The sequence below is a fragment of the Mus caroli genome, unplaced genomic scaffold (assembly GCF_978045245.1).
Source record: "Mus caroli unplaced genomic scaffold, Mus_caroli_1 scaffold_2, whole genome shotgun sequence".
Classification (NCBI taxonomy): domain Eukaryota; kingdom Metazoa; phylum Chordata; class Mammalia; order Rodentia; family Muridae; genus Mus; species Mus caroli.
In genome coordinates, this window is record NW_028227257.1 from 107068065 (window position 1) to 107189960 (window position 121896).

General features: G+C 41.8%; 3 protein-coding genes and 1 long non-coding RNA gene across 8 annotated transcripts; 2 read left to right on the top strand and 2 right to left on the bottom strand.

Annotated features, from left to right (window-relative positions):
- Positions 1-16810: 16810 nt before the first annotated feature.
- On the top strand, positions 16811-61046 carry Gpr155 (G protein-coupled receptor 155). 4 transcript variants are annotated; one of them, XM_021156461.3, is made up of 18 exons: positions 16811-17025; positions 20408-20571; positions 20743-20977; positions 21063-21547; positions 28770-29169; positions 31410-31575; positions 32407-32562; positions 34154-34237; positions 34957-35074; positions 38355-38439; positions 38556-38646; positions 39908-40118; positions 45906-46010; positions 48823-48959; positions 50652-50747; positions 52956-53020; positions 54379-54516; positions 58804-61046. In XM_021156461.3, the coding sequence occupies exons 4-18, from the start codon at positions 21094-21096 to the stop codon at positions 59102-59104; spliced, it is 2607 nt and encodes an 868-aa protein (XP_021012120.1). In that variant the 5' UTR covers positions 16811-17025; positions 20408-20571; positions 20743-20977; positions 21063-21093; the 3' UTR covers positions 59105-61046. The 4 variants fall into 4 exon arrangements, with proteins under 4 accessions (XP_021012120.1, XP_029330263.1, XP_029330262.1 ...); XM_029474403.2 differs by having other exon boundaries at positions 20743-20973; XM_029474402.2 differs by lacking the exon at positions 20743-20977.
- On the bottom strand, positions 28120-34541 carry LOC110290005 (uncharacterized). Its single transcript, XR_003835982.1, has 3 exons — positions 34510-34541; positions 33053-33147; positions 28120-28177 (listed from the first exon to the last, which is right to left on the bottom strand). It is a non-coding gene; the product is annotated as an uncharacterized LOC110290005 (long non-coding RNA).
- A 1905-nt stretch (positions 61047-62951) lies between the features above and the next one.
- Scrn3 (secernin 3) lies at positions 62952-88762 on the bottom strand. Of its 2 annotated transcripts, XM_021185799.3 has the most exons (9): positions 88565-88680; positions 87345-87450; positions 85817-85977; positions 82573-82754; positions 81426-81622; positions 78583-78792; positions 70719-70881; positions 68577-68751; positions 62952-65069 (listed from the first exon to the last, which is right to left on the bottom strand). In XM_021185799.3, the coding sequence occupies exons 3-9, from the start codon at positions 85973-85975 to the stop codon at positions 64899-64901; spliced, it is 1257 nt and encodes a 418-aa protein (XP_021041458.1). In that variant the 5' UTR covers positions 85976-85977; positions 87345-87450; positions 88565-88680; the 3' UTR covers positions 62952-64898. The 2 variants fall into 2 exon arrangements, with proteins under 2 accessions (XP_021041458.1, XP_021041453.1); XM_021185794.3 differs by lacking the exons at positions 87345-87450; positions 88565-88680 and adding an exon at positions 88685-88762.
- A 43-nt stretch (positions 88763-88805) lies between these two features.
- Cirsr (corepressor of RBPJ and splicing regulator) lies at positions 88806-121622 on the top strand. Its single transcript, XM_021185788.3, has 10 exons — positions 88806-88981; positions 90828-90922; positions 94476-94549; positions 94964-94974; positions 95061-95125; positions 95293-95341; positions 97416-97533; positions 113966-114072; positions 115419-115504; positions 116777-121622. The coding sequence occupies exons 1-10, from the start codon at positions 88910-88912 to the stop codon at positions 117429-117431; spliced, it is 1332 nt and encodes a 443-aa protein (XP_021041447.1). The 5' UTR covers positions 88806-88909; the 3' UTR covers positions 117432-121622.
- Positions 121623-121896: the final 274 nt, after the last annotated feature.

Here is a 121896-nt window from a genome sequence, read left to right on the forward strand (position 1 = left end):
TACAGAGATTGTAAGCTTTTAGCACAAATGCCAGTTGAAACAGTTCCTATTTAAAGTATATAAAAAAATGTTGCCGGGTACCATGGTAACAAGTGTAGCCTGCAGCCCCAATGGAGCATCTTACCTGTACCTGTTGTGGAGCTAGCATAGGAAGAGTCTTATGTGTTAGGGTCTCCAGTGGCTCTTTCTCACTTTCTCTCCTTCTCCTTCTCCTTCTCCTTCTCCTTCTCCTTCTCCTTCTCCTTCTCCTTCTCCTTCTCCTTCTCCTTCTCCTTCTCCTTCTCCTTCTCCTTCTCCTTCTCCTTCTCCTTCTCCTTCTCCTTCTCCTTCTCCTTCTCCTTCTCCCTCTCTCTCTCTCTCTCTCTCTCTCTCTCTCTCTCTCTGTTATCCCTTATTTTAAATGTACTTTTCATTGCTTTAGCTTTCTAGGATAATTCAACACAATGAAATTCTTTGGGAACAAGATGGATTATAAATAATAATCGTGCTAATATGATGTCTTGTAATTGCATTAATTTGTAGGTTTAGGATGACATTGACATCCTGAAAGTAATATCTCATGCAATAGTAAACTCAAGGTGTCATAACTCAGAGCTAAATATGCAAAACAGCGGCAAGACTGGGAAACATCCTAGATTCGAGTAAATCCGACTCTTTGGATACAGTGATAGGAACGGGTTCTGGATAACTTAAGCACAAGGGACTTTCATGATTCGATCATCAAGAAGTCACTGAATAGATGGGAGCCTGGTGCCAAGTCTGGACACTCCTGGATTCCAAGCAGCAATAGCAACTTGTCTGGGCACTGTTGCTCCATGTCCCCAACCTTGTGTACCTCTTCTCAAGATGAAGGGTGTGGCCATCCAGGTTCATCCGAAATAGTCTAAGAAAGATCAATTCGCCCTGACCTGGAGCTGCCTCATTTGTATGCTGAGTCAGGGAAACTTGACTCTTCTTAACTAAATGTGAAATCACCCCAGTGTGTTCCATTTATTCACAGATTTACTGTCCCCCAAATATGGGGAACTCAGTCTGGAATCAAAGGCATCTCTTGAAAGGGCATCAGCACACCATGGGGGTGGGGGGTTGCATGCATCTGTCACACTACACAGCTGGAATGATTGAGTAGTCGTCCCATCCACCCCCCCCCACACACACACACGGAAAAGACTCGATGCTTCATTGTAGCTTTCTTTGGAAAGAGTTGCCACAAATGTAATTAGTCAAGGTTTACATTGAGCTCCTACTGTATCAAGTCAGGAAACCATAAATCCAGTGAGTTCCTAGTAAAACCCAACAGGACACACAGAGACACTCAGAGGAAAGGCCTGCATGAGAGCATGAGAGCAGACACGGGAGCAAGCTATCCTTAAGCTAAGGAATACCAAGGATGGCTGGCAGCTCCTAGAAGCTATGAGGAATTAGAGTGGCTATTTCCCTCAGAGTCTCTAAAGCAAAGAATGCCGCCCACACTTTGGTTTTAGCCTTCTGGCCTCTTGAGCTGCACAAGAATATGTACCTTTTGTTTTAAGCTACTCAGTCTACGGCTCTTTGCTATTGTCTTTCTTGGGAGTTATTACAGCTTTAAGAGGTTTCCTTATGTAAAGGAAACACCATGGGAATAGGTGTTTGTTTGCGGGGTGGGGGTGGGGGTGGGGTGGGGGGCCGTTCTTAGTACATTTTATGTTACTATAAACACATACCTGAATCATGTGAGTCATTAGAGAGGTTTATTTGACTCATGATTCTAGCAGCAGGGAGGTCCGCACAGTAGTGATGGAGTCTGTCAACCACAGCTCCTTCCCACTCTTGGACTGTATTACGGGTGATATAAGGCCAAAGGGAAATAGCCATCGAGTGGCCAGCCTCACATTGTAGCAGCATGGTTTGCAGAAAGCTATCCAGTCACGTGGGCCCTGTCCCACTCCTGCAAGATGGCATTAATCCATCCCTGAGGACACAGCCTTCAAGATTTGATTAGCCTCCACTGGGCCCACTTTCTGAAGACTCCTCCACCTAGCACTGCCATCACACTGAGGACCGTACCTTCAATACACAGTCACATCCAAACGATCACACTACAGTGCACGGTTATGAAAATGGGGTGGCAGGCGCAGAGTTCTATTTCAAAAGAAAACAAGTCTGTGGTGAAGGGACTCTAGCCAGCCTGGACCTGGCACACGGCTCTGGCAGGCCTCCTCCCTTCCCCCATTCCCTCTGCCATGTTAAAAACCATTAGATTACATTCCTAAACCTAGCCCCAAGGGCCATTCCCTTATTTGACCAATTCTTCTTCCTGAGGCTGGCTACCAAGGTCCAGCTATCAAAATATTAAATTTTAAAATATTAAAGTCCAGCAATCAAAAGCCCCCTTTGGCTCACCTAATTAACATGCCCAATTAAAATCAAACACCTCATCCTAACACAGGGTTTCCCCTTATACCTTTATAAACTTGCCATTTCCCTATAGGCCCTGTCTGTCTCTTCTCTGTCCCAGAGGTTATCCTTTGTCCCTCAGGGATGAATACCTACCTCTTCTCTCTCCCTTGTTCCTTCCCCTTCTCCCTCGTCCTCTATCTCCTGTTGCTTATTCCCTGCTCCTTTTCTCTTTGAGGTAAATAAGTCTCCTTTATGTTAAGAACTTGCGTGTCCTGAGCCAATACTGATCCCTCCATACAGATCATTTAGTTCATTTCTTCCACAAAGGCTATTGAGTGCCTCTTGGCACTTTGGAATGAGAGACATGGTGGTGAGCACATTTAACCGAGCCAATGCTCTTATAGAAGAGGCAAGTGAGAGATATGGAGGTTGAAATCAGGTCTTTGAAAACACAATAGAGGATGGTGTGATCTAGAGAGTAATGGAGTATGGGGAAGTCTGTTTGGATTGAGAGGTAAAACAAAGAGATGAGCTCTGAATCAGGAGGAGACAGAACCCGGGGAAGAACGTCTCAGATAGCTGAAACACCAGAGTGAGGATTTCAGGAAGGAGCCAAGCTGAGCTTTAAGGAGAGACAGGTCATTATATGCAAGTGGAGGATGATAAGTAGGAACCCAGACAGTTACTGTGGTTTAAACATGCCATCAGGTAGCAAAAGGGGACAGTGAGAAGAAAGGTCCCTATACCAGATGACAGAAAGTGGAGATGAGATGTGTTTCTGTGGGACTGTGGAGAAGTGGGTAGTTTTGGCCATAAGTGAGGCAGAGTTTGATAGAACTAGTAAGTGGTAGTTTTGTGCTGTCTCTTGGTTTGTCGTTGCTCAAATTTTTATTAAAGCAATACACACAATTACACTTGCCCCCTTTTAGATAAAGATACTTAGGCCCAGGAGTGTTGCATTAGATGGGGAAGCTGTGCTTCTAGCACAGACTCACGAGACCTCCTAATGTGGCAGTGGATAAATGCAGGAAAGAAAGACCCAGTAGGGTGAACACAGGGAAGGCTCTGTGAGACAGGCCTTTGAAGATACATAGGCTTGAAGAGTTGCACTCCAGACTAGCTAAAGAGAAAAGTAGACAGGAAATGTGTGATATTTAGATGAATAAACTCATCTGAATGGCTTATAACATGACTATAAAGCGGTAAAAAGTCAATAAATGGAGGTCAGCAAAGTGAAGATAGATGACAGAGGGCTTCAAAATCCAAGTTTGTTTGTTGGTTTGTTTGTTTATTGAGACAGAGTCTTACTGTGGAACTGTGTGGCCTTGAACTTACAGGAATCCGCCCACCCCGGCTTCCTGAGTGCTGGGATTAAAGGCATGAACCACGGTCCAGCAGCCATTTTTCTGAAAGGGTCAGAAAGTTGAAGGGTTTTGATTTGTTCTGCTCTTTTGAGATAGGGTTTCACTCTAGTCCTAGCCCTAGAAGTCCCTATATAGCCTAGGCTAGCTCTCAGCTCTGGCAATTCTTCTGCCTCAGTGGAGTAGTAGGATTATAGGTAGGTACTACCACACCAGCTGTAAAATATTTTACAGACCACGTCCCTTTTCAAGTCTTTCATTGTACCATGAAAGCAGGCAGAGAGGAGACTCTTATGAATGAGCCTGGTTGTTTCACTTAAACTTTACAAGAACAGGGGCAGGCTAGTATTGGACCTCAGGCTACACAAGTGAGGTAACGCAGTAAACATGTGTTGTTAGGGTTTGTGATGTAGCCGTGGACAGGCAGCATGATTTATGGGTCTCCGAGTTCCCTGCCTCCTTCCAGCCTTTCAATCTGATACCTACTTCTCTCATATGGGCAGGGAGGAGATGCGTTGCCAGATCCTGGAGTCATCTCGGACTGAGCCTTCAGCTTTTCATACTCTCTGCTCGGCGCCTGCTATTCAACCCAGTCTCAGCCAGCTGCTACATGGTATTTCCCAGGCGCACACCTTGATTCAGGGAAGGTATGTGGCCTGATTCAGGTCCTAAGATCACCTGGTGTGTCTGAGAAAGAGGTTTATCGCACTTTTTCGAGCCACCAAATGGGATACTCTCTTGCCTTTGAGAAATGGCATACGGGCACATGGCTTGGGTTTCTGGATTCATTTTTGCTGTTACTAGAGAAGCCATGTTTAGAACAAAGGCAGAGCAGAAAATAGCAAAACTAGCAGGTTTTTCATGACATGCTTGAGCTGTTGAAGCAAACCAATATGCAGCTGCCCCTTCATTTACTTAGATCTATTTTACTTTATGTGCATGAATGTTTTTCCTGTATCCACGTGCACCACATGTGTGCATGGTGTGCACAGAAGTGAGTAGAAAGCAACAGAACCTCTGAAACTGGGGTGAGAGCTGGTTGTGAGCTGCCGTGCGGGTGCTGAGCAGCCTGGTCAGTGGGCACATGGCAGCTCAAGTAAGAGCAACAAGTGCCTGGGAGCCATCTCTCTAACCCTAAGCCATTTAGTTTTAACTGTCAACCTGACAAAATCTAGACTCACCTGAGAAGAGGATCTTAATGAGGGGTTGCCTAGATCAGGCTGGGTTCTGAAGGTGTCTGTGGAAGCTTATCTTGATTTTGTTAATTGACATGAGAAAGCCCAGTCCACCATGGGCATCATCATTCCCTAGATGTGAGCCCTGAAACACTGAGCGGTGAAAGTGAGCTGAGTAGTAGGCATGTATGCATTCATTCTCTCTCTCTGCTCTTGGTCGTTGGATGTGTCTAGCTGTTTCAAGCGCCTGCCTTGATTTGCCCCTCAGTTGTGGACTAGAACCTGGGATTGTAAATAAATTCTTACCTTTCTCTCTTAGCATTGTCTTTATCAGAGTATTTCATTGTAGCAAGACTAAATCGCAATCCCAGGGCTAAGCTGCCTCGACGGTTACACTGATTGGCACACAAACATGAAGACTAGAGTTTGGATCACCAATCACCACATGAGTGCTGGGTGGCTGGGATGGCCTCACTATAACTCTAGCCTCTGAAGGCAGAGACAGGGGATCCCTAGAATACACTGGCTAGCAAGACTTGGCTCTCCCTGGGTTTGACTGAGGGACTTGACTTTAATGAATGAGATAGAATAGCAATTGAGGGTGGTTCCTAACATCAACTTGGTCTGCACATGTTCACAGACACACATGTTCACAAATGCACATGTATATACACACAAATGGAAAGAAAAACCACACAAGCATAACCCTAACATCTATCTATCTTGGACTTTCAGTTCTGTTAGTATATAGACACTTTTCTTGCAGATGTTCATCTGAATTGAGTTTTCTATTACTTCAAAATTGGATATTCCATTGTCCCTGCAAAATAACATGGAATGAGCAGACAAGGGAGTTGGTGAAGACTAGGTCTGACATGATAAAAATGACAGTAAGAAAAGGAAGAGAGTTAGACAACCTAGGTCATCAGGAAGGAGAATCTATATGGGAGGCTACTCTATACCAGTCTGGCCAGTATTTCCACACTGAAAGTGAAACAAAGGAACAACGCATGGGGAAGTTGCAACCACCCACAGGAAAATCCATGTAAGATGTCAAACCAGAATGTTAAAGACAAAACAGACATTTACTTGAAGGCTTATGTAATCCTAGTCCAATAGATGATCTCACCCTTGTAAGGAAAGAAGTGAACTAACTCACCACAAAATTCTATAACCAGGTCTATAAAATGCCATGTAAAACTGGAAGAATACTGAAGACGGAAAAAAATAAATACCTGTAAGAACTGGATGACTAGGAAGAAGTTGTGGCTTGTAGCTTGGCATGGAGGAGGTACTGGATGGAGAACAAAAAGGGAGAGGAAGGTTACCCAGATGATAGATGGCAAAGCTCTTTTTTAGAGGCCGAGGTAGGACTGATTGGGCCAATCCAATGACATGAAGCTTCTGGGAGTCCCAGGGAGTGAGTGGGCAGGTGACACAGATGGGAACTGCTGGGAAGAAAGGCGAGCCTCATTGATGTTCTTCAAATTTCACCGGTAAGAAGAAGACTATTGGGGCTGGTGAGATGGCTCAGTGGGTAAGAGCACCTGACTGCTCTTCCGAAGGTCCAGAGTTCAAATCCCAGCAACCACATGGTGGCTCACAACCACCCATAATGATATCTGACGCCCTCTTCTGGTGTGTCTGAAGACAGCTACAGTGTACTTACATATAATAAATAAATAAATAAATCTTTTTTTAAAAAAGGAGAAGAAGACTATTGGAAAGAGGAGTGAAAATGGAAAGAGAGAGAGATTCAAAGGAGGAGGGGCAACTGGGGTTGTGAGAGGAAGATGAAGTCTGGGATTGTGAGAGGAAAGCCAGAGAGGGTTTCCAAAAGAGGCAAGGACGATTCAAATGCAGAGGAAAGCCATTTCTCAGGAATTCAGGGTTCAGTGGGTGCAAGACGGTGGAGGGGACCTTCTCTTCTGCACACCCATCTCCATTCTATACCCAACTAGACAAATTAAATGATCTCAGTTACGCAATAGGGCATTATTGTTATTTTCAAGTTAAGAAGCGGGAGGCAACATGAAGTTTAGAGTATCTCAAATGTCAGAATGAAAAGCTGGAGAGAAAAAGATTACAAGAAGAAATTTTCAAACGTTATGAAGAACAAATGTGCCTGGCAGAGAGTCTGACACAACTTCCTGCTTTGAGCTTCTGAACATACAGCAATGAGAGGAGTGACATTAAAAAGAGGGCAGCTGGAGAGGTCTGGTTGTGATTCCAACAAATAAGGAAGGAGATGGGAAGTCCCATTCTAATGAATAATAATAATAATAATAAATAATCCTAAAACCCAACAACTTCACTAGATCTATCAGAGAAGCAGAGTCTTGGGATAAAATGTTGCCCCTGAAATTGAAGAGACAGATAGGTGGAGACAGAAAACAACTTACAAGGACAGACAGAAACCACTGCATTTGGATGACGGAGTATGCAGAGCCTGTGAACTTACACGACAGAGGGACTCAAGGAAGCACTCAAAGCCAATGAGTGATTAGCCAGGGGCCTTGAGATGGAGAGAGCTTCCGGGATTACCCAGGTGAACCCAGCATAAACATTCAAAGGAGAGACTGTGTGCATGAGCTGCCGTCACAGGAACATGATGCCATGGAAGAAAGGCCAGGGCTTTGCAACACTGTTGGTTTTGAAAATTGAGGAAGAGGGTCAAAGGCCAAGGAACGTGGGTGGCTTCTAGAACCTGGGCTGCAATGCTTCCCTAAAACCTTTGGAAGAGAGCAGCCCTATGGAGGCTTTGACTCTAACCCAGGTGTGGGGCCACTGACTCCCAGAGTTGTAAAACAGTGAGTTCACAAGGTTTCAAGTCACTGCAGCCTTTGTAATTCATTATGTGAACAGTAGAAATTAAACAAACACAATATGCTTTAAGATTTTCTAGACACTCCAGAGCCTACCAATGAGCCCAACAGTTCTGAAGAGTGAGGAAGGGCTGCCAGAGCCGGGTTCTCCTCAGGAGACGCATCATCTAGGAATCCCCAGTGGCTACTCGACTAGAGTCAGCAAGTTGTCTGGATAGGCAGAAAGTCCATTCACCTGGGTCAAGGCACATGCTGGCTCCTGGCGACCGATGCATAAATAAATCTACTGCAGAAGCCTGAGTTTGTCACTCCTAAGTAATGCAGTGCTTATGCCCAGGACAGAAGTGCAAACTGTAACTGCAGTGACTCACAAGGCTTGAAGAAAAACTGTAACTTGGGCTGGCTGGGTTGAGGTTTATGTGAAAAGAGGGAACATTGAGTACTCTACATGTGGCTGTAAGAAAGTAGAATAAAGCTTCAGACACAATCAATCAATCCTTCCTTCCTCCTTCCCTCTCCTCCTTCCTCTCCCCCACCCCCACTTCCTTCCTGTCTGTCCTTTCCTGCTTCCTTCCTCCCTCCATCTATTCTTTCCTTCCTTCCCTTCTAAAAGACAAGGTCTTATAGTTGCTCTATAGCCAAAAATGACCTTTGAACTTCTGATCTTCCTGCCTCTACTCCCTAATTGTTGACGATGTAGGTGTATACCACTCCAGCCAATTTATGCGGTCCTAAGGATGGAACCCAGTGTACCACGCATATGAGGCAAACACTCTACCAAAGGAGCTACATCCCCTGCCTCTGCCTCTCAATTCCTGATGCTGTTTTGGGCACTTCTGTGGGGTGGCCAGGACTCTGTGACAGGTGGGATCTCTGTGGCCTGAGATGTTGTAGATCATAAACCTTGCCTTTATGTAGAACACTGCAAAGGGATTCACAGCATGGCACAGAGGAGAGTCTGAGATTTGGAATCCAAGATCTCAGGGCAGTGGACTTCTGGGTTATTCCAGGGACGATATATTCCAAATGGCAGGAATATGTATCAGTGTGTGCTGTTATACTGAGGAAGCTGACTTGGAAGAAAAGGGCACAGGTTAGTGAGGTAGGAAAGGACCGCCTGCCATCTGCCAGCAGCCTAAGTAGCTCTTTACATCTCACCTTACTCCCCTAGCCCTTCCTCTGGGAGGGGTGTGGTGACAAATGGGAAGGCGGACTCTGGGGAGAAGAGTCATCACTTGGGCCCACCTAACTACCAGTCATCTGGAAAGAAGAAAACAAGCCCCATAGGGCTTGGTTCTGAGCACAGGTAACTTCATTTCCAAGATGGCTCTTTTGCTAGGATGACTATCGACTGTTGGAACAACTGGGGAGGATTGTAAGCCTGGCTGCACTGGTTTAAGTGACAGTCTCCAGAAGGTGGAGAGGGGTCTGAGGAGCTGACACTGAGGCCCCCTGCTTCTGACGGGCTAGAGCACAGTGCATAAATGCACCGAGTTGATGGCAATGGGGACTCTGAAGCAATCCTGAGGGCAGGGAGACGATAGCAGGGATGAATGATCACAAGGGATTTGACTAACTCCAAATTTGAGCCAAGAACTGGGGAGAGCCAGTGGATGTGAGAGGCCAGAACAGGGCGCAGCTGTGGGAACACCCTCCAGGAATTTCGTCTGAAGCTTTCTTTCTGTGAGATGGTTGGCTTTTCATTAGACCTAACATGGAACTGTAGAGTGACTTGTACAAGGGCACCTCCAAGGCCCTGGCAGACATTAGATAGGTTGAGAATTGTGCTAGACATTTGACAAACATACAATCACCTACCCGTGGAGGGAGTGATTATTAGCCTTTGGGCCACACTTGCTATCAGTTTTATATCTTCAGTGTGGAAGAAAAAAATACATTGACTTGGAGATAACTTGTATTTCTAGTAGCCGATACTAGTCTGTTATCTTCCTTGAACACCTTTTGTAGATTTTAAAATCTCTTTGTACATTTCTTCTATTTTATTTGATTTTCTGTTGGGAGACTTCTGATGTTGATTGTATGAGAAGTTCCTGAGGTGTTCTCTGGTTGTGAAGGAGTTTTCTAAGCTTTGGGTCTAGAATGGGGCTCCAGTGACAGATGGGCATTTAAATAATGGTACCAAGCCGAACAATTTTTAAAAGGCACAGCTTTCAAAGGGGAAAAAAAATGCAAGATGGTTGTCATTCACTCGGCACAGAGGGATTTCTTACATGAAACACCAAACACACAAGTCGCAAAGGGGATTAGGCAAGAGCCATATTTTAGAAAATAACATCTCTGGGGGGAAAAAATAAGAGGAATTATAACGTTTCTCAAAAGCTAAAATTTTAAGAGATGGCGAAATGACCACACTGGAGACTTGCTGCATAACCCACAGTACAGCCTACGGATCAGAAAATTACTTCACCCAGTTGTACCTATGTCATGGGGTTTCTGAGTGGGGTTTAGAAACAGCACTGCAGTGACCACGGGCGTGAAGATGGACAGCAGTGGGGACAGCGGTTGTCTTGCTTTGCTTTTCCACACAAACCAAAAAGCACTAGCAGCTGCCAGTGCTGCAGAGCTCTGCAGGGTGATGCCAGGTTCCATGTGTCTTTTTCCTATCGTGAGAATGTTTCTCCCCAAGAGGGTCCTGATACTCTAGAACAATACTTCTGTCTTCTTCTTATACATATATCCATGCCTGTTCTGGGGGCATATTTGTGATTTGTAGAATTTGCATTAGAGTATCTGTAGAAGCTGAAATGCACTGTGTATAAATATATACACAGTCATGTGTATGCATGTACACAGACAACACATTCTGGGCATGATGGCAAGGATGTTGATTTAGAAACTCTGCCGGGGCCCCTGGCATCTGTATTTGGGGGAATTATGTTCTTCACAACTGAAGGCCTGGCTGGGAACTAGCAGGACAGAGTTTTGGATTTTTGGCTGTGATTAAATAAGAGTACTGGTAATCCTTATGGCTGCTTATCACTACGGCATTCTTCTTTCTCTTCATTCATTTGATTCTTCTAGGACTTCATAAATAGAACTGTTTTAAATCAGTCATCTGGAGAATGAGTAACCTGTTTGCACCAATTGCTACCTGCATATAACAACAAAGAGATGAGAAAACTGAGATTTGGGGAGCAGAGGAGGCCCCGAGGGAATGAACTGTAGACATGGGAACAGCCATGATGAGGACCAAGGCCTTGGACCCCTGGGAAACTGGCAGAGCCTTTCCCCACGTGGGTCAAGCTCAAAGGGGGCAAAGCCTTCTTTTCCTAGACCAAGTATGAATGTTTATAAACAATGAACCAATTTATACAAAGACTAGGAACTGCAGCTTCCTCCTGCCAGGTGTTTACAGCCTGAGACTGCTTGTCTACAGACATCTCCTATGGAGACTGGCCAACTCCACCCTCTATGCCATATGTAGTAAACACCCCAAGGTTCCAGGTTGCTGGCTGAAGTACGTTTTCTCCATCAGAGCACATGTACCCAACCTGACCCCAGTTTTTCTGTGTGTGTACCTGCGTCTCTATAATTTCTTCACTCCCTCAGTACCCCTAGTCAGGGGTCCAGACCCAAGCCTTATGGGCCACAGCACTGAGACATATGAAAAAAATGCTTGAGAAAGAGAAACGATGGTAGAAATACTGAAAGCATCAGGCAGTGATTACACACACCTTTAATCTCAGCACTAGGGAAGCAGAGGCAGGTGGATCTTTGAGCTCAATGCCAGCCTCGTCTACAGAGTAAATTCCAGGATGGCCAAGGCTACACAAAGAAACTCTACCTTAAAAAACCAACACACACACACACACACACACACACACACACGAGGGGTGGGGGGCAGGGAGAAAGAAAGGAAATACCAAAAGCACATTAAGACTGAGGCATTAGGAGGAGACTACAGAAATGCTGTTTGACAAAGCAGTCAGCCCCTACAACCTTGGTGTAAGTTCCGCCCAAGCTGCCTCTTCCAGCAGCTTCCTATGGGTAGTTTAGCTCACTGAGACTGTTTCTAAGCTTTCCAAGAGCAGAGGAGAGACTTCTCGTGAGTTGTTTTGGAATGATTTTCAATGATGTGCCCTACCACTTGGGGTATCTATCTGTTTCCATGAAAACATTCTCTTCTCCAGTCTCCTCACAGGTTAGGCTCTGTGTGATAGGTACACTGCCTTCCTGGCCTTGCTCTTCCCACAGGAGCAAAAGAACTTTAGACAGAGTAGGAAAGTGGTGGTTCTCTCTATACTCAAAGCACTCATGCTGAATAGGTGAAGGGAGAAGTAAAGAGGTCTCCATTTCATTGAAATCTGTGCTTGTCAGCGTCCATGCTTATGTCCTGCCCAAGGCCATCTGATACGGTTGCAACAAATTAAATCAGGCAACTGGAGGATCCACAGCAAACTTAAGCTGAGGCAAATTTATTAAGAGTCATCAGACTTTCTATACCTTTAACAGAAACAGGGTGCCGTGGTGATTAGCAGGATCAATACAGTTGTAGCTACCAGGATACAATGATGTGCACAGGATGCACAAGATTAATGTCTGAGAGCAATTGTCCCAACAAGCTTCCATACTTCCTTGACTAGTAAAAGAACATACAGGAAAAGAAAAAAAAAAAAAACCTGGCATGAACACTTCACTGCCTGAGGGAGTTTCTCAAAAAACTAAAAGGCCTATAGTGTCCCAGGAGTCACAGATTCTACCCTGAAAAACCTATGACCTCAAGACATCAAGGCCAGGCCAAATCCGTGGTTCTCTCTGTGTGTGGTTTGAAGATAAATAGCATCTCAAATTCTCACATAGTACAAGTGACGAACTCCTAAAGCTACATTGATGGAATGCCGTCTTCATATAGCCATTCACCTCTATTCTCTAGCACCCTTTTCAGACTGTGCAGTTGGGTAAGATTATACACAGCTGGGTGTGGGAGAGATCCAGGACCAGGGGCATGGCTACGATCTCAGGTGAGGGCCAGTGACCCTTCCTCCCACTCCTTCTGCCAGAGAAAGTTAAGAGCTCAATATGGTGAAGATATGGGCAATCATATCTTCTCTGTTTTTGTGGCAGGCAGTGTCATATGCAGAGAACAGAGTTGCACAACAGATTTGGTCGACATATTTATTCTGTGTCACAGCCAAGGGTGAGTTCTCATTTATTATCCCAGCAACTCTCAGTTCCAAAAAAAAAAAAAAAAATCTGGTTACTCTTATACCAAACAGAGAGTTGAGTTAAGTTCTGTAACTCCAATGCCACCTGCTACTTTCATTTCCAGTGAAAGAGGCAGCCCATGAAAGAGCAGGTATTTGCATTTTTTAAATGACTCTCTAAATAATAGCATTCACAGGTTTGCTAGGTTGTACCCAAAGAGTCAGCCTGCTCGAAAGTATTTATCAAGTGCTTATTGTATGGCAAGTCATGGCATACAGTGGTACACAAAATTATGGTGAGAACAATGTGGACATCCATCCAAGAGAGGGGAAGGACCTGCCCCTCCTAGCAGAGGAGACTGGGCCTCCTAAAGTATATTCTTGATATTATTGATTAGCTGAATACTTCAGGGGGTCTAAGTAAATTGAGCTGAGTATATAAAATCTCCCTTTCCCGGATCTCTTTCTCCTTCCTTCTGCAGTTTACCCCAATGTTCTACCTAGAAGCTGTCAAATAAAAGCTTAAAAAAACCAAACCTTATTACTCCAAAGTAAAGGTAAAAATCCGAAGTTCTTCACTCTATGGTATACAAAAGTGGTTAGTTTTAGTGTCTCATCTCAGACACCACCTGAATTTAAAAATGCTTTGTGCAGATTCTGTCTTTCAAAACTGCCTGTTAAAGTGAGCTCCCTTGCAGGCTCAAAGAGGAGGCAAGCACATCTCTTTCTTTTCTGCGTTCTTTCAAAATAAAGTGGTCAAAAGAAAACCACAAGTATGGAGAAACTAAGTCTTGAAACAGACTGGCTGTGCCCCCAAACTCACCACGATTCTACTTTATGGTTTCTGCATCCTGTCTTAATCTAATTCACTGATTTTACTTGAAGTTTCACAACCTAATTCTGTTTTCATGGTTTTTCTGCTTGACTTTCTAAATGCTGGGGCAAACAATAGCCCCCCTTCTTTATTCAGATTTGAGCCTTACTGGAGGTTAGTAATAAAATCAATAGCCAGGTGAGATGGTCAGGCCCCACCTCCTCTCATTGCCTTTGTGTGGGTATTTCAGTATCCCTTGAAAGGGAGAGGAGAAACAATGACATCTTAGGTGCTCGTGAAAGCATGCATACCTATAAGCATAGGCAGAGGTAATTTTCATGGCCTTAAAACGACCTGAAATTAAGTTAAGTTAGAGTATTTACGACAAAGAAGTAAACCACTTAGATGCATATTAAAATTAGGCTACAAAATTAAGCCAAGTGGAAAGCTGAGTAAAAGGAGAAATCAGTTACTGAGTGAAATAGCTACATGACAGTTCTTTATAGCAAGGAACCCACACTGAATAGAACACTGCAACCTCCTGGTTAGCTGGTAGGCAAGGAAGGCAATTATAATTTATTCAGCCATTCAAAAGCCATTTATAGAATGCCTATCATATGTCAAAGAAAGTACTCATCTAAGCTCTAAGGATAAAAAGATTACAAGTGCAGGCCTTTGCTTTTTCTAAGTTTATATACCACACCGTGTCAGTGTTCCTAAATTATTTCAGTTTATGGTGGGTTTTCATGCTTATCTGTTTTAACAAATAGAAGTTGAATAAAAGAGTAATTATTAAGTATTGTTCACCATCTCCTTATAACCAAAGAAAGTACCTTATGATTTATTGTAGACTTTGGTTTTTGTTTTTCAAAGTCTAATCATAATTCAGATTGAATGAACAAGCAGAAAGGTGAGAGAGCTAACTATAAGCAGACACCGACATATCAAGTGAATAGCAATGGATTGCTGACCTAACCTTGTACACTCACATGTCCGTGTGTTGATGCCTTCTTAAGAACTGTCAGCTCACAGAACACTGAAGTGCCTCATTCTTCCCTCCAGGAGTGGGATCTGACCCAGGGGGTTTTAATCAAATGTCTAAACTCCCAGGGCCTCTGACGGAAGGAAGGATAAGCCCAAGAGATTGTTATAGATAATGCCTCAGGGTTTCCAATTTTAGGTCTAGAAGCAAATTCACCCTTCCTCCTTTGTAAGTGCATTGAAATAGTTCTTCATTTCCAGACAGCAGAATTTCACAGCTGGGAAATCTATTAGAAGCACTCTATCTGGCTTCTTTCTCCTTATTTTAGTGGATGAGAACAAACTTAATGTTCCCCACCTCCTCTTCTTCACCTCTCTCAGCTGTCTGGCTCTACCGTTCTTCTGTAACACCCCTCAAACTTACTCCATTTGTACTGCCATTAGCCCAGAGTAGGTTATTTCCTTGTTTTGGCTAGTCCCAAAGTCACCATACTGTCCTTTCTGCCTTTCATCTCTCTTTCAACTTATCCTGGGAAGGCTTCCAGATCATATGGCACAAAATCCACTGACATGTTCCAGTGTGGGGAAATTGTACCAATCTTACTGTGCTGTCAGAGGATAAACTAAGCTAAGCTAACACAAGGAACTCCTACAGGTTGGCCTTAACTTTCCTTTCTAGGCCTGTCTTTCAATAATCTTTTAAAAGTCAAAGTTCACTAAATATTTAGATTGACTAATGTTCATAGTTTCAAGGCAGGAATCCATTTAGCCTGAAGATAACAGATGTATTGTCTTTTTTTTTCTTTCTTTCTTTTTTTTTTTTTTTTTTTTTTGCAGTTAGGTTAATAGTTAAAAGTGAGAAAGACAAAAAATGAACCAAAAGGGAGTAGGCTAAAGAACCAAAAGGTGAGTTCTGCTCACCTTTCCTTAGGCTTCATATCCTTAAGCCAGCTCTTGGCTTTTCTTTTCTTTTTTTTCCCCATTTTTTATTACATATTTTCTTTATTTACATTTCAAATTTTATCCCCTTTCCTCATTTTCCCTTGGAACCCCCTTCCCCCATCCCATCTCCCTTCCGGCTTTTATTTTCTTAGTAAACCATATAGTAATTTAAAGGTGCAAATAGTACTGTACTTTGTACTAAAACTGCACAGATTAATACGACATAGTAGTGGCCAGACAAAACAGTAAAATTTGCAAAGCAAGATTTCTTTTTAAGAAATACTTACAAAATCACTGAGATCGGGCTTTAAATTAGAAATAATTTTTGTTTCAGAAAATTTCTTCATTTTCACACGTTGACTTCGAGAAGCCCCAGGAGATTTCCGAGAATACTAGGAGATTCCTGTCTGTAAGCTAAGAGCATACAGCCAGAGTTCCTCCACAACAGAAATAGAAGCAGTCGCTGCTGGCAATGTATTCTAAATCAAGCACACAACTAAAGCTTATATTTTAATCTCTTTTGATTTAGGAAGGTCAAGATCATGCTAGTTTGGGAAAGGTAGAAGGCAGGGTTTGAACTCACATCCTTGCATTTATAACTCTATACTATGCAATGACGAGGCTAACCAGGAGAAGAATTGACAGGATTACTGGAAGCTGAGGGTAACCGAAAGGATGACAGTCCTCCTGAGTCTGAGCAGAGGCGGAGGAAACCAATACTGCCAATCCCCACCCGGCAGCCATCTTGTGGGAAGAGAAAAGCCGGAAGTACAGCTACGGGAGACCGGCGGCCAAGTGGCTTTGGCAGAGGCGAAGCATAAGGGCAGGGACAGGGCTGTGTGGGCGGGCCTCGGGCACCGGAGGTGGGGCGGTGTCGCTTGTCCTTGGGGGCGGGGCCTAAAGGCGAGGTGGAGACCGGCATTCGGGCCTTCTGGCTAGGGGCGGGGTCTTAGGGTGGAGCCCTAGGGCGGAGTGCGGTGTATCACTGGAGCTTAGGGGTGTGGCCTGACGGCGGGGTGGAGATTTGAAACGCGGACCTCCATGCTGGAGGCGTGGCCTTGGGCGGGGCGGGGCCATGTCCCGAGTTTGGGGGCGGGGCCTCGCGGCAGAATGGAGACCGGCTTCTCTGACCTCCAGGCCAGGGGCGGAGCCTGAAGGCGGGGCGGAGGCGGGGAGGAGGCACCGGGCTGCAGACGCCTAAGGTAGCTGACAGGACCGCAGCGGCTCACCCCTCCCTTTCTCGGAACGTGGTTGGGCATCTGCCGCTGGCACACGCCGCTACAAGAGGGCTCGGGGCGGGAGATGACGGCGGTGTGCTCGCTGCTTGGCCCTCTGCGAGCATCGGCTTCCTTCTCCTTGCAGCTGGAGCTGCAGACCTAGCAGGTGAGATGAGCCCCGGTTGCGTTTGCAATGGCCCCTGCCCTTGGGGTCCGGACCAGTGGGCAGCGCCAGGCTGCCCTGGAGCCTCGGCTAGCTGCTGCGCCTGTCCGCCTTTGCTCCACAGAGCCTGCGCCTGAAACCTGCGGGAACACTGGAGATGGTCTGCTCACAAGGGACGACTTGTCCCCTCTGGTGCCAGAGCTGCGGTCCCCAGGGTGCGGAGCACCCGTTGCCCGTTGCACGTGTGCTCACATTGTCATCTCGGACTTTTTACTTTACCCCAAGGTGGCCTTCGTGTTTGCCCCTCCTGAGCACCTCTGGTGCTTTGCGCCAATTTTTCTCCCTTACTTCTTTACGGAGCACCTGACGTTGTGACTCCCATGCCCTGGCTTTCCACTTCCACGGGTGTCAGCTGCTCTTGGTATCATCTATTTGGTCAGGGACTCTGCACTCCTTATCTTGGCGGGCCAAAGTCTGTCCCTGCAGATTGACAAGGGAAAAGGCAGTGACTGGAGTGCCTGTTGATGTTGAAGAGTGCTTTTATAGTGCCGCAAGGCATTAGGCTTTTCTCCTGTGGAAAGGATAGGAGTGTTTGAGAAGAGAACAGCCTCAGTTTAAAGCCTTTTCTTTCAAGTCAGTACTGCACCACATTTGAACTTAATAGCATCTAACCTACAATTTCAGTGCTTTGGTCATGTTATCTAAGTCAGATATAATGCGACTAGATGGTTTGTATACTTCGTTTTCAGGTGTCTGGCCCAGTGAACTGGCTTTTCCAGTGATAGGACAACTTGTTTGTTCTGCAACAAGTCTTGTTTTTGTAGTTTAAAGGACTGGATGACATTTTTATAACTTCCTTTGTTGTGGTTCTTGTTAATCTTAAAATGTGCATAGAAAGTGGTTTTTTTTTTCATGTTTAAAATGGTATGAGATAAAACTTCAGAGTTATTTTTAGTTTTTTTTTTCCTCCCTTCCTTATTTTGAGACAGCTGTTAATTTAAGTCCTGGCTGGCTTTTCTTTGCAGCTGGGCTTGAACCCATGGTCTTCCTGCCTCTGCCTCACTAGTGCTGTGGTTACAGGTGTGTGACATTATGTCAGACTAGAAGTCATTTTAATTTTCATTTGCCTCGGGAACTGTTTATAACACTGGAAAAATTAAAAGGGGGAAAAGGACAGATTACTTTTTAAAGGTTTCATATAATTTTCAGTTAATTGGAAGTTGAACCTGGAAGTTGTTAAACCTCTTGGCCATCACCTTCACTGTCAATAGCCACTTAAGATCAAACTCAATTCAACTCTTCTTAATTGCTGGGTATGAAACAGAGGCTGGTAACTTCATAACACATTCTAAACTGGTAACTTTGTGGACTATCTAGTATGTCTATTATTGAGGATCTGTAATATTAAGCATGTTTGTATAGCTACTTGTGACAATGAATGCTGTTTACCCTGTTACCGTTTTAATCATTATCATTAGGTCTGCAGTCTCTCTGCCCGCCTCTCTTACCCTCTTTGGTTTATTCTGTGTACACTGTTTGTTTTTTGAGACAGCGTCTCAATGCAGCCCCGGTTGCCTTTGAACTTGTGTTGCTCCTATTTCTGTCTCTCAGGACTGGGTTCCTAGCATGGGGCACCACACTTAGCACTAGAACTGTTGCTCCCATTTCATGAAGACCTCCTCTGTGATGAGCTGTGCACAGAACATCCTTTCCCTACAGTGTTTCGCTAAGGAGTTTTCCCACTCATTTCACAGTTAAGGAAACTGACTCAGGGAGGCAAAGTAATTGACCCAAAGAGTTGATAAATGCTAAGGTTCAAAGTCCACAACAGTTTTCCTTAACTATTGTTAATTAAGATTGCTGTTTAGGCATGTGTGCTCGCTCTCTCTCTCTCTCTCTCTCTCTCTCTCTCTCTCGCTCGCTCGCTCTCTCGCTCTCTCTCTCACTCTCACACACACACACACATGGTTACATTGTTGTTCTTATGTTGTCCAAATATGGGATTGTGAGATAGCTAAGCAAAGAAAAATAGGGATTGTGAGTTATTCAAGCAAAGAAATCTAGGGAACGTTGGAAAAGGCTGGACCAGTTTCTTACCCCCTTCCCTACTCCCTTTCTAAGGACACGTTTCTTAGGGGCGCCAATGTTTTCATACTCAAGTCTGATTGTTGACCAGCAACTTCAAGGATGACTGTGTGTCCCAACCAAAACCTGGCTATGTGTGCCAACCAGAACCTGCCTGTGTGTATCAGTATAACTCGGTGCTTATTTGGAAAGATCAAGTATGTGAATATTGTAGGATTTGTTTCTCTTGACCACTCCTGCCTAATCCTGGTAGAAAAAAGGAAATACTTGTCTTAATCCCAATTAAATATAAGGTTTTAAAAGGGTTTGGTTTCTAGAAAGCAACACAGGGAATATTCTCTTACAGAACCCTGTGAATTAGTTGCTCTTTGGTCTGCCACCCACGTCTTTTGAATGTGGTGTGGGTGTTTGAGAACTTAGCCCAAGCGTTGTAAATGACACCAGGTTTTTTTCATCTTATATAAGGATACTTTAGATGGTAAACCTAGAACAAGAACTTAGAAATTGGCAATTACTGTCATATTAATTTCAAATTACTAATCAAAGCCAATTCACCTCAGGATTATCTAAAGTTTGTGTTCATTGTGTCTTTGGCAGGGGGGGCGGGGCAGTGTGACAGTTGCCACATTAGCACACAGAACTTGCTCTTCAAAATCTCATGAACAGCTTTAGAATGTTAGAATCCAGTTTGTATTTTGGGGGCTGTTCCTGCTGTGAAAAACATTTATCACCTAGAAAAGAAAGATAATCCACTCATGAACTAGATAATACCTAAGGGGGAACCGATGGGGGAGAAGAGGCTGTTTAAGAACAGGTTGTTATTTAATGAATTTAATGAAGACTTTTAATGAATCAAGCCCCCCCCCCCATGCCTCCTATGTACCAGGTATTGTGCTAGATATTAGGGACATGAGTATGTAAAGATGTTGCTGCTGTGACATTTAAAGTCTGGTAAAGGAAACAGACATAAGTCAATCGTTTGAAGACCTTGGGATAAGCAAACTGAGAAAAACAGACTAAAGAGAAGGATCATGATTTTATTTGTGAACAAATCATGTCTAACTGTGTGATTAAAGAAACCTCACTTGATGAAATGGCTCCTAAACCATATGGTTGAGTTTGGGGAATGGGTAGGTGCTAATTACGTGGGCAGTACAAATGGTAGAGAGCCTTTTAGAGGGAACTCCATGCAGAGTCCCCTGTAGCATCAAGGGACTGTAGGCTACTGTTTGTGTTTACATAAAAGGAACTAAGAGAAGGCTGGTAGACTGACATTTTTCTATCATTTTTTCTTTCACAGGGCTTCCTCATACTCCACCAAAAGTTATATTCAGCTTGGATAAGTGATTACTATGTGCCGGCTGTGATTAGACTGTAAGGACTCTTCTTGAAGTAGACATTGATATTGGCACCTCACAGATGATATAGTGAAGCACAAAAACTTAAGTTTGGGGTTCCAAGTTGGTAAGTCCTACCCTACTGTGATTCTCCCTTGTGCTCAAGCATGGCCACTGGCTGGAAGGGACCATTTGGTTCCAGTGTGACCCCTCAAACTATCCCTGAGAACTTCTGTCAGAGAATCTGGGTACAAGTGGGTCCTTGGCACCCTGTGAGCCTCCTCCTTTTGTCTGTTAGATGGAAGTGGGCTGTGGATCCCTGGAGAGAAAGAACCAGAGGGCATCACTGCAGCTGTATTGTTTGTGGATCTTATTTTATGCACGTCTGACTCTAAAAATAGAGTGGTAACATAAATATTTTGAGCTGACCTACCTTTGAGAGTGCGGTACCTTCCTCTCCCCTTTCCCATCGTCTTTCCCCCTGGTGGAGATTGAAGAGAGGACGGGCACTTGTTTGGCCATTTAATACGTGAGTAAGTTCAGGTTTGCCACAGTCTGTTTCAGTCTGAACTCTGGTTGGTCTTAACACTGAATTGTTTTCTTTTCCTCTTTTTGCAGAGGCCAGTTTGGAAGTGGAGGGAGAGAGAAAATGGATTCTTATTTCTCAGCGAAGAACTCAACGCTTGCTGGTGATATGAATGAGACTTGGCCTGCCTCTCATGGATTTAATGCCACTGGCGACCCACCTTCGATGTCAATAACCCGGCTCTTCCCGGCCTTACTGGAGTGCTTTGGCATAGTCCTTTGTGGCTACATAGCGGGAAGGGCCAATATCATAACCTCAACACAGGCCAAAGGACTGGGGAATTTCGTCTCCAGATTTGCCCTTCCAGCCTTATTATTCAAAAACATGGTTGTGCTTAATTTTTCCAATGTGGACTGGGCTTTTCTCTACAGCGTCTTAATTGGCAAAGCCTCGGTGTTTTTCATTGTGTGTGTATTAACCTTATTGGTGGCCAGTCCTGAGAGCCGGTTTAGCAAAGCTGGACTATTCCCTATTTTTGCTACACAGAGTAATGACTTTGCTTTGGGATACCCTATAGGTGAGTTATTTCTCTTCTTCATTTTTGGGATACCCTATAGGTGAGTTATTTCTCTTCTTCACTTTTGGGATACCCTATAGGTGAGTTATTTCTCTTCTTCAATTAAAAAGAAATATTCAAGCATTTTATGTGGTAACATATGTTTTTGATTTATCTAAGCATCTGTTAGAGTTTTATATTAGTTATTTATAACTATATTAGTATATTTTTACATAATATATTTGGATTACAATCCCCCCCAACTCCTCCCAGACCCTCCCCCTCACCCATCATTTTTTTTTCTTAAAGCTGTCTTAAATTAGAACGTACTTTCTTTTTTAATTTCAGAGTTTAAGGACCATTTAATTATCTACCTAAAATAAATGGCTGTATCCTAAGACCTTAGGGGGTAACCTTTCTAATAGTAGTCTATCTCTTCTCAATTATCTCATGTAAAGACATCTCATTCCTAGAAGGGATCACACCCTGATTTAAATTATGTTTAAAAATAAAATCTTATGTCTCTAAAAAGTGCCACCACCACATGTCCCCAGTGGGAATTTACAAGTGGCTTTCTCCACACCGTTCTTGGTCTTGTGTTCTAGAACACATAGATTATTTCGACATTAAAATTAGTTTATGAGTTCACTGTTGAAGTTTTTAGCATGTTATAGTGAAGTTAAATTCTTGTTTAAGGTCAGAGCTGTCAAGGACATTGCGACACCTGCAGTGTGTCCGCAGCCGAGTTTTACGTTTTCTGCTAAAACAGTAAACACACTAATTTGGGAGGCTGAGGATTCTTGAGAGGACATATATTCTGCTTTTCGGGAATATACTGCCATTCCTAGAAACCACTTTTCATATTTAAAAATGCAAGTTGTATGTATTTTAACCATGCAGCACAGCATGGGGCCTATTGGGCCTGCCTCTCCATTGGATTGCTTATGGGAGAGTGCTACTTGCCAGGACTGAGCCAGCTGCTGGGCACAGACCCGAGAACAAAGTTCTCAAACATACTGCATTTATAGTTCAGTGAAAAAAATCAAGTTATAAGATTGAACTAAGAACCTACTCAGTGTCAGCAGGGGCCAAAGGAGTAGGTAAGGGGCAGGCACGAGGAGAAGGTGCTTGGCCGAGAGCTGGCTTCAGGCTTCTCTGATGTTGAGTAGCCTGAGCAGAGATTCAGTGGGATGATAACCTGTACAGTTGAAACCTACGCTGAACTCGAAGGCACCCTCGGCCTATCCCATCGTCCTCCAACAAGTCAGTTCACCACCCGCCAAAAAAGATTGAAGAGAACTTTGCCTTTTCACCTTTTCCCATCTTAACCATGGAAAAATTACCAAGGAGATCAGATAACACTGAGTAAAGCAAGAGACAGAGAGGGAGGGAGGGCTACAAGGCTCTCAGGAAATTAGTCTGTAACTAGGAGCTCTGTAGGTATTCCTTTACTAACCCTTACATTGAAACTGCACAGCAGAGATTAATGTTTGCCTATCTCCTTAAGAGAACCAAGAATGTAGTCTGGTGAAGGATTTGTAGAAGTGGCTCATGGCCACAGTGTTGATTAAGCATTTAGTAAATATTGTTCTTATTTTAGACTTGAGCTAGGCGTATATAGTTTCATGCCTTTATAAACTAGTGCTCTCAGAAAGAGAACTAACATTGGTAACTTTATAGTTTACAGGGGGCTTTATTATTTGAATAGGGCACATATTACCACTTTCAAATGAGGAGGCAGGGTTACAGGGTTGTCTTAGGGTCACGCAGCTGACATGTGCCCGAGACCCAGCTCTCTGCTTTCTGGTCCTGTATCCCAGATGTTCTTTCATGCCACACAGTTACATAACAGGGTAAGCCTATCTTAGAAGACCCAACCAACCTTTGTAAATTTAGCAGTTTCAGATGGAATCCGATGCTTTTGTCCTTAAAGCCATGTCCAGGAGGGGATAGGGTGGTAGCTTAGTGAGAATGATTGCTGCAAAAGCAAGAGGACCTCGATTTGAACCTCCAGCACCCACATACAGGCCAGGCACGAGGGCGTTAGCTTCCTGAAGCCCTCCTCTGCTGTGTGAAAGGCCTTGTACTCTGTGTGCTTGCTTTATGTGCGTGTTGCTTTGCCCATAATAAAAGCCTTTCTTTACCAGCTTGAGGAAAAAAAAAAGTCAGGCAGGCCTTTCCTACCTAGAACCCTAGTGCTGGGGGGTTGGGGAGAGGAAGGCCCCGGAGCTCACTGGCCAGTCAGCCTAACTGACACAGGCTTCAGGTTCAGTGAGAGACCTGTCTCTTTGTGGACTCACACATCCTCCTCTAGCCTCTGGATGCACCCACAGATGAGTGCATCCACAAAGGGGGAAAAAGAACAGAAGTGGAAAAAAACTACTGGATAAATTACTTTCTCTATTAAGACACTTTTCAAATCAAGTATATATGCCAAGCTATTTTTATCCCAGCTTTTCTTACAGTCTACGTTCTGTCAGTAAACTGGTAATGATCAGGTTCCTAGCAGCATAGCAACCCAAATTGCCTTGATGAGTGTGTTGGTCAATTTGGGGTGATAAGTTTTGCTGTTGGTGGCACTCACAGATAAGACTCTTGTAACACCAGGCTGTGGCGTATCATCGCTTTATGAAAAGCCAGTCATATAGACAGCTTTCTCATCTGCCTGTAAAATGGAAGATGTGCTACAGAGCATTATTCTAAATGTCTGCTCCCTAATGGGGCATTTGTTAATAGCGTCTGTGTCCATCTGTCTTCCCCTCTGTTCATGTGAATAGAGAAGAGAGACCTTTCTTTTGCTTTGCTTTACAACCTCTCCTAGGAATTCCCACTGTCGTGTCCATAGAAGAGTACTGATAATGAGTTGGAAGGAACATCCTTCTTAAGGCTGCATTGGCTCCTCAGCTTCCCAGTTCGCAGGTGACTTGGGAAACGCTGTCACGGAGAGAAAACAGATAAGTTAGAGAATAAAGAAAAAAAGATGGCTATATATCTTTTTCTGTATACTGTGACTATGGTATATAGAAAATAAACAGTGCTACATTTACTGTGTAGTTTTTACATCAAAGTCAAGTGAACTACAGACAGACTATAAAGAGTATACTGTCTTTTAGGACAGTTCTTTCCAAAGGTACTTTTAAAAATCCAGGTATGAGGAGAAACCTAGAGTCTATTAAGATAAACTGCCGACGTCAGCAGATCCGAATGGGCTCCCTGCCTCTGTCATTAAAATATACTAATAGGGCATAGTTAAGTCCTATAATTTATTCTTCAAACAATGCTGATAGCATAAGTACCCTGACTAATCATAATTATGCTCTAGTGCTCAAGCTGTAAACAGAAAGGAGATGAAGCCTTTAACTATATGCCACTAAATAATGGAATGATCTTGTCAGGGCCTTTGTGTTATTTGCTAGAGATTGAAACCCTGCAGAAATCAAAATGGGAGACACAGCGGGTGGCTAATTTTATCTTAGTTCTTCCAAGCTATATAATAACTCCTCATGATGGGATTCCCCCTCCCTCTAAGAGCCTTATTTATAATCATTAATTAATTAGGACCTAATAGTTGATGTCGTGATTATAAATCTAATTTTAGTTGCTATAGGTCACTGTATTCATGGGTATTTTCCTTTCCGACTGGAAAGATTGTCTTCAGGTTGCTAACAAAGGAAATCACTGCCAGTTTATAAAGATGGAATGTTAAGTAATTATGGAAATGAGAGGCAAAAGAGACTAAAATTCCCATGTTGAACCCCTTTTCTCTAGGAATTTAATAAGTATTTATTTAATCACAATTATTTGCTCTCCCAGTAGACATTACTTCTTTTGCCCTTATGCATTCATTCAGCTGAGTTAAAAGGCTCTAATTGTAACCTGCGTTATAAATATTCACAATGTGTAAAAAGGAAAAAAAAATGAAATTTCAGTTAGATAGGAGGAATGAGTTCCAGAGAACTATTGTACAAATAGTGGAATGCAGTTAATAACAATGTAAGTATTCACACCATAAAGAGTTATATAAGAAAATACGTATGCTGGTGAGCTTAATTTAACCATTCCAAAATGGATACATTTCAGAATGACATGTATTATGTAACACACATCGTTTTTATCTGCCAATTTAAAACGAATTGGTAATCCCATCATTCAGAAGGCTGAAGCAAGAGGACTGTTGGGAGTTCAAAGCCAGCATCAGCTGTGGTGTGAGATTCTGTATCAAACAACAAAATAAGGAGCTGAGGTGACAGCTCGGTTGGTGAAGTGCTTGCTTTGTAAGCTCAAGCCCAGTGTGAATGTAACATCTGAGTGCTGGGGAGGTGGAGACAAGGATCCCTGGAGGTTGCTGGTTAGGCAGTGCAGCTGAATCAGGGAGCACCAGTTTCAGAGAGAGAGAGAGAGAGAGAGAGAGAGACCTTGTTTAAAAGGGCACAGTGGGGAGTGATTGAGAAGGACACTCAGCATCACCTCTGACCTCCACACACATGCACAAAGATACATGAAGATGTACACACACATGCATCAACAAAGGCCAAATAAGGTGATCATTTTTAAAATAAAATATGGATCCCAAAAGAGGTTAGCCAATTAGAGATATAAGTGATTGTAAGATGCAAAATACATTTGTACTATATCTGAAGCCCTTAGCATTCACCAGTTAACCCCATCTATCAGATTTGTGCATCACTGTGGTGAATCAAGTCTGTGGATTATAAAATGATGCCTTCAGGTTCTCGAGGTGGCATGGGTACTGAACAGAGTATCAGATTTCCAGAGAGGGCAAGATTTAATGATGTAGGTTGAAGACTTGGTAGAAGGAGTCTACAAGAGACCAGCCTCAAGTAGTAGGCAAGTTTCAGTAAGGAACAAATAAGGTTAAGGAGTCAGAGAGTGAAGGTCTGATCGGCAAGTGGAGCTCATGATTATGAAGCTAGTGTTCGTCTGCTGTGCCTGTGATATGGATCTAGCAGATGGAATCTTTGCTTTATGGGGCAGTAAAAGATGTGTCGGATAAATAAGAGGATAATTAATGGGGACTGGCTGTGCTCATTAAAAGAAAGCCACAAGGGCTGTTCCAGTGATGGAGGAAACGATAGAAAACTATTAATTTTTTAAAGTTTTGACTTTGAGTAGTTGTGATGTAGATGGTACTCTTTGGAGTTAATAATAAGATTGCAAAGAGTGGCTGAGGAAACACAAAAGAACGTTGGTGAGTAGATACACTGAGGGACCTGATTTTCAGACTTTAATCTGTAAGAGACAAGAGGAGGAAATACAAATGACTCTGTAAAAGAAGGACAGCAGTCTTCCATATCTGACAGGAGCATGCTCAAGGTCCTCCTTCTGAGGATATATATAGTAGGCCTAGAACTCCCAGCAACCACTCTTGTGTCAGCATTCAAGGTTGCCAATTATATGTAAATATGTATTATATATAATACAGTTTATTGTATACATACCTATAATCAAGTCTAATATATAAATTAGGTACATCAAGAGCTTCACAATGACTAGTAAGACAGAACAGTAATACACTGTAAAGAACGATGTGGGTTACAGTCTCTGTCCTTTTCTATCAAGCTGCCACACTGCATGCTCCTTACTGTTCTTGCTGCGACTGGATAACTGGGCAAGTAGGAAGGCAAAGCAGGGGAGGGATTTGATGGCTGTCCAACAATAGCAGAGAGAGAGAGAGAATGAGAGAGCGCACAAGTGCTCATTATGTAGTAGTTGTCAAATTTCTGGACACAAATGATCAATCTCTATCAGGGCTTTGAGGAAAGTGTGGAGTTGGAGATGGAGGTTGCCCCAGAAAAATACCTTTGCATTGCATTGTGACCACTTAGAAAAAATTCTTCAAACTAGACTAAAACCACAAGGCATTCCCCAAGTGGATACTCCACTTAGAAAACTTAAGTGGTGGGCAGATACAGACCCCCTTTTCCTAGAGATAGAATATCAAAGGAGATGTGTAGCTACCTAAGAATGATCACTAAGATGGCTTTTTACTTAAGCAAGCAAGGCACCAGAAACCATGAAGTACAGCCACCGAGTCATAAAGCCAACACATCTAACTTAAAGCCAGTGAAGAGAACTGATGAAGTTTTATGCAATCCTATGAGTTAAACTTCTGCTCTGTCTTGGAAATATTACAGATTTATGTGTGTGCTTAGCTGAGAGAGAAAACAAGATGATTTGAATCTTATAGAAAATAAGAGTGGCTAATGAGATCAGGGTGAAGGTCTGAGGTTATATAATTTATTACATAACTTTAACGGGACATGTGTCTGACATTAACTGAATCCCGAGTAGGTAAACAAATATTTCCTGACTTGTGTCACTTAATGTAAATTAAGAAACTTGATCTGCCCTGTTTTCACATGATTGCCCCCACCCTTGGAATAATCGCAGCAGTTCATTTTATCTTTCTGTCTCAACCTCACATCTATTATGAATGAGCTTTGTATACTTCCAGCTGGAGAGGCTCAAGCTCTGTGTCCAAATCGAGGTTGAAGACAAAGTTGTGTACTTGGCAGCTTTACCTCGCCTTGGTCCACCACAGGCCAGTGTCTTCACCTTCTAAAAATGCTAGACCTGTGGTCCCAGCACTTCCTCCATGCCAGGTGCACATGGCCATATCCTAGGTTACATCTGGAAAAGAGAAACTTGATAGCTCACAATCTGACTAGAAACTCCTGGACCTAATTCATATGGCCCTGACCCAGCTCCCATCAGCTATTCTGTATCTCTGTATCTTTGCACGTAGAGTGTAGACTACCTCCATCCCTGTCTTGCTGCTTTAGTTCCTGACTCCACTCTCCTGGATCCGCTGCCATCTGACCCCCGCCTTACCACCCAGTGAAGCCTGCTCTCTCCTGAGACCAAGCCGATATCTTGTTGCCATCACTACGCATATAGATTTCTACTTTGATTTGCTCTTTTAAACATTTTACAGCTCTCTCCTTTTCTTTGAGGTTCATCTTTAAGCTCCTGTCTGGAAACATAGTTACGATTTTAATAAAAATAATTTAAAGTTGAATGTTATTTTTATAAACCGGATGGTACTTAATCTAGTATTTCTTCCTTGTCAGTTTTATTACTAAAATTTGCCTTTCTAAAAATAACTGAATGGGTTACTTGTCGCTATTTAGATTAATTTTCATTGATGCTAACAAGAAAATGTTAATTACATATTCTTATAATTCTGTGGTAATGTTTAAAAATCAATATTCTTGTTTTTCAGTTGAAGCTCTGTACCAATCTACATATCCAGAGTATCTGCAGTACATTTATTTGGTGGCACCAATATCTCTTATGATGCTAAACCCCATAGGGTTTATCTTCTGTGAGATCCAGAAGTCAAAAGACACTCAAAATGGTTCTCAAAATAAAGCAAAAATTGTGGGACTTGGATTTCTACGCGTGTTACAGAACCCGATAGTATTTATGGTCTTTGTTGGCATTGCCTTCAATTTTATTCTTGATAAAAAGATCCCAGTCTATATGGAAAACTTTCTGGATGGGCTTGCAAACTCCTTCTCTGGATCAGCCCTGTTTTATCTTGGTCTGACCATGGTAGGAAAAATCAGGCGGCTGAAGAAGTCGGCGTTTGTGGTTCTTACTCTTCTCATCACAGCCAAACTGTAAGTTTCGCTTATTTAATTCGGGAATCTTAGTGTGAGAACAAAAAGCCTGTTTAACCAATCCATTGTGTTGTATTGCACATATTTTTCTTTTAAATATTGATCCTTGCTTATATAGTTGTTGCAATTTAAAGGAAAATGGACTATTTGGGTATTATTAAAAATTATTTTCTTACTATGGCATGTAGGTTAATTTTCTACCTTACTGTCAGAAGATAAAGATTATCAGTTTTTCTTCATGCTTTTTTTCCCATTCAGCTTTTGTGTAAAGTTTACCTACTATTTTCAAGATCTCAGTAAAATCATACTTAGTTAATTTTTATGCTCTGGGCATCCACCCCAGGGCCTTCTAGAAGCTGGGTAACTGTTCTACTACTGAACTATCATACAACCCTAGATCAGATTTTTAAAATAAATTTTGCAAAATTTCCAAGTCCATTAAAAATCATAAGGTAATTGCATCTTATTGTTTAAGCATAATAACTTTTAATATACAGTATTTTTTTAAGAATTTGGGAATTGTTTAATGACCATGAGTTTGGTTGAATGTTCTAAATATAGGTAAGCTAATATGAACATTTTTAGGTATAGTATCATTATTGGAATAACATTATAGTGGAAATATTTTTTATTTAATAGTTCTTAAGCTTATTGGCTCATCAGCCATGGAGTTGACATAATTTTACTGCATTATTACTCAAAGTGCTTAGGGCATGCTTAAATGTGGGACCAGGACATTTATATTTCCAAAATAATTAAGAATGAGTAGCTCCAAAAAATAATTCTGGTGGTAATATGTTCTTCATAATGTATGAGTTAGTATTCCCACTGTAATGTTATTTCAATAATGATAATGTTGCGCTTTCAATGCTAATTAAAAAATTTAAAAGTCTTTTATTCTTTTTAGATATTTGATTCTTTTTATTTAAATTAAAGGGGTGGGGGGCTGGAGAGATGGCTCAGCATTGACTCTTCTTTAGACAACCAGGGTTTGAGTTCCAGGACCCAGATGGCAGCTAATTCCAGTTTCAGGGTGGATCCACCTCTGTCTTCTGGCCTTTGTGGGCACTACATGCACATGATACACAGAAATACAAGCAGGGCAATACAGCCAAACACATAAAAGACATACATACAATATATAAATGTATGAAAAGGAATTACGGTGCCTCAGCTTCATGAACTATCTATTACAACAGACGTCTAAGGGTAATTAGGGACTAGCGGCGTGGTTCAGTCTGTAAAGTGCTTATTGCACAAGCGTGAGGACTTGAGTTTGGTTCCGTAGCAGTCATGTAAAAAGCCAGGCATCATGGCACGTGCCTGTAATTCCAGCCCTGGGAGGATGGAGATTCCCTAGGGCTTCCTGGCCAGCCAGCCTAGCTGAAGTGGTGAATTACTGGTTCAGTGAGGGATCTTGTCTCAAAAAAACAAAGTGGAGAGCAGCTGAGGAAGACATCTCATGTCAGCCTTCGACCTCCACAGGCACACCTGTGCACGTGGCACACACATTCACAGTCCCAATGTATCTCTCTAGGCACTGCTGTGACAGTGGATCGGTGAGCCTGTTAGCTTAGTGACAGTGCTATGTTCTTTCTACAGAACAGTGGAGACTCTAATAATAGACTGCTCAGCAGGTCTGGCTTCCCTTTGTTTTCTGCTCCCCGCAGTTGTTTCAGTTCCCTTTGCTTCATCTTTATTTACACATAGGGAGATCTAATTATTAAGATGCCTAGTTTCCTGTGCTTTTTACAGTCTCATTGTGCTGCATTGTTATCATTAATTATTAACCATTTCAACCCTTAATCACAAATTTCAGCTGGTTTTTTTTTTCCAAAAAGTTTTGAAAGATTCTTGAATGAAATTACTAAGATTTTTCAACTTTTTTTTTTCATCTAACATTTTCAGTTAACCAATAGAGGAAGCAAGGAAGCAGCTATGATTGTAATGCTTACCTTTCTTTTTCTTTTTGTGCAAGAAAATTTTGTAAAAATCTCTTTTCCTCTTTATGTTCCCTAATGTTTGAAAATATTCCAGGGTGTAGTTCTTGAAGTGGCTCCTAGCTGAATTCTTGACTTCCAACAAAATGTCCAGCAGCAATAAAATATACACAGGGACATGCATATGCCTTCTGGGCAGGAGAGCAATAGTAACATAATTCCAGATTCCCCCGTGCTGTTGCAAGCAGGGACAGACGGGCATTGGTGTTAAAGTACATCCTGCATCTTTTCTGTCTCCAGCCTGGTGCTGCCCCTCCTGTGCAGAGAAATGGTGGAACTCCTGGACAAGGGGGACAGCGTAGTGAACCATACAAGCCTGTCCAACTATGCATTTCTATATGGTGTCTTCCCTGTGGCTCCAGGAGTGGCTATCTTTGCAACACAGTTCAACATGGAAGTAGAGATTGTATGTATGCACTGGTGTTCTCTACGCTGGGTGGTTTCTGTGCTGAGGAGAAGGCTGACGTTGCAAACCCCAGAAAGCAACGTTCTTTTAGTGAGAATTTGAGATCCCTAAGCTGCCTCACTGTAAATAAGGAGGTGCTCTGTAACATTGTAACATGGCCACAGTTATTTAATATGGGGACCTTAGTTACATGTTTTCTTTTACATGTTTTTTTTTAAACCTGTGCTTTTTTTTTATTAGCCATTATTTTGTTTTGTTTCAAGTACTTATACTTAAGCTTTAAAGTTATATACAGAGGTGTCACTTTTGAAATTTTGAGGGAAAAAAAATCTACTTCATTCCACAATAAAGTGAGAAAATTGGTGCATAACTGGTACCTATGTATATTGTGCATGGCATGCACTGTGTTAAGGGGTTCTGAAAATAAGGTGAGGGACAGTTTCATTAACCGATCTGTATCATGTTTGGTAATTATTTTCTGTTAATTGACACCCCCCCCCATAGTTTGTGAAGTAGTATGGAAGAAAACTGCTCATAGATTTAGTTAGATCATTGGAGGAGTTCTTTTCCTAGAACCTAAGTCATCAACAACAGAACTTATAGTAATATTTTTGTATATAAACATCATTTGAACCTAGATTAGGAAGAGGGGCCAACAGAGCATTCTCTTATAATGGAGAACTACGGCATTGGATAATGTGCCGGATTCCATAGTGTCTTCACTGGCTTTCATTTTCAGTTTAAAATGCATTAGTGTATTATGGGTATGTAAGTGTTTAAGCAATTGTTTAAGTAAGATTATGACTCCTTAATTTGATCTCCCTTTTGCAGATCACCTCAGGCATGGTAATAAGTACGTTTGTGTCTGCTCCAATCATGTATGTTTCTGCCTGGTTATTAACCTTTCCTACCATGGATGCCAAGCCACTGGCGTATGCCATTCAGAATGTTAGCTTTGATATAAGTATTATCAGCCTGGTCTCCTTGGTAAGTATGCTGTAATGTCAAATTGAATGGAAACCACAAAATAAGTTTGAAAGTAACTACTAATAGCAGTTAAAAAACAAACAAACAAACAATTTATTTAACAAAACAGAGCAGTAAAACCTATCTGAAAAAAAAATGTAATCTCAACTTTGTAATTAACTAAGTATGTCTTCCCAGGCAGGAGTTTTGAGCTGTGTAGTCGGTCGGCATGGTGTGAGGCTCAGGCAAACTTGGATTTGATTCCTTGTCCTATTGCAGTTTATCTAGATATCTCTTTGGAGTTACTCAATCTCTCTTAAGCTTAGTTTTCTTAGCTACCAAGATAACCATTTCACCCATTTCTAGGGCTTGTTTTAAGGTTTGAGGCAATGAGATAAGCATGCTATGAATAATAATCACCGTACAAATAACTAGCTAGTCTAGCATCATAGGATCAACAAAGGTCTTTGGGATCAAGCTCAACTATTTATTTAAGTGAAACTTTAGATACCTTTTCAAACTTGATCCTGCGACCTCAAATGTATCTGCTTTTAACAACTAGAGTATCCACATCGATCAGGTTGCCTGCTGAATTCCGTCAGAATTCTAGATTAGAAAAAGACAGTGTTTTAAGGAATGGATACATTTAGCAATAAATAAATGCAGGATTAATGAGTTTTTAGAAAAACTCATATCTATCTGAGTTTCTGAAAAACCTATGTTCCTTGATAAGAAGGTAGTTTGGGGAGAGAGAATTCGTCACCTTCTATTGGCAATTAAGAAAAGGAACAAAATTAGCCAGCATACTTTCCTGGGCACTCTAAAGGCAGAGTGGAAACGCAGTTCTTGTTCTGGGGCATCACTTAGCTGTAGAGCATGTGCTCACCATGCATGAGGCCCTAGGTTCTGGGTACTAGCCAGAAAAGAAAAGAGAAGGGGGAGGGGGAGGGGAGGAACCCAATCCTTTTAAACACTAGGAATACAAGATTAATCTTGGTGTGGGAGGTATGTGTTGTTTGAAATAAGACCACCTGGAATTTAGAGTACTCAGGAACTAGTACCATAGAATTCAGAAAGGAAAAAAAAATTAAAACGTTCTTTCCTAAATAATTGGTTGTGACATAGTGTCCTGTCCCAGCCACACTGTAGGTAGACATACTTAGAATATGGCCCTAGTCAAGCCATTAGTTCTTAAGGAACTAATTTGTTAACCATGGGATCTCCCCCATGCCTTTTATATCACCGTGGATACAATAATTTATATTAACAATCTTCAGTTTCAATGAAACCTTAAAACCACTCCTGGGACAAGGATGAAGAGGATTCTCTAAACATCTTAACCATGGGCCCAGGCATCGTGGCACACACTTGTTAGCTTAAGCACTGGGAGGCTGAGACAGGAGGATCTGGAGTTCAGTGCAAATCTGAGTCATACAGCAAGGTCCTGTCCCAAGAGTGCCAAGGGCTAGGATGTAGCCAGAGGCTGAGTGCTTGTCTGTCGAATACAAGGCCCTGAGTTCAATCCCGTACCACAATAACAAGGTTTTTGATGTTCTGTTTAATAAGTAACTATAAAGATTGAGAAAGATAACTTGAATCTTTTATCTTCAAGATCTGGTCCCTGTCTATTCTTCTCTTGAGTAAGAAATATAAGCAGCTCCCACATATGCTCACAGCGAATTTACTCATCGCTCAGGTTAGTATGCCCAGGAAAGCTACAGCAACGCCTTCCCCTGAGGTTGTTGCACTGCGTGAGAAACAATTGATTGCTTTGTTGGATTTTTTTTTTCAGTTACAAAGTCAAAATTATTAGCAGATATGATCAAATATAATTTAATTAGAATTCATTAGTGCTTATATGTTAAATATTATAGCATGTCTTAAAATTTGAGATTAATAATGGCAATCAATGTCAACTTTGTATTTTAAAAATACAAACAAGTGAATCATTAAAAATTGAACTCTTACCTGACTGTGGTGACTCCCACTTATAATTCTGAACACGTAGGAGGCAGAAGCAGAAGTGTGGCCAAGTGACATCAGTCTGAGTAAGACTGTCTCGACGACTGAAACAATAACACAAAGAGAACTCAGAACTTACTCTCCAGCATGTGGTCATAATGGAAAGAAGTTTAACATTGCCTATTAAATCTAAGGCTAAAATTTATAGTCTTTATTTTCATTTAATATGTACATCATTAAAGGCTCTATGGAAAATGGGTTTTTAGTCATAAAGCTTGAAATGTTAGTGAAACCAATAAATAGTTGATAATCAGCAATAGTTTTAAAAGAATGATTATTTTCTGTGAATAAAACTTGAATGGGTTTGATTAGATCAATAGTCTGTTATGGTATTAAGTCATATGATTTACTTTTAGCTACTTATAAAAATCTTTCAATAATTTTTTTCTTTAGACTATTGTTTGTGCTGGAATGATGATATGGAATTTTGTTAAAGAAAAAAATTTTGTTGGACAAATTTTGGTGTTTGTTTTATTGTACAGCTCCCTGTACAGCACCTATCTGTGGACAGGTAAGTTGGCTCATAAAAAGACTGTTAAAGTCTGTCCCATCCCCCCTCTAAAAGACCTCAGCATCTACTGATCAGTTTGGAGTCTGTTAGCACAGACACACACAGACACACACACACACACACACAATATATCTGCAGAGCTGAATTGCCTGCTGAGTACACTATTTCTGCCCAGCTCATTAGCTTTAGGCCCATGTCAGCCTAGTTTCCCCTTGAAGACACCAGGTGGAAAAGGGCAGAGAAGAGATGTGTCTCAGAGCTCACTGCTGGGGTCCTATGGAATGGCAAACTATGGTTTTGCCTCATACAAATTAACTACCTTTGGGTCACCTGTTTCATTTCTTCTAAAACTGGCTTGCAGCACATTACAGAGATATTCTGAGGATGATATGAAGTATGGATATTTACGATTGGTATATAGCAGACACTCAGTGAATGGAAATCTATTAGTTGTTCAAGAGAGGGAAAGAGGCCATATAAGAACAAGAAAAGTAAGTTAGAAAAAGGATGTGGAGAGCTGGGGAAATGACTCAGTGGTTAAGAGCACTGAGTGCTCCTGAGGACCTAGGTTTGATTCCCAGCACCCATGTGGAGGCTCCCACCATCTGTTACCCCAGTTCCCGGGGATCCAAAGGCCTTTACTGGTCTCCATGGGCACCAGTCATGCATGAGGTGCACAGATATGCATGCAAGCAAACTCCTATAAAGTCAAATAAAGTTTTAATGTAAAAATAGAGGCCCCAGTGAGAAAGAATACTCTCTTCAATTGGCTCCAGAAAGGATGACAAAATAGTTAACATGATTTTGAAACTGGATTTTCATTTAGAAGCAGACAATCTGTGCATGTCTGTGAAATGCACTGTCTGCATGTTGTGTTCATACCACAAACTTGAAATTGTAAAATGCTACCAGAAGGGACATTGTACAGTGGTTAATAAGCAAGGGCCAGGAAGTGACTGTCAGGGGGAAGACCTTTGATTTCATGCCCTAAGGATCAAAAGCGTGTCCTGTCTGAGCCTTTTGATGTGAAGCAGTGCTGTGGGGAGGGATCACCACATGACAGGTTCTCAGCCAACAGAAGACGGCTTGTGCTTCTTTGAGCAAGTATTCCTGTTATAGCGTGAGGCTTGGCATGAGATGTCAAGTTAAAAGATCCTAGAGACTGTAAATCCCAAATATAGGCGGCCCGAACTGATGTCTACTTACATTTATTCAGATGGAATATATAATGAGAGTAATAGAAGAACAAATAGATTCATCTGTCACAAAACCCCAGCTACCTCCCAGACCTTCAAACATACATGCTGAGATCTATCTAAAGAACTTAGGAATTTACTGGTGCAGTGAAGGTGACCTGTGATCATCAGATTATTATAAATACAGCACAGTTTTATAGCTCACTTGTTCAAGGCCAGGCTCACAACCAAAAAAAAAAAAAAAAAAAAGACAAAATTATAGAGCCATTCAGTGTATTTGAAAATCTAATGTCCAGTCATTTTCAGATTGGTTTATAAATTATCTTTACCATTTCTGCCTCCTGCATAGCTGCCTGCTTTGTTCTTCCTTTAAACCTATTGCTTTTTTAACACTTCAGCTAAGTCCTACATCAGTGAACCCCAAACTTTATGCACTAATTAAACAATTTCAAATATACATTAAATGTATGAATGGTCATCTTCTCCACCTTCGTGCTGGTGCAGTTTGAATATTTCATGTTGTAAATTACGAAAGCAAGCCCAAAGAGCCGAATGGACTCAAGCCGATCTTCTCAGTAACCCCAGCGAGGGATGCCAGGCTGTCGTCTGACAGCTGCAGTTCTTCACAGAGTAGGAAGAATCGCTATCAGAGACGCAAACCCTGCACAAGGACCTAGGCATCTGCTTATGTTAATCCTCGTTTAAAACGTTAGTGATCAGTGCCCATTTATGTTAATTCTAACTGAAAGTGTTATGTACAAGAAAGGATCTTAATTTCCTAAGGGAGCTCACAGGTGTGAAATGTACATCAGAACTCCCCAGGCTGGTTTTCTCTTCCTTTGCTTTGTTTGTTTGTTTGTTTAAGGTTAGTGCCCGTTACTTCCACATACAGGGTTATGAGCTGGTTACCTCACTACCTTTCTTCAGACAGCTAGAGAGCCTTCTTTGGACTGTAAGCCGTAACATCAGTTGGCCTTCACTTGGCTCAAACTTAATCTAGAAGTCGAAATCTAAGTTCTGAAGAACAGGACTACTTAACTATATGGTGGACACAGAGGTGACTATCACTGAAGACTGAAATTTTCTTATAGACGTATTATTACCAGATCCTGAAAAGTACGTCATATGAACCCAGGACAGTTTCAGAACTTTACCTCATGTTTCTCAAAAGGTGGGCTCTCTACACCACTCTGCCCCCTGCTGTGCAACTCAGTCAAGCCCTTGTCCCCTCCTTACCTACGAAATTAAAGTGTTAATTTGAAATAGATGTTGCTTCTTCCTGAAGCCCTCAGATTCTGTAGCCTTATGGAACTTACTAAGTGCCACACGTATATATGAGAACTTGAAACAAGCTGGGTGTGGTGGAGCGTGACTGTCACTTCAGCACCCAGAAGGCTGAGGCAGGAGGATCAAGAGTTTAAGGACAGCTTGGCTACATAGGACGCCCATCTCAAAAACAAAACCAATAAACAAACTTGAAATATTTATGTCTGTATTAGGTTTGTGCCACCGTTGTATTAAGTGTGTATCATATTTTTATGAAGCATCAGCCCTACATTTGAGGCATTTTCCAAAACACAATCTGGGGTAAGAAATATTTACAATTCTTAGCACCAACAAAATGGAATCACTCTGAGAAATGTCTGTATAGCTGAACTTGGAATGCTACTTGGGTTCTAATCACCCAAGTGGCAAGAAACAAGCGACAACCACAAGTCGCTACGGCTTTTAAAAAGAAATCCTTCAGTAAAACGAAGATTCGAGTAAAGAAACGATTCTAGGAAAGAAAACACCAAAGATTTTTAATAGGAAAAAAAAATGCTTCAAACAACATTGATTTGTAAGGAGGAAAATTTAAAAGCATGGTGGTGAACGCTTGTAACTCGAGGACTTGGGAAGTAGAGTGAGAGCATCAGGTCAGCCAGGCTTCTCAAAAAACCAGCCCGATAAAGTCACCAAAGCAAATGAGAACTGCACCACCAGGTTATCCAGACATGCAGGGTCCCTCACAGAGTAAAGTGCTGCAGCTTCCATGCCAAGAGGAAGAGTAATCATCTTGTATAATCTTGTTTTCTTGTTTCTAGGCCTTCTAGCAGTTTCTTTGTTTCTTTTAAAGAAGCGCGAGAGCGTTCAGCTTCCGGTGGGAATCATCATCATCTCTGGCTGGGGGTAAGTGGCGGCTTCCGGTGTCTGCTTCCCGGTGTCCGCTTCCCGGTGTCCGCTTCCTGGTGTCCATAGGCAGCTTCTGTTGGCTCACTCTTTCTTTCCTATGGCCCTGCTTACAGGATCCCTGCTCTCCTCGTGGGTGTGCTTCTGATAACTGGAAAACACAACGGAGACAGCATTGACTCCGCCTTCTTTTATGGAAAAGAGCAGGTGGGAAGCGTTCAGTGGCAGTTTCTTCTTGGGAATGTCACATCTTAGCGTGTGTGCCTTGATATTAAAATCGAAGCGAAAATATATTTAAAAATTATATATAGGACATTGGTGATTTTATATCACTCTTGGTAACCTCAAGACCTAAACATTTTATAACCTGAAGATTTCTAAATGCTTGCAACTTGGTTATTTTATTTTATTAAGCTTTATTTAGTTTTATTTTGTGTACTCATGTTTTGCCTAAATATATGTGTGTGCATGGTTTGTGTGCTGGAGATGTAGAAGCCAGCAGAGGGAGTTGAGTCCCCTGAAACCTGGCTGTTCTGAGCTGTCATTTGGGTTCTGGGAGCCCAGTTCCTCCGGGTCCTCTGTAAGAGCGGAAAGTGCTCCTCAAATTTTTATTAAGATACATTTATGAACCATGTTTCCTCTGCTGAAGGGGAAAAAGTCAACAACTTAGCAGTAATAACAAATGAGAAATATGTTACTCTCTTTTGAAATGATTTATTTTTATGAAGTATGGTTGAACTACACACAACATTTAGAAGTAAGAAAGGGTCTGTAAGAAACATTTGGTGACTTAAAGGAAACCAATGACTTTATTGTTAACTACTTTCGATACAATGAGACATCTAAGAAACTTGTATGATTAAAGGCAAACTGTAACTTCTTTATAAGTAAGTCACGTTCCTCCATTCCTCTGTACTACTACCCATTTAGAAGAAACATTGTTCTATAGTATTTAAAGCTATACAGATGAGCCGGGCAGTGGTGGCACATGCCTTTAATCCCAGCACTCGGGAGGCAGAGGCAGGCGGATTTCTGAGTTCGAGACCAGCCTGGTCTACAGAGTGAGTTCCAGGACAGCCAGGGCTACACAGAGAAACCCTGTCTGGAAAAAACAACAACAACAAAAAACCCAAAACAAAAGAAAAAAACCTATACAGAAATATTTTCTATCGAAAAATTTTAAAATTCTTTGAATGACTTATTTATTTTTATTTTATGTGACTTGGTGTTTTGCCTGTATGTATATCTGTGTGAAGGTGTCAGATCCCCTGGAACTGGAGTTATAAGCAGGTATGCGCTACATGTGGGTGCTGGGAATTGAACCCAGGTCTTCTGGAAGAATAGCCAGTGCTCTTAACCACTGAGCCATTTTTCCAGCCTCTCCACTCAAAGTGTTCTTAAACTGTACTAAGATTATTAAAATGAGATTTTTAAAAACTGGCCTAACATCTTGTTTTGATGCTGACAGATGATCACCACGGCAGTCACCCTGTTCTGCAGCATTCTCATAGCTGGGGTGTCACTCATGTGCATGAACCGCACCACCCAAGCTGGTCACTACGAAGGTTTTGGCCAGTCCCAGAACCACAAACCAGTAGAGCCTGGAAGCACTGCGTTTGAGGAGAACCCAGCACCAACAAATGGACCGGAACTCTTCCCAAGTTCTATCCCAGAAACAAGTATGAGCCCTTACGTGTATTTTAAAACTTACAGAAACTGTCACATGTATCTTAGATGTTTTTGTTCAATGGAAAGTCATTACACTGCTCGAAATAGTATAGGTATTTGTCAAGGGAACAACTTGAATAATTCTTCTATTAGAGCTTCATTTTTCTAGCACTTCATTCATTAAGCTGAGATTAATGGTTTGTTGAATTCTAAGACTTCCAAGAGAGGCTGGCTGGCTGGCTGGCTGCCTGGTTGAAGCAGGGTCTTATTATGAAACCCAGGCTGGCCTCAAACTGTTGGTTATCCTGCTTAAGCTTCCTGAGTGCTGGGATTACAGACATGAGCCTCCATGCTAGTTTTCAGTGCTGGGGATTGAACCCCGAACTTCACACACACTCAGGAAATATTCTACCTTGAAGCCATATCTCCAGCTTTGACCTGAGAATTTTAGAAGTAAAAGGGAAGGAACATCCTTGCTATGAAACTAAACACATTCATTTCCTACTTTAACAATATTTTATCAGGCAGGTGTCATCAATAAAATGATTTTTAAGGAGAGGCTTACCTAAACTTAAGACTAATCATATAAATTGTCCATCTACAGACTATAGCCCAGAAGCCAAATCAGACTTACCAACCGATTTTGTGTAATTTCTCAGTTAAGAATGTTTTGTTGTTGTTTTGTTTGTTCTTTTGTTTTTGTACATTTTTTTAAAAGATTGATATCAACATAAGAGATTTTTTTTTATGACTCTTAAAAGTTCTATGAAACTTGAATTTCCTGTCTAAAATGTTGTGGAACATAGTCACACCGATTCACTTATGTGTTGTCTGTAGCTGTGTTCATGCCAGAGTGGCAGAGGTGAATCATTGCTGCAGAGCCCGAATGGGGTCCCTACTGAAATGAAAACATGCTTGGGTATTTCATTTTACAGCTATAGTCTGTCAGCAAGAACCTAAGGCAGAAGCTGATGTCAGGGAGCTGGAAGAGTGCTGCTCTCTGGCTTGCTCCTCATGGTTTGCTCAACTTACGCTTTTACAGCACCGGGGGCCACCAGCCCAGGGATGGCACCACCAACAGTGAGCTAGGCCTTCCCACATTTAATCATCAATCTAAAGAATGATCCACAGGCTTGCCCATGGGCCAGTCTGGTGGGAACATTTTCTCAACTGAAGTTCTCTTATCTCTAGCTGGTGTCAAGTTAACACAAAACTGGCTGGCATGGCTGACTCCTTGTCACCTTGACACACAACCACATCACTGTTAAAGCAAAAGCCTCTTCCTTTATTATCCATTTCCAAGATCTTATATTTGTATTAATACCACAATATAAAACATTCCAAATAAAAGCCCCCACAGTCTTTAATAATTAAAATACTTTAAAAGTTCAGTCTTGGAGGCAGAGGCAGGCAGATTTCTGAGTTCGAGGCCAGCCTGGTCTACAGAGTGAGTTCCAGGACAGCCAGGGCTACACAGAGAGACCCTGTCTCAAAAAAAAAAAAAAAAATCAATGTTTTTAAAATTGTCTCTCTAAAATAACAAAGTTTCCTAAGTGTGAGCTTCTGTAAAATTAAAAGTAAATTGAATACTTTGTTACTCGGAGAGAACCAGGGCACAGTCACATTTAGACCAAAGAAAAACCAAAGTCCAGCTATGTCAAGCATTCAGGCCTCACGCTCTGGACTCCAAAGGGCTTGCCACAGCACACCCAGCTTATCTCCTAGGTCCAGGCCAGCTCCATTCCACAGCTGCTGTCCTCAGTGGCCATCCCATGGTACTGGCATCTCTAAAATGATAGGGTCTCTACTGTACCGGGGTTTCACTTTTACCAATAGCCTCTCCCAAGCCCTCTTTATGGACTCTGACCCTGAAGAGTGATACAGTACCAAGCCTCAACTTCTCTCTATGACCCCTTCAGTCTTGGAGCTTCCGCTTCAGCTGAGGCCACACATTCACCAAAGGTCTCACTGGCCTCTCACAGCGCCACCTCAGCTGCTCCCCATAACCCCTTCATGCCTTTAAAACCAGCACCTGGACGACTCTTACACATCACTATGTTCATTCATTCACTGGTGAATGAATGCCAAGTCCAGACTTGATGACCTCTGGGCCACAGCTTCTGTGTGCTGGTCCTGAGGAAACACTTACCTGAAGACTTAACTTCAGTGGTTCTGGCCTCTTCTTAACCGCAGATCATTTCTCAGACCCAGTGGGCCAACATCAGTTGTCCCAGGAAAGCAAAGGTTTCACTCAGTGGTTCTGGTCTCTTGTTAATCACAGCTGATTCTTCAGCCCCAGCTGCCCAGAACTACAGATTCTTAATTCAAAATATTAAATGGCCCCATTAGTCTGAAACTTTTCATCAGTACCTCACACCAGACCTCCATTATCTGGAGGCCTCAGCAACCATTTGCTCTCAGAACTGTTTTCTAAGTTCCCACAGAACAGCCTACTGATCTCTGAGCACTGAAAGGCTTTTCCATCCCCAAATTCCAAAACTCTTTCACAATCCTCCCCAAAACATGTCAGGGTCTGTCGCAGCAATACCCCATGAACCTGGTCCCAATTTTTGTCTTAATTAGGGTTATCATTGCTGTGAGGAAACATTATGACCAAAAATAACCTGGAGAGGAAAGAATGTGTTTCATCTTCTAGTTTATAGTTCATTATCCAGGGAAGTGAGGGCAGGAGCTGATGCAGAGGCCATGAAGAACGCTGCTTACTGGCTTGCTCCTCATGGTTTGTTCAGCCTGCTTTTTCACAGCACCCAGGACTCCCTGCCCAGGGGTAGCCCTACCCACCGTGGGTAGATAGCTAGCAATCTGTTTCTTTACTGAGAGACATTTAATTTGCCTTGAAACACATCTCTGTTAGAAGTAGTGCAGCAGTGAACATCTGTATTCATATATGCTTGAAGACACATCAAGACTGTTCTTAAGATAGTATTTGTGAGTCACTGGAAATATAACCGCTCATGCAAACCCACTTATGTGGGTCTGGTTCCAGATCTTCTTGGCTTTTAAGTTTATTGCTGGAATCTCCTTTTGAATATAGAGGCAGCATTTTTTAATTTTCAGACATACTGTTCCTGTCTCAGTTTCTCAGGATTTCTAAGCAAACCTCACTGATTTCCTTCTCAAGTGAAAGAGTCATTCAGAGCAAGTAGTTCTTCCTTCATGGGGTCCGGTGTCTACCCTGGCCTCTATTTCCAATGTCTGCTGGATTCTTATAATTCCTTTCTAACTGGACCCTTTCCCCCACCTCCCATCATTCTGGGTCCAGTCTAGCTGATGTGAAATGGCCAAACCAACCTTCCTCACGAGCATCTTCCACATCAGACTCCTGCTGTGGATCAGGTTGAGACCCTCAAGTCCCTCCAGTACCTGATAATTCCGGCTCAGTCTGGTTCTTCCTTCTCTCCCTGTGAACACTACCAACTTCTTCGTGCTTTTCCCCAGACTGGCCCTTGTGTCCTCTCTCTCCTTCCTGCCTTTACTGCATTGCCCTTAAACCCAGGCTCACTGATAATCTGTGGTGATGTCATCAGAATGTTATTCTTCCAAGCCTCTTGATGATGTTCCTTTTAAAATTGATTGTCTTAGTTGGGTTTTACTGCTGTGGACAGACACCATGACCAAGGCAAGTCTTACAAAGGACAACTTTTAATTGGGGCTGGCTTACAGGTTCAGAGGTTCAGTCCATTATCGTCAAAGTGGGAACATGGCAGCATCCAAGCAGGCATGGTGCAGGAGGAGCTGAGAGTTCTACTTCTTCATCTGAAGGCTGCTAGCAGAACACTGACTTCCAGGTAGCTAGGATGAGTGTCTTAGAGCCCACACCCACAGTGACACACCTACTCCAACAGGGCCACACCTCCTCATAGTGCCACTCTCTGGGCTGAGCATCCACAAACCATCACACTAAAAAAACTGTAAAACAGTTTTGTTTTGTTTTGTTTTGTTTTACAGAGGCCATATTGCTTATTTGTGTGTGTATGTGTGCTCATTTTCTATAGATAAGCCATTGTAATGGCCTCATGTGTTTTCTTAATTTTTACATCTTTTTATGTAATTTTACTATTTAAACCTTCATGTTTCTGAAGAGCTAGGCTAGATAATTTATTTTCTCTTCTGTTATTCTGTGGTTCTCTTTCTAACCTTGAGGTGGCATTATCATCTTAAGTAAAAAGACATTTGTAATGGCCTACACATAATAAGTTTTATACTTTGAAATACTTTTGTCTTTAAGAATATCACAGACGCCCCTCCTTAGAATTGGGAACAAAACACCCATGGAAGGAGTTACAGAGACAAAGTTTGGAGCTGTGACGAAAGGATGGACCATCTAGAGACTGCCATATCCAGGGATCCATCCCATAATCAGCTTCCAAACGCTGACACCATTGCATACACTAGCAAGATTTTGCTGAAAGGACCCAGATATAGCTGTCCCTTGTGAGACTAGGCTGGGGCCTAGCAAACACAGAAGTGGATGCTCACAGTCAGCTAGTGGATGGATCACAGGGCTCCCAATGGAGGAGCTAGAGAAAGTACCCAAGGAGTTAAAGGGGGCTGCACCCCTATAGGTGGAACAACATTATGAACTAACCAGTACCCCGGAGCTCTTGACTCTAGCTGCATATGTATCAAAAGATGGCCTAGTTGGCCATCACTGGAAAGAGAGGCCCAGTAGACATGCAAACGTTATATGCCCCAGTACAGGGGAACTCCAGGGCCAAAAAATAGGAATGGGTGGGTAGGGAAGTGGGGGGGAGGGTATGGGGGACTTTTGGGATAGCATTGGAAATGTAATTGAGGAAAATAGGTAATAAAAATATTTTAAAAAAAGAATATCACAGACGAACTTAAGTACATTATCAATAAGAGGTTAAGCCTAAGTATAATTCATTTTTCTAACATGTACATTTAAAAAGTTTAATCACCAAAATTATTACTCTATTAATATTGCAATCTATGTCAGGAAACACTATGGCTATATAACTGTAAAAACTTTTTAAAAATTTTTTGTGCAGCTAAAAATTTTTGTGCAGTTATCTAAGGAAATAAATGTATAAAATAAATCTATAAACATATAAGTATAATAAACAGAAAAACTAGAGCCACACAGCGCACGTCTCACGGTGACTTATGGAGAACAACCTGCCAGAGCTCCGGCCCTGTGTGCTTGGAAAAAGCAGAGAACTGTTAGGATCACATCTGCCAGACTCCTGAGGACGGGCGCCTGAGGGAAGTGCCTGCTGAGGTGGACCCAGAAGAGGATTTCATCGACCCGGTCCAGATGCAGCTTCCGGAGGACTGAAAGGACTGTCCAGAAAGTGGGGGATGCCTTTCGTACAACAGCTGGGGCGGGCAGACGGAGAGTCCGACTCACAGGTGGCTTTCATTTAGGCCAGCGTTGGTTTGACTTTTCCACGGTAATCAGCAGAGCTGTTGTGTTTATGAAAGCGATGAATGAGAGTCTTGTGTTTTAGGAAATGGTTTTGAATTCTCGGTTTCCAAAGTGCAGTGGAGAGGAAGCAGGGTTGATTAAAAAAAACAAAAAAAACAAAAAACCAAAAAAACGTTCTTCCCGTCTCATACAGCGAGCGGACAACGTAAGGGAGCTGAGCATTTGCCTGACTCTGCTGAATTGCTCACTGCACTCCGGGATGAGTTCCCACACAGAAAATGTTTCCACAGAGACAGCAGGAGTGGCTTGCCCATGGATTGGCACCGTTGAACTTGTGCGCCTCTGTTGTGGGTGCACTCTCCATTCACATTCTATTTCATCTTTCTAGGTTGCTGTTCTTGTTCCTTGGGAAATGGTGAATTACGCTGTCCATCAATAGAGCCAGTAACGAACTCAAGTGCTAGTGGGCCTATGCCTTCTTCCTTTGAGAAAAGTAAGTGCCCAGGGACTATGAGGAAGCTCTTAAGTGTGGGAAGAAAGGACACTCTGAGGGCTTTCTACTGAAGCTGTACACTGTTGCACATGGCTTGAGAACAGGTTTCCAGTGAGATGGGGGGGGGGAGTTTTAAGAAGATCATAGTCATAGAGAGAGAACACTTATATAAAAATAAAATTCTTAAACTTAGTATTGTAATAGATGCATAACACTTCCAAATAATTTAACTCACATACCTGAAGGTATAGCTCGGTGTTAAGTACTTGGCCCAACAAACATGAAACCCTAGGTTCAAGCCCCCGGACCTTCAAAACAAAAACAAAGGTTAATTGAAGTGATAAATCCAGGAAGTTTTCCCAAAACCTATTGAACTGCCTGTTAGTTTTATTCTCTAGAACCAGGAGTAATTAATTAGCTCAGATCTTTCATAAAATTCAAGAGGTAATGATAGTCCGTTTGTTTCATGTTAAAATGGGACATAATAGGGTATGTGGGGGCTCATGTGGACTTATCACAGATAAAACTTTATTAATTTAACCTTTAAACTTATATGTAGACTCCCCGACCCAAGTCCCCCGTCTCCATCCACATCTGATGTCCATTTTGTTTCCCTTTCTGAGTTAGAGTCAAGCATCTTCCCTGTGGCCTCCTTGTTATTAGCTTCTTTGGGTCTGTGGGTCGTAGCATGGTTATCCTATACTTTATGGCTAATGTCCACTTATAAGTGTGTCCATACCATGCATGACCTTGTGGGTCTGAGCCACCTGACTCAGGATATTTTCTAGTTCCATCCATTTGCCTGAAAATTTCATGATGTCCTTGTTTTTAATTGCTGAGTAATATTCCATTGTGTAAATGAGCCACATTTTCTTTATCTATTCTTTAGCTGAGGGACATTGGATTGTTTCCAGCTTCTATTACAAATAAAACTGCTATGAATATAGTTGAGCAAGTGTCCTTGTGGTATGGTATATGCCCAGGAGTGGTATAGCTGGGTCTTGAGGTAGAATTTTTCCCAATTTTCTGAGAAATTGCCAGATTGATTTCCAAAGTGGTTGTACAAGTTTACACTCCTACCAGCAATGAAGGAGTGTTCCCCTTGTTCCACATCCTTGCTAGCATGTGCTGTCACTTGAATTTTTGATCGTAGCCATTCTGAAGGGGGAAGGCTGTTAAGATGGAATCTCAGAGTCGTTTTGATTTGCATTTCTTTCATGACGAAGGACTTTGAACATTCCTTCAGGTGTTTCTCAGCCATTAAGAGATTCCTCTGCTGAGAATTCTCTGTTTAGCTCTGTACCTCATTTTTAAAGTTAGATTATTTGGTTTGTTGGTGTCTAATTTCTTGAGTTCTTTATATATTTTGGATATTAGCCATCTGTTGCATGTAGAATTGGTAAAGATCTTTTCCCAATATATAGGCAGCTATTTTATCCTATTGCTGGTATCTTTTTTGCCTTACAGAAGCTTTTCAGTTTCATGAGGTCCCATTTATTAATTGTTGATATTAGTGCCTGAGCTGTTGGTATTCTGTTCAGGAAGATGTCTCTTGTACCAATGTGTTCATGACTAATCCCCACTTTCTTTTCTATTAGATTCAGTGTATCCAGTTTTATGGGGTTCAGGTGTAAAGAGAGTGTGGGGGTTGTGTGGACTAGGAGAGAGAACAGAAATTGGTGTGTGTTTGGGGGTATCTCTGGGACAAGCCAGAGAGACCTGGGATGGGAGAGGCTCCTTGGAGGCTGTGGGAGTGACCCTAGCTGAGACTCGTTGCAGCAAGGACTATAGAGCCTTAACTGGCCAACTCCTGTAGCCAGGCATGACTTGCAGTGGAGGGAAGGGGACACCAATCTACCCACAGAGCTTTTGACCCAAAATTCGCCCTGCCTACAAGATCTGCAGGGATAAAGATGGAGCAGAGATTGAGGGGCCAGCCAACCAATGGCTGCCCCAACTTGAGACCCTACTGAGACACTATTAACGATACTCTGCTATGCTTGCAGACAGGAGCCTAGCATAACTGTTTTCTGAGAGGCTTTATCTAGCAGCTGATGGAAACAGATGCAGAGACCCACAGCCAGACAATAGGTGGAGCGTGGGAAGTCTTGTGAAAGAGTTGGGGGAAGGATTAAGGGAGCTGGAGGGGTCAAAGACACCATGAGAAGGCCTACAGAGTCAACTAACCTGGGCCCATGGGTGCTCACAGAGACTGAATCACCAACCAAAGACCATGTGGATTGGACCTAGGTCCCCTACAAATATGTAGCAGATATGCAGCTTGGTCTTCATGTGGGTCCCCTAATAATTGGAGTAGGGACTACCTCTGACTGTGTTGCTTGACTGTATATTCTCTTGCCCTCACTGGGCTGCTTGTCTGGCCTCAGTGGGAGAGGATGTGCTTAGCCCTGTTGAGACTTAATGAGCCAGGGCAGGTTGGTACCCATGGGATCAACCTTCTTTGAGTGGCAGAGAAAGGAGTGATGAGGGAAGGGATGGGAGGAGAGCTGTGCTCAGATGTAGAGTGAATAAATAATATAAACAAAATAAATAAAAAAACTATATAAATTATATATAGACTATATATAGTGTTCCAAATTATGTATCATAATTGTATAACATAAATTTTGTAGACAAAGACCTTTGTTAAATATGTGGTTGGAACTACCACATTCTGCTTGTGTATGAGAGACTCTCCAACATACCATGGTGGCATTCCCCAGGGTCACTGACAGCTAGGACCTGATTCTTAGCCGAGTGGGGCAGTCATCTTGGGTTTGAAATCATTACAGCTGTGCTCACTGTTTCGTAGCTGACCACTGTGTGAGCCGTTGTGACTCCCAGAGCTGCATTCTCGCCCAGGAAGAAGAACAGTACCTGCAGAGTGGAGACCCACAGCTGACCCGGCACGTCCTGTTGTGCTTGCTGCTCATCATTGGCCTCTTTGCTGTAAGTGCTCCTTCTGCTTCTATTTGGGGTCATTTCTTTAAGATTTGGCTTCTCTCAGAGAAACTTCGTGGCAGCTTTTGTAGAAGTATGGTGGTTAGGTCATTTTTAGCGTTTAGCCAAATGTTTAAGGCATAGGATTGGGGACAAGGGATCCTCTGTTACCCAAGTGCCCCAATGGTCTGTTCCCCTCCCGTCATTTACTCTGTACTGTCGAACTTGGAGTTTGTCAAAACAAAGTGTTTCCAGGATGTATGCAGACCTCGTACTCCTGACAGCGGCCACATAGCTGAATCATCTCCCGAAAGATATTTTGCAAATGAACTTTTAGAAGTAAATTTTGGGGGCCTAGAGAGATGGCTCAGCAGTTAAGAGCACTTGTCGCCCTTGCAGAGCACATACATTTGATTGTCAGCATCTAGGGGACCTGATGCCCTCTGATGCCCGCTGTGTGCACCAGGCAAGCACATGGTAAACATACATACACACAGAAAAACACTCATGCACATAAATCTTTTAAAAATATTTTAATTATGAAAATCTTCGCACTGATGAGAAAATAAGAAAAATAACTATCACACTAATGCCTTCTAATTTTCCTTTTCCATTATTATTATTATTATTATCCTGGAGATTGAACGCAGGGCGTCACGCATGTTAAACAGAAGCTGAACTACTGACTCTAACTTCAGCCCTGCCTGCTGATTTTTTAGCACACTCTGCATGGTTGTTCAGGCTTCTGTGTTGCTTTTTTGTCACCTATGTTAAACACGGTCACTTGACTGAAGTCCCTGGAGCCATTGTTTTAGCATATTTTCCAGTAACCACAGAAAAGCAACATCATAATTCATTCAAGTATTTCTCTATTTTTAATTGTTCATAATTTTCAAAATGCTCTAATAAGCACCTCTAGACATTGTATTTTTGATTGGTACAGTCCCAAAATTGAGAGACCTTCATCAGTGTCTGTATTTCTATAACGCAGGAGTGTTCTACTGATTCCTTCCCAAAGGGCTAATGCATATTTATAGAGTCTTCATGCCAGCATCAAATACTGAAGGATTTTTAGTTTTATAGCGTATAAGTACAGTACTTTATTTTATTGTGTATATTTCTTTAGTTGTAGAAGGGTTTTTATTTGTTATCCTCATTTGTGAATGATCAGTTGTCATACATAATTCCTTAAGATGTTTCAAGTATGACTTCTCTAGAGATGGGAAATAGGCTAGAAACCTCTGTAGCCTTTCCGGCCTTTACACTCGAACACTCATTACACAGCATGATGCTAGCCAGCACCCCTTAACAGCCATCTAAGAGGAAAAGTCACAAAACAAGAAATGCTGCCAAGAGCTGCTGCTTAGTGATGTCATTGTTTTCACTGTGTCAGACTAATTTTAAAATCCGTCCTGTGTAGGCTAGTCGGCAGTCCTGATATATTATGTAAGCTTATGTATTATGGCGCATGTCTTCTCCCTTCAGATCTGATCAGAATAGACGCTGTTTGAATGGCATCTGTCAAGAGGAGAGGTTGAAACCTCTTGTTTGAAAGACAGCGCTTCTACATTCTCTTGCTGTTTTTCCCCTTTAGTCTTTTTCCCCCCTAATGATTAGCTAGCTAAGTTATACTGTGGGCTGGGTGGAGAGAGACGAGTCCCATGCTTAATTCTCAAGTGCTCTTTTTGCTCCCCTTTGCAGAATCTCTCTAGCTGTCTGTGGTGGCTGTTCAACCACGAGACGGGACGGCTCTATGTTGAATTACAGTTTTTCTGTGCTGTGTTTAACTTTGGCCAGGTATTTATTTACGGAGAATTGAGAGGGCTCTGTTTTCTTGGGTGAGTTGATTGGGGGGTGGGGGTAGGGGTGCAGACGTTGTTTTCTTTTCCATTGAAAGGGTTTAGTTTGTCTGTCAGCTGCTGACGCACATGACAGCTGACAGCTGCTGCCTGTCTCTCATAGAGATGAATTATTATATTGGTTAGAGTCATCAGAATGTTCACTGAGTGTTTCAACCAGAAATACCAAATACTTTGTTTTGCTTTGGTGTTGAGATGAAGAATGATAATTTAAGTAGGAACAAGATGTCCTCAAATTCTTCCTAAACTTCTTATGATCTTAATAACTCACTTTGGAAAATAACTTGCTTCTTGAGCCTCTAGTCTGGCCACTTACATGACTTAACATTGAATGTTTTTTGAATCACAGGAACTTAAATGAGTATTTTAAAAATCGTGTGAGGTGTAAATAAATTTTAGCAGAGAGGGTAGTAGCTTTTCCTCAAGAGTCTACCAGGTACCCACCATTGTTAAGGATTTTACATCCATTATCTCATATCAACTCCAAAACACTTACAAAATAGATATGACCATTTCCCCTGGCATGCTACTGTTAAAATTGATACTTACTGCCTAGCATTCAGAAGGCTCTAGGTTAATCCCAAGCACTGGGACAAAAAGGAGCTATTTAAAGAAAAATAACATTTTAATATTGGGAAATGTGCAAAGTGTAGAATTTATCTTTTCATCAGCCTGCTTTTCTTATCCCTTTCTTTTTTAAGGTGCTGGGTATTGAATTTTCAATTGGGGTTTTGTAGATAATGGCAGTGCTCTACACGGGACCAATCCTCAACTCAAACCTATATTGTTTGACTAGAGAACATTCATTCATAAACAGAATATTAACTTGAAAAATACTGTATTGGAAATCACTGCCTATTAAATTTGAAATACTTTAAATACTTAGCCATATTTGCCGTAGTTAAGACTTGTCGGTTTATGCTGCCACATGGTTTTGCCTTCCACTGACCGCTCAACATATTTCCTGTTCATTTTGACATTGTTATCGGAAGAAAATTAACAAAGTATAAAGAAACATTCTGTAATCAGTTTATTACAGACAAACATGGGCACCCCAGAGTCACCTGATACCAGTCTCACTGTGTGATACTATTTCAGATCTGACTTTACCAACTGTAGAATGCGAGGCTGAAAATTCACAGTACCCCCACCCCCACCCCCTTAGCATTTCACATTCAGAAAGCCCACAGTGGGCTGAGCCAAGCTAGGATAGGAGTTAAGTGAGCTCAGTGCATAGGGCTTCGAAAGAACAGAACTTAGGGCTGGAATGCTGCCCTTCAGACGCCGCCTACACAGCTTATGCCTTTTGAAAGGCATGAGAAGTCACAGCTCCCTCTCCAGTCCGTTTTTCTTGTACAGACTTGGTGTAGTGAGGTATTCCCTTCTGACAGTTTGTAGTTTACGGGCAAAGACAATCAAGTCCTCACACACACGTGTGCGTGTGCGTGTGCGTGTGCGTGTGTGTGTGTGTGTGTGTGTGTGTGTGTGTGTAAGGTACGGTATGTATTTGAGAACTGTTGCCTGTAGAGGCCAGAAAGAGGTACCAAATCCCCTGGAACCGGAGCTAAAAGCAGTTTTGAGCTACTCAACGTGGGGGCTGGGAACTGAGGAGTGGCGGGCCGTCCTAACTGCTGGGCTGCCCGCTAGTCTCATGTAACGGTGTGCGAAGAACCGCACTTGCAAGGCATAAGTCTTTGGGCGAAACCTTTTAGATCTACAACATAACACTAAATGTCTCACAATTAGATATTACAGCCCTTGCTGATTATATTGATGAAGTTTCAAGAGAAAAATAATAAGTACTTAGGTACAGGGAGAGGGATTTTCTTTTCATAAGTGGGGAAACAGGAGCATGTAGGCTTTAAGAGAGTCCAGTTTTCTCCAGTGAGCTGTCATGAAGGTGCAGCATCAGCACTGGCTTCCCTCACCATCCTAATTCCTAGGGCAGAGTGACTGGGAAGAGAGAGCAAGCAGGGTGTCGTGGATGCCCACAGACACTGAGCCCGTGTCTACCCTGGATGCTGAATTTCAGAGGCTGCTCTGATCACTGTCGGCTGCCTCCTCCCTCACTTAAGCATCTTAGTTTCTGTCTTAAGGTTTTATTGTTGAATTCAGCCAGAATAACTGTTTTCTCCCCCCGCCCCAGGGATTTATTTCCTTTGGAATCTTTGGGCTGGACAAACATCTAATCATCCTACCTTTCAAAAGAAGGTAAATTCTGTTTCAAAATAATAAGCCTGTGTACCTAAAGATGATAAGGTCATTCTATTAAAATATTGATACCTTTGTATTTTTATATCTGCTAGGAGACCACTAAATACCTCACAAAGGTTATCTGTGAAATCATGTATTTGTTGCAAATAATTGCAGAGAATATATTGGAAGTAGTATTATAAATCCAGCAATGTAATTTGCATTTTAACAAGAGCTGACAGGCACAGACTTCTATCCATGTTATTAACTGCATACAGTGAAATGAAACTTGCAAATGGAAGTAGTTGGTGGTGTGTTCCCCCATTAAAGACTACACCTGATTGTTTCTCGCCCTTTGACAATAGGCTTTCTCTTCCTATCAAAGAAAGAGTAGGCAGAAAATTTAAGGGTTCTCTCAACTTTGGAGGTTCTGTTTGCTTCCTGTATACTTTTTTTAAATTAAAATCAACATTTCTTTCTTTTTTTAAAGATTTATTTATTTATTTATTTAATGTATATGAATACACACTGTAGCTGTACAGATAGTTGTGAATCTTCATCTGGTTGTTGGGAATTGAATTTAGGACCTCTGCTTGTTCCAGTAGGCCCACTTGCTCAGTCTCTGCTCACTCCAGCCCAAGGATTTATTTATTATTATAAATAAGTACACTGTAGCTGTCTTCAGATGCACCAGAAGAGGGTGTTAGATTTCATTACAGGTGGTTGTGAGCCACCACGTGGTTGCTGGGATTTGGACTCAGGACCTTTGGAAGAGCAGTCATCGCTCTTACCTACTGAACCATCTCACCAGCCCCAATGTTTCTTCCTGAAAAATAACAAGGTAAAAGTTTCAACATAGGGGTGGAAAGAGAGGCAGGGAGAGTGCTTGCTTTTCGTTTGCTCTTGAGGCAAATTGCACAGACACTAGAAGTGCTAATGAGGTCCTTCCCTTTCCTCTCATCACCATCATAGTCACCATCATCTTATTCGGCTGTGTTTGCTAAAAGTCACAATCATTTCCAAAAGGAAAGTGTAACAGGAAAGCCCTTCAGTCCAGTCACCAGCTTCACATAGCTGGCCAAATCGATTGTCAACAACAGTTGTACTGGCCGGACAGACAGAAAGGACAAGGCCTGGCATTTGTTTCTGTGGTACGAATATTGGAAATGATAGAATCCCTAAGTTAGCTTGGATGGCTTAGTTTCAGTTTTAGTTTCTGAGACAGCCTGAGACATCCTGCCTAGTTTCTAAGTTGTGCCTGTGCCTAGAACCCACAAGGGCTCTGTGGGTTCAGCCATCAATGAAATCCCGGTGTGGATGACAGAGCTCTGGTGACAGGTTTTGGATCAGCCACCTTCTTAAATTCTGGCTTTCAGGCTTGAATTCCTGTGGAACAACAAAGAAGCAGCAGCAGACAGAGAATCCCCGGTTTCTGAGGAAATAAAAATGACCTGTCAACAGTTTGTGCATTATCACCGCGACCTGTGCATCCGAAACATCGTCAGAGAAAGGAGGTAAACTCAGCCCAGGGTTCAGAGACATAGATTCCAGATTCTGAAGATTAGATTTTAATGAGCTAATAGGTGATCCTTGCCCTTGCTGTCAGGCAGCTTCTGATCTCTCTGTAACATGTTGGCTGCGGAATTGTGGTAGGCGATTAACATTCTCTACGTGTCGGCCATTAGCGTCTCCCACAAAGCACTGACAAACACGGGCTCCAGAAGAGCTCTCTTATTCTCATCCCCTAGTGCTCTGCCGCTTCTTATTACTAATGACGCTGTCAAGAGAATGAAATGAAATTTCTGCCTCTTAATTAAGTCTATGATTTTTATTTCACCTCAAGTCCTAGTCATTATTTTTTGACATTATATTTATTCTTCTAATCCCCCAGGTACAGAATATGCTGCAGTAAGAAATGATGAACTATGAATAATCAAATATTACGGTGTCGGTAGTTTTAGTTGTATTGAGAGAGGAAATAAAACTAAGAAAATATGAAGAACCTAACAAACACCTTTGTGTGTATTTATAAAAATTTGGAGATTAGTATTTGAGATGGTTCATTTTTTAAGTGTGGTACCACTGTGCTCAACATGCACGCCATCACAATCACACAAATATAGCCTGGGGAAGGAAGGGGGGTTCACTGAGTGGTATACCATATTCCACACTTAATGACTATGTGAGCCTTGGCAAGTTCAGTTCTCAAAATCTCAGATTTCCTTTTCCTTGAAAATTCCTACCTCAGGGGCTGGAGAAATGGCTCAGCAACTGAAAGCCGTTGTTCTTGCAGAGAGCTGGCTTCTCAGTGGCCAGCCCCCACAGCAAGGTTCTCACAACAGTCTGTAACTCCAGTTTCAGGGAATCCGACTCCCTTTTCTGGCTTCCTGGGCACCAGGCATACACGTGGTGCACATGCATACCCGTCAGACCCAACACACACGCACATAAAATAACAATAAGTAAACCTTAGAGAAAAATCTTACTTTGGTGGCCTTTGATGTCTGTGATGAGCCTTGCTCAATGGCCGACAATGACAAACTCTGAAGAAAAGCCACTTTTCTACCTTGAAAAGCTGACCACGATTTCAGGATCTATGGATAGATCTTTAAATTTTTTTCAGAGAAACTTCACATTATCTGTCAGGACACTGTGCTTGCCAACTGTCAGGAAGCAGAACCCAGCCTTTGCTGAGCTCCCAGGTCCCAGATGGCTGGATGGGCCCCAGCTGGATTAAGACGGCTCATCCCTACTCCTGCCCAGGATCTGCCGCCTGCACTGTCACACGCACTGACTCTTTGTACTGTTCCATAGGCTCCAGTGAGGGTTGCCTGGTCACAGCAATCAAGGGCCAGATACCCTCAGCCAGTGCTGGGACAGGAGGTATTGCCTCCATCTTGAAAAGGCCCAGACACAGACGCTGCCATTGATAGATAGTTCATGTATTTGAAAAGATTTCTACATCATTAACTTCTCTCTGATTCATATATGTGGAACTTTGTATTTGTGGTAAAAATGCTTTAGATTTTTCCACACCTATTTGTCACCTCATCTTGTTTCTCACCCTCTTATTTCCTGTTGTCAGGCACTTTAGATTTCACAACTTGATTGACGCCTGTGGAGATTCTTGCCGTCTAGTGCGCATTTGTATGGAAATGTTCATAATTCATGTCATTGGTTTTTTTTGTTTTGCATATCTTTCTCTTCTGTATCTGCTCATACTTAAGGCAATCCAGATTTGCATTAGGAAGACAAATATTAAACAATCGGGAAGCTTTAAATAAAAACCAAAGCACATTTTCTTAAAGCAGATTGATTTTTATTATTAGTGTGCTTGCCTGTGGAGGTGAGACGAGGGTGTCAGAAGCCCCTGGAGCTGGAGCTACAGGCACTTCTGAGCTGCATGGTACAGATGCTGAGAACTGAACTGGGGTCCTCTGGAAGAGCACTGAGCACTCCTAGCCGCCGAGCCATCTCTCCAGGCCCAAAGTGTACTTTGAAAATCTTGGGTTTGCTCTCACCAACCTCACTTGTTTGCTCCCTGATTCCTAATGAGGCAAGTGGCTGTACTGGCTACTGAGGGGAAGAGACTATTTGTGGGTACTATAGCTGAAATTAAAGCTTAATTTTGTTTTAATTTAATAAACTAGGTTAATAAAAATAGTGTTTTCCTCCTATGAGATAGAGTCTCATTATTTAACCTATGGTCAAACCTGATTCTGCTGCCTCAGCCTCTCAAGTGCTAGGATTATAGAAATGTAACACACACACACACACACACACACACACACACATCTCTCTAATAGTCATTTAGATGGTAGCTCTCTGTAAAACAGATAAAAGGCCTTCTGGGGAGCTGCAGAGATTGCTCAGTTAAGCGCCTTCTACATAAGCACAGGAACTTGCCTTGGGCCTTTAAAACCCATGTGGAAGCTGGACTAGTGGCTCATGCCTGTAACCCCAGGCCAGTGGAGAGAAAGCCTAGCCAGAGGAGCCTCTGTCCCAGGAAAGAGGGAGAGCAATTGAGGAAAACACCAGCACTGAGCTCAGATCTCCACACACATGTGCACACATGATGTGCATATGCACACACACACACACACACACACACACGGTGGGGGGAGAGGCATGCTACTTCTGGGGGTTAGGGGAAGGGCTCAGCAGTAAGAGCACTGGCTGCTCTTCCAGAGGATCTGGGTTTGATTTCCAACACCCACATTGCAGCTCACAACCGTCTGTTACCTCCAGTGCCTAGGGATCTGACGGCCTCTTCCGGCCTTTGGTGCTGCATGCATGTGGGGCTCACCAGACATAAATGCAGGCAAGACTCCCACATGTGTATCCACTAAAAAATAAATTAATTAATTAAAACCATTGTAAAAAGCAGCCTAGCCAGAGCTCTATTATCTTAATCTATGCTAATTAATATAGTATCCATATGTCACACATAGCTGTTTTTAAATTCTTGAAAATTAAACCAAGTTTAAAAGTAAAACTTCTTGGGGGCTGGGTAGATAAAGTACTCACCTCACAAGCCTGAGGACTTCTGGGTGGATAGATGTCTGGGGGCCATCTGGTGAGCTAGGCTAGTTAGGCTAGCTAGGCTAGTTAGGCTAGTTAGGCTTGTTAGACTAGCTCGATTGGGTGAGCTCCAGGTTCAATAAGAGACCCTGCCTCAATAAATAAAGTGGGAAGAAATCAAGGTCACCCACTGTCTACTTTAGGTCTCCACATGTATGTGTACATACACATACCCCACATACAATACACTTAAACGTGCACAAATACAAGGATACACAACACACACATATACATGTTGCAGGATACTGAATCACATTGTGAGCCCCAAGATTCTGTTATTTACTGAAAAAAAAAAAAGCTATTTCTAGTTGTGGTATGGCTCAGCCTTAGCACACACCTTTAATCCCTCTGGCTGGAATACAGACGTGCCCTTAGCACATACCTTTAGTCCCAAACAATGAAGGTAAAGTTGATTTGTAGAAATGATGTCTAATTGAGTGGCTGACAAAGTGATGAATCAGAGAAAGAACTTATAGAATAGGATATGCCCAACTATCTCAAGGAGAGAGAGAAAAGGGAGGCTACTTAAGAGAGTGGGACACAGAAAGAAAAGGAAAGTGGGAGTCAGGTTTACTGGGAGAGCTGTGCAGAGAGAGAGACCAAGCTAGACACAGGTGAAGACAGAACGAAGCAGAGAATAAGAAGGAGCCAGAAGATCAGCACAGATTGCTAGCGTTCGATTGAGGCCAAGCAGAACAATTCAGCAGAAAGTTAAAGACGCCAGGTTGAATCCGTCAGCTAGGAGAGGAGATAGAGTCAGAACAGCTGAGTTGAACCAGGCAGTCAGAGATCAGAAAGAACAAGAAAGAATGAGCTTCCTCAGCCGTAAGTCTGATTAAGGCGGTTAGAAAGCTTCCAGGGCTAGGCTAGATTAGCAGACTGAGGCAGGAAGCCAAGACAACAATTCCATCAGGCAAACCAGTTACTTTTACCTATACGCATGCGCTCCCCTCCAGGAAGTGCTCGGGCAGTAAGTACACTTACCTCTGTCACTTTTAAAAGTGTTTCCACAAGCACTACTATTTTCACCAGAGGGAGTTTCTAGGGTCAGGCAAGCCAGCAGATGCTTCGTGTATAGAACAGCTCCGTTTCTGTCACGCTCTTAACTACCCCACTGTCATCCCTCATTTCCTTCTTATTTGTCTTTGCTCATCTTCTGTCACGCAGTGCTGATGCCAGAATTACAGAGCATATGGCTGAATCATTCCTTTGACATACAGGTGTGGTGCCAAGACTTCTGCCGGGACCTTCTGTGGCTGTGACCTGGTGAACTGGCTCATCGAAGTCGGCCTTGCTTCTGACCGCGGCGAAGCTGTGATCTACGGAGACAGACTGGTGCAAGGGGGGGTCATCCAACACATCACCAATGAATACGAGTTCCGGGACGAGTATCTCTTTTACCGATTCCTTCAGAAGAGTCCTGAGCAGAGTCCTCCTGCCGGTACGCTAAGAGACCACCAGGAGGAAAGCTATAAAGAAATCAGTCACTCATCTCCACCCTCAGTCTCCCCTAAGACTTAAGTTCCAGAGAGAGCCCCACAGGAATCATACCCTCTAGCCTCCTACCTGATCCTTTCAGCTGAGTGACCTTGGGCAGGGCATCTCTTCTGTAGAATGACAAAAAGCATCCTACCCTGTACTGACACGCTAGAACTTTGTGTGCATATAAAGCACATAGGAAACTGACAAGAGAAACCGTGAGGTTAAAAGGTATAACGAATACGATAGTTGCTCTAGATAACCACTATTGTCACAGTATTTTAAAATCATTTCTTTCTGAAACTGTTCATTATAATTACAAGGTCAGCATCCAACTGGCTGTAATTTTAAATTGCCAAACTTGGCAGGTTTGCTGCTCTCATAATGAACCTGAAGACAACATTACATTTATCAATAACACCTCCCCCAACAGATTTTACTTATTCTAGTAAAAGGTTTTATTTTCCTTCTCACTTCTTCTGACACATACAAAACTTACAACTATTGTTTTGTTTTTGAGACAAGGTCTCATGTAGCCCAGGCTGGCCTATGTAGCCAAGGATGGCTTTTAACTCCTGATCTTCCTGCCTCTGCCTCCTGAGTTCTGGGCTCATTGGTATGTGCCAACATGCCTGGCTAATCCCAGTATTTTTTTTAAAGTAATTTTTAAATTTATTTTTGATAAAACACCAATTTTGAAGGTTTGTCTTTTCTTGTCTTCTATCTAAACTACTAATGTGTACCAATACAAAGAGAATAAGAACATTAATATTATTATCTCTGTAATCTTTCAAGGTAAACATTTTAAGTAATTTGAACATGTTCATTTAAATGTTATATAAGAAATAATGCCGTGAGATGTATACTGTTTCTGGTAGTTTCAAAGTATATTGTAGAAGAAAAATCTACTTTATTCCCTGCATTGAGAAAGTATATAGTCAGGAACTTGAAATTCTAAACCTAGCATCCTACCTTTAGAATTTAGTCTTTTTTGGGTCCATGTCTAAAAAATTTGTAAGTTTAAAAATGAGTAACTGTTGCCTAGTTCACTAAGATTTTAAAACAAAATGGCATGAGCACAGATAGCTCCTAAGCACCAGGAAGGCTGTCTTACAGGTCTGCAGGCTGGCAGTGTAAGAGTACGCAGCTGAGCACTAGGACTCTGGCAAGGCCCCATTTCAGGTCCACCAATGGAGCCGCCATGGTGGGAGGAGAGGCTCTGGAAGAGCAAACAGAATGCTGAACCTCTTCTCTCATGAGGCACACTTCTCCAGGCTACCTCACTGGGGCAGGGTTTTGAAGAGACACGTGCAGACCACAGCAGCCTCAGGTAAAGCTTCACTCTCTGATAATTTGCACATCCTTTGAACGGCTATTTAATTATTTGCTATCAGCGATAGTTTAACCTATTTTAAATGTTATTTATCTTATTTTAGTGTTTGATATATAAAAGCCATTTAGGAAATTATTTATGGGGTTAGTGCCCTTGCCCTTTTAATGTAGCAGATACATATCAAAAGGAAACCTTGAATGGAAGCCTATTGTCTATAGAAAGAAATGATGTTTATTTTTTGTTATGATCATGGAATTGGGATGTTTTAGGAAGAACTATATCGCCATAAAACTTAGGGGAAAAAAAGAGACATGTCCACACTGTACTTCTAATGCCCAGGGATACGCGTAAGCCTCAGCAGCCTGAGTGACAAGACAGAATTCACATGGATTCGGGCAACTTAAGTTCAGGTGAGGGCATTTGTGTTGTTTATGAGTAACCATATTAACAATGCTCTTTCATGTGCACAAATGGAATCTGAAACATTGTTGTCCATGGGAGACTCTAAAAGAAACCCATAGGTCAGAGTGACTTGCAGTTTCAGATGATAAAGGTTTTTAGGATTAAGGATAAGCTAATTTTATTAAACGAAAATATTTCTATGTTACTTTCTCACTGACAGCACGTTTCTCAATAAAATACCTATTTTAACTTGCCTTGTCGACAGCTTTTCCTTGAATAATCCACAGAATGCTGATGGTACCACACAATTCTTGTCTGTGAATCCTCTGTACATCTCATATATTCCATCCTGACTGCGGCTTCCATTCCTTCTCCCTCCCCCCAGTTACCCCCTTCCCTCTTCCCCAGATCCACGCCCCCTCTGGCTCCCCTCAGAAAAGAGCAGGCCTCCCAGGGACATCAACCAAATGGGGCATAACAAGCTTCGATGAGACCAGGCACATAGCCTCCCACCAGGGCTGGGCAAGCCACCCAGGAGGAGGAAAGGGGTCCCACTGAAGGGGAAAGTTCTTCGGCAGCTCAGCTGTGTCCCATGGTGTTTGTCTGGAAGCTGTCTTGTGAGAGGATGGTTTGCTGAAACAGGCACGTGAGAGTGCACATGATGTTTGGAAAAGAGTGTATGTAGAATCCCACAGAGGAAAGATGCTCTTGAATTGCTATGCCAGTCTTTGATGACTGTGCAACATTTCACTGGTTTTCGCTGGTCTTTGCTGGTTTTCACTCAGTAGAGAGAAACACACCACAGATCTTCTCGTGGTATTCTGACTGGTTCTTGCCACTTCAGCTTCTTGATTCTTGCCAATTTGGTGGGGCCTTGAGATTTCTGTTAGATCGAGCTGCTACCACCGATTACTGTTTGGTGTTTGCTATTGGACTGGACTGCAGATATCCTGACCACAAAGACTAGAATCGCCCCAAAGGACTACGTCTAAACAGGTCCACAACCTTCTTTCCCCACTACCTCTGGTTGGTGGCCTAGAAGGGAAGTTGAAGTGTTTAAGAACCCTAGTTTAAAAAAAAAGAAAAAAAAAGAACCCTAGTTAAAGTAGGTTTTGAAAAAATCTAAGTCTAATCCCACAAGTAGGCAAGAGTCAGAGAGAGCTCCTACTCTTAGAATTCCCACAAGAACACCAAGCTAATTACCCATAACATAAATGTAGATCCCGACAGGCTCCCTTATCTCCGAGAGCCCCAATAAGCCCCAGTCAGTTGATTCTGTTCTCATGGTGTCCCTGACCCCTCTGGTTCTCCTTTCTCCAGCTCCCTGATCCTTCCTCTTTCTCCTTCCCCTCCTCCTCCTCTGCAGGACTCCCTAAGTTCTGCCTAATGTTTGGCTGTGGAACTTTGCATCTGCTCCCATCAGTTTCTGGATTGCTGATGATTCTGCTGGGTTTCAGTCCCGGAACACCCTGAAGTCAGGACAAAGCTTAAGTGAGTTTCCTGGGGCGAGCTCATGACCTGGTTCTGCAGTGTGGAGTAACCAGGCCGTGGCCAGTAAACAACTTTTATGAGTACTTTGTAAAATTGGGCATCCATGCTCAGATGATGGGTGGTGTTGGAAGCACAGTCCATGCTCATAAGATCTTATCGTTCCTCAGGGAAAGATGGGCTTTATATTTCCATGATCATTGTGATAAAACCTGTTGTTCCAGGGTTTCTCTGTGTAGCCCTGGCTGTCCTGGAACTCACTCTGTAGACCAAGCTGGCATCCAACACAGAGATCTACTTGCCTCTGCCTCCTAAGTGCTGAAATTAAAGGAAGGCATGGCCCAGCATTGTAAAAGTATTTTGTAAAATACTGTTTAGAAGTAGCCAGCCAGTGGTGGCATATGCCTTTAATCTCAGTACTTGGGAGGCAGAGGGAGGTGGATCTTTTGAGTCTAAGGCCAACCTGGTCTACAGAGCAAGTTCTAGGACAGCCAGTACTATCCAGAGAAACCCTGTCTCAAAACAAACAAACACACAAACAAACAAACCTACTTTTACAAAAAGAAACACTGTTTCCAAAATTTCATTCTGTACAATTATTTTTAAGGAAATGTTTTGGAGCTTAATATATAAACATATATTTTTATCAAAGATCAAACGAATCAATTTATGTAAAATAAGTTTATTACTTTTTATTTTTACAACAGATGAAATTTAACAAAACATTAAAATTTCTAAAATTCACTCCAAGGCATTAACTACCAACCTGAGTATCCACACTGAGTATCCCGCAATGAGTATCCTGCAGTGAAAATCTCTACAAGTTAACTCACATATCCATATAATCCTTGTATTTTTGGGGTTTGAAACTTTGGTGACTACTGAGTTATACAGATAAATTAGCTGGCTAATTTATTCAACCTTACATTTCTGTAGAAAGACCTGTATAAATTCCTTTTTTTATTAATCATTCCATTCATTTACATCTCAAATGATATCCCACTTCCCTAAATTCTCTCCACTGGTATTTGAATGTTCATTTAGCAAATATTATATAATATCAAAGCATCCAAATATAATACTGAACAATGAGCTTTCATGGAACTTCTATTCCACTATGAAATAATTAAATGTATGACTAATTCGGAGCCACATATAATCTTGATTCTATGGAAGGAAAACACCTAAGACTCACTCAGCAAGTTCTAAGACTAAAAAGAACTACTCATAAGAAAGGGAGGCCAAGATGATGAACCTGAGTATCTGTTGCTGCCGTTTGTTAAGGACTTTACCCTAAGAACAATGAGCTCTTAAGAGGTTTAGACTTGAGTGCTGGGAGGGGCTGGAGAGATGGCTCAGGGGTAAGAGCGCTTGCTCTTGCACAGGATCTGGGTTTGGTCCCCAGCACCCACACGATGGCTCACAGCCATCTATAACTCCAGTTCAAGAGGATCTCACACCCTCTGAGGGCACCAGGCATGTGCTTCATACAGATATACATGGAGGCAAAACACTCATACACATGAAATCAAAATTTTAAATTAGAGAAAAAAGTTTAGACTCCTTAGTAAGATAAGTAAATAAAAAACACCCGATTAAAGAATGGGCCAAGATCTACACACCTCAGCAAAGAAGGTATACAAATGGGAAATAAGCATACGAAAAGAAACTCAGTATCAAATGCCATGTGGAATTACAGATTAACTGAAAACTAAAGTGCAAAGCCAAAGCTTCAATCCGTGTAACCTTCTTAAGTGAGAAGCTGCACTCAGAATGACTAAATCCTGACACTTGATAGTTGGCCAGGACACAACAGTGCTGCGGCAGGGTGTAGGAGACAGCGGTGGTGGTTTCTCACTCACACAACAGGTTCTGCTGTACCTCAGTTCCATCCAACATGGGCTGAACGCTTAGAGCTATGCAGCAACTCACACGTGGATGCTTACTCACAATTGCCAAAATCTGGAAGCAGCCAAGAGGCTCTCTGGTAGTGACACACCCAACTGAAAGCACTATTCATGTTAAGAAGAAACGAGCTATCATGGTTTACAGAGGCATGGTGAAAGATGTGTATTAAAGAAGCCAATCCCAAAACACCTACTGGAAGATCCAACTACCTGGCATTCTGGGAAAAGAAAAACTACCCAGATAGCAAGAAGACTAATAAAATAGCTTCTGAGGGGATGGGGGAGAGAAAAAGCCAAACAATTAGAGCCACAAGTTTGCTTGCTGCTCAGCCAAATCTTGACAGAGGTCACTTTCGAGTTTACTGAAAGGGCTTCTTGCAGGCTGTGTGGCAATGTCAAACAGCGTAAATCTAGACATCTGCCTTGTTAAAGCTGGTTACTATTTGCCTAAAGCACAAACAATGCACCTGACATATTTTCCACTGCTTAAGGAAAAGAAAGCCTTGAGCTTTCTTAATAATACAGAATGATAGCATAGCCTATGCGTCATGTTTATGTTTCATGCTTTATGCAACCAAATACTAATTGCTGTGGTTTATCAGTCGAAATACCACCTAATACTATGAGGAAATAAACAGATCTCCTTAGCATAGCTCTATATCATTACCAGGGCAGTGAGGAAGATTTCTGACCGCTTAAATGATCATTAAGAACTAATAGTTGACTGATAAATTTTAATTTCATCTTTCACATATTGAGGAAAGAGATTAACAGTTTTCTCCTCGTCGAGATGTCCACTCTGGAGGATTGATTCTATCTCTTCAGACACTGCTTTTTCCAGCTTCCTCATCTTGTCCAATATTGTCTTGCCTTTTTCCTAATGAAGATAATAAAAGTCAATATGCATATATGGATCTAACAAAATCCAATCCACTGGCAAGATTTGTTCATTCTGGTTTCTACTGGTTTAGTTACTTTCCTTTTTTTTTAGATTTATTTATTATTATAAATAAGTACACTGTAGCTGTCTTCAGACGCACCAGAAGAGGGAGTCCAGATCTTATTAAAGGTGGTTGTGAGCTACCATGTGGTTGCTGGGATTTAACTCAGGACCTTCAGAAGAGCAGTCAATGCTCTTACCCACTGAGCCATCTCGCCAGCCCTACTTTTCTATTCTGTAGATGCAAAAGGAATGAAAAGAGAAATAAAACAAAAAGAAAAGGAATGATTTTCTTTGAGAAAAAACATCATTTCTCTAGATTCAGTTAATGCAGAAATACCAAAATAGTTATTTTAGCTGAAAATACAAGAACAACCACATGGTACCAATGAACAGGAAGCTTAGAACATGACAACTGAAAGTTCACTTTGGGTGTGAAAAGCGTGCGGAAAGTCAAGACTGAGATGCTTTGGTGGCTTCAGAGCTTGTATATTTAAAGCCAGCTCTATCAGGGATGGGCCTGGAGTCCATCTCAGAGGCAAACTGTTTGCCCAGCATGCTGAGGACCTGCGTTCAACACCTAGCACTGAGAAAACATGTTATAGGTAACCAAGACAGTAAGTAAATAAATGCCCTTCACATGAAGGAATCAAGAAGGTATTGTTCAAAAGGAAAAGCAGTAAAGACGTTTTTCTTGTCTCTGGGACGTGGGGGTGTCCAGGACTCAGAAAAAGAAGCATTTTTCCTGTGTGCTGCTGGGGATTGAACCCAGGACCTTGAACATGCTAGGCAAAGGTCCCACCTCTGAAGCCATGCTTCCAACCTAAAAAGGAGTAATTTTTAATAGTGGAAAAGTTATCAACTTTTTAAAAAAGATTTATTTTTATTTATTTATTTTATGTATATGATTACACTGTCCCTGTCTTCAGACCCACCAGAAGAGGGCACTGGATTCCCATTACAGATGGTTGTGAGCCACCATGTGGTTGCTGGGGATTGAACTCAGGACTTCTGGAAGAGCAGTCAGTGCTCTTAAACCACTGAGCCATTTCTCCAGCTCCGTGTCATCAACTTTTGAGTCTAGAGGAAAGACACCATATGCAAGCAAGCACCATTTAAAACTTCTGAACAATTATGGGACAGAGTACCACGAAACAGTGATTCCCAACATGAAGTTGTATGCAGTCCCCCTGCCCTGGAAGCGCTGTATTTTGTAATAACTTTGTTAATAAACAATATTTAAGTAATTGATCAACTTTTGGGGAAATAAGCTGAGAATTCCTGCCTTCCTGATATATAAAACAGATTCAAGATGATTTAGAGAACTAAATGTTGTTAAATTTTATTTATTTATTTATGCGCATGTGTGTGGGTATGAGAGAGCCTCCATACTTTGGAAGTCAGAGGACAACTTGTAGGAACTGGTTCTCTCCTGTGAGCATGTAGGCACTGGGCACTGAACTCAAGTCATCAGTCTTGGTGGTAGGTGCTTTACCTGCTGAGCCATTTCAACAGTTCTAGAGAATTAATATTTTTTGTTTAAAAAGTACACATATGTGGGACAATAGGATGGCTCAGTGGGTAAAGGACCTACATGATCAAAGGAGAGAACCAACTCCTGAAAACTGTCCTCTAACACACACACACACACACACACTGTGGCATATACATTGCCCCCATATATATATATATATATATATATATATATATATATATATATGTATGTATAATATTTATATACACACACACTTAAAAACCATATGTAACCAAGAGAAAAATATAGAAAAATTATTTATTATGAGGTAAGGCAAGTATTTTGAAGAATGAAATCAAGATGCCTTAAGGAAACAACAAACAGGGGCTGGTGAGATGGTTCAGTAGTTAAGAGCACTGACTGCTCTTCTGGAGGTCATGAGTTCAAATCCCAGCAACCACATGGTGGCTCACAACCATTCCTAATGAGAAACAAATAAAGAAACTATGGGCTGGACTCAGTGGGCCGAAGCAAGAGGGAGAAGGGGGGAGGGAAGAAAACGACAAATACAACTGACTAAATAATTTTTTTTGACATAACTGTTTAATGTCAGTAACATTAGAAAAGAAGTGATATAAGCTGGAATGGTGGCATCCAACTGTAGTCTCAATTGGAAGCTGAGGCATGGGGACCACTTACATTCAAGAGTGAGAGTACTACTTGGGCAACATAGCAAGAACCTGTCTTTAAATATATAAATGTGTGTGTGTGTGTGTGTGTGTGTGTGTGTGCTTGTATTCATTTATATCTCAAGGAAAAACAAAAGACAGACTCAAAATCAACTGAGAAATAGGCTAAGGAAAAACAAAATTGTTAAGTCACTGAGGAGAAAATATGACAGTACGTATAGATTTCCAGCCATACTAGTAATCAAGAAATGTAAATTAAAACTATCATAGAAGTGACTCTCCTTAAAGCACAGTAGTTATTGAGAGAGGCAGAAGTAGACCCCAGCTCTGTGACACTTCCTTCAAATTCTATCTTCCATTACTTTAGAATGTCAATCCATAATGTTCATTAGAGTCTAAACCAGTAATAGCTTTTAAATCAATTCAATTTAGTTTACCAAATATTTGAAACTGCCATAAAGCCTACCTCCTTGGAGCAGTTTATGGGGCAAAGGCTATGAACCCTTGAGTATTGTCATGAGCAATGAAGGGTGTGTGGGGTGGAGCAAGGCACCAGACAGGGGCTCCTGCAAGTATTGCCAAGGAGAACAAATAAAAGCACCAAGGACCAGAGGGCCTAGAATTTCAGCTGCTGGGGCAGGAGGATCATAAATTCAAGCACTGCCTGGGTTATAGACTGACTTCAAGACCAGTCTGGGCAACTTAATGAGCCTTTGTTTCAGAAAGTGCAAAGAGGGCCGGGACAGTGGTGGGAAGGGCAGTCACTCTGCCCTTCTGAACAGTTACTCTGTTCAAAATTCTAAATTTTTCTAAGAGTCAACATACATAACTCTTTGTTTTTGTTTTTCAAGACAGGGTCTTTCTTTGTAGCCCAGGCTGGCCTCCAACACACAGAGATCCACCTGCTTCTGCCTCCCAAGTGCTAAGACAAGCAGCCCACATACGTACTCTTTCCTGGTTTTTCAAGACAGGGTTTCTCTGTGTAGCCCTGGCTATCCTAGAACTCACTCCATAGACCAGGCTGTCCTTGAACTCAGAGATCCACCTGCCTCTACCTCCCAAGTGCTGGGATTAAAGGTGTGTCCTAACACACTGGCTTCATGCACTTAACCAAATGAAAAGCTACATTGTTCCATCGGTCAGTCTGAGAATAACTATTTCTAATCTTATTTTTTACACAAAGGACAAAAAGAAAGCTAACACTCGAAAATTCAAAATATGAATTGAATTACTTCTTAAACTATTCTTAATGATATAATAAATACTATAACCTAACCATACCTTATTGTTACTTATCATTTCCAAGGCCTCTTGATGTTTTTGGTAGAGTGGGTGTCTTCTGTCAGGCTTGACATATGGCTTCTTTGCCACTGGCCTTTCAGGTTCAAATGTTGGTGATTTCGTATCCAACAGTGGTGAAATGTGTGGTACAAATATGAAAGGCTTAAAAACAGACCTAGAATAAAGGGACTTTGTTGAATTTACATGCCAAAGTATAAAAAAGATGAATTATTTTGTCTCTGTAGATTCCTTCTAGTTGAGGTGTCTAACAGTGATCCTGTATTGTGCCTGGTTCCTGCCACATTGGTTATTCTCAGGCCCCTCTGCCGTGTCATTTAGGCAAGCAGACAATGCTTTACTTACCTTTGTATTTCCAAAGACCCACCAGTTGGCCCAGAATATGAGAAAATGATATTGTTTGTCATTTGCCAGGGTAAAAGCAATCCCAAGTGCCACAGATGGTGTTAAGACTTAACCATGTTAATAATAAGAAAAACTGTAATGCTGGAGAAGAACAAAGAAAAAATTGTTCCTAATGTAACATACATTGAACTCTATAAGAGAGACTAATGACTTAAATCAAGACATGTTAAGGAAACCCTAAAGACACATAACTAGAATGATAGTATTTTAAAGTGTGCAAATATGTTTTCAAAATAGGGTCCATGAGTGTATCTGATATAAAGTCACTCAAGCTGTTCGTGTTATTATCACTGAATGCTATAAAGTCTGAAATCAGTAGGAACCGCAACACTTCTTTTCTTGACAACGTTAATATGCTTGTGGGGAAAGGGATGACCACACAGGACCCACGGGCCTTTTTGTCTCATAAAAATGACAACAGCTACACACACAGAGAAATCTAGAATCCAAACAGACACTGTATTAGAAGTCACGGCCTTATTTATGTAACAAAGACTCACACCGATGAACTGAGAGATGACTCGGCAGCACTCTTGTAGAAGACTGGCATTCAACTCCCAGCCCCTACCTTGGGTAGCGCACAGCCCCCTATAAATCCAGCTCTGGGTAAGCCAGTGACTCTGGTCTCTGCACATTCCTGTCACACGCACGCACAATTTAAAATAATAAATAAAACTTGAAAAAGGCGTAGTAACGGAAGGACACATGCTCCACTATGTTCATAGCAGCCTTATTTATAATAGCCAGAAGCTGGAAAGAACCCAGATGCCCCTCAACAGAGGAATGGATACAGAAAATGTGGTACATTTACACAATGGAGTACTACTCAGCTATTAAAAGGAATGAATTTATGAAATTCCTAGGCAAATGGTTGGACCTGGAGGGCATCATCCTGAGTGAGGTAGCACAATCACAAAAGAACTCAAATGATATGTACTAACTGATAAGTGGATATTAGCCCAGAAACTTAGTATACCCGAGATATAAGATACAATTTGCAAAACACATGAAACTGAAGAAGAACGAAGACCAAAGTGTGGACACTTTGCCCCTTCTTAGAATTGGGAACAAAACACCCATGGAAGGAGTTACAGAGACAAAGTTTGGAGCTGAGACAAAAGGATGGACCATCTAGAGACTGCCATATCCAGGGATCCATCCCATAATCAGCCTCTAAACGATGACACCATTGCATACACTAGCAAGAGTTTGCTGAAAGGACCCTGATATAGCTGTCTCTTGTGAGACTAGGCCGGGGCCTAGCAAACACAGAAGTGGATGCTCACAGCCAGCTAGTGGATGGATCACAGGGCTCCCAGTGGAGGAGCTAGAGAAAGTATCCAAGGAGCTAAAGAGATCTGCAACCCTGTAGGTGCAACATGATGTACTAACCAGTACCCCGGAGCTCTTGTCTCTAGCTGCATATGTATCAAAAGATGGCCTAGTCGGCCATCACTGGAAAGAGAGGCCCACTGGGCATGCAAACTTTATATGCCCCAGTACAGGGGAGCGCCAGGGCCAAAAAAGTGGGAATGGGTGGGTAGGGGAGTGGTGGGGGAGGGTATGGGGGACTTTTGGGATAGCATTGGAAATGTAAACGAGGAAAATACGTAATAAAAAAAATATTAAAAATAAAATAAAAATCGTACTGACAAAGTCATGCGCATACTAATGATTGTACCCCAGCCTCTAGGTGGTTACAGTGTTGGAAGACTTTACCTCTCAGGGTGCGGAGTCGCCGTAAAGAGGTGAATGCAAGGAAGGCTGGGATCCTGAGGCAAAACAGAAACCATGCTTGCTGTGGTCAGAAATTCTCCCTTCATGTTGATGCCACTGGGTCTGTCTCGAAGAATTTCCATCATTGTTTCAAAAGTTATGTTTCCTGAGGAAACCGTTTAAAAACCCATCAAGTAACGCATATATTTGACAAGCGTAGGCTTTTCTCTCTATTAAGAAGTTACAATGATGCAGACTGGTGTTGACTCTCCTGTCACAAGATGGGAAGGGCAAACGGTGAAGCGTATTTCATTACAGACCTGAGTCTCCGCTCAGCATTTGTACCAGACACAAAGTCAAATAGTAGATTATCCATGTATGCTACTGTGTCACCATGTCTATCAGTAAAATAAAAGCCACTGTGGAGGACACGATGATGAAGAAAGCTAAGGAACCTGTTTAGGAAGCTAGAGAGATAGCTCAGCGGTTAAGAGCACCTGTTGCTCTTTTTTTTTTTTTAACATTTATTTATTTACTTATTTATTTAATTAGCTATTATGTACACAGTGTTCTGCCTGCATATATGCCCACACACCAGAAGAGGGTGCCAGATACCATTACAGATGGTTGTGAGCCACCATGTTGTTGCGGGGAATTGAACTCAGGTCCTCTGGAAGAGCCGCCAGTGCTCTGAAACCTCTGAGCCATCTCTCCAGTCCCACCTGTTGCTCTTCCAGAGGACCCAGGTTTGGTTCCCAGCACCCACACACAAACATGCATAACCCCCTCGGTCTCCAGGGAGTTGTGATTCAGAAGAGCACTACCACATAAAAAGCATTTCAGGAAACATGCCTGTGAGAAACACTGGAGGACGAGGAGGCAATCTGTCAATCTTGAGATGGAGAAAAGTCTGAGGCTGAGCTTAGCAGAAGAAAAGGCAGATTTTGTATAAGTAACCTCGACTGCTGTTCACTCAAGGACATCTTAGCAAGGCTGTCACAGGTCGATCCTTGAATTAAAAAGTCAACCTCTGGGGCGACTCGAGGGGGTGAAGTCCCTATCTAGCCCTGCCTTAGTCTCCTTACAGATCTGCCACTCAACTATGGGAACCGTAGTCACATGACCACACAGTATCCATGCATACCTGATTATGAGCACTGCCCCTGTGGCCACAGAGCAGTAAGTGTCCTTTTAAATGCACTTTCTGTTTCTCTTGCTCTTCACCTAGTCCTGCCTCCCCTGCTTCTATCTGGGACCATCCCACTCCACTTCTTCTGCCTCCCTTCCCTTCTTTTTTCACTCCTCTCTCTACTGGCATAAGGAATACAGCAGGGGGTCATGCTGGCAGGTGTTCTACCACCAGCCCACATCCCACACACACTCCTTCCTTTCTCTCCCCCTCTCTTACCTTCCTCTGTTCCTTCTTTCTTTCTTCCTTCTTTCCTCCCTTCCTTCCTTTTTTTTTTTTTTTTAAATCTTGAGACAGGGTTTTGCTAAGTTATCCAGACCAGTTCTCAAACTCATAATCCTCCTGCCTCAGTGTTCTAGTAACTGTGAATATATGCATGCAATTGCACACTTGTCTGGGATTTATTTATGTAGTTAGTTATTGCCTAAACAATGTCCCTTTTTAAGTCCCCAGTGGTGAATGGTGAGATCTCTCGGTTTTATTTCAGCTCTGTATTTGAAGGACGGACATTCTTGCAAGTTGGAATCCACGTCCTGGAGCTATTTTTCTCCACCTTAAGGCTGTCACTGTCCAGTCTTCTGGATTCCCTACTTTCTGTTGAAAATGAGCTTTATATTTGTCTTATATTTGCTTCTGTGAATATTTTCTCTAGGTGCTTTACTGTTTTTTCTGTCTTTCCTCTGAGATATTACAGTGATGTGGCGGGTTGGTATCTTCCTTGTGACTTAAACAGCTGCTTTGTGGCTTGGATGGCTTTTATCAATGAGGAAAACGTCTCAGCCAGGTTCCTTCTGACACTGCTTCTCTCTATTCTCTCCTTTCCTTCTGAGAACATGCATGCACACACATGCATACATGAGCGCACATGCGCGCGCGCACACACACACACACACACACACACACACACACGCACACACACAAAGGCATGATATTTTCTCTGGGTCCATGCCCCTCTCTATATTATCTATTGACTTTTTATCTGTTATTGTTCTTCTCTGTTTAATTTGTTGTAAGATCAATCTTCAGCTATATTTTTGCCTGCTCTATCATTTCCACTTGGTCCCCTAGTTCACAGATTAAATTCTGCATTTTCTTTCTCTTTGCTTTCTTTTTCGTTATTCCCTTTGCGACAGGGTCTCTGTTACCCTGCTGGGAACTGGTGTCTAATGTTCACTTTTTTCCTCTTGGTTTTCAGTCATTTGGTCCTATGTGGTGGCAAGATTGATAATCTTCTTGTTTCCATTTTCTTGTGTGTTTATAGACACTTTACATGTGATTACGCGTGCTGGTGCACATGTGTATGCATCAGGCAGAGTCATGAGGCTGATGAGTCACGAGGCGGGTGTCTAGAACCACCCCTGACCACTCTTCCACTCTGTGAACTGAAGGGCCTCTCAGGCAAACCCAGAGCTCGCCAATATGGCTAGTGTCATGGGTCAGCTTGTCCTGGGGATCCCATCTCTGCCGTCAAGGCTGCCATTTCAGGCAGGCCACCATGCTCATCTGACATTTAATGTGAGTTTTGGGGATCTGAATTGGGATCTCCATACTTACACAGCAAGTACTTTTACTGGGGTCCCCAACCCCAAATGATTTCTGACTGAATGCTGAATATAGCAAATAAAAAATTATAAAAGCTCTGCATGGAGTTCTCTATTTTTTAAGATTTTTTTATTTATGTATTTTGTATATATGGATGTTTTGTCTTTACCTATATCTGCACACCAGAAGAAGACATTGGGTCCCATGGAACTACTGTGATAGATGGCTATGAGCCACCATGTGGTTGCTAGGAATTGAACTCAGGATCTCTGGAAGAGCAGCCAGAGCTCTTAACCGCTGAGCCATCTCTCCAGTCCCCACATTTGAACTCTATCTTTTTGTTTGTTTTTACATGGGGTGTTTGTTTTCTTACACAGAGGATTTAATGATCTTATGGAAATAAGGAAGATGCAGAGAGATGCTTCCACTCAGCTGAGATGGGTCTGCTCTGTTCATTCTCTCCTGTAAAAGTGGCAGAATTCTGGGATCTCAACTGGACACTTAGACCACTTTCCACTCCTGCCTCTCAGCTGATCCTCAGATAAAGCTGTCTTAAGGCCCATGGCACTTGTGGGATCTCTGGTTTGCTTTTAAGGGCTTTAACAACCACTTTCTGATCAGTTACACTGTGTTTCATAATACCTTTAACTCAGAAACTGCTTTATGAAGCAATTGTACCATAGAAAGTCAGGTTCTTGGTTGGGGATGTATCTCAGTGTCTAGGAGGTACGGGGTCCTGGATCTAGCATTCAGAATGAAAGACTGAACAGGAAAAGGAAGGCAGGCCCACCCACAGCACTGCAACATTCTCTTAATCGCTTTCACCTGGCGGCTTGGGATGCTGGTCCATGCCTTCAAGCAGTGGGCTTTCCTTCTCAAAGTTACTCTTAGAAGGAGAGCAGTCTAATGCCAGGGCCCATTCCACCACTATGCCTCTCACTTATCAAATATGTCAGCCTCCTGTCACCCTAAAGCAGTATTGATTTCTCAGTAACAGCAGTGGACATGGTCGGTCTATAACAAGAGTAGCTTTAAATTAACGTAAAACATCCTGTCAAGAGCCACAGACTATTTAACAAAAAAAAAAAAAAAAAAAAAACCCATACAGTAGCAAGTATGAGAGACCTCCTTTCAAGCTGTTGGTCAGAGCATTACATGATTCCCAAAATAACATGGCCTATTGCTGCTGGCATTGGTTGCCGCCCAGGAAATCAAGTTCCTAATGCCAAAGACAACACACATTTTGGACAAAGGACTCAGCAGATTTGAGCTGGAACTAATTCAAAAGCTTCCTCCCTAAGGGCTGGTTTTCAGAGTACAAGGTCCAATAGAGCTGCTAAGGGAGCGAAGCACTCAAATGTCCTCCCCAGCTAAGATGCCTGTGAACCAAAAGGACCAGCATGGGCGTAACCCTAAAAGTGCAGTAGTGGCACTTCACATCTTGGTGGTAACCAACGACTGTCTAATTAAACTCAGCCTACTCAGCAGGAGGGCAATCAAGCCTGCTACTATAAATCTAGTAACTGCACACGGCTGGTGAGGCAGTGGATACTGGAGGACCCACTACCACCACTTCCTGAACTAGTATGAAGCCTATCCACATTCTATACAGTTATATTTATACCCACAGATAAGTACAAATTTCACCCCTCATCGAAGAAGATACTTTTTGAGGCAAGAGACCATTACAGAAAACCACAAGTAATCAAAATGGAGAGAACAACAGAATGTGGGGTGTGCAGCCCACGTTGATACATCTAAAACATAGCTCTTGCACCCGAAGCTCAGGGAATATCACAAAAGGGGAGAAAAGATTGTAGTCAGAGGACCAAGATCTGCTGTGAGACTGTGTCCTTTATCTTCCTTTATCAGGGAAGCTATACTGGTGAAATGTCAACAACATGGCTGCCTAAAGACCTGAGCAATTCCGATGAATGCTGACATCCCAATATAGATGTAAGAAATTCCATGGGACTCCATCCCCTAGATGAAGTCACTGGTACTCAAGAACTGCTGAGAGAAAAAGAGAGGGTGGAGTGGGGTGGGGTGTTTGCGGGAATGGGATTAAATCTTCCCTAGGAATGAGCCCTAACTGGTTATCCAATACTAAGTGGTCAGCCCCAGAAACACAAGCAGGCGACCTCAAGTGAGCTCAGCAGGCTGTATTTTCATGTCGATTTATTTATGTGTATATGGTAACAACAATAGTTAAAGAGGCCATAAACTTGGAAGGGAGAGGTGGCCATACACAGGAGGGATAGGAGACAAATAATAAAATTATATGTGTATATATATATATATATATATATATATATATATATTTCTCTTTGTTTATTTGTTTTCAAGATAGGATTATTATCTGTGTAGCTCTTGCTAACCTGGAACTCACTCTGTAGACCAGGCTGGCCTTGAACTCAGAGATCCACTGGCCTCTGCCTTCCAAGTGCTGAGATTAAAGGTGTATACCACCACCACCCAGTTATGAAATTATATTTTAATTACATTTTTAAAAAATTGAGAAAAGTAAAATATAATTTCTGCCATTAGATACACTAGGATATCTTATGTGGAGATGTTTATTGTCCTAAAATTAGTTCTAAAGAAACAAATAACCTATATTTACCTATGATTGACTAACTACAGGCTTTTCTTTCCTCACAAAACCCTACAACAACTGGGACTGGAAGCATATTAAATCCTGTGCTTAGTATACACCAGGCCCTGGATTAACTCACGAAGGCAAGCCAAATGGTGAGACCCCCCTTCTTCCTCCTCTTTAATATGGGGCTCACAAGAGAAGGTCACAGCAAGTCTGTATCCAAATTATGATCTTCTGATGCTCCCATGAGAAAGGAAATTAACTTTCACATGGAAGAATCCAAAGTGCTGCTGATAAAGATACAAGCTGCCAACCATTTTATACTAATGGCAACAGATTTGATGGGCAGATGCATGCTCTTACCTAGTTGCTTCATGGTATAGCATGATTCAAATTCAAAACGCACCTTACTGAATTTACGGTAACTTGTTAGAGGAGCTTATCTTTCAGTAAATCTTGAATAACACTGAGGAGAAAAGAGGGCTACATCTACCCTGAGCCCTTGATATTAAACTCAACAGTAAAGCAAAACCCTACCATTCACACCTACCCATCAGGCACCAAGCTTCAACATCTAGTGAGATTTAAAACGATTCAGGTCTAAATTCCTATAAATGGCAAGTTTTAATAAAAAAAAAAAAAAACAATGTCAGAACTGTAACACCGTGATAATACAGGTATTATAAAAATGTTTTCAGGATTCCAAACCTACAATTCTCAAAATGAAAGGAGGATTTGCATGATCTCTTGAGTAGGACAGCTGTAAGTAACCCACTAGCAAGCATTGGATAAGTACCGAGACCGCAGAGGCAGGTTCAGCAAAGTGAAGGGAAAACACAGGGTGCAATTTCACAGCAATTTAAGCTGGCTACTTAGAACACACGTGTGGATATAGACACAATTGGATATACATGCAGCACACTTAATAGCCATCAGCTAGGGATGGATGGAAAGAAGGAAGTAGGCTCTTTATCTACAAAAAAAATCATAGCAAAATTTAAACATAATAACCAGTAGACAATTTCATATGGGAATTATTGGGAAGACATTTATTCTTTTGGCAAAGCATTGAAAACTGGATGAATTGTACATCACACTTGAAAAAAATGAAGCCTGTGTCACATGCATCCACTACTATATTCAGGCATGCATTTCAGGTCTGAGATCTGGTTATCCTGTAGTTAAATAGGACAGCTATCTCAATGGAATAGCGTATTAATGTATACTATTCTATGTGGCTGTCTTCCTTTTGTCTGGTTACCCTCAACCTTGGGATTATTAATGGTTTTGCTTCTATCGTGTTTGCCTGAGACAGTCTTACTACACAGCCCGTACCAGTATTGAACGAATTTGTGCCTCAGCTCCCAGACAGTGAGTCCTCACACCTGGTTCACGCCTCTCCGGTTTAATTAGGCACTGCTGATCTCCAGCTGTGTGAGGGCGGGCGGGTGTGCAGAAGCACGTGGGCACACAGATGGAGGTCAGAGGTCAACAGCAAGTGTCTTCCTGTCTTGTTCTCCACCCCATGTTTAGAGACTGATTCAGCTAGACCGGTGGCTCTTAACCTGTGGGTGGAGACCCCTGTGGGAGTCAACCAACCCTTCCACAGGGGTCGCTTAAGACAATCCTCTTTGGAAAGGATCAAACGGTGTACCTTGTTGGAGGAGATGTGGCACTGGGAGAAGGCTTTGAGGTTTCCAGGGTGTGTCTGTCTCTCCCTGTCTCTTCTCTCTCTCTCTCTCTCTCTCTTCCTCTCTCCTCTCTGTCTGTTTCTGTTTCTCTACCTGGTTCTCATCTACTTCCCCAGCATCATGCCTGACTGCATGCTGCTATGCCCCCACCATGATGATAATGGACTGACCCTCTGAATCTGTAGGCAAGTCCCCAAATAAAAGCCCTCTTTTATAAGGGTTGATCACAGTGTCTCCTCCCAGCACTAGCACACCGACTGAGACACACGGGCTGGGGAAATGGCTTACTGGGAAAGCACTTCTGTCAGCTGTGAGTTTGGATCCCAGAGGTGGCAGCTCACACCTGTAACCCCAGTGCTGGGGTGCAGAGACAGAGTCTCTGGAGCTTGCTGGCCAGCTTCCTTCACTGAAACGATTCCATGGGAGATTGTCTCAATAACTCAGGGGGACAGTAACTAAGGAAGACATTAACATCAAACCGCAGGCCTCCAAATGCACAATCACAGGTATGCACACCTAAACATGTATGCGTGCATATACAAAGCCACACACAAACAAAAAGGATAAAACATATAAACAAACAAAAATACTACTGTTAAAAGATATTTTTTTTTATCTAACTCAAATTCTTTTTTTAAAAAAATAGAAAGTTTCTTGAGGATTGAGAATTTGAACTTGACAGCATTTTCTTACGATGATCTAATTCTTTACACATATGAAAAAGTAGCTTATACTATTCTAATCCTTGGCTTTATTTAAACCATGCTTTTACTTAGGTATGAGATCATCCCACACTATATCTGCACACAGTTCAATGTTTGAGTGTCATTTACACGCTAACCTTACCTCTGTGTTTATCCAGAAGCTTGTAGCCCTGGCAGTATCTGCTTGGTGAAGTCATCATAGCAGCCGTGTCAATATAAGAGTAGGCCGCAGTAAAATCAAACTCTTCTTTACCATCCCACCAGCCCCTCTGCTTAGCGTAGTTCCTCACGTCTGGATGCTCCCGGGCAATCTTGGTTGTTATGGAAAGCTGATTGGAAATATTACGAACGCCTATTGGTAAAGGACGGAAAGGCGAAGAAAAACTACCTTTAACATAAAGTATCTATCTGTACATTATGATTCTCAATCACACTTCAACATAAGACTGGCCATGGACATCTACTGCATGTCCTAAACAATTAATAAAATTTAAAATTAAACTTTGAGGTAACCGTACACTCAGACGCAGTTATATGAAATTATTCTTCACTGTTTCTACCCATCACATTTTTAAAAATATAGAATATTATCACATCAAGAACATTGGTAGTGATAGTGTCAAGGAAAAGAATACTTGGACCATCCATCATCTTTCCCTTTCATACCAGAGCAGTGCATCTCCCAATCCTAATGACTCATTAGCTCTAGCTATACTTGGTATCTAAAACCATGCTGCATGAGCATGCACACCCACCCCCCCACACACACACAAACACACACACAAACACTCACACACACAAACACACACACACTCACAAACACTCACACACACACTCACACACACACAAACACTCACACACACACTCACTCACTCACACACACACTCACACACACAAACACTCACACACACACTCACACACACACACTCACACACACACACTCACACACAGCGTGTGTGTGTGAATTTATATATATTGGGTAAAGGTACATGCCACAAGCTGACCCATCTGAGTTCAATCCCCAGAGCTCACACGATAGAAAAAGAAAACTGATTCTCAACGTTGCCCTCTGACCTTCACACACATGCCATAGCACATATGCCTACATATGCATGTTGTAAAAGAATGTTATATATGTAGAATTATACAGTAAATAGCCTTCTGGCTTTTAAAAAATTATTTAAAATTTTAAATGTACACTTGTTTTCTTGTGTGTACATGTGCTGAGGCCACATTTCACCATTGTGTTCTGGGAATCACTCAGGTTGTCGGGACTGACAGCAAGCACCCTTACCTGCTGAGCTATCTTGCTGTCCTGCCTTCTGGCCTTTCTAAGTCAGCCCAATTCGAGGAAGACCCATCGTATTATCAACAGTTCATTTGTAACTTGTATGATGAATGCCACTCTGTTTAGCATTTCAATACATGTATATAATACTCAATGGCCAGATGCAGGTGATTAGCAATCTATCATAGATGTATGATTTCTCTGCTGGAGATACTCAAAGCAACAATTTAGTTCTTTAGAGAACAAGAAAGCACTTGTTTATTTCAACAGGATAATCACACCCAGAAAGGCATTTGTTTTGCATGATCAGGTAAGATGTTTTTCAATGATATTCGTATTCCTTTGCCTTTCAGGTAGCATGTTTAATAAAAGAAAAAGTGGTCATTGATACAACCAAGATAATCAGTGTAATAATAAAATGGATTAAATTTAATTTTATATATTTTATTAATACATAGAAAGTGTCAAACTTAAAATATAACAACAGCATTTCTAAAGCCAATGAAAATAACTGGCAATACCCTATTTTGAAAGGTAACGCTGAAGTCTTCCAGCATGGGCTCCCGTGAAGTCCTTTTGAACGGAACGTCCCCAGAAGCTCACAATGATTTTCCTTCCTCTAATGTTCACAGCGCCCCTGGGTCCACATCATTCATCGCTCACCCAGTTCATTAACTACTTAGTTGAGGCAGGTTCTCCTGAGTCCAAGGCTGGACTCAGACTCTGTGCCGTCAACAATGATCTTGAACTTCCGCTCTCCCTACCTCTCTCCCTCCCAGATGGCAGGATTATAGCTGTGTCCCACCCATCTCCATTTTACACACTGCTGGGGATTCAACCAGGGCTTGTGTGTGCCAGATAAGCAACACCAACTGGGCTAACCTCCACTAGGATGTTTACAGGCATCCCTTATCTCCTTTGTAAAACTAGGAGATTCAAGATGTCGGTTCACAAGAAGCATGAGATGATGTTTCCACACAAGGCTGTGCTCTGCAGAATTAGGAAAGGGGATGAAGACTTTCACTCAGCACACTAAGTTACTTTCTATCTCTGGATTTCTTCACTTGAAATTAAGAGGACTGGCTTTGGAGAAAACTTAATGGATGATGCGAATTCAAACCCCGAGGACTCAGGTAAAGTCAGGGATGACGGTAGTGTCTACAGTCCCTGGACTTCTGTGGTGAGACAGAAGGCGATGGGAGAAAATCCCCAGAAGTGTGGGGATCAGACAGTCAAGTTCACGCAGGAGCAGTACTCAGGGACCGTGAGTCACCATGTGTTGTCCTCTGACCTTCACTTGAACACAGTGATCCAATATGCCTCCTTCCACATATATACATGCATACGTATCACAAAGAAACATACACAAGAAGAAATCAGAGGAATGTATGACCACAAACAAATCACCTGGAGAAATCAATTCCAAAGCAATCAAATTGCAATCAAAAACAAAACAAAACAAAAGACGACCACCACCACCACACTATAAGCAGCCACAGCCGCTGGAGATAATGCTGCCTGGTAACTTTTTGTACGAATGCTCACCACAGTTCTCATTCCCTTCTGTTCTTTCCAATTTAAACCTTGCTCTGCAATGGATTATAAATCTCTAAAGGCAAGTAAATATATCAACTAAAGTTACAGTCGGTTTTATTAATTACGTAATTATAAACCAAACTGCAGGTAGTTGTTCACACCTTGGACTCTCTCTGCTGCCCAGTACTTCCCTGACGTCTCCAGGATCCAGGCTTCATTCCTGTCAGCTATCAGGAAACTGTTGTAATAGCTGAACTCTTCGCCCTCTGCGCAGTTTCCACCTTGGCCATACTTTTCTAGTAAGTCAACAATGACATCCAGAGCTTTCTCAGCTGTGTCAGCTCTCTCAAGGCCCAGCCTAAAATAAAATACTCAAGCTCTCAGATTAACAAATAAAAATACTGAATAGAAATACTAAATAAAAATAAAAATACTGAAGCTCTCATTTCCTTTACTCATCCTAACTTCATATTTAAAAAAAAACAACAATACTGTATTAACTATACTTAAAGTAAGAAAATACAAGTTAATAGGTAAAATAATCTTTTTTTCAATTTTATTTTATTTTTAATTCATTTTTTACACTCCATATTCCATTCCCCACCTCCCCCCATCCACTCTCCGACCTTCTCCCCACCCCACTCATAAAGTCTTTTAAAGTCTTACTTCTAAAGGCACTTCCAGACAATGAAAACATTTTTGAAATCAAATTCCATCTGGGCAATTTATTGCAAAGTTATTTTTATTTCTAAGACTGATATATTTCTTTGTAAAATGAAGGTATAAATCAACTATGTAATAAAACAATTCAGGTATTTCTGATGAATTATAATTTCTAATTTGGTCCCTCTCCCAGTTAGTGATGTGCATGGGTGTGAATGAGTGTCGGTAGGTGTTTGCATGGTACATATAGGTGTTTATGTGGGTGTGCATCTGAGGGTGTGCATGCACGTAAGCATGCATGTAAAAGCCAGAAGTCTGCCAGCTCCCTCAATTACGCTCCATCCTATTTTATGAGATAGGGTCTCTCAGTGAACTGGAATTTACCCACTATGCTAAGTAGCTGTGCAGCACGCCTAGGGATCTGTGTGCTTCTGCTTCCCCAATGCTGGTGTTGTTACAGATGCACATGAGATGAAACCAGGTTCTCATGCTTATAGAGTGAGGATTATGTGGACTGAGCCATGCGCTTAGACTAATTAGTGACATCAACGAGTCACTAAATTCCACGCTGGTGTGAAAATGGATGTGGGTTGGTATTTACCATTTCCCACATCATCTACAATGGGAAAGCAGCACAACTGTTACCTGACAAGGTCCATGCCCAAAAGTGCTTCCTCCTTAGAAATGTCTTCTCTTCCCCATACAGCCTCATTCCCAATGCAGACTCCATGCTCATTGGCACCCATTTCTGCCCCCCACAGCCAAGCTGGGCGACTAAGGACAACAGCATATGTTTCAGGAACTTGATCAACTTCTATATAAGTACACTGTAAAAAGAAAAAGTCATACAACTACACAACCAAAAATGAGAAGTTACCAAATCCCAGAATTTAAAACACCGTTGGGAAGAGGCAATCACTATGAAGGTAGGAGAAATGGAGCTACATTAAAAATTTCAATAATAAAACTCATGCAGGGGCTGGAAAGATGGCTCAGTGGTTAAGAGCACCGACTGCTCTTCCAGAGGTACTGAGTTGTAATCCCAGCAACCACATGGTGGCTCACAACCATCCGTAATGAGATCTAATGCCCTCTTCTGGTGTGTCTGAAGACAGCTACAGTGTACTCATATAAGTAAAATAAATAAATAAAATCTTTTACAAAAATGTTTAAAAAATAAAATAAATCTTTCAAAAAATTATTTAGTTAGAGCTGGAGTTTTAATTGACAGATCAAAAGGATTCTGCTTGAAATAGATTAAATATATATAATAAGTCCAAAAAAAAAAAAAAAAAAGATGGTCTTAAAAAAAAAAAAAAACCCTCATGCGGAATTGACTCTAAAGCATTTACCATTTAAGGACTTCCTGAGTGTGTCCTATCATAATATACCCTGCTAAGAAAGGTCAGTTACAAAGAGAAATCAAAACAGAGCTTCATTCAAAACACAAAGGCTTCCGCATTAACTAGGATACAACAAACATTAGGTATGAAGGCCAGGCGGAGGATGAACAGAGCTGCTCTCGGAGCTTAGGAGTGATGGTTACGAATCTTCACATTGTTTCATGGAGAATGACTAATATGAGTTGAGGAGCATGAAGGCAGTCCTCGAGTTCACTGTTTAGCCTGTCCTGACTAGTGACATATGTATTATAGGTACCTGAGACCCTCAGTCAGGTGAGAATGGCCAGGGACCCACAGTTCGGTGTCAGTGACCTCTGAGGCACCTCCACTGCAGTGGAAAGAGTGAGACCCTGACCTGCAGAACGGGTTACATTTAAACACACAGATATAGAATACAAAAAGCCTTATGCTTAATGTCTATAAGTGTGACAACATCAAGAATCCAAAAAGTTCAAAACAATAGAAGATAATATAACCGTTAAGTTCCATGTAAGTAGACTCTTTAAATGAAAAATTTAAAGGACATTTTATTTAATGTGTATATAAGGGGTGAGGAGAAATATATAAAATGTATGTATCAGATGTCTAATAAACCTATTTGATAAACTGCAAAACTTATTTATGGGGCTGAAAATGTGGCTCAATTGCTAGAATATGTGCCTACCATACAAGAGACCATAGGTTTGGTCCCCAGCACTATAGGAAAAGAAACAAAACCTGTTATTTATAAAACCTGGAATAATTTTTCTAATCTATTTCAAGCAGAATCCTTTTGATCTGTCAATTAAAACTCCAGCTCTAACTAAATAATTTTTTGAAAGATTTATTTTATTTTTTAAACATTTTTGTAAAAGATTTTATTTATTTATTTTACTTATATGAGTACACTGTAGCTGTCTTCAGACACACCAGAAGAGAGTGTCAGATCCCATTACAGATGGTTGTAAGCCACTATGTGGTTGGTGGGAATTGAACTCAGGACCTCTAGAAGAACACTCAATGCTCTTAACCGCTGAGCCGTCTCTCCAGCCCCTATTTATTTTATTTTATGAGTAGTTTGCTTGCATGTGTTTCTGTGCACATATGTGCCTGGAGACCACAGAAGACAGAAGCCAGCATTGGATCTCGTGCAACTGGAGTTATAGATGGTTGTGAACCACCACTTAGGTGCTGGGAATCAAACCAGGGTCCTCTGCAAGAGCTACAAGTGCTCTCAACCAATGAGCCAATGCTCCATCCCCATTCTTTAATCTAAGCTAGATGTTCCTTCTCTGCTGCCCCAGCCACTACTCCTACCTAAGTCCCACATATAAACATCCTACACTATTATGAGGTTAGTTGCATCCATAGTCCATTTATATATTCTTAATTTCTGTAAGATGTTGCCCAGGTTTTAATAAACTGACTTAAGAAATCCCTTATCATATCCAACATATATAATATATAGAAAGTATTCAACTATGCCGGGGCCTAGCCAACACAGAAGTAGATGCTCACAGTCAGCTATTGGATGGATCACAGGGCCCCCAATGGAGGAGCTAGAGAAAGTACCCAAGGAGCTAAAGGGATCTGCAACCCTATTGTTGGAACAACATGATGTACTAACCAGTACCCCGGAGCTCTTGTCTCTAGCTGCATATGTATCAAAAGATGGCCTAGTCGGCCATCACTGGAAAGAGAGGCCCATTGCCGGGCGTGGTGGCGCACGCCTTTAATCCCAGCACTCGGGAGGCAGAGGCAGGCGGATTTCTGAGTTCGAGGCCAGCCTGGTCTACAAAGTGAGTTCCAGGACAGCCAGGGCTACACAGAGAAACCCTGTCTCGAAAAACCAAAAAAAAAAAAGAGAGGCCCATTGGTCGTGCAAACTTTATATGCCTCAGTACAGGGGAACGCCAGGGCCAAAAAGTGGGAGTGGGTGGGTAGGGGAGTGGGGGGGAGGGTATAGGGGACTTTTGGGATAGCATTGGAAATGTAAATGAGGAAAATACCTAATAAAAAATATTTTAAAAAAAGCACAAGCAGGTTAGAGGTGGAAAAAAAAAGTATTCAAATATTTGATCAAAGAGATAAGTTTTATTATTTTAGCAGTTTCCTCTAAATTACCTAAATAAAAGACCAGAGGTCTATTTTTGATTCAAACTATTTTCAACCTTAAATTCTTGAATTTTAATTTCAATGGTCTTCTGTCAATTGGTAGCTAATGAAAGAAAAAACCATGTATGGGGCTGGAGAAATTTCTCAGTGGCTAAGAGCACTTGCTGCTCTTATAGAGGACCAGGGCTCAATCTATGACATCTACATGACAGCTCACAACTGTCTGGAACTATAGTTCCAAGAGATCCATCACCCCCTCCCGGCCTCCTTGGGCACCAGGCATACACATGTGATGTGCAAGCATACATATAGTTAGAACAGTCATGCATATAAAACTATCCATGAATATTTTAAACAACAGATCTTTCTAGTACAACATATACTTCACCTACCTTGAAACGTTTTCCCAAATCATTATGAACTGCAGCTGGACAGTAAATTACTTCTTGTACTTCATCAAAGAGTCTGTCTGAATTTTTTCCAAAAATAACCCTATTTCCTACTGTTGCTGGAGGTAGTGCCACAAAAGTGTCACAGGAACAGGGCTCCATTTCTTAAAAAAAAAAAAAAAAAAAAGTGACAACATATACAAGTTTCAAAATTAAAAAAAGGAAACACTTTTAAGTACACATGAAACAAAGAGCTTTTCTTTTCTCTGGGAACAAGGGATATGCCTAAGAAGGGTGCCGAGTAAAGTTTTAAATATCATATTATTTCTGTGCATTCCAGGGCAGCCAAGTGAATACAGTAAGACCTGTCTTAAACAGATAAACCAATAACAGAAACTACAAAAGACAGACTATGATTTAGTAATTAACCATGTACTACTCACTACAATAACATGGCAGTAAGAGGCTCGCTCTTGTAGTCTATGGTCAAGTTTCCTCTTGAGTCCTCCCTGCTCCTCTCACTATGTCTGCAGCTGCTGTCATGTCATGGGCCTTTGTGTATGCACGAGGCCCCTTCCTGGACAGTGGGATTCTTGAGAGCTGGAGGGCCTCTGAGGTTTTCTATCACTATTGACAATTATGTAAAGGTCGGGTGATGGTGGTACACACCTTTAATCCCGGGAGTTGGGAGGCAGAGGGAGGTGGATCTCTTTGAGTTGGAGGCCAGCCTGGTCTACAGAGTGAGTGCTAGGAACAGCCAGGGCTACACAGAGAGATACCCTCCCCCCAACATAAATGAGAACAAAACCAAACCCCCAAAACCAAAAAGGAACTTATGTAAACAAAGAAATGTTCCCAATATTGCTACAGAGGAGGTCTCCTTTGGCTTGAGGAAAAAGGCACACAGAGACTATGATATTGAAAAGACAGACAATTTGAAGCAGACCCAGTACTTTGGAGAAACACAACAAAGATCTCACTTTTGGAGGCAGAGACGGGTGAATCTCTGAGTTTGAGGCAAGCCCTGTGTTCCAGGACAGCCAGGGGTAGTGTCTCAAAAAAACCAAAACAAAACAAAATGCCAACTTTAATGTTTTCAGGAAGTTCACATTTGTAACTTAGAAATCCTGATTGTAGAACTGACATACGGATTCTCTTCATCTGTGATCTGGAGAATCTTAAATTCCAGTTTGTAGAACCATTCGAAATCTCCTATTTTTATTTTGCTTCCAGAACAGACATAGTTTTAGTTTACTTCTATTATTTATCTTTTTAAAGGTTTATTTTTACTATTTATATGTGTGTGTGTTTACACTAAGAATGGAGATGCCCTAGAAGGCCAGAAGTGGGCCTCAAATCCCCTAGAGCTGGAGTTAGAGGTTGTAAGGCTTCGTGCATGGCCACCTGTGTGTTAGGAACTGAACTCGAGTCTTCGGGGAAAGCACTGAGCTATCTTAACACTGTTCTCTCTCTCTAACCCAATTTCCTTCTATTATAAGAACCAAATCATGCTGGAGGTGGTGGCACACACCTTTGATCCCAGCACTTGGGAAGCAGAGGCAGATCTCTGAGTTCCAGACCACCCTGGCCTACAGAGCGAGTGAGTTCCAGGACACCCAGAGCTACACAGAGAAACCCTGAAAAAACAAACAGGAAGAACCAATTCTTAGCATAGTTTTATATGGGAGCATCCTAAATATTTTAAAACGAAATAAAAAATATAATATAAATACAGTAAGTGTTTTATTGAGAGGAAAGCAAAGCAGGATATGGTAGCACACCTGCAATCTCAGGACTGGGCAGGATGAGCTAGAGTTTAAGGCTAGCCTATGTCTCAAAATGACTCAAGAAACAAGTTCACCATGGAACACGTAAAGGGTCTTCTCCATCTCAAAGATGGGAAGAGGTACCAGTTTTTCTTTTGTGTCGCCCCTCTAAATTTCTTGATCTCCTGCTTACAGTGCTCCAAAGTTAGCTACCCCAACACATATCTTAGGCAGGCTATTAATTCTCCTTTTTTCCAGGCCCGTCGGTATTAAAATAAATAATTATTAAAACACCACCTAGAAGGTGAAAACCAAGCTTGGTGGTGCATGCCTGTAATCGAAGATTGAGCGTTACATGGACCGCGTCACGAATAACACAAGATTAAAAAAAAAAAAAAAAAAAAAAAACCTGGCACACAGCCAACCTCCAAATGAAAGCTGTCATCCGTTGTACCTTGGCACATTCTTATCCTCTACTAGACTAAGTGACTATCCTCAGTGGACTAAGCCTTGCTTACACGAACTGGGATGGCAGCAACAGCTAAGAAACCCGCACCCAGGGAGAAAGTCGTTGGCCCTAACTTGTTCTCATCATTCACGATGTTTGCTGAGCATACTTCTGCATGGATAGAAATAACCGAAGGGAGCTGGGTGTAGTGGCACAGGCCTTTAATCCCAGCACTGGGAAGGCAAAGGCAGGAGGATCTGTTAGTTCAAGGGCAGCCAATGCTACATAGATATACATAGTAATAGTAATAATAATAATAATTAATAATAAAAAAGCCTTAGCAGTAATTGGAAAGGAAGAGTCTAGGTTCTTGAGGTGCTAACAGTCTATTCCCGTGCTTTTGGTAACACCAATCTTCCGAGGCTCACAAACGTCCTACAGTTGCCGGGAGACAACTTAATCTACATGGGAACTGCGCTGCAAAAGAAAACTTTTTGCAACTGGAGTCGGCGTTGCCAGAAAGTGCTGGGCTCGAACCTCGAGACCTCGCTTGTTCGGGCTGCCCGCGCTCGGATCGAAGCTGACGCAGCAGAGCCCGCCGCCGCTCGCGACCCCGCAGAGAGCGAGCATCGCGCATAGGAGGCTCCCCGAACTTACCTCAGCTGCGCACGCGCGGACGCCGCCAAAGCCGCGGCAGCCACCAGAAGCGACTGCCGGAAGAGCGCAAGAGGGGCGGTGCCAAGCGGCGAACCACGGAAGTAGTCATCCTCCGGACCTCGGAAGTTCTCGCCCATGCTCGCCTAGCAGTTCCGGTGAAGCTCCCGGAGTTTGTTTACGTTCCGAGCAGACCTAGCGGTTGGCTTCTCCGACTCAGACGCCAAGATGGGGAAGTCATTCGCCAATTTCATGTGTAAGAAGGACTTCCATCCTGCGTCCAAATCCAACATCAAGAAGGTGAGTAAAGGCATCCGGAGAGGGCAGCGAATGCTAAGCTCCCTGGGAGGGTCGTATCCTCCTCACGGCTGGAGTCGTCGATCTTTCCCCCAAGCAGGAATGATCCCCCAAGTCCCGCCTGTCAGTGTGGGGAGACCCACGCATGGTTTGATAACACTGTCCGTTCAGGATCCGTCTCCTACAGCCCCAAGCCCGTGAGCTCTGCTCTGGGTCGAGACTCCTGCTTAACGGAGATCTTCTGGGAGAAATTCTCCCCTCTGCTCACTCTCCATCCCGTAGTGTGGTTTCTGATGGCCGCGTTCAAGTTGAGCGTTTTAAACAATCACAGGACAACCAGTTGCTGGACACAGAAGGGCCGTGGCGAGAATTACAGCGCCAAACAATGGCGACGGGAAAGTGATTGGGCTTTGGATTCTTAGTTCAGTACAGTTACATGTAGTCCCGAGGCCTCGCACAAAATAGTCAATGATGTGAGCATTAGCCTCGTACACTGTTGATCAGTGTCAGCTGCCCTAGTTTGTAAAAAATTTTAGGGAGATTAGATGAGATAGTATGGCAAATGACTAGAAACTCGAAATGAAGGCTGAGCACTGTGTATTAGGAAAAGTACTCAAGTACTCAAAAGTACACAAACTTATAAGAATATATTACGCTTTTATTTGTTTCCAAACCAGTTGTGGGTCCTGTATATTACCATGCATCTAAAGAATGTATATATTTGCATGCTTGTACGTTAGGATATCTGTGGAAGAAAGTACAAGAAATGCTAACACTGGTTATCTGCAAATATAGTTACTTGGGTTTTTAAGTCACTTGGAAGGGGGGAGGGCTTGCCAGATCTCAGCCTTACTCCTTGACCCCAAAAGTCTTGTTCTGTTTATTTTGTAGTTCTCCCAATCCCCACGAGTGTATTTCTTTATGTGTTTCATAGTCTCTTTTTTTGAGGTGGGATCTCCTGCAGTCTAAGCTGGCTTCAAACTTGCTGTCTAGGGAGGATGGCCCTGAACTCCTCGTCCTTCTGCCTCCACCCCCTGCATGCTAGTGCATGCAGGTGGAAGCCACTGTACTCAACTACCACTTCTCCTAGGTCATAAAGTAGTTTATAATATGCAGGAGAAGCATTGTGAGCACTTTGACAATGGAGCTGCATCTTATTTTTAATTCGGTTACTGGAATATAAGTTCTTGAGCAGTCGAGACTAATGAAAATAACTATACAGTCTAAAGCTTGAGATACACGGTAATTTTTCTGTTTTGGTTGGGGTCTTACTGTGTAGTTCTGACTGGTCTGGAATACTTAGTAGCCCTACCTCAGCCTCTTGAGAGTTCTAGGATTATGAACATGGGCCAACACACCCAGCTAAACACAGTGAAAAGAGCTAAAGGGCAGGTGCCATCCTGGAAGAAGCCAGGGAACTCTATCCACAATGCACAGGTCCAAGACACCCGGCTTCTATTCTAAGTGCTGTCAGCATCTTTTCATTTCAGTGTATTAGATGTGTTTTATTATAGAAGACAAGTGGGCTGGAGGGCTGTCAAAATTGCTAATGGCTAAAGCACTTGTTGCACAAGTGTAAGGATCAGAGTTTGGATCCCGCCATCCCTTGGTAATCCTAGCCTTCATGAGAAGAAGACAGGAGTTCCTCTGTGCAACCTGGTAGCTGGACTAGTAGAATTGTTGACCTCTGGGTCCAGTGAGAGACCCTGCCTCAGTAAATGAAGGGGACAGTGACTAAAGATAGTTGTTTTAAACCCCGATCCCACACTCACATACTCAAAAACACACACACACTTGTTAACTTAATTTGAGTCCAATTGTGAAACTATATTTTGTTTCACTAATATAGGTATGGATGGCAGAACAGAAAATATCGTATGATAAAAAGAAACAAGAAGAATTAATGCAACAGTACCTTAAAGAACAGGAGTCGTATGATAACAGGTAAGTTGGTGTTGCCTGTCATCCTGTAAGCACCTCGGTATTTTTTAGATAATCAGTTATGGAGTCAGCTTCACCCCCACAATTAGACACTCTCACCAACTTGTCCTAGTCTTCACATAAAATACAGCTACATTCCTCTCCTCTAGCCTGGGAGGGAATCCTACATGAGGCAGGGCTCTCAGAGATGGTGAACACTGCGTGTTGTCCGATGAGGAAGGTCTCTCTTTAGTTATTGAAATAAAAGGATGTTCAGGACACTTAGAAGAGAAGCTGGGTTTCTTTGACTTGTGCCTTGTGGCCCGGGTCCACCGGCTTCATCCAGGCCAGTTCCTACCTTTTGGCTACTTTCATTGTGTTAATATTGAATTAGTTGAGTAGTGGTATTTTGGTTCTCTTCTCTAGACTGTACTCTGAAGCAACATTTGAAACACGAGACATCAGTTTCTGGATAACTGGGTCATACTATTAACATTGACGTAGAGGTAGCTGCTCAATGCTGTTTTCAGTTGCTTATGTGCTTAGGAGCAGAATTGTTGGATCTCTAGGTAATTCTTGGTTTAGCTTTTTAAGGAGCCACCAAACTTTTTCATAGTAACTGCTCTATAAATACATTTCTGACTATTAGTGCAGAACAATTCATTTTCCTACTTGACTGATGTTTGTAATTTTGTGGTTTTCTCTCTCTTTTTTTTAATCCTTATTTATTGTCATTGTTATTTTCTTGAGACAGCGTCTCACATAGCCTAAGCTAGGTTTGAACTCCCTACATAGCTAAGGATGACCTAAAACTCTAGATTCTCCTGCCTTGAACTCCTAAGTGCTGGCATGTGCTACTACTACACCTGGAGTATGTGTCACTAGGAAGCCAACACAGGCTCCCGTGTGCCAGACCAGAACTCTCCTAACCGAGTTATATCTCAGCCCATATATTAGCAACCATGTTGATCAGTATGGAATGGTAGCTTGCAGTTTTGATTTGTATTTCTCAATGTCTACTGAAACTAACCTTTTCATGTACTTGATTTTAAAAGGTTGAATGGTGTTAAGACAAAATTCATAGATATTTAAAATACACCTGAATTTTTAACTTTGTTTAGTGTTTGTAATCCATCACCATATCAACTTTCAAAACATTTTGTCATCTGAAAAAGAAATTTGATGCACATTAGTAGCTGTTTTAGGTAGGGTTTCATTGCTGTGAAGAGACGTCGTGAGCAAGGCAACTCTTATACAGGACAGACTTAATTGGGGCAGGCTTAGAGGTTCAGAGGTTGAGTCCATTATTGTCATGGTGGGGAACATGACAACGTGCAGGCAGATATGGTGCTGGAGAAGGAGCTGAGACTTCTACATCTTGATCAGAAAGAAACTTGTATACCCCACTGGGTGTAACTTACACATCTAAGACCTCAAAGCCCACCTCCACAGTGACACACTTCCTCCATCAAGGCCACACCTACTCTAACAAGACCATTCCTCTTAAGACTGTCACTCCCTGTGGCCAAGCATTCAAACGCATAACTATGGTGCCATTCCTATTCAAACCTCCACAGGAGTCATTTCCCCATTTCTTAATTTACCCCATTTCTGCCTCTTACAAGTAATCACCGTTTTACTTTCTACCTATAACAGTTTAGTTTTTAAAATTATGGACACATAAGGCAAATGATTAAAGAGTCTTTTGTGACTGGTTTGTTATTTTAATTTTTTTTTTTTTTGTTATTTTTGTTTTGTTTTTTCGAGACAGGGTTTCTCTGTATAGCCCTGGCTGTTATTTTAATTTTTATAATATATTTATTTATATATGTGTGTGTGTGTGTGTGTGTGTGTGTGTGTGTGTGTAGGGGCATATGAGGACTTTGGTCCACATGTGGAAGTCAGAGGACAACTTGGTGGGAAGCAACTCCCTGTCTTCACATATGTGGGTCCCAGGGATTGAGCTCCGGCCAGCAGTCCTGGGTGGTGTCAACTTTACCCTCTGAGCCATGTTATGGCTCCTGATTTCTTTCCCTTAACATGTTTTTGAAGATCATCTACCACTTACACTAGTGCACATTCCTTTTGATTAAAAATAATATTCTATGGGCTAGGGAGATGGCTCAGTGGTTAAGAGCACTGACTGCTCTTCCGGAGGTCCTGAGTTCAATTCCCAGCAACCACATGGTGGCTCACAACCATCTGTAATGGGATATGACTCTCTCTTCTGGTGTGTCTGAAGACAGCTACAGTGTACTTATATATAATAAATAAATCTAAAATAACAATAATAGTAATAATCCTCAATAAAGATAAGTATGTATGTTCTTCTGTTTGTTCTTTTAACAGATTTTTTTGGTTTAGAATTCATGGAGAAAGAGAATTACACACAATAATGTAGCATATCCTTTGACTTGCCTTTTCCAAATACAAAGACATTCCATACTTTAGCTTTTTCTAATACTTACCTTGGCTTTTAGGGACTTATGTTTAACTCAGTGCAGTCATCCTGTTTGCAGTGGACTTTTTCCCTACAGAGCCCAACAGCATGCTGTGCACACAGCCTACAGAAGGAGATTTCAATTGCTACCAAAAATCTAAGAACATCTGAGGCTTTCATTGTATTAGCCTGTTAGAGAATTTGGTTCTCTGGGCTGGGAAGTTACCTCAGTTTGTCATGCAAGCATGAGGACCTGAGGTTGGATTCCCAGCCCCCACATAAAAAGCCAAATTATGGTAGGTGCCTTTGATCCCAGTTCTCTAGAGGTAGAGACAGGAAGATCCCTAGGGCTTGCTGGCTCACTGTTCTAGTCCAGTCAGTGTGAACCCCGGGTTTATTGAGAGACCTTGACTAAAAGGTAAGATGGAGGGCTGGCCAGATCGGTAAAGGCAGTATAATCTCTAAGACCCATACAGAGGTAGAAGCAGAGAGCTGTTTACACAAATCTGTCCTTTGAGTTCACAGGCATGCAAACATGCTTCTACACACCACACAGTGACTTACAAATAAGGTGAGTGGTTGAGAAAAGCACCCCCCCCCCCTTAGCTTCTGGCCTCCACGTGCATGCACATTCACACACATACCACCCACCCCACACACACACACATACACCACAATTAACAACACTAAAATAGTTGACCATGGTGATGTACACCCTTAATCCCAGCAGAGATAGGTCTCTGTAAGTTCAAAGCCAGTCTAGTCTACAACTCGAGTTTCCAGACAGCCACAGCTATACAGAGAAACCCTGTCTCAAAAAGCCAGAAAGAAAAAAACTAAATATTTTTTTAAGAAAATTAAAGGTTGTGGCACCAAAATATATGATAGCATACAGGATTTCAAAACTATTTCAGCAACAGTTGACAGTTTTAAAGAAGATCCTGTTAGAGTAACCATATCGTGCTTTTCCTTTCTGACTGAGAGAACTGGAGGGAGGGAGGGAGCCTCAGGTTTATAGCAAGTTTCTAGTAAGGTGGCACTGTTCAGGGTTTGTCTTAATTTCTTCAGGGTTCCTTCCGAGAGATAGTGTGCTGTCATATTCTTCTCGACTTAAACGTTTATCATTATTTCTTTCAGATTGCTTATGGGAGACGAGCGTGTGAAGAATGGCCTGAATTTCATGTATGAGGCCCCACCAGGAGTTAAGAAAGGTACCCACTTGTTTCCTTTGAGCTTCGATGTCATTACCTGTGAAGAGTTAGAAGAGGGACAGTATTTTTAATGTTGATTTGTATTTTTCCATTGCTGTTGCTCTAACAATGTTGTCATGAGCAAAGCAAAATAAACAGTTTGTAATGTTTCTTATGTCCTTTGGAGGAAAAGGCTCAATATTGGCAGAGGTACATTCAGCCCTTTCATAATGTAAACATACCTGTAGTCCTTATTAAAATAAATTTCCAAATGGAAAGTCTATTCATTGCCAGTGAAAACATAAAAGCTTAAAAATTAGGAATTAAACTGCCTATTCTAACGATATTTCAATGTTGTATTATATCCGTCAGTGATAAGTAGTAGACATTCTAACTTGTCCTGCTTCTCTCCTGTGCTTTGAATATGCAATCAAGAAAACAAAGAGGTAAAGTACTTTTCTCTGTTTGAATTGATTGGTAGTTGATTGTGATTTTAGGGACAGTTGACAGATTTTTTTACTGACTGTTGTAGAAAGAAGAAACGGAAGGAGAGACAGAGTACAAGTTTGAATGGCAGAAAGGCGCTCCGAGAGAAAAGTAAGGCTGCTCTGTTTCCGGGAAAGCAATTGCTTGTGTGTGCTTTTGCTTGCCTCCTGCTTGTTAAGGTTCACTGAAAACTATAACCTTTTTTTGAGGTTAACTGCCATTGAATTTGTTAAATTGTTCTTAATATTATAGTCATATGTTTGTTTTGCACTTAATAGATATGCCAAAGATGACATGAACATCAGAGATCAGCCCTTTGGTATTCAGGCAAGTAACATACTTATTCTTTAAGAAGAATTTGTATTTAGTACATATATATTTACATTATTTTCCCAAAAATGTTTGTATTTAGAGTTCTCTAAAGAACAAAACTGATAGGATGAAACACACACTCACACACACATATTAGAGAGAGATTTATTATGTTAGCTCAGAGGATGTGATTCAGGCAGTCAAGCAGTGGCTATTTCAGGATAGCTGTTTGGTCCATGAGGCTGAGTGTCTCTGCAGTCCTACTCTGCAGTCCTGGAGGAGTCTTGGAGAGCAGCTGGTCTTTCTTTAGTCTGCATTGGAATCTTGAAGAAGTTGGATGTAATACAAGCAGTAACAGTAAAAAGGAACTTGAACTTGCCAGTGAGAGAAAGAGCGCCAACAGGCAAAACTCAAAGCATCCTTCTTTGAATTCTTCTTATGTGGGCTGTCACCAGGAGCTGTGGCCCAAGTTTAATAATCTGATCAAGAAAATCCCTCACAGGAGTGTCTAGCTGCTTGAGTTTTACTTGATTCCATATGTAGTGAGGTTGCCAGCCAAGATTAACATGACAGTGTGTCTTAGTCAGGGTTTTTATTCCTGCACAAACGTCATGACCAACAAGCAAGTTGGGGAGGAAAAGGTTTATTCAGCTTACACTTCCACATCGCTGTTCATCACCAGAGAAGGTCAGGACTGGAACTCAAGCAGGTCAGGAAGCAGGAGCTGATGCAGAAGCCATGGAGGGATGTTCCTTACTGGCTTGCTTCCCCTGACTTGCTCAGCTTGCTTTCTTATAGAACCCAGGACTACCAGCCCAGGGATGGCATCACCCACAATGGGCCCTCCCCACTTGATCACTAATGGAGAAAATGCCCCACAGCTGGATCTCATGGAGGCATTTCCTCACCCGAGGCTCTTTTTTCTGTGATAACTCCAGCCTGTGTCAAGTTGACACACAAAACCAGCCAGTACACAGTGTTTAAGCTCAGTGTTTAAGTGGTTTATATTTATGTCAAATGATAGGACTGAGGAGAAAGCATGAAGCGTGATAGGCACATGGAAGATGAGAATCAAGTTCTCTAGTGAAGGGATAATGTGGTGGTCACTACAGTTTTCAAATACTTCAGAGAACTAACTCAAGGTCAAGAAAAGATGTTAAGAGTATTACTGATTTAGAAACAGTCATCTGTCACTCCAGTCTGATCCCTGTGAGAACCCGTGCTTTAGTCACGTGTGCATCGTCTGGCAGCTCTCCTGCTATGTTTGTCACAGAGCAGACTGGAGTAGTTGCAAACAAACAGACATAAACATTGTAAAATACCACTTTTACCTTTCAGAATAAATTTGCTAATCACTGGCTTAGAAATGTGAAACTTCAGGGTTAGAGATAATAGCTCAATGAAAAAACACTTTCACATTGTGTTATGAGGGCCTGGCTTCAATTTGGAGCAGAACAAAAAATAAAGGAAAAGAAATGTAGCTGGGTGGGTGGCACAGGCCTGTTTTCCAACCTGTGAAAGGTAGAGACAGGGCAAGAAAATGGAAAGCCCAGCCTGAGCTGCCCCGTGTAACAAAGGCCGCCTGAGCTGCCCTGTGTTTAAACAGGCACTATGCAACAAGGGAGGGAGGAGGAATATTTAAATGAATGTATTAACATTAGGGAACCTAAAATTAAACCATGACATAGCTCTTTGTGATGTTTTTAGTTTGTTTGTAAATGACACTTTGTTGTAGGAAACACAGATAGGATTTGGCTTAGATTTTAGACAAAATTTATAATACAAGATTTTAGTATTTACATTGGATTACCTACCATAAATATAGAATTGCTTTCCCTGGGGATCTTTTTTTAAGTAATTTAGCCAAACAAGGTGGTCCATGTTTTAATCCCAATGCTCTGGAAGCATAAGCTATGCAGCTCTGTGAGTTGAGAGCAACCTGATGTACACAGCACGTTCTAGATCAGTTAGTTACATAATAAATAAAGCCCTGTCTTCAGAGTGAAAAAGAAGAAACGTGGGGTGGAGACCTAAGTGGGATGTTACGCTGTTGGTATTTGAGAATCAAAATAATGTTTATATTTCTCAGGTTCGAAATGTAAGGTGTATTAAATGTCACAAGTGGGGCCATGTGAACACAGATCGAGAGTGTCCCTTGTTTGGTCTTTCTGGGATCAATGCAAGTTCAGTTCCTACTGATGGCTCAGGTAAGCATTAGACAAAAGTTATTTGTTTTGGAATTTTGTCAAAGAAGGAAAGATAAATTAACATTTTTATGTACCTGAACTCTCTTGTTGTTCTTGGGTTTAGTTTACATTCCCCAAATAGGATGACCAGAGCCAGTGGTGTAACTCAGCAGTAGAGGGTTTTGTGTGTCAAGTCTTGGGTTCAGTCCCTAGCATGCCACCCTCCTCCCTGCTCCCTGAAAAAGGATGATAAAGGGGAGACTCTTCATTGTCTGTGTTACATTTGAAGTGCTCTAGGATAGAGTCTGATGTTCCTAGCTAAGTGTCTGTGAACTTTACTTGTTTATTCTTTCCTTGTGATTTTTTGTTTTTGTTTTTAAGTAAAAGCCAAGCTGGCCCCAAACACACTATTGTGGCCAAATATGGCCTTGAAACCGTGTGTGTGTGTGGGGGGGGGGGGGTATGTGTGTGTGTGTGTGTGCATGTGCGCACATGTGCGTGTGTATGTATGATGTGTACATGTGTATACATTTGTGTGTATGAATGCAAATGTGTGAATTCCAGAAGGAGTGGAGGTCAGGGTGCACGTGAGGATGTCAGAGGACATGCTCTGCTGTCACCCAGCCTTGTCCACCGCATTGCTTATGACAGGTTATCTTTGTTGTTGGCTGTACAGACTGGCTAGTCTGTACGCTTCCAGGCAGTCTCCTGTCTCCACTTGTATCTTGTGGTAGAAGGACTAGTGTCTTAGCTACTTTTCTATTGCTTCAAATGGGTAATTCCCATTACCAAGGGAACGTACAGAAGAAACACTTTATGTGGGCCTGGCATTTCAGACCTTAGAACCTATGACCATCATGGCGGGGAGCATGGCAACATGCCGAGTGGTGTGGCAGTAGCTGAGCGCTTGCGTCCTTATCTGCAAGTAGGATAGAGAGCTACCTGAAAAGTTTTAATTTCAGCTCCTCAGTACCTTCTTAGTGTTTCATCGAAACCCAACTCACAATAGATCACCTCTGTAGCATAAAGCAGGTTACATTACTTACATGACTTTCAGCTCCTGATGTTAATAAGGATAACCCAGGTGTGGTAGCACACACCTTTAATCCCAGAACTCAGGAGGCAGAGACAAGTGACTCTCCGAGTGTGTGAGGTCAGCCTGGTTTACATGCAGAGTTTCAGAACAAGCAAGGCAACATAAAGAAACCCTGTCCCAGAAACAAACAAACAAAAAATAATAGTCTAACTCTGATTTCCATCATTTTTAAAGCAGCTGAAAAACTACTTTTCCCCCCTCTTTGTTCTTTTTTATATTTTAAAAGCACTATATATCCAGTATTGGAGTAGTGGTAAAATAAACAGTTTGATAAACAGCCTTTCTAGAGGCCATTTGAAAGTATAGATAAAAAAGAACTTTGAAAACAGGGCTAGGGAGATGTCTCCGTGGGCAAAACACAAGCTTTGTAGTTAAAGATTAGAAGCGACCCAAATGTTATCAGTAAGGAGTTAGTAAACATTTATCTAACATATGTGCAGGGATGGCCACGTAGCTCCCTGGGAGAGCAAGTGCTCCACGTTAATATTAATTACTGAGATGGTGGCCAGTATCAAGGTAGTTTTGACATGTAGCCCAGAGTTGCCTCAAACTGTGACAGTCCTCCTGCCTCAGTGCTAAGATTACAGGCTGAACTACCATGCCTGCTTTTTTAAAAATTAATTTCTTTAAGACTATAGTTTTTTTGCTTTTTCAAATAATCTTGAACTATGTATTTAGTATTGTACACATAAGCCAGTAAATTGTGTGTTTTAACTTACAGAAGATACATTATCAACCCATACATTCTGATGAAAACTTTTAACATGTCACATGAAAACACAGACAGCAGCCCCAACTTTTCACTCTAGCCAGGAACATAGACTTGGTTATCTGAATTTTCCTATGAGAGAAAGACTAGTAGTCAAGGATGACCTTGTGTAGGGATAAGCTTGACCAAAGTACAAAAGGCCAGAAATAAAACGTAAGTACACAGCTGGGTGTGGTGGTGCACACTTTTGATCCCAGAGCTCGGGAGGCAGAGGCAGGTGGATTTCTGAGTTCGAGGCCAGCCTGGTCTACAAAGTGAGATCCACCAGGACAGCCAGGGCTACACAGAGAAACCCTGTCTCAAAACAAAACAAAACAAAACAAAAAACCATAAGTACAATGAATTTAGCTTGGGTCGCTTTGGATGATTAGAATCAGGTGTAAATGGCTCTCACAGAAAGTAGATTGGCTAGTCATGCTGCAGCCTGTATGCAAACCTAATGGTCTAAAGCAGCCATTCTCAACTGGGGGTCAAGGGTGCGGTGACCCCTTTGGGAGTTGAATGACTCTTTCACAGGAGAGACCTAGATCCATTGGAAAACACAGATATTTACATTACGATTCATAGCAGTAGCAAAATTACATTTATGAAGTAGCAATGAACATAATTCTATGATTGGGGTCCCTACAACATGAGGAGCTGTATTAACGCTTGGAGCATTAGGAAGCTTGAGCACCACTGGTCTAAGGAAGCACTTAGGTATTTGTCTAAATACTAACTTCCTGGAGCTGGAGAAGTGGCTCAGCAGTTAGAGCACTTACCGCTCTTACAGAAGGCATGGGTGGAGTTCTCAGCACCCAGGTAGTGGCTCACGGTCCACGGTCACTGCATATAACACATTGCCTGCAAAGAGACTACACTTAGGCACATGCACACATGCACACAGAGATGAGTTTGTAAGTATTTTTTTTAGTTTTAGCTTCCAAGCGCCATCAGAGAATGTTCGTAAATGAGAGCGTGCAGAGGGAAGTCCTCTCTACCAGCCCAACGATGCTTGTGGTGTGGCTATGGGAAAGCTGTTGTGGGGAAAATTGAAGTCTCAGCATAGTGTATCTGCGTTCTGTGGGAAGGGGAGTAGTTTGGAGGAAAATAAAAGATATACTGAAATAGCTTTTTAAGGGGGGTTGTATTTTCAACATTTCTCATTTTCCCTTGCCATATAATCTAATCGTAGGGAAATAGGCTAGATAAACTTTGAGTGTGTTGGGTGTGCTAAGGTTCACTGATTTAATCTGGACTGTGAGTCTAATATAAACCACATGTATGTCTGTTAGAACTGGAAGGATAGAGTGAAAAGAGTCAGTATGTTAATTTGGTAAGATTACAGGTGATTTCTATCTTATATTAAATGTAAAATTTGATCCTCTCAGCGTTGAATGTCCTATGATGGTGTTCAGAACAGTAATGTTTTCCTTTATATTCCCATATTAAACTTAACTTTCAAAATTATAGGAGCTCAGTTACTACGTGCTGTAAAGGCTGTGTTCATAATCAGAAATAGCTAACAGACTGAATTCATTCTTGCCTCAGCCTTTATAGAAATATGATATTAGGGAAATTTCCATTTGCACTTTTTCCTTCCAAATTGACAAGATGAAAGTACAAGAATAAATACATAGAGACTTTGATTCTGTGTGTCATGTAGACTAGGATTGTCAGAAGGCACTAACTGATTAAATGAAGATAAAAATAGAGTAGGATGTTTCCCACCTGTGCTCCGATTTCATGAACTAACGCAAGTTCCCAGTGGCGATGACTGGGCATGACTAGGTTAATGCCAGTTCCTGAGAAGCTGAGGCAGAAAGAGTGAGCTGCATAGTGAGCTGACTCTGAAGGAGAGGCCTGATCTGAGCCTGACGCATTGTCAAGGCTGAGAACCATTTGCTTAAACCACACATAAGAACAACTGAGATTCAACATGATCATAGTTATTTCTATTTGCTTAATTTGCAGAATTTATAAAAATCATCAATTTTTATCCTAAGGAAATAATCATGAATATGTCATTAAAAATTTTGTATTGTGCAGAGCAAAAATGCCTAAGTATGCCATAACAAGGTATTAAGTGAATAAATGTGGGTATTAATACCATGGCTATTTACTGTGCAGCAATTAAAATGACAGGAAGAAACCTGGCTTGCTGGTGCATGCTTTGATCTCAACACTTAGGAGGGAAAGGTGATCAGATCTCTGTAAGTTCTAGGCCAGCCAGGGATGAACAGTGAGACCCTGTTCAGATAAATGATGACACAAAGATTTCTTAGTGATATGGATATTGTTTACAACATTTAGTCAGATAAAAAGACAGGGTATAATACAGTAAGACCAGAGTTCAGTGGTAGAGGCCTTGCCTACACTGTATGAGGCCCTGCATTTGAGCCCTAGCACCACTGCACTTGTAATTAATTACTTAATTAAGCAGTAGTTAAACTGTATTTCTTCTTCCGGTAAGCTTGGAATGAAATGCATAATTTAGAAAACGTGTTGGCAGAAAATAGATCAAAATGTTAACATTGCTATTATTTGACTGATAGAATCGCCTAAGATACTTTGCCCCATACATTTTCTTATTTGTATCTCCAACAGTGAAAATAAATCACATTTCAGATTTTTTAAATGAATATTATTTGAGAAGAATTAAAAATTATACATAGGGGATTGGGTATTTTACATCACATTGCTCCATTAACAAACAGTGCCTTTAAAGTCTGACCTGAGTTTAATGCTAGCACTTAATGAAAGCTAACAGGAACTCTTAAAAGCTCCTCAAAAACAGAATCCAAACACTGCTATATCAAGTAGAAGACAAACAATGGCTGTGTGTTCTGAATTTGAATGCAGTAAAAGATAAACTGACCGATTTCCTAATCCACTTGCTGATTCAAGCTAAAAAACGTCTTTTCATTTAAAAAAAAAAAATCACCTATTGAATAATGTCCCGCCAGTGAATAGAGATTATTTTTGCAATAAGGCAATTTCAGTGGATGTGGTTATCATGGGATAATCACACCCCTGGGGTACAGCCTTGTGCCTGTAATCTCCCAGGAGTGTAATTATTTCATGATAACCGCACCCCCTGGTGTTCCATTATTTCTATTATGAAATTCGTAGTATAGTATATAAAGTAACTTACTTTGATCACTGGAAACTGCAAGGTGCTGTTGGAATATTCCAGCTGTGAGGTTTACAGAGACCAGCTATAAGATTTGCTTCTCCTTTACAGAGTTAAATTAGGCAATCAAAATGCTTCTTTGGGCTAAGCTGGTTTAGAATATCTTTTCTGCTGATAAGATCATCTTAAGTTTGTAAGTTTCCATCCACTTCAGACACATCAAAATTACCTCCAAAACTTGTAAGCTTCAGCGGTGATGTCTTATAAAACACGTCTCATACAGTATACCTAAGTGGCTAGCCCACATACATAGTCTATAGTGGGTAGCTTTTTTTTTTTCTTTCTAACAGTGGTCATGTGGCCCAAGCCTGGCTTTCCCTGATACGTAGCCAAGGGTTACTTTGAACTCTGGCTCTTCTGCCTCCACCTCCTGAGTGCTGGGATTCCAGGCGAGAGCCATCCCTCTTGGTGCATGCAGTGCGGGGACCAAGCTCAGGCCTCCATGCATGCTGGGTAGCACTCTGCCCAGACCGACACTTTTATTCTTACTATTGACTCTTAACTTTTAACTTATAATTAAACTTCTTTTGAAAAAGTAGAGTGGTTTTTTCATCATCTTTATTGAGCTACAATTTCAAATGAACAATTCAGTTCTATGGCTTTTAATACATTTTCAGAGTTCTATATCTACAGCAGTCAATTTTAGGACATTTTCAGTACACCAAAAAGAAACTTACCCTTTAGCTTTCATTCACCGTTTAGTTCTCAGGGAAGGCAGCCACTGGTCTCTGCTTGAATAATTTTTAAGTTTTGTTTTTCCTTCCCGGTCCTGCTCCCAGAACGCCCTCTCTGAGACTGGTTATTGATTATCCAGTGCCGAGACCATAAGCTGTAGCTCAGTCCCTGATCACGTGCTGGCGCGTTACCTCTCTGTAGCCCCGGCCTGCTTCTCAGCATCTCCCAGCTCGTCTACCCGTTGGTTTATGTCCGTCTCTGTGGTCCACCTCTCTTTTCTTTCTGAGTCTCCTTTTTTCTTTCACTATTTCCCAGAATCCTCTCTCTCCCTGCCAGTGTCCCACCTCCTATTTCCTACCTCAGCTCATTGTCATCAGCTTTTTTATTGACAGGTGATGCTTATAAGAGATTCTCTCTACAGGTCTCATTTGTGTCTGTAGACTTACCTGTTTTGGGGTAGTCCACTCTTTGATGGAGTAGAGCTTACTATTATGCTTAACACACAGTAGATGGATGATCATATAATAAACCTTCCAGCCCAAAAGAAATACATTTTTGTGTCGTTAACTGTAAAACAGTGGGTCAGGTTGTCTTCATGAAATAAAAGAATGAAATTCTATTTCTTAAATGCTTACTTTTCCTAGGTAAGATTTTGCATATCCTTGCTTGTTTGACTTTTAGGCTTCTGTCTTTAGGATGCAGATGTTAGCCCTATGTAGTCTCTGTGTAGAGGGCGGAAGCACTCTTAAGGGGCTAATGCCAACCTGCTTCAGCCTGCTTGTTAGCCACCCATCACACCCACCATTTAATTTAGCCCTTTACCAGTTCTGAAAGTAAATGAACCAGTCCTAAAGCTCTGGTAATGCCAGTCACTGGCTTTTAGTGTTACAGATCAGTAAAATGCACCATTTAGTAATGGTCAACTTCGTTATTATTGTAAGTGTACTATATGATCATATGTGTTTTCCATTTTAGCCTGATAATATGATTGGTGAGATACATTAATTGATTTTATACATTTAGCTTTTTAGCAGATTGGATCCAGAACTCACCGGGGAGTTCTGACCAACCTCAAACTTTAGATTCTCTTGCTTTGGCTCTCAAGTACTGGGGCTACAGGTGCTTATAGCACCCCAACTACAGTGCATGCAGTACCCCCAGCTACAGTGCATACAGCACCCCAGCTACAGTGCATGAATCACACCCAGCTACAGTGCATACAGCATCCCCAGCTACAGTGCATGAATCACACCCAGCTACAATGCATGCATCACCCCCAGCTACAGAGCATACAGCACCCCCAGCTGCAGTGCATACAGCACCCCCAGCTACAGTGCATACAGCACCCCAGCTACAGTGCATACGGCACCCCAGCTACAGTGCATACAGCACCCCAGCTACAGTGCATACGGCACCCCAGCTACAGTGCATACAGCACCCCAGCTACAGTGCATACGGCACCCCAGCTACAGTGCATACGGCACCCCAGCTACAGTGCATACGGCACCCCCAGCTGCAGTGCATACAGCACCCCCAGCTACAGTGCATACAGCACCCCAGCTACAGTGCATACAGCACCCCCAGCTACAGTGCATACAGCACCCCCAGCTACAGTGCATGCATCACCCCCAGCTACAGTGCATGCATCACCCCCAGCTACAGTGCATGCATCACCCCCAGCTACAGTGCATGCATCACCCCCAGCTACAGTGCATGAATCACCCCCAGCTACAGTGCATGCATCACCCCCAGCTACAGAGCATACAGCACCCCCAGCTGCAGTGCATGAATCACCCCCAGCTACAGTGCACGCATCACCCCCAGCTACAGAGCATACAGCACCCCCAGCTACAGTGTATGCATCACCCCCAGCTACAGTGCATACAGCACCCCCAGCTACAGTGTATGCATCACCCCCAGCTACAGTGCATGCATCACCCCCAGCTACAGTGCATACAGCACCCCCAGCTACAGTGCATACAGCACCCCCAGCTACATGAATCAATTTCAGATGTTAAACCAGCCTTATGTATCTGGATTAAACACCACTTGGTTATGGTATAAGTTGTTGCAATCATTTGCTAATATGTTTTTAAAAATTTATATATTTGTGTTTGTGAGAAATACTGGCTTGACGTTTTTTGTTTGTTTGTTTTTATTCTTTTATATTCTCCTTTAGATGTTTGATAGATTTGGCTAGTGCATAGATCTAAGTCTGAAGCTTTTTATCTTCAAAGGTCATTATTATTATTTATCAAATTTCTTTAATTGAGTGAGTGTCCTTAGATTTTTGTCTTCTAAGGCATTGGTTTATTTTAAAACTCCATGACACAGAATTCTTTAACATGTTCCTTTATTACTTTTCTAATACACCTGGGATGTGTAGTGATGTCCCTTCATTCTTTCCTGTTATTAGGTATCAAATCTCCTCTCTTTACTTGCCTAGCCTGGCTAGAACTTTTTCAGTGTTAGTGGTCTTTCCAGAAAGCAGATTTCAGTGTGGTGAATTTTTCTCTCCTGTTTATTCTGTGTTTAGTTTGTTGTTCCTTAGGGCAAAGCATTTGATTTTGGATTGGGCTTTTTTGAGATGTTGCAGATCTAACCATGGCCTTAGTGTGTACTAGCTAAATGCATTATCGTTGAGCTACACCTCTAGCCCCAGAACTGATGTAAACATGTTTTCCTACATCCATTCATTGTGTGTGTGTGAGTGTGCACATAGGTGGAGGTCAGAGGCCAGCTTGGGGGTGGGAGGTTGGAAGGAAGCAGGTCAGTTGCCTCCTACTATGTGTTTACTGGGGTGAACCTGGGTCTTTAGGCTACGAGCCATCTTACTGCCTTGTGGAATTAATTTTAAATCTTCTTTATTTCCTAAAATGTGCATCCAATAGTACAGTCATCTCTCTAAGCATGTGTTTTACTGTATCCTGTGATTTTTTGGTAAATTTTATTGCATTGGTTTAGGTTTTTTGGTGTTTTGGGTTTTTTCTCTATGTAGTGATTTCTGAAACTAACTACCCAAGTTAGGTCAGAACATCTCAAAAAGACTACCATGATCTGAGACAGCAGGTGCTTCAGGGTTGGGAGTTTCCAGACTACTCACCAAAACCACTGCCAATCAGGATTCCCTCTATGGCAGCCCAGGAGTACTAACTCTCAGAACTCAGGAAGCATTCTTCTTAGGACTGTAGGTTATAGCAGAAAGCAGGCCAGCACTGATGAGCCTTGTAACACATGGCTTGATAACAAGCACAATACTTCTGCTGTGCTTCCTGCAGAAAGGCCTCCCTCCTGTGTACTGATAAAGAACGATGTGCTACACATGTGAATGGCCAGGGAGTTCAGTTTTATAGATTTGATCATGTTCCATGATTGAACTCGTCTTCAGCCCCTCCCCATCCTTCCCGCAGCGCTGTGATCACCAGGCTCAAAGCTGACCATGTGGTTTGTCTTCCTGATGTGTCCAGCCACCATCCCTAGCCACTCCGTAACCTGAGCTATCTTGACTCACCTTAGTAACATAAACTGTTCTATCAACTGTGGTTGGTTGGTTGGTTGGTTGGTTTCCTTAAGCTATTATTTGTGGAGTTGAATCTCTCCTTTCACCTTATGTGGGTCCCACTGGTCAAACTCAGATTATCAAGCTTGCATAGCAAGAGTTGCCAATCCTGAATCCATCTTACCAGGTATCTACTTTTTGTATAGTTGACAAGTTTCAAATATGGAGATGCTTTCTTCAACTGGAGATGAAAGCCATCCAAGTTCTTTTAGTAGACAGCTGTTATGTTTTTATTTTCCTCAAATCAAAATACTTTTCTACTCTCTCCTGACACCTCCTTGCTGTGTGTTGTTTACAAGTCTGTTTCTTTACCTCCAAATATTGTTCTGCTGTTCTGTTACAGATTTATAGTTTACATTTTGTGATCTGGGAGTCGGCCTTGTACAGTTTCCATCCCTTTTCATTTATTCAGCTATGTGGCCCAGAATATTTACTGTTTGGTGACTACCATAGATTGGTGTGAGAAAAGCACATATCTCTCAGTAGGATAAAACCTATATGTGTTAGCTAGATTAGCTGCATGGATCAGTCCACTGTTACTTCCTGATTTTCTGCCTGCTGGATCCATCAACTGGTAGAAGGATGTCAAAGCCTCCAAAAGTAATAGTGGCTTTGCCTATTTCTAGAAAAAGAAAAAGAAAAAAAAATATGTCTATTAGTTTTCCTTCCCATTTTTTGATACTCTGTCATTAGGCATGTACAAACTTCTGGCCCAGTGTCTTTCTCTTTGTGGTGCCTGTGGATCAGGATGTAGAACTCTTAAGCTGCGTCTCCAGTTCCATGTCTGCCTTCATGCCACTGTGCATTACTATTGTCCATAGTAAGAATGGACTAAGCCTCTGAAGCTGTAAGCAAGCCCAAATTAAATGCTCTCTTTTACAAGAATTGCCATGGTCAAAGTCTCTCTTCACAGCACTAGTAACCTTAACCAAGAAACTTGCTTTGAGTTCTGTAAGTGCTAAATTAGTGTTGACCCTCTAGCTTTTTTGGTTACATGATATGCCCCTTTCTCCATCCTTCTCCGAGGAGCTACTTTTACTATAGCCTGTAAGTCTGGACTATATTAATATATCCTATGAGTCTAGCTCCAAACAAATTCCTCATTCATTTACTTGATCTGAGGTTTTCACTTGTCAGTGAATTTTGAATTCTTTGTTGGTGTCTTTTTCTTTCAACACTTTAAGTCAGCCTCTTTCCCCATCACCTCCCCACTCCCTCCCCTTCCCATAATGAAGGTTAGACCCGAGCCTTGGGTGTACTCAGAGTGCTCTCTGCCATAGCCCTAACCCAGCCGTCTACTTTACATAGTTTTTTTTTTTTCCATTTTATAGTTTCTCTTTACTTAGATTTATTTCTCTTTTTCATGAGTATTTTGCCTGCATGTATACCTGTGCACCTCATGTGTGCATGGTGGCTGCAGAGGTCAGATGATGGTGTTAGATTCTCTGGTACTGGAGTTAAAGGAGGTTGAAAGCCACCATATGCTGGAAACCAAATCTAGGTCCTCTGCAAGAGCAAGTGTGCTTAACCCCAGAGCCAGCCCTCCAGCCCCTGAAAGTCTACTGATGCCTGCAAATTGATTATAGTCTTACTCTATCAATAAATGTCTCTGCTTCTTGTTAAAGGCATGTCTGATACTAATGGAGGACACAGCTCTCATAATCTCGAAGGGGGTTTTGAATCTCAGAACACAGTCCTAAGTCTCTGTGTATGTGCATGTACACACATGGGTTGAGCCCCACAGACCCTTCTGTCTCCCTCCTGGTGCTGGGATTACAGACATACAGCACCACACCTCAGCCTTTTACCTGAGTACTAGAGATCTGAGCTCATTTCCTCATGTGTGCCTGCAGTCACTTTATTGACTAAGCTGTCTCCTGGCCCCATTAAGTCTCACTTCTATAACCCTCGTTCCATCCACTACTGTCAAGTAAAGGAAATTCGTTGTGCTTATCCAGGTAAAGAATGAAATTTAGTTTATCTTGTAAGTACGGATTCTTCTGCGCAAACCAAACTTGGTAAACACTGTGAACCTTCACCCTGTTCCACTCAGAAGGCCCCGCTCTCACCCTTTCCCAACCCTCTCAAGTCGGAAAAGACCCTGAGTTTTTAGTTTTATCCTGGAATATTTTTTTTTTCTGAAATAGGGCCTGTGTCTTAACATTTTCTATCCTGATTGCCTTTTTCAGTGTACATGTTTAGCAGGTAAAAGTTTATTTAGCAAGTGTGTTAATGGAGAATTTCCCTAACCATTCAAAACATCAAAGGTTATCATCTATCTCTTCTAAACATCTTATAATAGGAAGTTGTATTTTCCTATGAACTAATTTTCTCAAAAATATTACAAGCTTGAAGATAAAAACAGGACTCTCCTAAAGTCTTAGTAAGACAGATCTTAAAAATCATTTTCTATGTTGTGTCTGAAGTTCATATTCTCCATGCAGCACTCCCCTTATAGAAGATATTTAATGTATAGATACAGTTTGGAGTCTGTAGAACCACCACTCCATAATCACTCCTGACTAAATGTACTGTTATAAGTTGTTTGCTGAGCAGGGTCTCACTTTATAGTCTTGGCTGACCTGGAACTTGCTATGTAGACCAAGGTGGTCTCTAGTTCACAGAGATCTGCCTGCCTCTCCCTCCCAAGTGCTAGCATTGAAGTGTGTGCCACACACACACACACACACAGCCTCTTACAACTGTCTAAAATTAAAATGCACTACTCTTGAGTGTCAGACTTGAGTTTGGCAGATGAGTGCACCTGCTAACTACATCCTCAACAAGTCAAGAGACCGTTACCTTCACCCTAGAAAATGCCTGGCTGCCCTTTTCAGTTGGCTTCCTCTCATAGCACTAACTTCTAACTCTTTACTTATTCTTGAACTTCATGCATAGTCTCTTTTCCTCCTCCTCTGGTTCTTTGAGACATATAGCCCAGGCTGACTCGGGTGCAGCCATTGTGTAGCTGTGGACCTTAATTGATCTGTTGCTTCAGTATCCCAAATGATGGTATTACAGGTGTACACTACCATGTCCAGTTGTCCAGTTTCTGGGTTGCTAGGGATCAGACCACAGTCTTTATATGTGCCAAGCAAGACTATACCAGTATCCCTCGGTGTATTGTTTCTGAGGCTCACAGATAACCAGAGCATTTGTATTCCTGTAATTAATTTAAAGGGAATAGCAAGTTCTGATGCTTCATGGTCTCACAACACAGAGGAGTCTGACACTCCTTTCAGCTTATGAATTAGCTTTACATGTGAGTTAAGTTGGAAACATAAAAAATAAAAATATCAAATATGTCCTAGATCTTTATATTGATTCGGTAAGGCAAGGTTGTTTTTAAAAAACAGTAATTTTGACTAGCATACAATAGGATAGTTTGATATTTCCTCGCCTTTGTAATTTTTGGCCACATGAGTGTTTAATTTTCCTTTACATTCTATGTCTTATTGAGACTGATAGCTTCTTCAGCATGACCCTTGGGGTAAGGGCAGTAAGGAGCCCTATTGTCTCCAGCCTCCCTAAGATGAACTGGCAGTGTGTCAGGAAAAGCCTGAGGATGGCACAGCTGAGTACAGTTCAGTACAGTTGGTTCTTGCATAACCTTTAGAAAAATCATACATAGAACATCCCCGTCTTTATAAATAAACATCACCCACACACGTTATTAATAGCCTTGTTCACTTTTCCCTGGGACTTACGCTCCATATTCCTGCTGCATTCCCTGCTCTTTTTATTGTTATTGTTTAAGATAGCATACAAAGTAGTGAGTTTCATTAGGACATTTTTGTAATATATGCCGTTATACCTTGTTTTGTTTAATTGTTGTCTCTTTTTTGCCCCCCCCCTTTTAATTTTTGGGTTTTTTTTTTTGTTTTTGTTTTTGTTTTTTTTTTTAAGATAAGGTTTCTCTGTATCTCTAGCTGTCCTTGGAACTCACTCTGTAGACCAGGCTGGCCTTGAACTCAGAGATCTACCTGCTTCTGCCTCCCAAGTTGCTGGGATTAAAGGTGTGCACCACCATACTTGGCTTCTATTTTAGTCTTCTTAAAAAGACAACTTTTGATAAGCTTTCTAGATATGTTTTCAATGTGCATATATGAGTGCCTGCATATCCATATATGTATCATGTTCATGCCTACTTCCCATGCAGGCCAGAAGGGGATAGAAGATCCCTTGGCTTTGTTGATGAAAGCCTGTTGTAAGCCTCTGTGTAGATTCTGGGGCCCACATTCTCTGCAAGAGCAGCAAATACACTTAATGCCTGAGCTGTCTCTCCAGCCCCTCTGTAAGCTTTCTTAAAAGCAAAATTGTTATGCTATAGTAAGAAATTGGATGTAAGTATGAGATATTTTCTGATAGTTCCCACTAGCTAGCTCTCTGTTGAATAGTGTACTATAACTAGTGTCCCTGTTAGATAGTGTATGCCCTTGTATGGAGTAAAGGGGAGACCAGTGATTCCCTAGATGCACACAGGCAGTCTCACCTCAGGAAAGGACAGAAAGATATCCAGGTGCCTGTGAGCCAGGGAGACAGGAGTTCCAGGTCATTCTCAGCTACACAGCAGGTTCAAGGCCAGTCTGACCTACATAAGGTCCTGTCTCAATGCCCTTGCTTCCCTCTCCTGAAAAAGATTCTGCTTCATGGAAGTGGTGGTGCTGTGGACCCAGCTAATGTGATAAAGTGGGGGGAGGAAAGAAGTGAGTGCTGCCAGTGCAGACGTTGTGGCAGAGGCCTAGATTTGAGCATACTTGTTGAGTGGTCTGTTTATCAGTGTGTCTGTTTGCCAGGGATGATATCTCACGGCATCCAGCGCTATAGTATTGAGACCTGATCCAGAGTATGGTCAAAGGAGAGAACCCTATGTACACAAACATAGGTTTATGCTTTTTTTTTAACAATGTACACACGCATGCATACATGTTTATTGTTTCTGTTTTGACTTTTCAAAGAGCTAGAGTGAGTTTTGTCAGCATAATTCTGCATAGCCTCTGTCACAGTGACATGGAAAGTATAAAAATGTCTTGCTAAATATATCTTAATTAAACCTGCCTTGTCACATCTTCTAAACCGAGAACTTTAAACCTCAAGCTTTTGATGGTTGAGATTTAAGTACAAAAGCACTGGAAGAGCGCTTGCCTCTGGGCTGGCAGGCGAGCACAGTGGCAGGGGAGCTGACTAGCAAGTCCAGTTCAGTTCCCTTTACAAAGATGACTCACCATCCGGTACCACTAAAGCTGATGGCCTGAGCTTGATCCCCAGAAGCCACAGGTAGGAGGAGAGACCGGCCTCTCAGACTGTCTTCTGACTGTCACACTCGTACACACCTATACATAATTTCAGAAAATTCTTCTAAGCACTTTTATAATTTTGAAGAATATCATAAGATAGTTGAGAGCAGTGGGTGCTGTTGATAGTAAGACTTTTGTTGAGTGAGTGGCTAAGCACTGTTCTTAACAGTCCTATAGTGTGGAAAGACATGCTAAGATAGGAATGCTTGTTTCATAATCTTATTTCTGTCACACAGGAAAAATCATTTTCAAGTAGTTAGAATTGCTATAAAGACATTGTTTCTAAAATATTAAAATTATCCATCCTGTAATGAAGATTATTAAAAATTTAATGTAACATCTTATGCTAAGAGCCAGGCTCCTAATCCTTATCATGTTTGCCTTTGTCTGTGTTTCTGGGGACCCAACCCAGAACCCTCTTCAGGCTGGGCAGGTGCTCTATGTAGTCTTGAGCTCCAATATGTGGCTTTCTGGGTTTGTCTTATGTCAATTAAAGTTGACAAGAAAAATATAATTTTACTAATAAGGCCCATTTATGCTTTATATAATTATGTTCCTACAGATGAAACTTGAAAGGCAACCTAAGTGGAGTCTTGTTTCTCATTAAAAGCTGTTAGTTGTATGAGTGGTTTTATGCCATTCTCAGGCATTTAATACTTAAAATTCAAATTTTATTTAAGGTTTTATTAATGCTAGCGAGCAAATTTTTAAAAAAAGATCCATAGAAATTAGTTTTAACCCCCATACTCCAATCATGGGTGATGCCCCACCCCCACCATTATGTGCCTCATCCCTAGAACACAGAGCAGCAGGTGTACAGTTAGTTCTTGGTAATCCTAAAAGAACAGGAGGCCTGTTACAGGGAGGGATCGGTCTGCCTAAAATTTTTTCATCAAAACTGCTTTGATCAGTGAAGAGACTTGAGCCGTGCTGACTTCTGCTTTGAGTAGCCTGTAGCTGAGCACTGAAATAAGTGGCAGAAGACCCAACCAGGAGGGGAAGGACAAACGATTTGATCAACAAACTTGGAATCTCTTTCTGGGTGCTTTGTCTGTCCTCACCTTCTCCTATGAAATGTTTGCTGGCAGCAGTTCTCTCCCCACATTATAGTTCTATCATAGATGTGTCATCTGAGACCGTGTGTTGTCACCTGGTTTGTGATCTGCTTGAGAAGCAAAATGAGATGAGAATATAAAGTTTCTCCTACCCTGAGTCCCAAGGCTTTGAAAAGGGAGCCGACCTTTACATTTTTTAAAATATTTCATTAGTGCATATTATGTGGCCACAAAGCAGCTCAATTTCCAGCTTGGGATATTGTTGCACAAGTGAAAACAGCAGTCTGCAGAAAATATAAAATACACACACTGAGAGCTAGCCTGAAGTGATTTGTCACCAACCCTAGTCACTAGAAGTGTCAAATTCCAGGTACATAGATAAATGTAATTAACAACTGAGTGTGTGTGTGTGTGTGTGTGTGTGTGAGAGAGAGAGAGAGAGAGAGACCACAAACACATGGTAGTTTATTCAGTATTGATATTTGATTTTTTTTAATTCTTACTGAGAATAACCAGTAAAGTTTAATTGTAGTTTTTCATTATTTTGTTTCAATTTTATACTAAAAACTTCTAAGTGGACATTTCAATATGACAGAGTTACATAAGCCAAGCATCTCCACGCACATAAGGAAAAATGCAATTATTTTCTATTCTGAGTCCCCAGACTGCTGTTTTAGAAAATCATATCTGATTATTTGCTCAGCAGAAGATTATTGCGTTGATTTAGCTGTGATTTTACTTAACAAAGCTTCAACTGCATTCCTACTGTGGAGTCCAAAAAAGGTAGAGAGATATAAATGATACATTCAAACTGTGATTTTTGTGAACAGGGCCGTCGATGCACCCCTCGGAGCTAATAGCGGAGATGAGAAACAGTGGGTTTGCACTGAAACGAAATGTACTGGGGAGAAACTTGACCGCAAATGATCCATCACAGGTAATGATCTTTTTATCAGTAAGCTGAAAATGTCTAGAAATCTAAATGTGATTGCTTGTGAATTGCTACTTAATGTTTTCCAATATGCATATATCCATAGGAAAGTAAGAGAGAGCAAAGAAAATGCTTTAAATGTATTTTGATTTTGCTTCTTTATTACTTTAACCTAAGTGAGAAGCTGTTTATAAACCTATATTTTAATAAATGAAATGGCTCCTTTGGGTTTATGTGGATAAAATGTCTAACTGAACTGGTGATAGGATTGTTTGTTCCTTCCTGCTAACACACCCTTGAAATGGCATCAAATGGAGCCAATAGAAAGAACTCTATAAACAGCTCCCTAAGCATTATAGAAAATCCTTATTTATTAAACTCTTCACAAATTCAGAAAGTTAAGAGTTTTTCAACTTACTGCATTTTATGCATGTAAGAGCCTGTGCATGTGTGTACCTGTATGAGCACGCTGTGTGTGTGTGTGTGTGTGTGTATGTGTGTGTGTCTGTGTGCAAATTAAGAGGAAAACTTGGAGAAGTCGGTTCTCTCTACCATGTGCTGTGCTCATGGTGCTTGGTGGCAAGTGCCCTTACACACATCTCACTGGTCCTGGTGTGAGTAGTAAAGGATGTTTTATTGCATATTTGATAATAAATAACTGTAATTGTAAAGTTAAAGTTACTGATATTTTGATCTAAGTTTCATGGTCTTTTTTTAGTCCAGGTGTCTGTACTTCTGGGGCTGGTACCCAGTGCTGTGTGCATGTTAGACAAGTGTTATTATGGAGCTCTAGATGCTTCAAGATGCTTAGCTTTATATTTCATTAAACGAAAGATGCTGTATTGAGACAGTGTGTGTGAGTGTGGAGGAGAGAACAGAAGCCTGCTGAAAAGCTGCTGTCTGTATTTACCTTTACTTCCTCATAGTTTCCAAGACCTGCAGAGCAGCTGTAAACTTTGCATCCCGCTTCACAGCTAGAACATACCTGTTTAAATCTTATAATACACACACACACACTTCCTAGTCCAAGTACGCCACGTCTGGTATGTCTCTAACAGGAAACTCTCCGTTATAAGTGTTTTCTTTTCTTTTCTCTTTTTTTGTTAAAGATTTATTTATTTATTATATGTAAGTACACTGTAGCTGCCTTCAGACACTCCAGAAGAGGGAGTCAGATCTCGTTACGGATGGTTGTGAACCACCATGTGGTTGCTGGGATTTGAACTCTGGACCTTTGGAGGAGCAGTTGGGTGCTCTTACTCACTGAGCCATCTCACCAGCCCCGTGTTTTCTTTTCTATCTACTAACTAACTCATCTAAAATCTGGCACTTGGATGTCTTTGTTGACTCAGGACTATGTCGCAAGTGACTGTGAAGAAGACCCTGAAGTTGAGTTCTTAAAGTCGCTCACCACCAAGCAGAAGCAGAAGCTCCTCAGGTAGCTGAGGAGACTGTGGGATCTGTGGGATGGCTTTGTCTCTGGGTCCCCTGGGCTCTGCATTCAGCGCTTATGCAGAGAGAGAGCTCGGATGCCTGGACGGTGTGTTGCACAGATTGATTGATTCCTCGGCGTAGTAAAAAAAGTTTTGTCTTTTCAATAGTAAGAAAATTAGTGTTTGCATCCTCAGATTATACTCCTAAGTTATTGTAGCTTTCAGAGTGTTTAATTTGAAAGTAGATATACTTGTAGCTTTTCCTTTTCTTAATAAATCTATATATATCTTTGCATACCACTTGTTCTTGGAAAATATTTTTACTGGTTTTTTTTTCTTTTTTTAATTTTGTGAAGTTTTATGAGGAATACTGAAAGAATGTTTAAATTTATAATAACGTTTAAGTTTGTTAGACATACTGCACGTGGGCTAAAGAATTCAAAAATTATGCACTGAGTCCAATAGAGGGCGCTCACCATGTTTCAGTAAATGGAAAATGGTATGCAGAGCCCGGTGCAGAGACTGGAGTCTCACAGTAGTAACTCAGCTTCCATCGAAACAGTTTATCTTCCGAGACTGAAAGTTCATAAAACAGTGGAGCTGCTCTATTTCTAAAACTAGATAGTTGATGAGAACTAGTAGGTAACTATTTTATATAATAAAACATCAAAGTATATCCTAAATCAGAATGTATAGATAATCCTTAGGTTTGATAATTAATGTTGTTTTGGTTTGGTTTTGATTTTTCAAGACAGAATTTCTCTCTAGCCCTGGTTTTCCTGGTACTCAATCTGTAGACCAGGCTGGCCTTGAACTCACAGAGATCTATCTGCCTCTGCCTCCCAAGCACTGAGATTAAAGGTGTATACCACCACTGCTGGGCAATAATGTTAGTTAATATTTCTGCACTTAAAACATACATACAAGATTGACTGTGCATAGGTCCAATTAGTGCTGCACATCTTTCCCAGGTTTTCTTTAAATCCGAGAAGCATTTTATTTAGAATGCTAAATAATTTCATGCTCTGACTCAATGTCACTGTTTTATCAAAAGGATAAGGGATTCCTAGGGAAGCATAGTTAGGACGCTGGCTTAATTTACATTCTACTCAATATCTACATGCCTGAATAGTTTAAAGGAAAGAAAGTGGTTTATCATTAAATAAAGTAAATAATGTGTTCAGATGTGGACACCATTTTTAGTAGCATCTAAGAAGATGTAGTCTGTTAACTGTTTCTTCTTTGTTGATGAAAGAACTGTTTCTTTCCAACGACAGGAAATTGGATAGACTTGAAAAGAAAAAAAAGAAAAAGAAAAGTGATAAGAAAAAGAAGAAGTTACAGAAGAGCAAAAATAAGCACAAAAAACGTAAAACCAAATCCCCTTCCTCTTCTTCCTCTTCCTCCTCTTCCTCCTCCTCCTCTTCCTCCTCCTCGGAGACATCAGATAGCAGCAGTGAGAGTGATAACAAAGAAAAGAAAAGAGAGAAAGAAAAGAGGAAGAAAAAGAAGAAAACCAAACGTTCTGAAAGTGAACCCAGCGACTGTAAGGAGGACACGTCTAAGAACATGCTTTATAAAGAACTTTCCAGCAGTCATAGCGACAGGGGAAAAGCCCAGGAAAAATTAAGGTTTCCAAAACAAGAGAGTTCAGGGGAGAATAGCATGTGGGTCCATTCTGCTGCTGACCGGACATCCAGAAGCCACCGGCACAGTCCAGAGAAGAAAGGGTCTGACAGAAATCGGGGAATCCGAAGTCGGAGCCGTAGCCGGACTGAGAGCAGCCGGCGAAGCGGAAGCAGGAGTCCTTGCCGTCAGAAGCACAGGGAGGTGAGGAGCCGGACACACCGGAGCCCTAGTGAAGAGCAGAAGGGAAGAAAGGGCACCAGAAGCCATGGTGAAGGTGACCATAGAAGAGAGCGTGTGCGCTGAGCGCCCAGGAGATAAAGGGAGAGGAAGCAGGCTCAACAGAGCTGCGGAGCAACCACCTGGGCATCAAGGACATCTTTAGCAAGGGCTAACATACACATTGTTATCTAATAAAAAAAAAGTCAGTTCATTTTCCATCTCTGTAAACTGTTGTTTCAAGTATTAAAGCACGGTTGTACCACAAACTTACGTTTGCAGATATTTACAGGGAATTTAGGGGATACAAGTGGTGTTTGTTTTGTTGTTGTGGTGGTGGTGGTGGTGGTGGTTTTCTTGTTGGTAGTTGTTTCTTCTGCCTTGAACCAGATTTAAAATATGTACGTAATTCTTGTGATTTTGTTGTTGTTTTGAAACACCATTAAAACAGTGACAGAATCTTGAATAATTATCAATTCAAATTTGTTATTTTTAGATTTGAATATGCTTGAAGCAAAATGTAATCATTGTTGAAACTGACTAGGGTGAATAAAATACTGGATATCAAAAAGTGTGTCCTTAAGACTTTAAAAGTATGATATTTATAATTGGATGTCCTGTTATTTGTCTATGTTGGCAAACAAAATAACTTCAAACTTAACAGTTGTGAAAATCAGAATTCTGGCATAGGTCTCACTAGGATAAGATGAAGGCATGGGAAGAATGTCTTCCTTCTGAAAATCCATGGTGCCCAGTTTTGGTGGCTGGCTCCCTTTTCTAACAAAGAGAACTCCCCTGTTTCCAAGTCCTGGAGTCAGTCTGACACTAACCACACCCTCCTTCATTTGGTAAGGACCCTGTGAGTATAGCCTGTCCGCATTTAAGATCAACTGATTATCAACCTTAACTTTGCACCTGAAAATGTAACATATTCATGGCTTCCAGGGGTTGGAAACATGTATATCTTGGGGGGGAGTGTTATTCTGCCTCCTCCCACAATAGCCTTTCTGGGCAAAGTTTTTCTTCAGGAGGTAAAACATATTACAAAGAAATAATGTAAACTAGATATTTTGTATTTAAAGGTGTATGTTGGGAGTGGAGGGGTTCCTCTTTGAGACAGGGTCTCCCATTACTATGTAGCCCTTGCTAGCCTGAAACTCACTATGTAGACCAAGCCAACATATAAGGTGTTTTGTTTTTTTAAAAAAACGTATCTATACATTTTGCCATATGTTCCAAAGGATTAGGAAAAGAGAAAACTATGGAAAATTTCAATAAAAATTGCAGATAATATGCAACTAGAACTTTTCTGCATATTGTGAATGTGTTATTCTTAAATCAGGGTTTTATTTTTTATAGCATCTCTTGTCTAGTACAAAAATGATTTAGATGGCCATCACAACTTCCAAGTACTGTAAGAAAATAAATTTGGAAGGAGTTCAAACTATTGCATATCTAATACTTCTGTATGCACACGAACAGATGTCCTGTGATGTAGCTGCATCTACGATGTAAATAGTCCTTTGATTATGCACATGAAGGGAACTAGAGAGGAGCTGAACTCCTTCCCATATCCTTTACTATCTCAGCACACCTCAGATCCTACTCCTTCACTTAGAAAAGCATGCATTTGAAATTGATAAAGGCTAATTTACACCGAGTTCATCAGTGTTGCAGTGATTATTTCCTGCCGTACACCTTTTTAGACTTTATAATTTTTGTAATGTCAAAACCTATGCAATACTTACTGCCTTAAAAGAGGGTTCCAAACCATATAGTGTTCATGAAGAAAAGACGTTGAAATGCATCCTATAATTAAGAATGAATTAAAGAAATACACTTTCTTATACTTTTGACTTTCACCAAAATGTGATACCACCCTTAACTTTACAAGGTAGCCCCTAAGGTTTTTATTTTAATCTCTAATTTAATCCTTCCTGTTGAGAATATTAAAACATAAGGGAATAATTTTAAAAGGGCTAATCTTACCCACCCAATTCTAAGAGAAATTTCCCAGTGGTTACAGATCATGTGCATCTGCAGTTTAGGTTTGGGCCTTGGCCACCCACAGATGCTAGACAACCGCAATGGGCCTGTTCTAACTTACAGATGGAAGGGGAGGCATTCTCACACACAAAAACATGGAATAACGGCTCACTGTGTCTGCATGTGCTGGCGATACTGAGGGATGGGACTGGGCATGATCGAGAAAGTAGCCAAAGAAGAATCCTCTAAATTCAATTAATCCAAAGGAAACTCCACAAATCCAGACATGAAAGATGTCATTCTTCTTACCCTTAATAGAGAAACTCTTTTAAATAAATCTGGGTACTCGCGACATTTTTTTCCCTCGATCTGAACCTGTATGCAAAGGTATTGGACAAATTTTGAATTTTAGGGACATGCTCCAATTCTCCCTAGCCTGTTTAACGCAACGCTGACGTGATAATTCCTGTAGGAGGCACTGTCGATTTACAAATGACCAGGGGAAAGCGGGTGGTTAGGTTGGGGTTTGTTTATCTGGATGTCTACATAGTAAATTAGTCATAATTTCTTTTAATAATTGCCCAAATAGGCAGAAGCTGCTGCGGCAGGAAGGCTCACCTTGTAGTGTGACATGGATCTTCTTTGAATTATGCAGTTGCAATATGAAGAAAGCTTTTTTAATCTGAAAGGTTGTGGAGAGATCTTTCTTCCAATGAGGCCACAGGATCCGATCAGTACCGCTGTTGCAGCAGGCGTTTTTCGATTTCAATCACAAAATTTAGTATCCTCACAGGCTATTTTATGCTTCTGACCTACTGGCCAAGATGCTGGTGAAGGCCTCTCAGTTAGGCCGCGTCCTCCACACCCTGTGCTGAAGCCCGAGGAGCAGGCGAACACATACTTTCGATCTTATTTGGGTTTTCTGAGAAGATACATTTACTACAGTTACCACTTCCTGACAAGTGTTAACCAGTCTGCAATGGCGGCCTTTGCCACAGGGTCAGATCTGAAAGTGCCCTGAGAACTGAGCGCTTCCCTGACTTGAAGTTTTCTACTACCCGGTTCCTGAGGCAGAAAAGGGAGCAGAGAATTCCTATCACCTTCCTTCCCTCCTCGCTTCACCTCACACTTAGCACCCCAGAGCCCCACGATGCACCTAATACTGTAGAGAAGTGCGGACTGGGACGCGAAGGTCTGATTGTAATAGATTTGACCGAACTGCCCACTAGTCGTCTACCCGCGACTCAAGACAGGGAAAACCTCTAGCCTTTGCTTGGCAGCGGCTTTTGGGGTGCCGAGGCCTTCGGAGCCGGTCAGAACTCCACTTGAAAGGGTATCACACGGAACCCAAAGGATAGGCTGATCAGGTGTCGCCAGGCCATCCGTAGATGCCAGGGCACACCGCATTCTCTGGGACTTTTCCGGGATTCTCGCCTGGCAACCAGGGACACAGCACACAGAGAGAAGCTGGGGATTTGGGGGCTCACAACCGTCCATGTTCCGTCCACAAGCCTTTCAAAAAAGGGTCAGCTTAGCTTTTTGCATGGGTTCCCTGGCGCTGGCCCGCGGTGGCCCAAACCCAACCAGAAGACACTCCCAGGCCCCTCCGAGAGGCTGCAGCGCCCCCGAGGGCCTGGACCTTGCCTCCCTGTCCATGCTGAAGCTTGCCCGGCCTCCCTCGTGTGTCCCCTGCGCGAGTCGCAGGACGCACTCGCCCGCCTTGGCTTGGAAGGCAAGAGAATTTTTCTGCTCACTAGGGCTCCACAGGTGAAGACCGCGCTTAGGGAAGCCAATGCTAATCTCTAGCTCCTGGCGCAAAAGAAGAAAATGCCAACTCTCCTAGCAATTGACAAAAAGAAAGCGGACTGAGGGAGTCTCACTCTATCTCTGCATTTCTTTCATCAATGAATCGCCCTGAAGTGGCAAGATGCCTGCGAAACAATGCAAAATCCACAGTGAATTTCCAAAGAGAAAGAAGGCTACCGTCTGGGAAAACCTACAGCTCAAACGTTAAGCTTTCCCGGATCCTGGCCAACTGACTCTGGAGGAATGTGTCCCCACGGACATTTAGAAATCTTAAGAGTTCCAACCACCGTACATATTTATACCAATAATATATGGGGAGGCAAGTCTGTATGTATTTACCTCATACATATTTCTATAAACTCCAGCGTCTGGAAAGGGTGGGGGGTAAATAGCACTGAACGGTTAAAATTATGGAGAAGGGATAATAACTGATTACTAATTTGAAAGTAAATAAACAGGTGACTTTTTCAGATCAAATTCCTCCTTGGATCGTTACAATAAATATCTCTGAAGGAAGCGCTCTATTTATGTTGTCATTGATTAATTCTTCACTACCTCATTTGATTTCGATTTAGAACGATTTGATTCTAATTTAATTAGCATGTAATTTGGATGTACATAATTACTGTAATTATGACATTCAGGTAAGGCAGCTTTAGGCTGAAAGGCAATTTCAAATTTTCTAGCAACCTACTTTGTACTGGGAAATGGACAAGGACTTTGCGCCCTGCTATCCAAGTAGTAATTAGCACATCTCTGA

What these genes read in the sequence shown, in the direction of transcription:
- Gpr155 (XM_021156461.3), top strand. Translation starts at nt 21,094, where the DNA reads ATGGATTCTTATTTCTCAGCGAAGAACTCAACGCTTGCTGGTGATATG. An exon ending in CTTCTCATCACAGCCAAACT is followed by an intron (nt 29,170 to 31,409) that starts GTAAGTTTCGCT and finishes TTCTGTCTCCAG; the next exon opens with CCTGGTGCTGCCCCTCCTGT. An exon ending in AAGTTCTATCCCAGAAACAA is followed by an intron (nt 40,119 to 45,905) that starts GTATGAGCCCTT and finishes TCATCTTTCTAG; the next exon opens with GTTGCTGTTCTTGTTCCTTG.
- Scrn3 (XM_021185794.3), bottom strand. Translation starts at nt 85,975, where the DNA reads ATGGAGCCCTGTTCCTGTGACACTTTTGTGGCACTACCTCCAGCAACA. An exon ending in GGCAGCAGAGAGAGTCCAAG is followed by an intron (nt 78,793 to 81,425) that starts GTGTGAACAACT and finishes CTTTACCAATAG; the next exon opens with GCGTTCGTAATATTTCCAAT. An exon ending in AAATGATAAGTAACAATAAG is followed by an intron (nt 65,070 to 68,576) that starts GTATGGTTAGGT and finishes TATCTTCATTAG; the next exon opens with GAAAAAGGCAAGACAATATT.
- Cirsr (XM_021185788.3), top strand. Translation starts at nt 88,910, where the DNA reads ATGGGGAAGTCATTCGCCAATTTCATGTGTAAGAAGGACTTCCATCCT. An exon ending in CCAAATCCAACATCAAGAAG is followed by an intron (nt 88,982 to 90,827) that starts GTGAGTAAAGGC and finishes TCACTAATATAG; the next exon opens with GTATGGATGGCAGAACAGAA. An exon ending in AGTTCCTACTGATGGCTCAG is followed by an intron (nt 97,534 to 113,965) that starts GTAAGCATTAGA and finishes TTTTGTGAACAG; the next exon opens with GGCCGTCGATGCACCCCTCG.